Raw genomic sequence first — 144,179 nt, forward strand, 5'->3', positions numbered from 1 at the left:
TTAATTTTAAGTAGGACTAGATATATTTAAATAATGTAGAGATATTATCTACAGAATTACAGAAATAGCCCAGAGATTTTTGCAGTTTACCTGAAATATTACATGAAAACAAAGATTGAATACTTTTATTATAGTAATAGAAATTTAGAAATGTACAATTTGACTTGATTTGGGGTTATTTCAGAAAAAAGGAAAACCACTGTTCCATTTATTTCTGTGGTGATTTGGGCTTCTCTAAAGTACTTTTTCTTCTTCTTCATCTTCACTTCTGCCTTTAGTTCTCTAAAAAAGAGTTATTTTTCTGACTCTCTTGATGAAGTACAAGTTTGAATATGGTAGCTAAGTACAGGAGCCTACAAAGGTAGACGTGCCTCAAGGCAACAAGTTATATGTTCCTAGTTATGGATGAGCACATTGTTAGTGGAGATATTTTCATTTCTATTACTAATCACATTAAATTTGGTGCTTCTGATTAGGAAAAACTGATTAGGCATTTCATAGACTCTGTTTCTCAAGATAAGTAGATTTATTAAAAAGAAGTTTTTTGATTGAAATAAACATATTGCTGCCATAAGGTACATAGTAATACTTCTTAATACTCGAAAATCAGGATTTGGCAAGCTATGGTCATTGGGCCAAGTCCGTTTTTTCTATTTCGATTATTTGTTTGATTGTTTTTATTTAGGTATAATTAATATAAAGTGTTATATTAGTTTTCAGCTATACAAGAATGATTCAACAATTTTCTACATTATTCAGTACTTACCGTGAGAAGTATAATTACCTCTGTCATGTTACTACAATATTGTTGACCATATTTCCTATGCTGTACTTTTCATCCGCATGACTTATTTATTTTATAACTGGAAGTTTGTACCTCTTAACCCCTTTCACCTATCTCACCTATCCCCTCTACACCCACTCTCCAGCAACTACTAATTTGTTCTCTGTATTTAAGAGTCTGTTGTTTGTTCATTTGTTTTGTTTTTTAGATTTCACATAAAAGTGAAATGATACGGTATTTGTTTTTCTCATTCTGACTTATTTCACTTAGCATAATACCCTCTAGATCCATCTGTGTTGTTACAAATGGCAAGATCTCTTTTTTTTTATGGCTGAGTAATAGTCTCGTGTGTGTGTGTGTGTGTGTGTGTGTGTGTGTATGTGTGTGTGTGTTTGTTTATACATACATACCATATCTTTTTTATCCATTCATCTTTTAGTGGGAGCTTGAGTTGCTTCCTTGGCTTGGCTATACTATGGTAAATAATGTTACAATAAACATAAGGGTACAGATTTTTTTTCAACATAGTGTTTTCATTTTCTTTGGGTAAATACCCAATAGTGGAATTATTGGATCATAAGGTATTTCCATTTTTACTTTGTGAGGATCCTTCATACTGTTTTCTATAGTACCTGTACTCATTTGGTTGTATTCCCACCAGTACTTACAAGTGTTTCTTTTTCTCCAAGTCCTTGCCAAAACTTATTATTTCTTGTGTTTTTATTTTAAGCATTCTAGCAGGTGTAAGGTGATATCTTATTGTGGTTTTGAATTGCATTTTCCTCATGATTACTGAGGTTGAACATCTTTTCATGTGTCTGTTGGCCATCTCTCTATGTCTTATTTGGAAAAATGCTTATTCAGGTCTTCTGTGCATTCTTTAATTGGGCTTTTTTTTTGGGTGTTGATTTGTATCAATTCTTTATATATTTTGAATATAAACCATTATTGCTTATATTATTTACAATATCTTTATTTAGTAAGTTGCTTTGTCATTGTGTTGATGGTTGCCTTCACTGTGCAAAGGCTTTTTATTTTGGTGTAGTCCCAGTAATTTATTTTTGCTTTTGTTTCCCTGGGCTCAGGAGACATATCTACAAAAGTGTTTCTGTGGCTGATGTTAGAGAAATTACTGCTTGTGTTATCTTCTGAGATTTTTATGGTTTCAGATCTCACATTAGGTCTTTAATCTATTTTGAGTTTATTTTTGTGTATGTTGTAAGGAAGTGATCTAGTTTAATTCTTTTGCATGTAAGTGACCAGTTTTCCCACCACCATTTATTGAAAAGACTGTCTCTTTCCCATTGTCCTATCTCCTTTGTCATAGATTAATTAACCATATACATCAATACATGTATTACACAGTTTTATTTCTGGGCTTGCTCTTTTGTTCTGTTGATCTTTGTATCTATTTTTGTGCCAGTACCATACTGTTTTGATTACTACAGCTTTGCAGTATATCTTGCAATCTGGGATTGTGATACACAATTGCACAGCTTTGTTTTTCTTTCTCAAGATTGCTTTGGCTATCCCTGGGGGGGTGCAGGTGTGGGGCTGGGTCGCTCAGTTGGTTAAGCATCTGCCTTCACCTCAGGTCATGATCCCAGGGTCCTGGGATTGAACCTGTACATATGCATCTTCTCCCTGTCCAGTGGGGAGTCTCCCTCTGACCCTTGTCACTGCTCATGCACACCTCACACACTCTCTCTTTCTCTCTCCCAAATAAATAAAATCTGCAAAAAAAGTTGATTTGGCTATATGGAATCTTTATGGCTTCTTACAAATTTTAGTATTACTCATTCTATTTCTGTGAAAATTGCTATTGGTATTTTGATAGGAATTGCATTGAATCTGGAGATAGCTTTCGGTAGTATGGACAGCTTAACAATATAAATTCTTCTAATTTGGTGGCATGGGATATAATTTATTTGTGGTTTCTTAATTTTCTTTCATAGTGTTTTATAGTTTTCAGAGTACTGGTATTTCACGTCCTTGGTTAAATTTATTCCTAGGTGTTTTATTCTTTTTGCAATTATAAATGAAATTATTTCAATTTTCTCTTTCTGCTGCTTTGTTGTTAATGTATAGAAATGCAATGGATTTCTGTATGTTAATTTTGGGTCCTGGAATTTACTGAATTCATTTATCAGTTCCAATGTCTTTTTTTTTTTTAATCCTTATAGTTTTTTATATGTAGTATCATGTAATTTACATATAGTGACAGTTTTACTTTTTCCTTACCAATTTGGATGCCTTTTATTTCTTTTTGTTTTTTATCTGATTGCTTTTGTACTTCTTGTATTGTGATGAACAAAAGTGATGAGGGTATACATCCTTGTCTTCCTGATCTTAGAAGAAAAACTCAGTTTTTCCTTATTGAATATTATGTTAGCTGTAGGTTTTCATATATGGCCCTTGTTATTTGGGGTCTGTTCCTTCTAAACCCATTATGGTGAGAGTTTTTTTTTATCATAAATGGATGTTGTATTTTGTCAAATGCTTTTTCTTCATCTATTGAGATAATCTTATGGTTTTTATTCTTTCTTTTGTTAATGTTATATGTCCAGTATCTGTTTTTGTAAATGAATTTTACTGGAATAGAGAGGCAGTTACTCTTTTACATGTCTGTAGCTGCTTCTGAGCTACAACAGCAAACTTAAGTAGATGAAGCAGAGCTCTTATGGCCTATCAAGCCCAAAATATCCACTGTCTTTTTAATATCCACTGACTTTTTAAAAAAATCCTTTACTGACATCTGGTCCAAAGTAGGGATGATAAGCTAATGAAAAATCAGTTGACTATCTCTAATACAGTGACTAATTATTAATGTCTGTGTTGAGTGAAACACTAGCAAATAGGTACATTTATACTAGATATTTGCCATGTTTAGCCTAAACAAACAAACAAACAAACAAACAAAAAAAGGCTTTTTAAAATAATCACCAATGGAATCAAAGAGGATAAATTATTTTTCTTTTCCTTAAATCTTTTAAAGAGCTAAGCATAATCACAAATTTTAAAAATAATATGTTTAGAAAAAAAGTTGTCAGCATTAAGGTAAATGGGGCCAATTTGTTGCTTTTCTTGTGATTTCTCAACTCTAAAGAGCCATAGAATTTTTCTTTTTTTCTTAAACTTTAAGGGAAGTATCTTTTTAGTTAATCTTTATAGATGTGGTTTTATGAGTTAAAGTGTCAAACATTTCTTTCTCTATTGTGTTTTTCTGCTCTTAATCTTCTTCTCCTCTTCCCCCATCACAGAGGTAGACCAAAGAAGAAAAGTGACAAACATGCAACTGTGAAATCAAGTATATTTTTTATACTTTACCCCTTTAAAAGCATCTAGCACCCCCAGATAATCCTGTGTCAAGAATGTTCAAAACCCCCTGCCAGCATTAGATCAGAACAAAAACCCTCATTCCTCTAAAGATCTTCTGATAGTTTCTTTCAGCTTCTTTTTTTTTTTTCCTTCTCCATATCATGTTTCTGTAGCTCTCCTTCAGCATTTCTTACCTATAGACTTGGACCTATGTACCCTATTTTTACACAGAGTTTTGATACTTGCTTTCTGGTCACCTAAATGTAGACGGCAGTTAGAAGGCATTTCTGCTCTTTTTCTAACCCAGTAAACTAACCTGGACGGATTTCCATTTGTTCTTCCCATCTGTAAACCATTCTTAAACTGACTGGCAGTGAGGAAACCTGGATTCGAGAACAAACTGTATTATTATTTCTTCATGTGACTCTGACAGTTCTCTAAAATTTGGTTTTCTTTCTTTAACAATGAGTGTGGCTCAGATAATTCATTTCCTTTAGCTCTAAATTTACCCTTGCTTTGAATAATTCTCTTTAGAGCTCTATGTTTGCATCCAAGTGGTTCCGGAAAGAGATGCCAACCCATGAAATTATATGCTCTGCCAGAGGCATAGCCATGAAGTCCTTAGGGCTCACCTCCCCCCATCAACCTTGGTTTTCACTTCAACCTCACTGTTAGTTCCCTCTCTCCCTTCCTTCTTTCATCCCTTCCTTGCTTCTTTCCATCTTTTCTACCTTCCTATGAATCACCCTTTCCATCATATATTATTCAAGAACTCCATCTCACTGGACATTTTATCAGTCTCTTCTAACTCAGATACATAAACTTTGCATTTTAGGGGTTTGGATTATAGAACTAACCGGATATATAAGGGCATAACGTTTGAGAATTCTCTTAAACAAAAGAATAATAAGCTTTTTCAAATAAAATAAAAACATACATTACATTATTCATTATACTATAAAAAGCATTATGTTGCCTGTATAAATGGAGGCTTTGTATTTTTAGAGACACTTTTTTCCCCCTACTTACTGGTCTGTTATTAGAATAAGGTTAGTACATGGGTTTAGGTGTGATTCCACACTGCTTTGCAGTCTATCAGGAAAGGCTTTGTGGAACATTAGAGGTATGTTCAAAGAATGTCATCTCAACACTTCAAGGGGTTTTTCTTTAATAAAAAGGGCAATAGGGATCAAACCAATCCACTGAATTTGCATGTTTTCCCCTCACATTGCTGAAAACATCTTTTCAAACCAGCTTCAAACTAGAGCAATTAGGTGGGTAATTGCCCTAGTGTGAACTTAGCCTTAAAAGCTTATTCTATGAAACTAGAGTAATTAGACTTACTTCTTCAGTCTTTTTTTTCTTCACCTCATTGTTCTCATGCATTAGGCTAATGTTTCTGTGCTTGGGTTCACTTCAATGCAAAGGAATGGAGGCCCGGATGGTGGAATAGAAAAGCTTAAATGGATAGGAAACCCAGCAAACAAAACCAAAACCCAGCTTGTGACAGCAATCATGAAAAACGTTTGCATTCTAATAAGGCTTGTTAAACAGCATTTTAATTAATCTGAAATTTGCAACATACCTGCTTGTCACTATCCTTTGTAATGACTAGTTTATGTTCCTAAAATAGATATACAAAATACCTCATGTTTTGCCAGATTATTTAGCAATGCTTTGCTATATCAAATTAATCTTAGTTGCTAACAGGATAACAGTTTTAGTTGTTTTTTCTTCGCTTTATCGTGTTACAATCATTATCCAAAGGGAACATACTAGGTCAAGTGTTAACAATATGTGCAATGCAAAAATAAAAGTTAAGATTTGCCATCTGTTCAAAAATGATACTGTTACATTAGATATATTTTTAAAAAATTCCCTTTAATCCTAATACCTTTTGATTTTTGTTTTAGTTTTTAAAGACTACAGATACATTTTTTGAAACAAAATATAGTATACTATATTATACTATAATATATATATATATACTATATATATATATATATACTATACTATATATAGTATACTATACTATAAGTGATCAGAATTAAAATGTTGTGGGGCAGTATAGTGTACCTTCATGTCAATATTTGAAATACATAAATTTAAATGTAATTTCTTTTGCTGTGTCTCATGGATATAAATTTAGAACTGTGGGTCACATGTATAATGTAATACTCATTAAATACTGGTTTAGTTCAGTAAATTTTTTTTTTTTTTTAAGATTTATGTATTTAGTTTAGAAAGAGAGAGAGAGAGTCCCAAGCAGACTCCATGCTCAGAGCAAAGCCTGATGCGTGGCTCGACCTCATGACCCTGAATTTACCACCCTGAGGTCATAGTTGGAACTGAACAGACACCTAACCGGCTATGCCACCCAGGTGCCTCTAGTTCAGTTGATTGAAGATTAAATCCTACAATATTGTTTTTATGTTTACATTCAAAGTATTGATCAGAAGTGGAGATTGGTGCCTGAGTCTCAGGCATTTACCCATAGCCCTCCTCCCTCCTCCATATACCAGGTAACATGCAGTGGCTTCTTGAGATTTTGTAATTTGCTTCCCCAATTACCTGATGTACGTATAAATGTAACTAGGTTATGTACATATAACTGGGCCCTCTTTTTCTGTTCAGGGCTACACTTTGCCCTTTGGCTATCCATTTCTTTTGCAGTGTTGCCTTTGTTGTTCACCTGCATAAATTTCCTCCCTAACAACTATAGTGGTGATGTTGTGTGGGTTATTTTAGGTTCTGCCCCTTCAAGCAATGACCATGACATTCAAGTAAAATGATAACCAAATGTAACATTAGACCTCTATTTTCAGAGGTGTTTTTTTAGCTTCTTAAAAATTGGAAAGGAAAGTTTGAGGAGACCACACTGAAGTTAGTTTATAATTAGAGTTAAAGGAAATGCTTCAGTTCTTTTTCTTTCAGCTCTGTGTCTGATAAATCATGGCTATACTGTTAGTGGAGACCACTCCCATGCCTGAATGTGCACATTCTTAGGATGAATATGTGCACTTCCTGCAACTGAATTTTCCCGTTAAATAGACAAATCTATGAGGTAGATACATATTAAATTTTAGTCATCTTTTTTACCAGTCCCAATGGGATATGACATGGGAAAGAGAAAATTTGGACTATGAGAGCAGATTCAAAACTTGCCCCTGCCAATTATTGGCTGAATAGGATTGAATCTCATTTTTCTGATTTATATAATATAGCCAATATTCCTTGTTTCATAAGATGGCAGAGAAGATTAAATGAGATGTTATACAAAGCCTGGTGTGCAGCATAGTCATAAAGGATGTTTTGTTTTGTTTTTTTTTTTTAGATTTTTATTTATCCATTTGTGTGTGTGTGAGAGAGAGAGTGTGAATAAGGATTGGGGAGGGATGAAGGGAGGGAAAAGAGAGAGAAGCAGAATCCCTGCTGAGCAGGAAGCCTGACATGGGGCTAGATCCCAGGACCTGGAGAACAGGACCTGAGCCAAAGGCAGACACTTAACCGACTGAGCCACCCAGGCACTCCAAGGGTGGTAATCAAATATATCACTCCCCCAGATACCAGGACTAGTCTCTAGTTGTAAAATCTTTGAAGGTAGGAACATAGCAGCCAAATTTCTGAGGCCTACTACTGATTGAATATAGCAATAACTCATACATTTTGCTGAGAGAGTACATAAGTGGATGAGAAAATGGTCTCATGAACATGCACTTAGAATGCAGAATCAATGTAGGAACAGTACAGTATACCAATAAGTATGTAAATAGTTTGCAGTCTTCAGTGTTCCTTTTCTTCCTGACGTTTGGTAAGATAGCTACTGTCATATGGAGGAAGGGGACAGTTCAAAGGTTCTTGAAACAGGACACAAGAAGTCTGACTCTACACCTCTAATCAGCTGAGAGAACTTGAAAAACACCTATGTCTGTCTAGGATTGAAATTTCTCATCTGTAAATGAGGACTTTGCATGAAATGATATCTATCACGCCATCTACCCTTTCCTTCTAGAGTTTCATGAGGTCCATCCCTTTGAAAGGTACCAAGGTTTATCATGAGAAAGCGCATCAGGAACTCCACAGGGGAATCAGTCCTAATGCTCCTCCTCCCAACTCTTAGATCTCCAGTCTCAACCTCTCTCATGAACAGATTTCAGCAAACAGATTCACAAGATAAATAAACAAACATGTAGGAAGATAGAGACACTTTACATATGGATTTAGTTTTAAAAGAAACTGGAAAAATGTAGTAGAATATTCTTAATTAGCACAGATTCTGAAAAAAATGTGTTAATTAATCAGTCATCTTGATTATCAAAAGGTTATACCCATATATACAACAACATGCAAACTAGAAATTAGAAAGGGATATTTTGCCACCTAGTTCCTCTTCTGAAAACTATTCCATGTTTCTAATATAATTTGAAGATATATCCACTGGGATGTAAGTGCCCTGGTGTTCTTTCCTTATTAGAAGCTTAAGAATTATTCTAATATTTTAGTGTTTTGAGTTTTTTAAAAAAGATGTTGAGAGCATGTCATTCCTCTCTTTCAGCATCTAATTACTCAGTTACTCTTTTTCAAAATACTTACTTTTTCTTTTATTATTGGGCTAATGCTCATATGAACATGTTACTGAGGAATTAGAGCTTCAAGGACTTTAACTTTCTCATCTGAAGTAAGATAACCTAATTTAGCAGCTGTGGTAGAACAGGAAAGCAGCATGATGCCAAAAAAAGGTTACACAGTGGGAAGTTCGTGCTGGCAAATACCAATTCACACCTGTTTTAGGCCTACAGACAACATCAGGGGTGCTATTTAAATGGACTCTGTGTGCAATTTATCCATTGTTTGGAGTCATTGAAATGAACTACATTGATTCTTCTCCTTGGCAATTATTCCAATTAAGTGGATGCACCATTTATCAGGGTGCTGATTAAGTGGGTTTTGTAGCAGGCACCAAAGAAAGACTGCAAGGAAATCTATGAAAGTGATATTCACACTTTCTGAAGTTCCCCTCTTACTCCTTAATGTCTTATGTTATACATTTAGCAACACAAAACCTCATATAGAAAAATACTGCAGAGACCAGGGTGAAGGAGTTGATTATGTTCCACATAAGTACCCTGAGATTTCAGATGCCAAAATGAAGAGACAAAATTTTAGGTTGAAACTACCTGCTGCCCTTGGTATTGGATATTTAAATTGACAATTTTTAACAAGCTTTTTTTTTTCTTCTTTGAGAAAAAGGTCAAGTTTTTTTTTGGTTAACTAACAAATGTATTTGGACTATACACAAAGATAGCCTTCTACAAATAATAAATATCATATGTTAATGATCTAAAGAAAGTAAACACATTTGTTGCTACCCAATCTGACATTCTAGATATTAGACTGATTCTGTCCATGCTAGTATTAATTTTAAATAATGCAAATTCAATTTGCATTATAATTATTTTATAGTCCAACTATATTCCACTGTGTATCTGATTTCCCAGGATATTGCTATTGAAAACTCAGTATGTAATAACACAGTTTTATAAATAAAAATAACTGAAAAAAGTAGTGATTTCAAATGGTGATGGAAATTGAACTGAATTATGAATATAAAATGATGATAATATCTTAAAATAAGGAGTTTATTTTTACTAAATACTGAAAAGGAGTTTTATTTATTTTTACTCAATATTGTTTTAGAAATACTGGTTTTGACCAAAATACTGAATTTTTATTGTCTATTCTAATGGATATGATATACAGTCTTTGGTAAATGGATTAAACTATCAAAATTCAGTAAAACAAAACATATTAAAGGAACATTTTTAAAAAAGAAATTTAGACTTATTCTTAAAATTTGCCTCTAAAACAGTAAACAGAAAGAAGTTCGAAGTGCAAATAACAGCATGTTAAAAAATGAATTACTCTTCTGTTAACATTTAAACCAGGTAAGTTTAAGTAACTAGTCTAGGATCAGAAAGATCTAAACCTAAGCAACCCTATAAAAAGATTTTAAGCTTGTCCCTTTTCCAAACTGCTTCCACTGTCAAGTGTCCACTGGTATTTTCTAGAATTGTTTTTAGTAGTAGTTTTTCTGTTCATTGCCTAGGACTGTCAATTGTCAAGAGTTTACCCTACTTGCCAGCTAACATGTTAGCCTGCTTCAGTTTCATGGGTTTTGGCAAAAGACACATGTCTCTTGAGTCAGTCAGAGGATAGCTTACTACTCATAGTAATAGCAACAGCCAGACAACCATATTTTCATGCCAGTTCTCTGAGTTTTGACTCCCACAGGGCAACACGAAGAGGGACAGGTAATACACACACTCACCAGTGAGGTTCCAGAGAGAGGGACCTTATTTTCAGGAAATCTGAGTTCTTCATACTAGAGAGCAAACATGTCTACCTTTGCCCCAAAAGGGAGGTTCTGTTTCAGTTTTCCATGTCTGTTCACTCTACAGTGACTTTTGAAAGATAGTCAAGAGCAAGGGGCAGTTAAGTCAGTGCCTATTCACAACATATACAGAAGCACAAGAAACCCAAAAAGAATTGTCTTTTAAACGTCACTAGTGCAAATGAAGGCAAATTACTCTATTACAGGTGTAATATTTAATCTTCTGTAATTTGCTACTTTAAAAAAAATCATAGGGAGTTTTCAGGATTCTCATTATCTGCATTATTTGTTGTATTATTTTAGAATAAATGCTCACATAGAGTGTATCAGGGTCTAAGGATCTGAACTTGCTGTCTTGGGACATGTGCAGTATTTCTGAATGAACTCTTCTGTATGCAAAGTTGACTCCCATACCTGGAGATGGAGTAAATTCTAACACATAAGAATCCTTAGGCTTGATACCATATTTAGATAGCAATCATTTCCTTTTTAACAAGAACTGATTTAATTAGTTTTATCATAGCTGACTATCAGTTCCAACCATTAGCCAATTAGGTAGCAAGCCAGTGCACCTAAATCAAAAGAAAATAATGAGCAATTTGATTTGACTAACTTGATTTTATTCTCTTCACTTTCATTGAAAATGTCTTAAGCATCATAATTAGCAAGTAACCAACTTCAGCATATTTTCTTCTCTGGAGATGATGAGAGGGTACCAAGAAAGAGTGATGAGCCAAAAAGAATATGAAGTTTTAGAGAGAGACAGACCTGAATTTTCTTCCCAACTCTGACAAGTTGTTGTATGATATTGGGTATTATAGATTTTGTTGAGATTAATTTTCCTTTGTAATGACTACTTGAAAGTGCTACAGAAAGATGAAATTAAATAATACTTGTGGGGTACCTGAGTAGTTCATTTGGTTGAGCATCTAGCTCTTGGTTTTGACTCAGGTTATGATCTCAGGGTTATGGAATCAGGTCCCATGTCAGGCTCTGTGCTCAACAGGGAGTCTGTTTGAGGATTTTTCTCCCTCTCCCTCTGCACCTCTTCCTACATGCATAACCATGTGCATGCTCTCTCTCTTTCTAAATAAATAAGTAATCTTTAAAAAACTAGTATTTGCAGAGTGCCCAATACAGTAACTGAGAGCCCGGCTTTCCTATTTTTTTTTTTTTTCTTTGTCTAGGAGATACTCTCTTATGACATTGACTGACTGATGATCTTACTCTTTCCAGCTAATTTTATAAGTATAATATCTTTTGTTTTATTTTTAACTTTCTGTAAAGCTGCTTAATGCTACTTTGGTAACTCATATGCATGGAACCAGTTTGCTTCTTAGTAATCATACAGTTCATTTGTCATACAAGAAACATGGGACTGTGAATAAATGTAATTGATGACCAGAGAAACCAAGAAGGAAAAGGGAAAGGAACTCTGGAGCCAGGAAATAGAATTAGAATTAGATAGAAGGAACAAAGAAAGAGAAAAAATGTGAGAGTAGAAATTAGAACAATGAAAAGTGAGAAAGAGGTAGATCTCAAAGAATAGAGTACATAAAGTATATAAAGGAAAAGACAATGAACTAAAAGTACATCTCAGAATCTCATTATTCCCCAAGTGACCTTGCAGAGAGCTTCATCATCCAAAGGTAAAAAGGAGGGTAAGATTAGAAGACCTCCTAGAAAAATTATTAGAATTAAATAATAATAGATAGAATTAAATAATAAAAGAATTAAGTAATATATTAAATTAATAAATTGGAGGAGTCAAGATGGCAGAGAAGTAGCAGGCTGAGACTAATTCAGCTAGCAGGAGATCAGCTAGAGAGCTTATCCAAAGATTGCAAACACCTGCAAATCCATCGGCAGATCGAAGAGAAGAAGAACATCAATTCTGGAAACAGAAATACGACCACTTTCTGAAAGGTAGGACTGGCGGAGAAGTGAATCCAAAGTGACGGGAAGATAGACCCTGGGGGGAGGGGCCGGCTCCCAGCAAGTGGCGGAGCAACGGAGCACAAAATCGGGACTTTTAAAAGTCTGTTCCGCTGAGGGACATTGCTCCAGAGGCTAAACTGGGGCGAAGCCCACGCGGGGTCAACGTGGCCTCAGGTCCTGCAGGGTCACAGAAGGATCGGGGGTGTCTGAGTGTCGCAGAGCTTGCGGGTATTGGAACGGGAAAGCCGGCTGCAGAGACAGAGCCGACAGTAAGCTTGCAGCTCGCGGGGACCTTGAACTGGTCGCAGGCTCGGTGAGCTCGGAACGTGGCCAGAGGTCAGGCAGACGGGAGTTACTGGGTGCTGTTCTCTGAGGGTGCACTGAGGAGCGGGGCCCTGGGCTCTCAGCTCCTCTGGGCCAGAGACCAGGAGGCCGCCATCTGTATTCCCATCCTCTGGAACTTTACGGAAAGCGCTCAGGGAACAAAGCCCCTGGAAAGCAAACCCGAGCAGATTACTCAGCCGGGCCCCTGGTAAGGGCGGTGCAATTCTGCCTGGGGCAAAGACACTTGAGAATTACTACACCAGGCCCCTCCCCCAGAAGATCAACGAAAAATCCAGCCAAGACCAAGTTCACCTACCAAGGAGTGCGGTTTCAATGCCAAGGAGAGCAGCAGAATTCCAGAGGAGGAGAAAGCAAAGCACGGAACTCATGGCTTTCTCCCTGTGATTTTTTAGTCTTGCAGTTAAAGTAATTTTTTTCTTTTTCCTTTTTTTTTCTTTTGCTAAAATTTATTTTAAATTTTAACCTTTTCCTTTTTAACATTTTTAACTAGTTTCTCTAATATATATATTTGTTCTTTTTTATACTTTTCTTTATTCATTTTCTTTTTTTAATTTTCTTTTATTTTTTTCTTCCTTTCTTTCTTTTTGAACCTCTTTTTATCCCCTTTCTACCTCCTCACGATTTGGGATCTCTTCTGATTTGGTTAAAGCATATTTTCCTGGGGTTGTTGCCACCCTTTTAGTATTTTACTTGCTCCTTCATATACTCTTATCTGGACAAAATGACAAAGCGGAAAAATACACCACAAAAAAAAGAACAAGAGGCAGTACCGAAGGCTAGGGACCTAATCAATACAGACATTGGTAATATGTCAGATCTAGAGTTCAGAATGACAATTCTCAAGGTTCTAGCCAGGCTCGAAAAAGGCATGGAAGATATTAGAGAAACCCTCTCGGGAGATATAAAAGCCCTTTCTGGAGAAATAAAAGAACTAAAATCTAACCAAGTTGAAATCAAAAAAGCTATTAATGAGGTGCAGTCAAAAATGGAGGCTCTCACTGCTAGGATAATGAGGCAGAAGAAAGAATTAGCGATCTAGAAGATCAAATGACAGAGAATAAAGAAGCTGAGCAAAAGAGGGACAACAGCTACTGGACCACGAGGGGAGAATTTGAGAGATAAGTGACACCATAAGACAAAACAACATTAGAATAATTGGGATTCCAGAAGAAGAAGAAAGAGAGAGGGGAGCAGAAGGTATATTGGAGAGAATTATTGGGGAGAATTTCCCCAATATGGCAAAGGGAATGAGCATCAAAATTCAGGATGTTCAGAGAATGCCCCTCAAAATCAATAAGAATAGGCCCACACCCGTCACCTAATAGTAAAATTTACAAGCCTTAGTGACAAAGAGAAAATCCAGAAAGCAGCCCGGGAAAAGAAGTCTGTAACATACAATGGTAAAAATATTAGATTGGCAGCTGACTTATCCACAGAGACCTGGCAGGCCAGAAAGAGCTGGCATGATATTTTCAGAGCACTAAATGAGAAAAACATGCAGCCAAGAATACTATATCCAGCTAGGCTATCATTGAAAATAGAAGAAGAGATTAAAAGCTTCCAGGACAAACAAAAACTGAAAGAATTTGCAAACACCAAACCAGCTCTACAGGAAATACTGAAAGGGGTCCTCTAAGCAAAGAGAGAGCCTACAAGTGGTAGATCAGAAAGGAACAGAGACAATATACAGTAACAGTCACCTTACAGGCAATACAATGGCACTAAAATCATATCTCTCAATAGTTACCCGGAATGTTAATGGGCTAAATGCCCCAATCAAAAGACACAGGGTATCAGAATGGATAAAAAAAACAAAATCCATCTATACGTTGCCTCTAAGAAACTCATTTTAAGCCCGAAGACACCTCCAGATTTAAAGAGAGGGGGTGGAAAAGAATCTACCATGCTAATGAACATCAGAAGAAAGCAGGTGAGGCAATCCTTATATCAGATCAATTAGATTTTAAGCCAAAGACTATAATAAGAGATGAGGAAGGACACTATATCATACTCAAAGGGTCTGTCCAACAAGAAGATCTAACAATTTTAAATGTCTATGCCCCCAACGTGGGAGCAGCCAACTATATAAACAAATTAATAACAAAATCAAAGAAACACATCAACAATAGTACAATAATAGTAGGGGACTTTAACACTCCCTTCACTGAAATGGACAGATCATCCAAGCAAAAGATCAACAAGGAAATATAGGCCTTAAATGACACACTGGACCAGATGGACATCACAGATATATTCAGAACATTTCATCCCAAAGCAACAGAATATACATTCTTCTCTAGTGCACATTGAACATTCTCCAGAATAGATCACATCCTCGGTCCTAAATCAGGACTCAACCGGTATCAAAAGATTGGGATCATTCCCTGCATATTTTCAGAACACAATGCTCTGAAGCTAGAACTCAACCACAAGAGGAAGTTTGGAAAGAACCCAAATACATGGAGACTAAACAGCATCCTTCTAAAGAATGAATGGGTCAACTGGGAAATTAAAGAAGAATTGAAAAAAATCATGGAAACAAATGATAATGAAAACACAATGGTTCAAAATCTGTGGGACACAACAAAGGCAGTCCTGAGAGGAAAATATATAGCGGTACAAGCCTTTCTCAAGAAACAAGAAAGGTCTCAGGTTCATAACCTAACCCTACACCTAAAGGAGCTGGAGAAAGAACACGAAAGAAACCCTAAGCCCAGCAGGAGAAGAGAAATCATAAGGATCAGAGCAGAAATCAATGAAATAGAAACAAAAAAGCAATAGAACAAATCAATGAAACTAGGAGCTGGTTCTTTGAAAGAATTAATAAAATTGATAAACCCCTGGCCAGACTTATCAAAAAGAAAAGAGAAAGGACCCAAATAAATAAAATCATGAATGAAAGAGGAGAGATTATAACTAACACTAAAGAAATACAAACTCTTATAAGAACATACTATGAGCAACTCTATGCCAACAAATTTGACAATCTGGAAGAAATGGATGCATTCCTAGAAACATATAAACTACCACAACTGAACCAGGAAGAAATAGAAAGCCTGAACAGACCCATAACCAGTAAGGAGATTGAAACGGTCATTAAAAATCTCCAAACAAACAAAAGCCCAGGGTCAGACGGCTTCCCAGGGGAATCCTACCAAACATTTAAAGAAGAACTAATTCCTATTCTCCTGACACTGTTCCAAAAAATAGAAATGGAAGGAAAACTTCCAAACTCATTTTATGAGGCCAACATCACCTTGATCCCAAAACCAGACAAGGATCCCATCAAAAAAGAGAGCTATAGACCAATATCCTTGATGAATACAGATGTGAAAATTCTCACCAAAATACTAGCCAATAGGATTCAACAGTACATTAAAAGGATTATTCACCACGACCAAGTGGGATTTATTCCAGGGCTGCAAGATTGGTTCAACATCTGCCAATCAGTCAATGTGATACAACACATCAATAAAAGAAAGAACAAGAACCATATGATACTCTCAATAGTTGCTGAAAAAGCATTTGACAAAGTACAGCATCCCTTCCTGATCAAAACTCTTCAAAGTGTAGGGATAGAAGGCACATGCCTCAATATCATCAAAGCCATCTATGAAAAACCCACCACAAATATCATTCTCAATGGAGAAAAACTGAAAGCTTTTCCGCTAAGGTCAGGAACACGGCAGGGATGTCCATTATCACCACTGCTATTCAACATAGTACTAGAAGTCCTAGCCTCAGCAATCAGACAACAAAAGGAAATGAAAGGCATCCAAATCGGCAAAGAAGTCAAACTATCACTCTTTGCAGATGATATGATACTATATGTGGACAACCCAAAAGACTCCACTCCAAAACTGCTAGAACTTGTATAGGAATTCAGTAAAGTGTCAGGATATAAAATCAATGCACAGAAATCAGTTGCATTTCTCTACACCAACAACAAGACAGAAGAAAGAGAAATTAAGGAGTCAATCCCATTTACAATTGCATCCCAAACCATAAGATACCTAGGAATAAACCTAACCAAAGAGGCACAGATCTATACTCAGAAAACTATAAAGTACTCATGAAAGAAATTAAGGAAGACACAAAGAAATGGAAAAATGTTCCATGCTCCTGGATTGGAAGAATAAATATTGTGAAATTGTCTATGCTACCTAATGCAATCTACACATTTAATGCAATTCCTATCAAAGTACCATCCATCTTTTTCAAAGAAATGGAACAAATAATTCTAAAATTTATATGGAACCAGAAAATACCTCGAATAGCCAAAGGGATATTGAAAAAGAAAGCCAAAGTTGGTGGCATCACAATTCCAGACTTCAAGCTCTATTACAAAGCTGTCATCATCAAGACAGCATGGTATTGGCACAAAAACAGACACATAGATCAATGGAACAGAATAGAGAGCCCAGAAATAGACCCTCAACTCTATGGTCAACTAATCTTCGACAAAGCAGGAAGGAATGTTCAATGGAAAAAAGACAGCCTCTTCAATAAATGGTGTTGGGAAAATTGGACAGCCACATGCAGAAAAATGAAATTGGACCATTTCCTTATACTACACACAAAAATAGACTCAAAATGGATGAAGGACCTCAGTGTGAGAAAGGAATCCATCAAAATCCTTGAGGAGAACACAGGCAGCAACCTCTTCGACCTCAGCCGCAGCAACATCTTCCTAGGAACAGCGCCAAAGGCAAGGGAAGCAAGGGCAAAAATGAACTATTGGGATTTCATCAAGATCAAAAGCTTTTACACAGCAAAGGAAACAGTTAACAAAATCAAAAGACAACTGACAGAATGGGAGAAGAAATTTGCAAATGATATATCAGATAAAGGACTAGTGTCCAAAATCTATAAAGAACTTAGCAAACTCAACACCCAAAGAACAAACAATCCAATCAAGAAATGGGCAGAGGACATGAACAGACATTTCTGCAAAGAAGACATCCAGATGGCCAACAGACACATGAAAAAGTGCTCCATATCACTCGGCATCAGGGAAATACAAATCAAAACCACAATGAGATATCACCTCACATCAGTCAGAATGGCTAAAATCAACAAGTCAGGAAATGACAGATGCTGGCGAGGATGCGGAGAAAGGGGAACCCTCCTACACTGTTGGTGGGAATGCAAGCTGGTGCAGCCACTCTGGAAAACAGCATGGAGGTTCCTCAAAATGTTGAAAATAGAACTACCCTATGACCCAGCAATTGTACTACTGGGTATTTACCCTAAAGATACAAACGTAGTGATCCAAAGGGGCACGTGCACCCGAATGTTTATAGCAGCAATGTCCACAATAGCCAAACTATGGAAAGAACCTAGATGTCCATCAACAGATGAATGGATAAAGAAGATGTGGTATATATACACAATGGAATACTATGCAGCCATCAAAAGAAATGAAATCTTGCCATTTGCGACAACATGGATGGAACTAGAGCATATCATGCTTAGTGAAATAAGTCAAGCAGAGAAAGACAACTATCATATGATCTCCCTGATATGAGGAAGTGGTGATGCAACATGGGGGCTTAAGTGGGTAGGAGAAGAATCAATGAAACAAGATGGGATTGGGAGGGAGACAACCTATAAGTGACTCCTAATCTCACAAAACAAACTGAGGGCTGCTGGGGGGAGGGGGGTTTGAGGAAGGGGGGTGGGGTTATGGACATTGGGGAGGGTATGTGCTTTGGTGAGTGCTGTGATGTGTGTAAACCTGGCGATTCACAGACCTGTACCCCTGGGGATAAAAATATATGTTTATAAAAAATAAAAAAAATATTAAAAAAAAGAAAGAAGAAAAAAGAAAAAAAATAATGAATTAAATAATAGAATTAAATAATAATAATAAGTTAATAAATGATTTTTAGAGGTGCATACATTTAACCACTGGAATCTATAATACTTAGAGCAGAATTTAAAACATAATGGAAGGAAGGATTTACAACTTTTGAGTATCCATAAACTGTATCATTGCTGGAATCAATAGTTTAATTAAGACATTTGTCAGTGATGGTGCTAATAAGGCTGGAATATTTTCATTTTAAAGTAACAGTACTCATAGCATATCTAATGAGCTATAGTAAGACTCATCAGAGCCCCTATGAGAACTTACTAGATAGCTAGAACAAACTTAATGTCAAGTACTTGGTAGAATACACGTTCAAGTCCATTGTAGCCATTGCATAAGTGCTAATATCAGATCATACCTCAATGGTGATTTCTGTTGGATATTTTGTTGAGAAATGGATATATGTGTTTGTTCAGTAGGTTTATAAATGTAACTACACACAGAAAATGAACTAAAAATCCTTTGAAAATGAGGTGGAGAATAATGAAATCAGTAACTAAAATGACTTGATAAAGGTTATATTTTCTTGTCTGAAAACTAACAATTATAGAATTAAAATCAGGTCAGGATAGACTATGTCACTTTTGTAGATTGGCATTTTTCTTACAACTTCAAAAGAATAAGGCATTTAATACTTATGAAATTGAAAAGATTTAAAAATTTTTAATTTTTCAAATACAAATCTGAGGGGTATGTGGAAGGCTCAGTCAGTTAAGCATCTGCCTTTGGCTCAGGCATGATCCCAGGTCCCTGACATGGATCCCCACATTGGGCTCCTTGCTCAGCGGGAAGCCTGCTTTTTCCCTCTCGCTCTGCAGCTCCCCCTGCTTGGTTGTTTCTCTTTCTCTTCTTCCTTCTCCCTCTTTCTCCCTCTCTCACTTGCTTAAATAAATAAATAAATAAATAAATAAATAAATAAATAAAATATTAAAAAAATGAAAATTTGAGTGTTTATTTTTTGTCATATACTATGATCATTGGAATATTGAAAAAAACATTTGTGTCTGTTTCACTCTGTATTACTAGAATATATCAGATACTACATTCTCAGTCCCTGGCATTATGTTAAAATTTGCTAAGTGAATTATTTTTTAAAGATTTTATTTATTTATTTGACCGAGACATAGAGAGCACAAGTAAGCAGAGCAGCAGGCAGAGGAAGAGGGAGAAAGAGAAATTGGCTCTTCACTGAGCAGGGAGCCTGATGCAGCGCTCAATCTCAGGACCCTGGGAACAGGACCCGAGCCAAAGGCAGATGTTTACAATATGAACTCAACCCCTCTCTAAAGCATATACCATAATAGGTATATATAAGTATAATAATAAATCTAGTATTTACCCTGGGATGCAAGGACAGTTCAACATACACAAAGCAATAAATATAATGCATCCTATCAACAGAATGAAGGATAAAAATTTTATGATTATCTCAGTACATACAGAAAAAGCATTTGACAGATTCAACATCCTTTTATGATGAAACTCTCAACAAATTGGGTATAGAAGAAATTAACCTCCGCATAATAAAGGACTTATATGACAAGCCCTACAACTAAATCATACTCATTTGTGAAAGGTTCCAAGCTTTCTTTTAAGATCGGGAAGAAGACAAGGACTCCCATTCTACATAGCACTAAAAGTCTTAGCCAGAGCTGTCAGACAAGAAAAAGAAATAAAAGGGATCTTAATAAGAAAGAAACAAACAAAACTGTCTCTTTTTGCAGATGATGTGCTCTTATATATAGAAAATCCTACAGACACCTATTAGACCTAATAAATTCCTTCAGTAAAGTTGCAAGATACAAGAGATCAACACACAAAAACCAGTTGTGTTTCTATACACTAGAAATTATTATCTAAAAAAAAATTATCCCATTTGTAAGGCAGATACTGTATAATTCTACTTATATATGATGCCTAGACTTAATCAAAATCATACACAGAATATAGTGTGATTGATTGCCAAGGGCTGTAGGAGGGGAAAGTGGAAAGTTCTGTTTAACAGGTATAGAGTTTCAGTTTTGCAAGATGAAAAGAGTCCTCCAGATGGATGGTAGGAGTGGCCGCACAACATTATGAATATGTTTAATATCACTGAACTGAACACTTAAAGATAGTTACCATGGTAGATTTTATGTATATTTTACCACAATAAAAATAGGGAAAAAAAGAAATGCAAATTTTTCTAAAAATGACAAATAAGTGGTGAGATGAATAATAATTCTTGACAGAGTGGCATAGCTGAGTATTAGAATGATTACCTGTAAAAACTTGAGAAGGAGAGAAGTAAACATTTGCAGCAATCGTGGGTTTCATTAAAAAATTTGGGGGGGCACCTGGAGGGCTGAGTGAGTTAAAGCCTCTGCCTTCGGCTCAGGTCCTGATCCCAGGGTCCTGGGATGGAGCCCCTCATCAGGCTCTCTGCTCAGCAGGGAGCCTGCTTCTCCCAACCCCTCTCTGCCTGCCTCTCTGCCTACTTGTGATCTCTCTCTGTCAAATAAATAAATAAAATCTTAAAAAAAAATTGGGGGACTCCTGGGTAGCTCAGTCAGTTAAGTGTCTGATTTCCATTCAGATCATGATCTCAGGGTCCTGGGATTGAGTCCCCATCAGGCTCCATACTCAGCACAAGCACTGCTTATCCCTTCCTTCTCCTGCGCCCCTCCCCTTGCTCTTGTTCTCCCTCTCTCTCTCTCTCAACTTGGTTATCTACTACTACTTGGTAGTATCTCTTCCTCATTCACTAAGAACTTTTACTTTTGATTCTCAAGACTTTTTTTTTTTCTCCACTCCCATGTACTGTGTGATTATGGCAGCCATGGAAATGCACCATGGAGGTCTCTTGATGGGAGGAGACAGAGTGGACCACAAGCCCCAAATCCTGTCCCTTCAATCCATCTCTGCATTTACAGTACAGTCACGTTTCTTTTGGCTACTTCTAAGCAAAGACTTAGTATGGCATAGTATTAATGAAGGGCCTGTACCTGTGAAAGGTGGGGATTTATCCAGGCAGCTTTGGCTTAAGAACTTCTCATTAATCTGTCCTTGACTTTCTTAAAACTACAGTATTATCTGAGAGTCTTTGATCAGTCCTCCTTCCTTTTTTCCTCTCCTGCCAAAGAGTCAGACCTACATTGTGGTATGAACATTCTTCTTGCTTTCCACTGCATACTTCCTTTTCCCTTTCACAGGGGTTTCCTTTGGTGTTCTTTCATGTCTAATATAGTAATCTTGACAACATAAGGGTTATACATCTATAATAGAGTGACTCATTATTTGAAAATTTAAAAACAGTTTCCCTAGCAAAATAATACATTTATTCCCTTTTTCTTTTGTCTTTGCAATTCCTTCCATTGAAGATAGGGAAAACCATTTTATTAATATTAGACTTTTCTGTGTGATTTACTTTGACCAGGGGAATATGGGCAGAAATGACATTATGTTAGTTTGGGGTAGGATTCATGAAACACTGGAATTTTCTGCTTGCTCTCTTGTTATCATTCTCCAAAGGAAAAATATGCCCTGGAGAGGTATTGGACCAATGAAAATGAAAAGACACATCAGGCTTTCTGATTCAAAACCAAAGTCTTTAGCCAAGTGCTGCCAATGAATAGTCTAATGCAGAACCTCACAAAATGACCTATGAAGATATGAAATATAAATAAATACTTACTGTGTAAACAACTGAATTTTACAGTACTTTTTTATGCAGCATTATCTAGTATTATCAAACAACCTAGTCATTGAGGTCTCAAATATTACTGCAGTTATAAACATTTATTTCCATTTAATGTTATCAGTATTATCTAATATTATCAAACAACCTAGTCATTGAGGTCTCAAATATTACTGCAATTATAAACTTTATTTCCATTTAATGGTATCAATTCAGTCCCTTGGCCAAACATTGAATGTTGCCATCACCTCAAGTTATACCACTTCTAAGATCTTAAATTTCACTATATCAAAAAATAATTTTTTAATAATAAGTTTTTATTGCTCTTCTTGCTCTCATATTCTGTTGAGGTCAACAGCAGACTTTAGCTCCAGAAACAAATGTCTGCTGTTTGACCTTAACAAGAGTCCCAAGACCTCCTCCTCTTACTTTTCATCTTAGTCTGTCTTGCAACCTGACTTTGAAACTTGTTTCCCAACTTAACCTTAACTCCATTCTGTATCATTTCAGTCTCTGTCAGCACATTGACCATCCTAGACTTCTTTGCTTTCCAAAAAATATGTTCTAAAAACTCAAAATTGAATCAGTCTAACTATAGGTATTCTTTCCTTTCATATACCTTGACTACTGAATGACACTGTGAAAACAAGTACATAAGCTTTAACATTGGGGGTATTATAAACTCATTGTCTCAAACATCATATAGTCATAAAGTGTTACTAGTCATCTTCTGGACCAAAATTGGTTATTTTATTTTCCTGAATAACTACAGTATAGGAAAGCAATTAGCGATTTGTATTATAACAAAGAAATTTGAAGTATTGTTGATAGTATTATTTTCCTTTGCCATTAAAAATGTATTTGATAATTGGTCATAATTGCCTTTAAAAAAGCCAAGCTCAGTTGCTATAGAGCAGAAAGAAACCAACTTAAGTCTAGGCCAGTTATTCTCTCCTTTGGTGCTATTGACATTTTAGGCCAAATACTTCTTTGCTGAAGGTGGAAGGTGGGGCAGTGTTTATCCACTGCATTGCAGGATTTTAATTTCTTTCTTGGCCTCTATTCAATAGAATCCAGTAGTAGCTCAAAATATCATCTCCAGAGAGTACCAGATTTCTCCTGGGCAAAGGGGAAAAAATCACTCACAGTTAAGAATCACCATTTTGAGCTGTATCTGTTGCTAGATATGTTAATGTTTGATAAAATTACATAGGGAGTTATTAAGACTTTGTTTTCCTAGTTCTATGAAGACTCTCTTTCAATTACATTTACCTTAACCAGAGGAAGAGGGAATAAGAAAGCCAAATATGATTCATGATATCTTAGTAGTAATGATACATAAAAGAAAAACAGTATGTTATTCCCTGGCTGTATAGTCTATGAGTAAATATCTGTGGGTATTAGGAAGTTGCTTTTATTAAAGAGATGGTAGTATATGGGACAGTGTGGATTAGCATCTCTTTACCAAAGTATAACTCAGAAAAGGATGAGACAAAATCTCCTTCATCTTGTTATATTTCTCCTTGAGATTTCTGATACATAAGCACTTGTACTTAGTAGTAGCAGCAGTGCTACCTAGGAGATGTGATGGTCAAGAGGCAAGACGGTAACATTTTTGCAACAGCAATAGTAGTTGTCATCAAAAGATACAGTAAAAACCAGCAGAGTGAGGGAGTGTGGGTAGGAATGGAGGTGGAGAGAGAAGAAAACACAAGAAGAAACAATTATTATGTTTGGCTGTCTGGAGTTGCATTTATTGGACAATTCTCTTATCAAAATCCACTTTAAATCTTTAAATAAAAATCTTTTAAGTTAAAAAAAAAGGAGTGGAAAAATATTAGGACAATCAGAATTCTAGTAAGAAAAAAATGCACTAAGACTAGTCAAATATTTGTCCTTCATTTATCCTCTCTGGATATTTGCTGATTCATAATATAGAGAATAGAGGCTTAGCAAATAATAGTGGAGTAGACTTTGTAGTATCAATGGTCTGGGAAGACAAAAATGGAAATTTAGGATCATCAAAATATGGAGAATTTGAGACATCAAGATCTCAAAAGGTAAACAGCATAGTAAAATGTTGCCTACATTCTGCATCAACTTCCTCATAAGGCATTGTGGACTTTTCACACAAATATAAGTCAAAATGCATAAGCACAAAAGCTAAGAGTGGAATGTGGAAAGCTAAGAACTCAATAGTCTCAAAGTGCTGTGGAGACAAAAACTGGAGCTCAAGATTTTCCAAAATTGGTATAGACCCGTGAACCCTTCTAGTTGAGAAAGTACAGAGACCATGCATAGGAATAAGAACAAATTTGAGATGCACCAGTCTTAGTTGTATCAATGTGCTCTGTTTGTATACAACCTGATGCCCAGAAGAAACAAATTATTTGTGGGGAACTATAACAATGTTTATAGCCTTATCATTTTTTGTATAAAATTATTAACATTTAATACAAAATTAATAGACATAACAAGAAAGAGGACCAAATAAAAAGAAGAGTAAAACAAGGCAATTGAAACAGATAAATCTAAAATCAGGATGATTAATATGTTTAAGACATTGAAAGAAATAATTTCACTAGAATCTTGAATCTGTACAAAGAGAACAAAAATGTATTTTTGGTTTTGTAAAAATAAAATATCTGAACTTAAGAATTTAATAAACTGACTTAATAGCAGATTTGACAGAGCAAAACAATGATTAACAAACTGGAAAGTTAGTGAGTTAAAAGGTCCTAGATAATCAAAGGAGGGAAAAGGTGGGAAAATACTGAAAAGAAGATAAATGATATATGCCTCATGATAACGTTGTTTAACACATCACGGAATTTTAGTCTTATTGAGAAAGTGATGGCAGAGTGAAAAAGAAATATTTCAGCAGAAATTGGCTAAATTTTTTTTCAAGCTGACTGAAGATATCAAACATGATGAATGCAAATATACCTAGTAAAAAGTATAGTAAAGCATAGTAAAAAGTGACAACTCCAAAGAGAAAAATCTCAATGAAAATCAGAGAGAGATACATAACATTTTTAAAGATTTTTAAAAATTTATTTATTTGAGAGAGAATGAGAGTGGGAATGAGAGAGAGAGAGAGAAAGAGAAGCCGACTCCCCTCTGAGCAGGGAGATGGAAGAGGGCTTAGTCCCAGGACCTGGAGCTCATGATCTGAGCCAAAGTCAGATGCTTAACCTACTGAGCCACCCAGACACCCCAAAAGTAAAACAACAACAACAACAACAAAAACTCTAGAAGATATTTTGAACTGAGTGGAAATAAACCCCACAAAACCTATATTAAAATGTGTGAAATGCAGCTGAAACAGTGCTGAGAGGTAATTATGTAAATGCTTCTATTAGAAAAAAGTTAGTGTAAAATTAGTTATTTCAATTTCTACTTGAGGGTAGAAAACAAAGTACAAATTAAAACTAAAGTAAGTTAAAGAAGAAAAATAGTGATAGTAAAGTAGAAATTGAAGAAACATTAGTTAATACATTCAAAAGTTGGTCCTTTGAAAAGATTAATAAAATTGATATACTGCTAGTATGACTGATCAAAAAGACTGATAATACAAACTAATAATAAAATAGTAGAGATAGAGGGCACTACTACAGATCCTATAGATAGAATAAGTGGATACTATAAATAAATTTATGCTGATACTTTTGACAAATTAGAAAACATAGGTTAAGTTCTTTGAAAACTCAATTAGCCAAACAAACACAAGATGAAATAAAAATTTAAAAATATAATTAGCACTTTATTTAAAAAATTGAAACCATATTCAGAAACTCTTCAACAAATAGAACCTTAGGTCCAATTACTTTACTCATAACTTGTATCTATAAGAAATAATACTTTCAGAATAAAGAAGAAAATAGAACAGAATTAGGTCTTTTAAGTGACCAGCATAATCCCCTTACTAAACTGTTATAAGTATCACAAGAATGAATATTTTATACCAATTCCATTCATGAACATAGATGAAAATACTCTTACTAAAATATAGTCTATCACCATTAATCACAGTTCCCATATTTGCAAATTTGCCTACTGGCTAAAACTTATTTGTAATTCCAAATCAATATGGAAGATGTTTTCTAGGTAATTTGTGGATGTGCACATATTCATAGAGCAACCAAAAATTTAAGTACACCAACCACAGACTAGGATATAATATTCACATGGATATGTGGAGATATCACATGGAGATATATAGATATATCTATATATCTCTTACAATCAATAGTAAAGGGGCAAGAGACCCAGGAAATTAAGAGGTGAAATCATAACTATTTACAGAGGAAGATATGTAAATGGTCACTAAGCACATCAGAAAGTGCTTAACATCATAAGCCATCAGTTAAATTAAGTTAAAGACCACAATGTGATTATGAGGTGGTATGTTTATTAATTTGATTGCAGTAATCATATTATAATGAATATGTACATTAAGTCATCAGGTTGTACACTTTAAATGTATGTAATTTTATGTGCTCATTATACCTTAAAAAATCTGAGGGAAATGGTTGCAATGGTAAATATGTTACATGAATTTTACCACAATTAAAAATAAATAATAATAAAAGTAAAAAAAAAAAAAAGACAACAATGTTATAGCATTCACAAGCATTAGAATGCCTAATCTAAAACCCTGATATTATCAATTTTTGAGAGGATGTGGTACAACTCAAAATTTTTCTTGCTACTTCCCAATTATTACCATTTCCAAAAGTTAATTATCAGAGCAGTTAATGTTTGAAAAACTGATACTGTCAAATGTTGGCAAAGATGTGGAACAACTGAAACTGTTGTATGTTGCTGGTGGCCATGAGAATTGTTAAATTTGGAAAACTGCCAATATCTTCTTTTTTTTTTTAAGATTTTATTTATTTATTTATTTATTTATTTTAATATTCAGGTTTTACTTTATTAGAAGTCCAATAGAAGTACATTAAAATGTTGGGTTTTTTAAAAAAATTTCTTTTCAACATAACAGTATTCATTGTTTTTGCACCACACCCAGTGCTCCATGCAATACGTGCCCTCCCTAATACCCACCACCTTGTTCCCCCAGCCTCCCACCCCTGCCCCTTCAAAACCCTCAGGATGTTTTTCAGAGTCCATAGTCTCTCATGGTTCACCTCCCCTTCCAATTTCCCTCAACTCCCTTCTCCTCTCCATCTCCCTATGTCCTCCATGTTATTTGTTAGGCTCCACAAATAAGTGAAACCATATGATAATTGACTCTCTGCTTGACTTATTTCACTCAGCATAGTATATGGACCAGACATTTTTTATGAAGCCAGCATTACCCTGATCCCCAAACCAGGCAAAGACCCTACCAAAAAGGAGAATTTCAGACCAATATCACTGATGAATATGGATGCTAAGATTCTCAACAAGATCCTAGCAAACAGGATCCAACAGTACATTAAAAAGATTATCCACCATGACCAGGTGGAATTCATCCCTGGGTTACAAGGATGGTTCAACATTCAAAAATAATCAATGTGATAGAACAAATCAATAAGAGAAGACAGAAGAACCACATGGGCCTCTCAATTGATGCAGAAAAAGCATTTGACAAAACCCAGCATCTGTTCCTGATTAAAAGGCTTCAAAGTATAGGGATAGAGGGAACAATCCTGAACTTCATCAAATCTATCTATGAAAGACCCAAAGCAAATATCATCCTCAATGGGAAAAAGCTTGCAGCCTTCCCATTGAGGTCAGGAACATGACAAGGATGCCCACTCTCACCACTCTTATTCAACATAGTATTCGAAGTCCTAGCAACAGCAATCAAACAACAAAGAGAAACAAAAGGTATCCAATTTGGCAATGAAGAAGTCAAACTCTCTCTCTTCGCAGATGACATGATTCTTTATATGGAAAACCCCAAACTACTAGAACTCATAGCAATTCAGTAACGTGGCAGGATACAAAGTCAATGTACAGAAATCAGTGGCTTTCTTATACACTAACAATGAAAACACAGAAAGGGAAATTAGAGAAGTGATTCCATTTACTGTAGTACCAAGAACTATAAGCTACCTGGGGATAAACCTAACCAAAGAAGTAAAGGATCTGTACTCGAGGAACTACAGAACACTCATGAGAGATATTGAAGAAGACACAAAAAGATGGAAGACCATTCCATGCTCTTGGATCAGGAGAATAAACATTGTTAAATGTCTATACTGCCTAAGATTTTATTTATTTATTTGACAGACAGAGATCACAAGTAGGCAGAGGCAAGCATAGATGGAGAGGGAAACAGGATCCCTGCTGAGCAGAGAGCCCAATGCAGGGCTCCATCCCATGGCCCCGAGATCATGACCTGAGCCAAAGGCAGAGGCTTTAATCCACTGAACCACCCAGGCAACCCCTGTCAGTATCTTCTAAAGGTGAACATAGGAATATATTTGGACTCTGCAACCCCACTTCTGCTCAACAGTGATATATGCAAATGTGTACCAAAATGCATGCACAGCAGTTTTCTTAGCAACATTATTTATAATAGTCCCAAACTGGAAATAACCCAAATATCCATCAATATTAGAATGAATAAATGAATTATGATACATTCATGGAATAGAGTACTGTACAAAAATGAAAAAAATTACTTCACTAGTGTTGGCCTTCATATTGATATTATGTGTATTATATATATTTCAATATATAGAGAACAAAAGCAGACATAATGTACTCTATATGCTTTTATTTACATATTCATTGTGCTAAAAGTGAGAAGAATAATTAGCTCTGAAATGACAAGTGCATGAGAAGGGTATGTTTGCATTGTAAACATTTATCAAATTGTAATTCAGAATTTATATGTGCCATAGATCAAAAAATTTACAAATAATAAAAAGGAAGGGGATAACATATCAAATGATAACTAATAGGTTCTCTTTTGGAGCACTAGGTATTGGGACCTACAGATATTTCAATTTGTTCCTTTATCTTTCATTACTAATCCATCATCTACCATTTAAACATGCTTAATTTGATGAACTATTTGGTTTATGGCTGCATCTTTCCCTAGATCTGCTTCTGCTACTTGCTTTATTATTTTTATATGATTTTGAGATCTTGCAAATAGCTCTCTAGATCTTATCCTAAAACCTCCCATACTATATATTACCCAACAAACAGCTCATCTCTAAGGTCTTAGGGAGGATTCACAAAATTTGGAAGATTATGTAAGTTTTTTTTTTAAACATTTTCAATTTTGGCTGAAATTTGATGTTCAACCTGATATTTACTGTCATCTCAAGACATTGAATCATAGGCATAATTGTGTGTGTGTGTGTGTGTGTGTGTGTGTGAGAGAGAGAGAGAGAGAGAGAGAAATAGCATTTTTGAGGGGAAATCTGATACTTGGTGTATGAGTGTGGGCTAACTACTTTAAAAAATAGAGCCTAAAATAATAATGGCTTAAGAAGTTTATATTTAAACAGGAATATATTTATATATAGCTTTATACAGTTTTTCAGAGATCGAGGCTGATAGCTGATTGAGGTCTTAACTACTGCTGCATGTGGTTTACAAGGTGCCTTGGAATTGAAATTCATAGAACAAATTCTGAAATTCACAGAATGGAAGAGTAGATGTGGGTGGTTACACAGATTAACCCTGGAAGTGATGAACGTCAATTCTACTGACAATCTTTTGGCAAGAATTCAGTCACATAATCACCCTGAAAGAAGATGCAGTCAAGTTCAGTTTCCAGGAAGAGGAGAAAGTATGGATTTTAGTAACCAGTCAGTCATTTTCCTAATGACTGTTCAAAATTTCAAATGTGAGTAGTCAGTTCCATTTAAAAGATCTCTTACTATGACCTTTGAGCAGTGTGGATAACCCTTTGGACTTTTTAGGCTTATCATCAGACTGTGGTACAAGCAAAAGCACTTTGTAAAGAAGAGACCAAATGCAAGAGAAATTTCAGAGTTGCTAGAACCAGTGATTTATTTCAGAAACTATCAGTATAATTAGAATCAAGAAATAACCATTTTCATGAAGTCATCAGAGCACAAATTATAGTAACTGGGGGATTATTTTAGAATTGGTAGGAATTGTAGATACAGGCTTCATTATTTGTAAACCCCTCTATCTGTAGAAGTGGATAATGATATATGCACCATTATAAGCGTGGTCAGTGCTGCCACACACTCCGCTTCACCTCCAGTTCTCAGCTGGATTCCCTTTAAAATTGGAGACTGCTGATGCTTCAGAGAAGGGCTCTACTTTTTTTTTTTTTTTTACTTATTTCCATTTCAGCAGTTACCATTTTTGTCCTGGCCCTCATGACTTCACACATGGATTATTTCGACAGACTCCTAGCTGTTCTCCTTCGATTCGGTTTCATGCCAATCTATCCTTCATAGTGCTTACAAAATTAATCTTCCTGAAACACTGTTTCATCATATCTCTTTCCAGTTCCAGAATGATGTGGTTTCTGGTTTCTTGCTGAATCAACCAGAAGACACTCTACTTATCTCCTTTTAAGTCCTCCTGTTATCAGTCTAATGTGTCTTTGTGGACCCTTAGCACATCTACGTCATACAGGTCTTCATATGATGTGCTCACTTCCATGTCTGTGCCTTTCACTATGCCATGCTGTCTGTCTTCAGGGCTCCCCACTTCTTTCAACCAGGTCTCACTTTTTCCTCAGTGTCACTTCATATTCATCTTTTCTGAATCCTCTCTTACTGGTTTCCCATTTGATACCTCCTAGCGGATGTTTATTCTTAATTTACACTTACATTTCACTAATAGTTCCATATTTGCAAACTGAACTTCACTGTTTTGCACAAGGAAGGATGAGGATGGAGGGAGGGAGATAGGTAGATGATAGATAGATCTATCTATATGTATGATTCTTAGGAATAGTAACATGTTCCAATTATCTTGTATGCCCTCAGGTTTCATAGCACAATGCACCAAATGTAGAAAATGTTTGCTTGACTTATATATAATATAATGTTTCACTATACAAGAATGTTTTTATTCTTATTTATAATTTATTTTCATTCTCCCTTTTTGGAAAAAAACTTAGATTATTAAGAAGTGTATAACATGGTAAGAGAGCTTCAATTATATGTACCTAAGAAAAATGGAGTCAAGAAGTAGTGTGTGTGTATATATATATATATATATATATATATATATATTTCTATAAACTTGATCAGAGTAGATTCCAAATTTGCCTGCAAGCTTTCTGGCAGTCATCAAATAGAGGGACTCCTGTACAGAAACAAACTGTTTTCTCAGGATTAGCATATCTAACTAGTATTCCCTGTACTATAAACAGTCATATTCACAAGTTTGTAACTAATTTTTAGACCAATAAATTTATGCCATTTCTACTCTTTAACTTCTGAACCAGGAAAGGAGCCAGCTAGGACAGGGGAGTATTAAAAGAATTGGAAAATGTGTCAGAACAGAGCTTCCTAATCTTCCAAGCATTCATACTGGAAGCAAGCTAACCAACTGCTTGTATTCAAAGTGAATAGAATTGGGGCACCTGGGTGGCTCGGTTGTTAAGTGTCTGCCTTTAGGTAGGGTCATGATCCCAGAGTCCTGGGATCAAATCCCACATTGGGCTCCCTGGTCAATGGGGAGCCTACTTCTCCCTCTCCCACTACCCCTGCCTCTGCCTGTGTTCCCTCTCTCACTGTGTCTCTCTCTGCTAAAAAAAAATAAAATCTTTAAAAAAAAAAGTGAATAAAATTGCCCAACACCGAGTTTTCTCTTAAGAAGAATTGAATAAATAACTGTCTTTGTAATTTTAAAGTTATGAGAGACAGGTAGGAAAAGAGGAACTTATTTTTAACCTATTAATACTCACCCGACTTGTATGACCTTTCTTGTAGATTGTGAAACAAGCCCATCGTTCTTTCCTAGACATGGCAGAAACTGGTTGTCTACAACTAATGCATTGTTCTTGTCCCCTTGCCAATAGGATCATAATTATGTTAAGAGAGCCAATATAACAGCTAAAAATATTTGATTCCCAGACTTCCTTGCAGTAGGGATAAGATGTATGTTATAGTTCAATGAGAGACAGGGTGAGGATTTCTAGGAAAGTTTTCACTTTTTTTTTTTTTTAAAGATTTTATTTATTTATTTGACAGAGAGAAATCACAAGTAGATGGAGAGGCAGGCAGAGAGAGAGAGAGGGAAGCAGGCTCCCTGCTGAGCAGAGAGCCCGATGCGGGACTCGATCCCAGGACCCTGAGATCATGACCTGAGCCGAAGGCAGCGGCTTAACCCACTGAGCCACCCAGGCGCCCCGAAAGTTTTCACTTTAATGATACAGGTACTGCTCCTCATATTCCTTGTTTCTTCTTTATGCCTGGAATGTAGCCATGACATATGGAAGATAAGCAGTCAGTTGACAGCCTCAAGACCACAAGAATAGAAATGAAGGCTTGCATCTAACATTGGAGGAGAAGACAAAGGCAATTATTGAGCCACTGCATGAGTCCTGGACTGCCTACTTCTGGACTTGAGTTGCTTTTAGTAGTTAAGGTTGAATTGTGAAAGCCCCTTAGCCAACTATGCAAATGGTTACTAGTGAGGTGAGGTTGTGTAGAAGTCCACTTAAGTAGCATGGGGCGAATGTCTTGATTTAACTGTAGGGCTGACATTTGATGTTTAAGCCCGAAGGCAACTTCTTGCCTGGAAGGCAACTTCTTGCCTGGAAGGCGGGTCAGGGATGGGTTATGGATAATTGTGTAATGAGAAGTTTGCTGCCATAAGGAAAATGGAGGAATCATTTCTTGCCTAAAATTCAGGTTTTCCAAGATCAGGGAAATGATTGGGGTTAAGTGTGAATCCGTACTGGCTGAGGACAATAAATCAGAAAATAATATTTTAGTGGACTTCAGGGACAGTAGGGAGAAACAGATGTGTAAATGCCAAACTAGTGAGTGAGAGCCCAGGGGAACAATATAAATGAGTAAACAATTAAGAAAAGGAGTGTTATCTGAATTTATTATATTTTTATATATAGTGGACACAATCACTGTTATGTATCTGATCATTTGGAAATTTTTTAGGTATACATTGTATGTTATTTTATAAAAGACTACTCAGATGCCTATATAGACTTTTTATCAGGTCTTTTTTTTTCTAAAGAATATATTGCTGTACTCATTATCTTTACAAGGCTAGACACTGGGCATATAATTAAACTACTTGTCCATATGATTAAAATAAGCTTTTATGGTACAGACTTCAAAATTCTAATTCATGTAATAGATGCTAACTTAAATAAGGGATGCAAAATTGTTAAGTTTTATCTTATTCATTATGGAGTATATTCAGAGTAAGTGGGGTTTAATCTTGACTGTCCTATTTGTCACATTCCCAAAGTTAAGAGGAGAGTGCTCTATAACTCATCTATATACTTAGCAAAGTATTATGGTTTTAATAAGGGCAATTTCATCATTAAATATAAAATTGGCATGAAATGGCAGAGTAGTCTTTGTAACTTGCTTCTGTGATAAAAACAGACATGCACTCTGGGACTGTCCATCTGGCACCTTCAGTGATAAATTAAAATTTGATTTTTAATTATCTCAATACTCATCACTAACAGTCATTTTTGGACTAAAATAATGTAACTTTTTTTTTTCAAATTTAGAGTTTTCTTTCTCAACTTCTGGGTGAATGTCTTTCTGTATCATTAACTTATCTCATGTATCTATATATGAAAAGAGAGTATCTAAATATTAATATCTTGTGTTTCATGCATCTTTCTGTAGATTAGTACTTAAATGACCTAAAATATACAGAAATACAGGAAGTTAGAAAAAAAATGTTATAATTATTTTTCTTGAATGTTTTTTTGCCTTCCCAGATCATCAGAATGGTTGGCACTAAATCTGGTGGCTCAGTGTAGACAGCTATTATCCCATTCATTATCATCAAAGCTGATATAGTCTGCCATCAGATGATATTCTTTTTAATATTTTATGCCAATTTTTATCTTTATGGGTAGAATTCCCTTTTTTAGGAAACTGAATTGATCTTTGGTTACAATTCCATATTTGTAGAGAATATTATTTTCTGTGCAAAGCTGATTATTAAGTCTTTCTTTCTTTCTTTCTTTTTTTTTTTTTTTAATTTTGCCCTGGATGCAGTCCAACATGCCTACATAGGCAACATTAAATATTGAACAATAGTTAAAAAAATAAATGGGAATATAATGTATTGACCAGTGTCGAGCTAAGCCAAGAGCAGTTTTTTTTCTTTGCATTGATCTGACAGGTTTAACATTTGGATTATGATGTAGCCTTTGACTTTGGCTCTGAGCTCACAGAGGAAATTCATCTTTTGTTGAGGAGTATTCAAACTAGAGTTTGGCCCTCTTTAATGCTGGCCACCAGGTGGCGGATGTAACAGTTCTCGTGTTAATAACTGAAAAAATTTAAGCTGTTTTTTTGAATCATGTTCTGACATCAGAGCTACTTAGTGTTAAAATCTTGGAATGTTACTTAATTTTTTGTGTGTGAACATGAATAAAACCAGGTATTTGGAACATTGGTGCCATCTGCATACTTCATACTGCCCCTTCAGTGCACATACTCAAATTTTGAACGGAGACTTTTTTTTTTTTTTTTTTGGAAACCTTTCCAGGTTCTTGATTAGTTGACTGAATCAAAGCAAAACCAAGCATGGACATGTGGAGGTTGACTACTGGGTAAATCAGAACCATTAAGAGTGAAGGGGGTCTCAAGTGAAGAGGAGTTTAAAAGTGTTGCTGGGAGAGAGAAAAACGCTGACGAAATTTTCCATAAATTGGTTCTCCCACCCTTACTAACAGCCAGTTTTCTCAAACATGAAAATTATTTCCAAGAAGCAACTTTATTGCTTTTCCTTACAATTAGAGAAAAGGAGGCAGTGGTGTCCAAATGATGCTTGACAGCCTGGGTAACAAGCACCAACCATCTGTGCTATAGCAGCACTGTTTGTATTTTTAATGTTTACACATACAGCAAAGATAATTAAAAATAGCTATAATTAAAAATGATTACAACAAATTACTTTTCCCTCAACAGTAATATGTGTCTGTAACTTATAAGTTACTTACTAAAGTAACCTTTATGGAGTCTAACAAGAAAACATTACAATTCCTGCCTTGTTTCTGAAAGTTTATAGATTTGGGGGAGGGGAGATTTTCCCAACCGTGAAACCACTTGGCTTAAAGTACTTCAGGAACTATTGATATTGCAGAAATTATTTCTGTATCAGCAATATAGGATAATTTTTTTCTCTGAAGAAAAGATTAAATGTGGTTTTCTTCCCAAAAAATATAAAGTAAAATGACTAGGGTGATTTAAAACAGTTAACTTTTTCACCACACCCAGTGCTCCATGCAAGCTGTGCTCTCTATAATACCCACCACCTGGTACCCCAACCTCCCCACCCCCCCCCGCCACTTCAAACCACTCAGACTGTTTTTCAGAGTCCATAGTCTCTCATGGTTCATACTGTTTTTCTGAAAATAAATAAATTGGGAAAAAAAAAAGACAGCATATTAATAGGATCAAGGACACAGGATCAGAAGCAAAAAATAATATATGACTACAGATGAAGTTCTATAACTTTTGATTAACAATCAAAAAAAAAAACAAACAACAGTTAACTTTTTCAAAATGTCATATAAAGCTCATATAAATGTCATATAAATGTCATATAAATGTTCCACCAGGAACAATACCCTCTTTCCCCCTCATCTAGAAATTTGGAGCCTTTGGATATCCTCAAATTACCTCCTTTAAAGAAGATACTGGTTAATAACAGAAGGTGAATAGTCTTTCCAGGGAAAGAACAGGGAAGATGATATAATCTTTGTAGAAGGGCTTGAAATTTAGCTAGGAAGTAAAGGTTAAGGACAGACCTGTAGGGCACCTGGGTGGCTCAGTTGGTTAAAGCATCTGCCTTCAGCTCAGGTCCTGATCCCAGAGTCCTGGGATCAAGCCCCATGTTGGGCTCCCTGCTTAGAGATCTTGTGCTTCTCCCTCTCCATCTGCTGCTCCCCTTGCTTGTGCGCTCTCTCTCTCTCTGTGTCTCTGGCTCTTTTGCTTTCTCAAAAAAATAAATAAAATCTTAAAAAAAGAAAAAGACATGACCCATGTAACTAGACTACCTGGATTCTAATTCTACATCCTGCTTTTTCTAGGGGTGGGGTTAATGTCCTGTGTGCCTCAGTTTCCTCATCTATACCACGTGGGTTATAATAACCTATATCAAATTGTGGTGATGAAGATTGAGTTAATGCACATAAATGCTTGCAACAATGCATGTACATGCATTTAATAGAAATATATATAAACATATATGTGTGTGTATATATATATATATATATATTTTTTTTTTTTTTTTTTTAAGACTTGTTTATTTGAGAGAGAGGAAGAGAAAGAGCACAACCAGGGGAAGCGGCAGAAAAAGAGGGACAGGCAGACTCCCCTCTGAGCAGGGAGCCAGATGTGGGGCTTAATTCCAGGACCCTGGGATCATGACCCGAGTTGAAGGCAGATGCTTTAACCAACTGAGCCACCCAGGTGCCCAACAGAAATACGTATTAATTATATATCCAGCTGTCACCTGTGAGAGGCTTATCTTTATACCTTTCATGTTTTATATTCTCATATCATTGGCCTTTGCTAAATTCCCTGTATGCTACTTATGTTTGATAAAGGAGACTCTTTATCTATAGCCTATTTTAAATTCAAGATACTAGGTATCTATGCCTATTGGATTTTGTTCTGAGGATTTCAAGGGGAACCTGAGTGAAGTTGGGTGACAAATTAACATTATTCTGGAATATTTAATGTTATTTTTATTTTTTCAGCTTTACTGAGGTATGATTAACAAATAAAAATTGCATGCATTTAAGGTATTTAATGTGATGTTTTGATATATGTATACATTGTAAAACTGTTAGCACAATCAAGCTAGTTACATATCTAATACCCCATATATTTACTGTGTTGTGTGTGTATATGTGTGGGTGTATATGAGGGAAGGACACTTAAGATCTACTCTAAGAAATTTCAACTGTACAAAATATTATTATAAGGTATAGTTACCATGCTGTACATTAGGTCTCTAGAACTTATTCATCTTATAACTGAAAGTTCATACCCTTTGACTAACATCTCCTCATCCCCCCATCCCTAGCCCCTGGTACCATCATTCTATTCTTTGTTTCTATGAGGTTTGCTTTTTTAGATTCTGCATATAAATGAGATCATATCCAATGTATTTCACTTAGCACAGTGTCCTTCAGGTTCATCTATGTTGTTACAAAGAGCAGGCTTTCCCTTTCTTCATATCATGACTAAGCTGTGTTATCTCTTCTTTTTTGAGTGTTTCCATTCTAACAGGTGGAATTGGTAGATCACTGTATTTGATTTGCATTTCTCTGATGATTAGTGAAATATAACACCTTTTCATATACCTGTAGGCCATTTGCATGCCTTCTTTTGAGAAATGACTGCTCAAGGGCTTTGCCGGTTTTTGAAATCAGGTTATTTGCTTTCTTGCTATTGAGTTGTTTGAGTTCCATATATATTTTGTTTATTGGATATAGGCATACCTCAGAGATCTTGTGGGTTGGGTTCCAGACCATCACAATAAAGCGAGTCAAATACATTTTTTGGTTTTCTAGTGCATATACAAGTTACGTTTACACTATATTGTAGCAAAACATCATGTCTAAAAAATGTACATACCTTAATTATGAAGTATCTTATTGCTAAAAAATGCTGCCATTGTCTGAGCTTTCAGTGAGTTGTAATCACTGATCATAGATCACCATAACAATTATAATAATGAAAAAGTTTGAAATATTATGAGAATTCCAAAATGTGACACGGTAACATGAAATGGGCAAATGCTGTTGGAAAAATGGCATTGACAGACTTGCTTAAGCCAGAGTTGCCACAAACCTTCAATTTGTGTAAAAAAATAAATAAAAAGTAAAAACACACACACCAAAAAAAAAAAAAAAAGTAAAAACACAGAATCTGTAAAGCACCGTAAGTGAAGCACAATAGAAATGAGGTATGCCTGCATATGGTTTGCAAGTATTTTCTCCCATTCCATAGACTGTCCCTTCACTCTGTTTCCTTTCCTATGCAATAGCTTTACAGATTTTGTAATCCCACTTATCTTTTTTTTTTAAATGACTGTGTTTCTGGGATTATTGCTAAAAAATCATCACCCAGACTAATGTCAAGAAGATATTTTCTTATGTTTTCTTCTAATATGTTTACAGTTTCAGGTCTTACATTTGAGTCCAATCCGTTTTGAATTTATTTTTATGTATGGTGTGAGATAAGGGTTCTTTTTTGTTATTCATATGGATATCCATTTTTTTTTTCAGTACCATTTATTGAAGAGACTGTTCTTTCTCCATTGCGTATTCCTGGCACCTTTGTCAAAAATCATTTGGTTGTAAATTTGTTGATTATTTCTGGGATATTTGTTCTGTCTGCTTTTATGCCAGTTTTTGTGCATACTGTTTTGACTACTATAGCTTTGTAGTATATTTTGAAATCAGTCAGTGTTGAGGGCACCTGGCTGACTCAGTTGCTAGAGCATGCAACTCTTGATTTTGGGGTCATAAGTTGAAGTCTGATTTGGGATAGAATTTGTTTAAAACAAAAACAATAGTTAAAATCAAGCAGTGTTGTGCCTCCAGCTTTTTCATGCTCAAAATTGCTTTGTCTCTTTAGGGACTTTTGTGGTTCCCTATGAGTTTTAGTACTTTTTCTCTTTTCTTTTTTTTTAAAATTTTTTTATTTTTTCTATTTCTGTGGAAAATTCCATTGGCGATATGATAAGGATTATATTGAACTTATTGATTTCTTTGGGTAGTGTGGGCATTTTAAAAATATTAATTCTTCTAGTCCATTAGCACAAACTATCTTTCCATTTATTTGTGTCTTCAATTTCTTTCATCTGTATTTTATAGTTTTAATTATAAAGAGCTTATAATACCTGCTTAAATTTATTCCTAATACTTATTATTTTTGGTGCTAATGCAAATGGGGTTGTTTTCTTAATTTCTTTTTCAGTTTATTATTAGTGCACTCAAACACTACTGATTTTTCTATATTGATTTTATATCCTGCAGCAGTACTAAACATATTTATTAGCTCAAATAATTTTTGGTGGAGTTTTCAAGTATTTCTGTTTGTAAGATCATGTCATTTGCAAACACACAAATTTTTCCTTTTTTTTTTTTTTTGATTTGGATGCTTTTTGTTTCTTTTTCATGCCTAATTACTCTGGTTAGGAGTTTCAGTATTGTGTCAAATAGAAGAAGTAGCAGCACTGGGCTTCCTTGCCTTGTTCCTAATCTTAAAAGAAAAGCTTTCAGCTTCTCACCATTGAGTATGTTATTAACTGTGGGAATATATATATATAGAGAGAGAGAGCGCGAGCGAGCTTTTAGTTTGATTTTCTTTATTATTTATCTAGTCTCTATTTTATTTATTTCTGTTCTTATATTTGTTATTTTCCTCCATCTCTTAACTTTGAATTTAGTTTGTTCTTTTTATAGTTTCTTGAGGTATGAAGTTAGGTCATTTATTTGAGATCTTTCTTTTAACTTAATGTATGTGTTTGTTGCTGAAAACTTCCATTAGAACTCCTTTTGCTGCATCCCGCAAGTGTTGGTATATGGTGTTTCCATTTTTATTGGTCTTAAAATATTTTTTTATTTCCTTTTTTATTCCTTTTTGACCTTTTGGTTGTTCAGGTGTGTGTGTGTGTGTGTGTGTGTGTGTGTGTGTTTACATATTTGTGAATTTTCCAATTTTTTTTTTTCCTTTTGTTCGTTTCTACTTTCATACTATTGTGGTCAGAAAAGATACTTCGTATGATTTTACTCCTTGGTCATGTTTGTATCTTGACTATGATCTATCTCCTGGGAAATGTTCTATGTGTACTTGAGAAAAAGATGTATTCTCCTGGTGTGGGTTGAAATATTCTATATATGTCTGTGAAGTCCATCTGGTCTAAAGTGTAGTGAAGTCCAATGTTGCATTATTGGTTTTCTGTCTGGATGATAGTCCATAGCTGAATGAAAATACATCTACTCTTGCTCTTTCTAGGTACCTGTTTATATGAAATATCTTTCTAAACCCTTCACATTCATCTATGTGCATCTTGAAAGCTGAAGTGAGTGTCTTGCAGGCAACTTGTAGTTAGATCTTGTTTTCATCCATTTGTCTATTCTATGTCTAGCAATTATAAAATTTAATCCGTTTATATTTGAAGTATTTATATATAAGGACTAACTGTTGCCATCTTCTTCACTATTTTCTGGCTATTTTGTATTTGTCTTGTTTGTTTCTTCCTCTTGCTGTTTTCCTTTGTGATTTTATGATTTTCTAGAGTGAATGCTTTGATTTTCTTTTTTCTTCTTTATCTTTTTAGCATTTGTTGTAAGTTTTTTCTTTTTTGGTTACCACAATACTTACATAAAATATAGCAGTCTATTTGTAGTTGATAACAACTTCCATATAAAAACCCTATAATTTGGGGCACCTGGGTGGCTCAGTGGGTTAAGCCGCTGCCTTTGGCTCAGGTCATGATCTCAGGGTCCTGGGATCGAGTCCCGCATCGGGCTCGCTGCTCAGCAGGGAGCCTGCTTCCTTCTCTCTCTCTCTCTCTGCCTGCCTCTCTACCTACTTGTGATCTCTCTCTGTCAAATAAATAAATAAAATCTTAAAAAAAAAACCCTATAATTCACTACATTTTTTTTTTAAAGATTTTATTTATTTATTTGACAGAGAGAAATCATGTCTACATGTGCTTGCAAATACTCACACTTGACATCCCTAAAGGTATATGGGGGAAGCTGGCCAAATGGGGGTGATATATTCAGAGCATTGAGGGTGCTCATCAGCCAGTTGGAATAGTCTGTAGACAAGGTTTTCCAGGTGTTACCCCTGGCAGAGTCCATAAAGCAGGTATTAGAATTAATGGTCGGTTATTGAGTTCCAAACTCTGTTATCTAAGTCTCCACATCTCCACCTTGTTCTTAGCCTCTTCCAAACACTTAACTCTGCTAATCCTTAGTATTCTGGGTGCTAACCCCCTGGGTATTCTGGATGAGGTGATAAAATAAAAGTGAGCTGACTGGGCTGTGTACCAGATAGCTGGGAAGATTGGGCACCACTCTCTACATTCTTTACCCAGAGGGAGAAATCTGTGGGCTGAGAGGTTTCCATTTTGACAATGAGCTGTGTTGCTTTAGGGGAGAGTGACACAGATAGAGTGATACTGTTCTTGTCTTTTTTGATACATATGTTATTAAAATTTTTATTCAAGTGATATGCTGGAATTTCTCTGCTGTACTCCTGGACTCCCACAGTGCTGCTTTTGTCCTTGGGTGGTTGTCAAAATCAATGTTCCTATGGGATAATAATGGCTGAAAACTTTTATTCTGCCATCTTGCTGATGTCATTCCAATAATATTTTAAAATCAGTGTTATATTAAGGAACAGATGAGCTTAGAACTCTTATAGATTGGTAGACTTAGACCTCTTTACATTTTAGGAAATATCTTACTGTATTAAGATTAGCCTGGTTTAAGTTCTTTCTTTTCATGTAAATAATGTGTTTTCCCTTAAGTGTTTCTTGGAGTATGAGAGAGAATCTCCTATATGCTCAGGTATAGATCTACTTCTATGCTATTCATACTGTGGTGCCTGATGATGGCCACCACCATCCTACTAAACCACAGTCCCACCAGGTACAACAGTTTGGTATTGGAAGCAGATCTAACCCTTCAGGATACCAAAATCATGTTTGAATCATGCTATACTTCAACCTAAAACTAAGGCATGATCTAGGAACTGAGATTCTAGTAGTAACAACTCCATTTTTTTTAAAGAGTTCCACTTCTTTGTAGCAGCTAAAGCTTTCTTATCTACCTGTTCAAATTCAGCAGGACAGTTAGTTCTTTCTTTTTAAGGACATATTCTTTCCTGAGAGACTAGACTGCTATTCAGTTTCCTCTGCAAATAATCTTTTGCCAGACTGCCCCAGTGTTTGCAAATCATGCTCATATGTCTGAACCCCAATAAAAGTCATACTTAAATGTATTTCAGAAGCCTTCTTAATCCCTATAAATTACTTTCCCTTAGATCAAATACGCTAGTACCTGTAAGATGTTCAGTTATGTTACTTAAATATATTATCAATCAAAAGAAATTTTAAAACATATTTTGATCATAGATCACTCTGTCTTTAATATTTTTATAATAATCCAGATTTGAGCAACCTCACAAAAAGATTCTATTTTAATTAAATTTAGGTTATTATTGATAATCTTTTTTTTTCTTTTGCTGAACACTTCTTTTTATTCTCTCTTACTTATCTCCATTCAATATTAATTTTTGCTTTCAAAGATGGAAAATATGTTAGAATATGTTAGAATACTAGTCCAGAATGTTTTTCTTCAGAATTATGTAAGTCAGAATAACACTTGAAGCTTCATTTTTAATAAACTGTAATGTCTAGTAAAAAAAAAAGATGCACAAATCATATGTGTGTGTGTCTGTGTTATATGTATGTTATATCTCCCAAAATTATATAGTAAATATATACATGAATTTTTGTAAGATGACAGTGACTTTCATATGCTTGTGCATAACATCCTCCTAATTCTTGTACATATAACATCCTCCTAATTCTCTTGGGTTTAGCATGAACTCAGATGCTTTCCTATTTGATACCACTGGAGAAATAATGGAATAGAGCAAAGACAAGTAAAATAGTGGAATTAATATTTATTAGTGTATAATGCTACTATCTAAGTGAAAAACATTTAGGACTCTTTTCATACTTTCTGCAAGGGACTAAGTTGGGAAAAATGGTGGGAGGAGCCTACTGTGACTCATTCAGTTATCTAGTGTTATCATTTTCATTTTAATGGTAAATTTGGGGAGTCAAAGACATGGATTACTGTAAGAATATAGGAAATTTGTAGATTACATTTCATTTCATAAGAAAATAAAAACAATTGAGCAATTATACATCTTATATATTTACAACATCCAAATAATAAAATGTTACTTGTTAAAACAATAATTTGACAAGATTAAAATATTTAGCTTCAGCATATTATTTAATCTTTATGTTGTTATGGAGGTATTATGATAGGAAGAAAGTTTAGTGTATTGCAAAAATAGAAAATAAACAAAATTAGAGGAGCACTGCTGTCATGTCATGTCACAGACATAAAACGTTATCAAATGTTTATGTTGTGAAATTCCTGTCCACAAAGGCTAAGATAAACTCAATCAAAGCCATGTTCTGGACCAAAACTAGTCATATATGGTATGTTGTTTCTGAGGATACTTCAAAGTGAAGGAGTCTAAATGGCAGTTGGCAAATCCAAACTGAGGAAAGCCAAGGTCAGTACCCAAGAACAAGAGTCCCATATCAAAGCCAAGAGGCTTGTATTTTGGTTTAACATGAGTTGAGTGAACATAAAGGAGCAGTCATCAAAGAGTGTAGCTCATGAATAATTTTGAGATTCCAGGAATTCACTTTCAGTGTTATCGATTCCTGATGTGTTGGTAGAGGAACTGGCTTCAAAGATCAACATTAATCAGTTGGAAAGCTGTGGATGATTACATACTATTCTAAGGGTAAAATGGGATGACAAACATGTTTTAGTGAGAATTGATTCAATAGAGTATTTATTATCAAGTATGTACCAAGAACTGTAGAATGAGTTGGAAATACAATGGTGACTACAATATAGTCCTTGCTCACACCTGGAAATGAGAAATTGTTATGGACTTGTTGAATGCTATAGTGAGTATTAGTAGAGGGTACAATGGGAGCATAAATGGCATCACTACACTTGGTCTGAGATGATCAGGGAAGACTTTCAAGGTGAATAATGTCAAGACAGACTTAATATTGAGTAAAAATTAGCTAAATAATGGGAAAGGCTCTCCCTTAAACATGCCTGTAGGAAGAATAATATGGAGCTGAAGCAAGTGTGGAAGGATAGATTCTGGAATCTCAAGTCTGTTTTTCATATATTGGGGTGGGAGTTCATGTAATGCTGCTGAGTTTATGAGACACAGGAAGTTCCTTCTATTAACTTATTCTTTCATGGATAAAGAGCAACATTATTCATTGGTTACTAGTATACTACATAATTAGAATAAAAAACACAGACATAACCTCCTTAGAAACCTGTGTTAAGTACACATGGGAAAAGCTTTTTCTATTCCGGTAAAGGATGGAACTCACCTTGGGGAATCACTAATCATTGGTTCCATTTTACATTGCTCAGCCAGGATCCTTTAGCCTGATGGATACCATAAACTTTTAGGAAATTTGTTACAGAGTTTGTGTCCCAAGAATTATAAGACTTTGCTGACTTTAGTATAAAGTGAAAATTTTAAATTAAGTAAAATTATGATACATAGTAGTATACAGTTTATCCATGGCTATTTTAAAATTTTCCTCTAGAAAGTGATCACAAATCTGTGGTTGATTATAACAGTATGTTGCCTCAGGATTGACAATAGTATAAAAGTAAAACCCAAATAAAAAAATCTGCCAATTTTTTTTTCCTTTTGACTAGATTTTAAGTTAAATGTGCTAACAAATCATGTTGAACAATAGCAAACAAACAAACAAAAATTCTATTTAAAAGGATTTGTGTTGAGTGTGGAAAAATAATAATATGGTAGAATATAGAGTGTAAAGTATATCTAGATTAATAAAGGGTGAAAGAATTTATAGAATCATATGAAGGTGAAGGGACTAAAATTTGAGAATGAAAGGGAGTAACTCAGCTGTATTTTTTATTTTCTAAATATTTTGCTTTTGCATTTCTCAGAAATTAAGAACTTTTTCACGTGGAAAATCTATAGACTTTAACAGTAGTAATGTGTCGTCTTTGTTCCAACAAGAAAAATGTGAATGGGTTTTAGAAGTTGTAGCATTTGAAGTCATTTATGATCCATAAAGAAAAAAGGTAGTTGTCTCTAAGAAACACAAATTATGACTTAATAAAATATTTTCTCAATTAATGTCCTATAGTAAAAAAAATTATGATGTAAAAAACATACATCTGAATAAATAGTAATATTTTCCTGTCTTTTCAAATGGGACTTTGCTTTCAAGAAAAGTGTAATTTAGGGCACCTGGGTGGCTCAGTCATTAAGCATCTGCCTTTGGCTCAGGTCATGATCCCAGCATCCTGGGATTGAGGCTCGCATTGGGCTCCCTGCTCAGCGGGAAGCCTGCTTCTCCCTCTCGCTCTCACCCTGCTAGTGTTCTCCCCTTTCCCCCTGCTGTGTTCTCTCTCTCGCTGTGTCTCTTTCTGTAAAATAAATAAATAAAATCTTACAAAAAAAAAAAAAAAAGGAAAAGAAAAGAAAAGTGTAATTTAGTGTGGTGAAGAGTTTGTCATGGTATTGACAAGAAGGTGAAGGCCATAGGAGGAAGTATCCATTAAGCATCGACTCTTCTACAATGCTTAAAGATAGCTCTCCTAAGGAAACTTCCAAATTTGCCTTTAATCATTTATTTTTTCTGGAAACTGGAGATGAAACTGTTTTAAGACAAAAAGTAATCGAAGAAACTGGAATTCCAAAGTTATTAAATTATATATATGTATGTTTGTATATATAGACTCTTCGGAGCACAAGTTTTATTTTTATGTTTATTATAAATATGTCTATTTATAGAGTATTTCAACATTTTTTTAAACAAACTCTAGTAGAACTTACATGGTCAGTGAAATGTTAAACTTCAAAGTATTCTCCCTGGGAATTCATACATTTATTCTAAAGATGCCACTGTTTTTCAAACCACATTTAGAATCACTCTTCTGAGACTTTTTAAAAAATTACTATTTTACTAACCACACAAGAAAATTCATCCTTGTATGTTATAATTAAATCACTCATTTTAGGAACTAAGTGCTATGTTACCCAACTTTATCACTCTATCTTCATGTCCAATCCTGGCGATGAAATATTTCTCATTGTTACTGGGAAAAAAAAAAAAAAAACAAACACAGTCAAAAGGTTAGGATTTACCTTTAGAGAGGATATCTTTGGTAAGCAAATAAGTGCATGAAATATTAAGTGAATTCAAACCTAAGTATTTTGAGTTTGGTAGATAATTTTAAGAGTTTCAAGCCAATAAATCTCAGCATCAGTAGAAGTCTGCAACTCTAGACTTAGCACCTAAGATGGGACTACACTCATTTGGAAGAGTAAGTGCTTTTATGCTTATTCGAAAATATCACATGGCTTTATAGGCACACTGTGTAAATAGAAAACAGTGCTATGCACATAAAAATGAGTATAATGAGCTTGTCCTTTTACCAAAAGGAAGCAATTATACTCAGTAGCAAGTAATTATTTTAGTGAAAAGTACATTTGCTTTTCAATTTTATTCCATGCTAGAATTTGAGCTGAAAGTGATCTTGGAGACCATTTAGTCCCAACCACTTATTACTTCATAGGAGAGGAAAAGATGACTCAAAGAAACCGAAGGTTAGATGCTTTGTTCACGATTACATAGTTGGCGTAAGTCTTAAGCTAGAATTTGGGTCTTTGAACATTGATACAAGATTCTTTCCACCATATCTTGGTGGATCCATATTAGAATTCATTTTATATGAGACTTACACAATAGAAGGAGATTTGTAAATGTTAAATTATAGAATATGCTAATGTGTCTTCTGTGGACTTTAAAAAGATAAAGCTGCACTGTTCAGTTTGTTTCGACACTGAAAACACTATACTTTTTAAAAGTCACATGTGGGTGATTTGGAAATGTGGATCACTTATGGGAAAGTCTAGTTTCTTTTTTATAAGTCACACTGCTTGTTTTATTATTTCACTTGGACCAAACAGTGAAATCAAAGCGTTCATTTCCGATTCTATTCACTGCTTTTTACCCTGACACTAATACTTGTTTTGGGCTTTTGATTTATTTTTTCAGGCCAGTACTTTGTTTCCTTTGGGGATTTTTCCCAAAATCTTCAGAAAAACTTTTGTTTCCTTTGCATTTTCTAGTTGATTACCTTTTACAAACCCATATTTAAAACACTCAGAATCATAAGTGGAAAAAAAGTTTGTATTATCCTTCTACAAATCATGTAAAGAGATTTTCATAGTGAGGTATATTTATTATTTGTGTTCGATTGTTTTTTTTTGAATTTTGATTAGTTAATAGACTGAATAGTCTATTGATCTAGTTAATTGACTGTTCCATGATTTTCCCTTCTTACCATAATACTCAAATTTAAATTTCCAAAATTCAAACTTCTGCAAGGGTACCTTGATATACCTTTTCATATTGGGTGTATTGTCTTTCTACATAAACTGACCTTGAGGTATGAAGAGGTAGAAGGTTCATGGGAGTACAGGAAATTTGCTTTATTGAGACCCAGTCACAATCTTTAAAGGTATACCTTCCTACCCATAAAAGGGAAGACTGAAAGAAGTACATAATCTGAAAAATGTTTTCATTCACAAATAATGAAAGTTTTAGAAAACTGTGCTTTATTATTGTCAAAAAAAGATGTAAAAAGACATGGTCTATCATATAGAAATTAGGGAATCACAAGGCTAAGACAAAGGCAAAACAGGAAACTCAGTACACCAGTCATTCAGATTGTAGGGCAACCAAAACAGCATCAGAGTAAAATCTCTATTGAAGGCAAAGAGGAAAGGCTTGACCTTTTAGAGATGAGTAAGACTTGATAAGATTAAAGTGGTGGGTTATTTGTGTGAGGAGAGTGTTCTAGACAGAGAAAGCAGCTTGTTCAAAGACCTTTAAATAAAGGGAGAATGTGCGGCCCTGACCAAGAACTAAAATTAATCCGTTATGCATGGGAAGTAGAATGCTGGGAAAGGTGGCCAGAGAGAAGTAAGCAGAGTCAATACTTAAAGAATCTATGCATTTTTAAAGGAATATATACTTTATCCTGAGGGTAATGTGAAGCATTTGAAGAGATTTTTTTATTATAGGTTTGACAACAAAATTTGTTTTAGAAAGATGACTCTAGATGTGATGTGGAAAACAGATTGTGCCTGGAGGCTTGGGTGTCAGCTGAAAAGGCACTCATTTTAATCCACAGGACCCAAGATGGTGGCTCGGACTAGGTTAATGCTGAAAGTGTTGGAGAGAAGTGATTGGATTTAAGAAATATTAAAAAGATAAACTAAAAAGGGGTGCCTGGGTGGCTCAGTGGGTTAAGCCTCTGGCTTCGACTCAGGTCATGATCTCAGGGTCCTGGGATGAAGCCCTGCATTGGGTTCTCTGCTCAGCAGGGAGCCTGCTTCCTCCTCTTTCCCTGCCTGCCTCTCTACCTACTTGTGATCTCTGTCAAATAAATAAATAAAATCTTAAGAAAAAAGAAAAAAGATAAACTTTAAAAAAAAATCTGTGATTGGATGTGACAGAGAAAAGAGGAAGCTAAATAAATAAATAAATAAATAAGAGCAATACCTAGATTTTTAAGTTAGCTACCAGGGTGAATAGCCATGCCATTTACTGAGCAGGGGGATGTGGAAGAGAGGGAAGTATGGTCTTTTGGAAAGTATAGTTTTCTCACGTTGTGTTTCAGGTATATGTGTGATTGTCAAGTGACAGTATCTAATTTGCCCATTCGATACATGAGTCTGGAGCTCAGAAGAAATACCTGGGATAGAGATGCAGGTCTTGCAGTTTGGTGGTGGTGGGGAGGGGAATGAATACACACATGCACCGACACACACACACACACACACACACACACACACACACATACACATATAATGTGGCAAATGCATATAATGGAATATATCATTCACTGATAAAAAATCGAATACTGATGTATGCTATACATCATGATGAATCTAACATATTATGCTAAGTGTTAGGCCTGCAAAGGGTAAAAGGCAAATATAGTATAGTGTGCCAGAAACCATAGGAAAGGTATGTTTCAAGAAGAAAGGAGATAAATGGATAAGAAAATTCTGGTGAATACATACAATGAAATATTATTCATGTATAATAAGTGCTGAAGCTACAATGTGGATGAACCTCCAAAATATGCCACATGTGAGAAGCCCCAGTGCCACATACTGTATGAGTCCATTTGACATATGAAATATCCAGAATAGATAAATTCATAGATGCAGAATGCAGACTGGTGGTTGCTGAGGCCGGAGAGGAAGGTGGAGATGGGGAGAGACTGTAACAGGTAAGGGATTTTGCTTTGGAGTGATAAAAATGTTTTGGAGCTACATAGAGGTGGTATAACAATGTGAATGAACAGCCACTACTGAATCAATCATTTTAAAATGGTTAATTTTATGTTTTGTGAATTTCACCTCTAAATTATTTTTGAAACAAGGAAAAGGAAAGAAAATAACAAAACAAAAGCCATGAGATAAAAGCAGATAATCAAATTTTCCATTTGTTTAAAAGAGCCCTTATTCTTGATATAGTGGGAAGAGGCCAGTTTGCACTGGGTTGAGGAATGAGTAGGATGTTAAGAAGTGGAAATATTAAATGTTGAATCTGTGAAGAAATTTGACTGTGAAAGGGAGGAGAAAGATTCATTTAACATGTTTAATTGCCAACACAACCAAGTAGTTACAATGTAAGAAGCTGGATTTTGGAGCTTCCTTTCTTGCCATAGGAAAGATTGAGAAAGGAAACATATTGGTAAGCCTAATGGCCATAGATTATAAGATTTCTCAACCAAGTCTTTGTATTTTCTAAATAGGACATGAGGGGAGAAGTTATCTGTTGAAAGTGAGGGAAGAGGGGCGCCAGGGTAGCTCAGTGGGTTTGACTTCTGCTCAGGTCATGATCTAAGGGTCCTGGGATTGAGTTCTGTGTTAGGCTCCCTGTTCAGTGTGGAGTCTGCTTCTCCATCTCTCTGTGTCCTTCTGCCTGCTTCTGCAATCTCTGTCTTTCAAATAAAATAAATAAAAACCTTGAAAGGAAGGAAGAAAGGAAGGTAGGAAGGAAGGGAGGGAGGAAGGGTGGGAAGGTGGAGAAGATCAGATCCAGTAGAAATCCAGAGGAGTGGAGGAAGCTTCAGAGTCTTTAGGGCAAATTGGAATGGAAATTGACAAACAGGGTGTGTTTGGCCCTGTGGGTTTAATGAGCTTGGATTTAGAATAGCAAAATCTGCTGGATTGTCTACTTTCTCCTGAGGCGGCCATCTCTTTGGATATAGGTGCAAAGAATGTGGGTAATATGATTGATACCTTTGAAGTAAGTCCTACTTTTGTGTGGGACCATAGGCAATGGAAGTAGCTTATGGTGGACAATCACCCCTCTTTCTTGTGACACACATTTGGGTTAACTTTTTATAATGCAGAACTAACTGGCATTTGTACATTTCTTTGCCATTTATACTTTCATAGACATCTCATCTGATTGTCAGTAGAACAAAATATATTATTATTTATTTTTATTTTATCTTATTTTATAATTTAAACTGGAGCGTCATACTATTTCAAAATACACTCTACACAAATATATTTCATCAACATGTTTACATTACATAACTTCAACTTTTCAAAAAACCAGGCTGGCCACATGCAGCAACTTGGGCAGGAAGTACTGAGGCTGAGCAATGTCAGGCCCTCTCTGAGGAGGGCAGTGGGGTGAGGTGGCTGAGCTCCCAAGCTCTGGAGCCATGTGACCTGGGTTCAAGTCCCCTCTATGCTACTCCCTAGTTCTGTGTGTTTAAGGCAAGTTGTACAACCTCTCTGTGCCTCATCTGCAAGTCAGGGCTAACAGTTTTCAGACTTTTTGTGAGTATAAAATGAATCTAATCCATGCAAGCAACTTAGAACAGATATAGTTCTATTATTAAAACTATCATTCGATATAGAGGAAGAGGTTGAAATATGGTAAAGATCCCACATAGACTTTCTGACTATAAGGTTTAAGCTTTGGACCATGTGTGCGAAACATGTAGAACTGTATTTTATTAAATGACTTAAGGTGGAATTTACCAGAATATAAGCTGGAGAGACAAAGACAACTCTTCACCTCTGGAGAAGGCTGCCTCGAACATACACAAATAAGAAAATGGAGGTGTCTTTAAAATCTGACAAAGAGCAAGGCTAGATGCAATACATAAAATATGTATTATATCTTAAATCAATCCTTGGTTCACAGCACAAAGTAGAATTTTTCCCCCCTGGTTCAGCAAAGGATGCTCTGGCATTATAGCAAGCTACATCTGGTGAGTAAAAGTAACCAAATGTAATATATAATGTAATACATTTACTGACAATTGCACAGGGACTTTTTTTAAGGCACTCTTTAAGGTTCAAAGACCACCTACTTGTTAAAATATACATATCCTGGCCTCATACTGGATTTGCTAAGTCAGAATCTCTAGAGTTGTATCACTGAAATCTGCAAATTTAACAAGATCCTTGGGTGATTTTTTTTCCCCCTTTGGGTGATTTTTAAAAAAGTTAAGTGTTATATCCATTTTTTAAGAAGTACATATTTCATAACAGTACAATGTGCTGAGTTTTGACAACCTGAACACACTCATGTACCCGGCACCTTGATCAAGAAACAGAGTACGACCAACGCTTCTTGATATTGACTGGAATACTTCTTGATTGTAGTCAGAAAACTTTTGAATAATTCTCTGTCACTGTCCCCAGCAAGGATAATCAATGCCCTATTTCTAGAAGCATAGATAAACTTTACCTTTTTTTTGTAATTTATATGAACTGAATCAAACAGTATGTACTTTTTTCTAACTAGCTTCTTTTACTTAGCATTATGTTTTTAAAAACTAATCTAGGGCGCCTGAGTGGCTCAGTGGGTTAAGCTTCTGCCTTCAGCTCAGGTTATGATCTCAGGGTCCTGGGATCGAAACCCACATTGGGCTCTCTGCTCAGCGGGAAGCCTGGTTCCCCACCCCCCTCCGCCCTCTGCCTGCCTCTCTGCCTCCTTTTGATCTCTCTCTGTCAAAATAAATAAATCTTTAAAAAAACAAAAAACCAAAAAAAGTGATCCATAGTTTGCCTGCAGTTACGCATTTTTTCTCATTGTGCAATAGAATTATATTATGAATATGCCATAGTTTATATATTCATTCAACTCAACTGATGTTGGACAGTTGGCTAGTTTTTTTTGTTTGGGTTATTTTGAATAATGCTGATATGAACATTTTGTTTGTTTGTTTGTTTGTTTAGCATGTATATTTATATTTCTGTTAAGCGCACCAAAGCAAAAATTGGACAAAGGAACATAAAAAAGACTTTATTAAAGGGGCATCTTGGTGGCTCAGTCAGTTAAGTGTCTGCCACTTGATCTCAGCTCAGGTCTTGATTTCAGGGTTGTTATTTCAAGCCCTGCATTGGGCTCCATGCTAGAAATGGAGCCTACTTAAAAAAGGAAAAAAAAAAAAGAATGGAAAAAAAGGAAAAGAAAGACTTTTCAAGGCTATTGCAATAGAGACTAGAATGCAGTCTGAGCTCAACTCCTCTGAAACAACAGTCAGAAGAATTATTAAAAGCCCAAATAAGAGAATGATAGGCTATCTGTGTTTGCTAACTGGCACTACCCAATTTACCAACATTCACGATAAGAGGTAGTCTTACAGCTTGGAACTGAGCACCTGTTGAAGCTAGGCTTCTACCCTCCAGCAGAGACTGGGTAGGGGTTTTCTCTTCTTTGTTGGTTACATTTCAAATGGATAGCTCCCAGGTCCTTAAGAAAGATAGTGTTGGGTTACAAACCTGGCAAGAGGTTTTTTTAAAAAAGCTTACAATTCAAAGAAGCAAAGAAAGAATTTATAATAAGTTTTCTAAAGTAAATGTTCTAGGAAAGGGAGATTGAGTTCAAGGGTAAAAAGAAGCTTGTCTAACATTTGGTTAAAGGTTGAGGAAATGTTAAGGCCATCTTGATCAGTAATATACCTAAGAATAAAACTGGTAGATCATAAGTTATACAAATATTCACCTTAATTTTTTTAATTTTATTTTTAAAGATTTTATTCATTTATTTGACAGAGACAGCGAGAAAGGGAACACAAGCAGGGGGAGTGGGAGAGTGAGAAGCAGGCTCCCCACTGATCAGGGAACCTGCAGCGGGGCATGATCCCAGGACCCCGGGATCACGACCCAAGCCGAAGGCAGATGCCCAACAACTGAGCAACCCAGGAGCCCCAAATATTCACCTTTAGCACCTACTGCTATACTATTTTCCATCGTTGCTGTACTAGCTACACTCTTTGCAACAGTGTAGGAAAGTTCTGATTACTCCTTGTTTTTAATAAAATTTGGGATTCTCCCTCTTTTTCATTTTAGCCATTCTGGTGGGTATCAGTGGTATTTCATTGTATCCACAATTCCTATTTTACTGAGTGATATTTAGCAGCTACAGGCTCAAAATTTTTTTAGGCATTCTCATGATCTTCAGACACATTTTGATACTTTTCCTCCTTAGCTAAATTACTGCAGTGATAGTAATAGAATATCTACAGTGACACATCCTTGCATTCCTACATTGTTTATATTAAAATATCTTTATTTAGGTATTGAATTCTGTTTGATGAGATGCTATTGAAGATTATTCCATCAATATTCATTAGTTAGATTAGTCTGGAGATTTCTTTTTAATGATATCTTTCTCAGGTTTAGGTATTGATTCTAAAAAATGTATAGAAATATTTATGGATTTGCGTGTCATCTGTGATAAGAAAATAACCTAATTTTCTCTATATTGGTCCAATTTTAGTATTATATTAAACATATATCTTCTAAATTCTTAATTTCAGAGAGTAAGTTATTCACTTTGCTCTTTTATGGTTTTAACTAATTTTTTCTCTATCCTGGTTTTCACTATGATTTATTTTCCTTCTTTTATATCTTCATCCTGTCATTGTCTATTCACTTCTGTATATGCAGTGCCTTGGAGACTTTCTGGTTTATAATGGACATCTGGTAAATATTTCTCAAGTGAATGGAGAGCTAAAAGAATAAGAATTAAATTTATTTCCAGATGATTGTCATGTTCACCTAAAATTTACAACCATTGATGGGGTAATTCAATGGTTTAACAAAGTCAGACCTGTTCTAGTCATAACATAGTGACATGATATATGGCATTTCTTTGAATTTCTATACATTCCCTAATGTAGAAAACTTTTAACATATTGGTATTCTGCACCAATAGAGTAAGTATACAAATAAAAGACATAAATCACTGAAATGAACAAGATGTGTTCCAAAAGTATGAGGAAACCCAATGAGGAGTAGTTTCTCAGGAGCCAAAGGAAGCTATAACTTTAGCAGTAGGAAACATATTGAAATAATACACAGTGCATTTTCCATCTTTAAGCTTTATAAAGATGGAAAATTGTCTATTGCATTGGAAGTGTGAAGACCACTGGCCATCGTTGACTTCAGCATAGTTAGGGTTGTGGCAGCAGAGGTTAGACTCATATGGATTAGAAAGTTAAAGGGGAGTAAATGAGCAGAGACAATGAATAAGAATTGTACTTTAGAAATACTTAGCCATAGAGGGAAGGAGAGGAATTGTCAGGTACCTAGTATCGATCATTGAAATGAGGGGAGATTTATTTATTTTTAATATGGTAGATCAAGATAATGTTTATAATTCCAACAGTGAAGAAGAAGTAGAAAGGTAGATCATTGATTAAGGAGAGAAATGAAATCATTTATGAAGTTAGTTGTCTGGTGAGACAGTGGACATTGGGATTTTTGTAATCATTAAGTTGCACAAGAATTAAGCCACTTAAAGGCCACAATTTGGATGATCACATAGCTGTGACAGAATCTATTATTTGCTTACTCAAAAGACATTCTTCCTCTATTTACTTATTGTACAAAGCTTGATTTTATTTGAGTGGCAGTGTGCACCATCATATGGAATCAGTCCAGCTAGTTTTGATTTAGGTTAGTTTTAAGAATATCTCCTTTTCCAGATACTGCACTTCTGGACAAGGAAGAAAAAATTTAGGTCTTCTAGAGAGTGTCTGTGTAAATTCTCCATTTACTGATAAAAAGAAGACACAACTAAAAGATTCTTTTTGCCATCACCCTGATTCATGACATTGAGTATGACTATGTTATGACCCATAGAAACTTTGAACTCTATAAAAACCTTGAAAAATTCCAGATTTCACCTTCATATTTCTACTTTGGTCAAGAAATAAAGTTATATAAAAATTAATAATTAATAACTGACTTAAGGAAAATACAATAATTGTTTTGCTTCTTATTAGCTCACTTCCCATTACTTACATAGATGAGTCACTAAATACTAGTTCAATAAATCAATCAAATGTTATACATTTAGTTCATTTTATAGGAGACACACTATCAAATGCTTTACTTAATTCCTCAGGATGAATGAATGCTTCCTATTCAACTATTTGTAGATGTTAGTTTTATACATTTTTATGAAAATCATTTCTTCCTTATAATGTAGTTATTCTTATATGTGCTGTACCTCTTCTGTTAGTATAATCCATGAAACTAAGTTTCAGTCAACTACATATAAGCAGAATAATTTGTATAACTTTCATGTTATATCTGTGTGTGTGTGTGTGTGTGTGTGTGTGTGTACACACACACATGCACACCCCTCCCACACCCGCTTCCCTTCCCTATCCTCCTTAGAACCTGGCTCCCATGACCTCTAAAGCTTGTAGGGTTACCACCCCCTCTCCTTAGGGAGGAGTGGTGCTAGGGTCAGAGTCTGGCCAGAGCTGAGCCCATGACCCCATGGGCAGCTCAGCCATCATTACTCAAATTACCAAGGAGGAGGTGTAGGGCTGCTACAGAGCAAAGGTACTGGGGCACATGCCAGGTCATATCTTTAAACAGGATAATTTATACCCTTCACTTCCTCTCATCCTCCTTTCTTACACTCTGGAACATGGATGCAGGACTGGTGAGAGTTAGCTTTGACTCGGTAGAGCCTAGAAAAATAACCTAAGGGACTTGAATCCTGGATAACCTCATGGGACATTATAGACTATTTGCCCAGTTGTTTGTTTGTTTGTTTTTAAACCTGTCTCTTCTAATGCCCATCCATTATACAAGTTTCTTCTAAACTCTAATGAAAGATGAAGAGAAGGGAGTAGGCAGAGAAATCCTAAAAGGGTGAGTATTTCCTCCAAGGAAACCATATTAACCTGAAAGTGACTGGGGTATCTTGAATCTGAAATGGTAGTGTTATTTATCTACTTCCTAGCAGAAATGTACGTGCCTAATATTCAGCATGGTGAAAACAGTTTTCTGCACATCAGAATTGTGACTGTGGACTTCTAACCAGATTACCACACAATAGATAATTCATTGAATTACAGGAATGTTTCAGCACTATATTTTAATGTTGGGTACAGAGGGGAAGGAGACAGGAGCTATGTTCCATAGGGAGTGCTAGTACGTGAGAAAATAGAGTATAAATGGGTAATTGACATTCAGTTTGGAAGTGTTTGTCATAAAAATGTGAATAAATCATTTAGGAGGCACACAATAAGAAATCAATTGAATCTAGGAGAATTAGAATCATCTTAAATCTGATTATTTCAAATAGTCCTGATAACAATGTCGTTGGTTGGGGAAAAGATGCTTAAATCTTGGGTCTCATCCTCTTATTAGAATAACATTCAATAGAAGAAGTTGAAGTGTTTGTGTATAGGGGTTTTTAACAAAAAATAATCATTTTAATACAATAAATAAGTGCTCAGTCAATATAAACTTTCTTGGAAATGAGACTAAACACATCTCTTAAGCAAGCTCCTTTAATACCAATTTTTGGAGTCTATTGACAACTATGTTAAAATGGAGGTTCCTTTGAAGGATGATCATGAAAGAGACCAGATTCAGGAATTTTAAAAGACAGCAGGGCCAGAAAAATTTCCCCCTGCTTATTTGCGCTTGGAACTCTGATTAAGATTTTCCTGGGCATAGCAGAAGATCTATTGCTTTGATGTCACATGCCAAATTCAAACCAGTAACAACCATTCAAGCATTATAGTCTCTTAGCTATTGTATAAAGTTTATTAAAGGATTGAGAGGTGATTATAACCACTTAATTTTTCCCCTGTTTATGTTAAATAGGAGATGGATAAAGGAGGAAAGGGAATCTGAATGTTGCATAAATGTAACGGTAAGGGAAATAACATGCACAGATTGTGACAATCCACTTGGAAAAAAATCCAAACTAATTTTGTTCTATTTCTTCTAAGCCATCTGAGAGCCTTTCTACATTTACCAATACAGACTAAATTACACTGTGATTGAGTTTATGGAAAGATAGCAGCACATATGTAGATGAAAGCACAGACAGATATTTATGAGAAACTGGGTTTCTATAAAAAAAAGAAAGTTGGTTGTTATTTTGAGGTATATTTGTTAATGTTTAAAAATGGAAACTTTAAAGAATATGTCACTTATTCAAACATGCCACTTTTCTTCAAAAAAGAGAGAAACAAGTTTTTCATGATAGGCGGTTGTTAAACGTTGGCTTTGGTTACTGCAGCCTTTTGTCTCTCCAGCTGTAAGAATCACCTCTACAATATGTCCCTTTTGTTTGCATACTGGAATTCAGTGCCTATCTGGGGGTGGGGAAATGTGTGGAGAAAAACCTGTTACTTTGTTACCCTAGGACCAGATTGTTTCAAGTCTGTGTGTGCATATTTTATTTCAGAGTCTTTCCTTAAATCTTGGCTTTCTTTCTTTCTTTTTCACACATTTCTGCCCATCCTAAAAGAATAAACCTAGTTTTGAACCAAAAATAAAATGTGTTATTAATAAATCAAATTCCGTAAATCCCTTCTGTTTATTCTTAAAATTGCCTATGTAAGATAGAAAATACACTGGCCTTTTATGTTTCACTTGTGTGCATATCTATTCTGTTCTTTATCAAAGTGTAATTTCCATAATGCACTTCCATTTGTCAGTGTGCGATTATAAGCCTCCATTTTTATGGGCATCCCGTCTGTGTCTCTATTTACATATAGAAAGTTTATGTTCGTCATAATTTATACATGTATGGTGGACGTACATTCATTAAGATAACTGTGTTCTAAGCATTTTTATGAGCATTATTTTGTTAAATTTTTGAGGGTGTTGGCACCACTTCAGCACTTTGGATATGGAAACTGAGACTCAGAGAAGTTAAAGGGAATTTATCTTGCAGGTACCTATGGAGCCCCACTATTCATCCACCATCTGGTACATAGAGGCCAGACTGGGCCCTGATGAAACATGGAGAAATATTTGAATCTAGGACTCTACAAGAGTCAAAGTCATCTTCTTTAGATTGCATCAAATGCCAACACTTGTCTGCAATGTTCTCTTCTGCCTGCCCCAAAAAGAAAAGAAATGCTTTAAAATATTATAGGACCATGCCTCATGATAGAAATTATATGTTTTATTACTTTTTGTTTTGTTTCACTGTTTTGCCAGTTAAGAAGCAAGACTTTTACTTTCTGTTACAAATTTATCTTTAAAAATTCACATATATTCACTATAAAATATCTGGAAAATATCTAAATATACATATACCCCCAGCATTAAGATGTAACCAATCTGAACTTCTTGCCTTGTATATTTTCAGTATTTTTAAAAATTACTATTTTTTTATTTTTAGAGAGAAAGAGAGAGGTGGTGGGGAGAGGCACAAGGAGCAGGAGAGAGAATATTTTTTTATGTTTTTTAAAAATTTTTGCAATGTTCCAAGATTCGTTGTTTATTCACCACACCCAGTGCTCCATGCAATACTTGCCCTCCTTAGTACCCAACCCAGGCTCTCCTATCCCACCACCTGCCTCCCCTCCAAAACCCTCAGTTTGTTTCTCAGCATCCACAGTCTCTCATGCTTCGTCTTCTCCTTCCCCTTCCCCCAATTCACTTTTCCTTTCTTTCTCCTAATGTCCTAATGTGTTATTCCTTTTGCTTCACAAGTAAGTGAAACCATATGATAATTGACTTTCTCTGTTTGACTTATTTCACTCAGCATAATCTCTTCCAGTCCCATCCATGTTGATACAAAGGTTGGGTATTCATCCTTTCTAATGGAGAGGCATAATATTCCATTGTATATATGGACCATATCTTCTTTATCTGTTTGTCTTTTGAAAGGCATCTTGGCTCTTTCTTAAGTTTGGCAATTGTGGCCATTGCTATTATGAACATTGGGGTACAGATGGCCCTTTTTTTTTACTACATCTGTATCTTTGGGGTAAATACCCAATAGTGCAATTGCAGGGTCATAGGGAAGCTCTATTTTTAATTTCTTTAGGAATCTCCACACTGTTTTTCCAGTGGCTGCACCAACTTGCATTCCCACCAATACTGTAACAGAGTTCCCATTTCTCCACATCCTCTCCAACACTTGTTGTTCCTTGTCTTGTTAATTTTGGCCATTCTGACTAGTGTAAGGTGGTTTTGATTTGAATCTCCCTGATGGCTAATGATGATGAACATTTTTTCATGTGTCTGTTAGCCATTTGTATGTCTTCTTTGGAGAAGTGTTCATGTCTTCTGCTCATTTTTTGGTGTGATTGTTTTTTTGTGTTGAGTTTGAAGAGTTCTTTATAGATCCTGGATATCAGCCCTTTGTCTGTAGTGTCATTTGTGAATATCTTCTCCCATTCCATGGGTTGCCTTTTTGTTTTGTTGACTGTTTCCTTTGCTGTGCAGAAGATTTTGATCTTGATGAAGTCCCAAAAGTTCATTTTTGCTTTTGTTTCCTTTGCCTTTGGAGACATGTCTTGAAAGAAGTTGCTGTGGCTGATGTCAAAGAAGTTACTGCCTATGTTCTCCTCTAGGATTTTGATAGATTCCTGTCTCCCGTTGAGGTCTTTTATCCATTTTGAGTTTATCTTTGTGTATAGTGTAAGAGAATGGTTGAGTTTCATTCTCCTACACATAACTTTCCAATTTTCCCAGGTTTCCAATTTTCCCAGCACCATTTATTGAAGAGACTGTCTTTTTTTCCACTGGGTATTTTTTTCTGCTTTGTTGAAGATTATTTGACCATAGAGTTGCAGGCCATATCTGGGTTCTCCACTGTGTTCCACTGGTCTTTGTGTCTGTTTTTGTGCCAGTACCATGCTGTTTTGGTGATCACAACTTTGTAGTAAAGCTTGAACTCAGGCAACATGATGCCCCCAGTTTTGTATTTCTTTTTCAATCTTTCCTTGGCAATTCAGGGTCTTTTCTCTTTCCATACAAATTTTAGGATTGTTTGTTACAGCACTTTGAAAAATGCTGGTAGAATTTTGACCAGGATGGCATTGAAAGTATAGATTGCCCTGGGCAGTATAGACGGTTTAACAATGTGTATTCTAATGATCCATGAACATGGAATGCTTTTCCATCTTTTTGTGTCTTCTTCAGTTTCTCTCATGAGTGTTCTGTAGTTCCTTGAGTACAGATCCTTTACCTCTGTTTAGGTTTATTCCAAGTTATCTTATGATTCTTGGTGCTATAGTAAATGGCAGATGCAAAATCAATGCACAGAGATCAGTTGCTTTCTTATACACTAACAATGAAAATACAGAAAGGGAAATTAGAGAATTGGGAGAGAATTTTTTTTTCACCCCCCTGGGAGGTAGAATCTTAGTAGGCTTCAAGCCCTGCATGGAGCCTGATGCAGTGCTTGATCTCACAACCCTGAGATCAGGACCTGAATCAAAATCAAGAGTCAGATGCTTAACCAATTGAGCCACTCAGGTATTTTCAGTATTTTTGCAATGTATGTGTGTCTGTGTTCATATACTTTTTCTTTTTTTTTTTTTGTAAATATTTTATTTATTTATTTGATAGAGATCACAAGTAGGCAGAGAGGCAAGCAGAGAGAGAGAGAGGAGGAAGCAGGCTCCCTGCTAAGCAGAGAGCCCGATGCAGGGCTCGATCCCAGGACCCGAGATCATGACCTGAGCCGAAGGTAGAGGCTTAACCCACTGAGCCACCCAGGTGCCCCCATATAGTTTTTCTTTTGGAAAATATGTTCAGAAATATAAACAGGTTGGTTCTTCATATGTGAAAAAAAATTCTGTAGCATTATTATAAATTTGTTTTTCATCAGAGTGTTTGTTTTTTTTAAAGATTTTATTTATTTATTTGACAGACAGAGATCACAAGTAGACAGAGAGGTGGGTAGAGAGAAAGGAGGAAGCAGGCTCCCTGCTGAGCAGAGAGCCCAATGCAGGGCTCCATCCCAGTACCCTGGGATCATGACCTGAGCCAAAGGCAGAGGCTTTAACCCACTGAGCCACCCTCATCATAGTGTTTTATCATAGGTTTTATACCTGATACTTTAGACAATCCTTTAGTTTTTGGAGCTTCATGTTAAGTCCAGTTTTTCTATTTTATGAAAACTTCTCTGATGGACATTATTAATTTTAACACAGCAATGTTTCAAAGTGTCTGTTTGCATACATCCACAAGTATTGGGGATAATAAAGTGTTTCAAAGATTAGGTAGGCAAAATGATATTTCTTTTTGGTTTTAACTTGTATGTGGTTGCTTCATATTATAAATAATTTTTAAAACTCACTTGACTCCTTTTCTCTTGATTGATTCAGTCATCTATCTTTTATTAACTTGGTTATGTTCATTCTGTCCTGCAAAATGTTCATATTTAGAGTCTACTTGTAGACCACTTGTAGTCTACTTGTAGGAAATACACTTGGCTTCATTATATAAAAAGCTTATGACCTCATAGGACTGATAAATAATAAACACAAAAACAAATTTATTTCTTATTATAAATTTTTATTTTCTGAAAGATGTGAATGAGATGTTATAGAAAAGCAGGAAGTACCTATTAAAAACAGTGTTATTTGTATTAGAATCAATAAAATAATGTACATGCACAAAATTTAAAATATATAAAAGCATATACTGTGAAAAGTGTCTCTCTAGAGTCTCTTCCAAATTCTATGTTCAAAGGAAATCAATATTCAATTATTCCTTCTACATCTTCTCAGAGATACTCTGTGTGTGTATGTGTGTGATTTAAAAGAAAAATATGAACTCACTCACCTTTCTTCATTTTGTAATTTTTACTGGAAGACTGTTCTCATCTGTATATACAAAGTTGACTTGTTCTTTTCAATGGCTACATCTATATTGTACATATTTCATTGTATGGCTGCAACTTAATTTATAAAACCAATGCTCTATTAAAAATGTTTCCTTTGATTTGACAGAAATGTTTGATTTGAATTCTGTAGTCAGATTTAGTTATGTTTTCTGTTATTAGGTTGTTTGTCTTATTTTGTTACATTGAATTTTTTTGTTTTGCTTATTGTGATAATTTACGTGGGTATGTATTTTGTTTCAGTAAATGCATAACTAAAGTTGATTACGTATGTATAATGCTCTATTTTTAAATTAGCATTCATTATCTTACTAGTAAAATGAAATGAAAGTAATGCATTTTTATATATTTTCTCTCCTTTACAATTCAGTTTTTTCTGGTTATAAATATTTTTAAGTTTTTACTTTTATATAACAATATATTTACACTTCTATTATTTGATTATTACCTGTAAATGATATATTTTTATTTCTAACTATAAAGTAGATTTCTTTTCCACTATTATTTATGATATAATATCTTTAAAGTTGATTGTGTTCTACTACGTAATTCCCAGATTTTATCATTTTTCCTTTTTAAATTTAGTACTACCTTTAAATATAATCTATGTCTTCTCTCAAACCTTTGTATTTTCTCATTTTCAATGATAATAACAGCAAATACAAAAATATCACAGGGATTTTGGTCAATCTTGGTTTGAATCTGTAGTTCAATTGGAGAAGAATTAACAACTTACTGATATTGAGTCTTCTTCTGATCTGTAGGCACAATACATTTCCCTCATTGATTTAGATCTTTTAAATATTTTCCAGAAATATTTTATAGTTTTTGGTGTGTGAGTCTTACACATATTTTGCAAATTTATTCCTAAGAACTTTGTGATTTTTCAATGCAATAATTATATATATGTATATTTCCATAATATATATACACACACATATATAATACATACACTTAAATGTCTGTTGCTGTTCATTTCTTGTTGCTATATAGAAATGAAATTCGATTTTTAGTGTTGACCTTTTTTCCTGTGACCTTGCTGAATACAACTATTGATATCAGTATTATTTTTTTTTTATATCTGGAATTGTTTGGACAGTTAAAGAGTATGCAAAATATAGCTTTGCTTTATTTTAATCTGTATGCTTTTTGTTTTTCTTGCCTTATTTGGTAACCTAGATGTAAAGGACAAATTCTTTAAAATACAGACTACCAAACTCACTCAAATGAGCTGGGTTACCTAAAGAGTTTTGTATCTATTCCCAACTTAAGTTTTAGTTAATATTTTTTGGCTAGACCCTTGGTACAATGTTAATGGAAATGGGAGTCATCTTATCCTCCTCCTGAATTTTAGAAAGAATGAATTTGGTCTGTTAGTGGTAAGTATATCACTGATAGGTTTGTTCCTAATGTCTTTTACGAGAATAAGGAAATTTTCTTCTATTCCTAGTATGCATCAAGGTTTTCTTATGAATGAATGTTGAATTTTGACAAATGCTTTCTCTGACACTGTTAAGATTTCTTTCTTCCTTTCTTTCTTTTTTTTTTTTCCCCCAATTTGTTGTTATGGTGAAATAACTGACTAATTGACTAATTTTCAGGTGTTGAACTAACCTTGCCTTCCTGGATTAAATCCCATTTGTTCATGATGTATTATATTTTTACATGTTTCTAGATTTGATTTAACATATTATTAAAGCTGTTTGAGCCAGTGTCATGAGGGATAGTGTTCTGATTTTTGTTGCTGGCCTTGTCTTTATCTGGTTATCATAATAGGTTAGGGTTCCCTTCCTTACAACGTGGCAGTTTCCTTCAAATTTGAGTCCATCAGAAGAATGTCTTTCCTCTCATTTTTAAAAGGACTCATCAGCTTGGATTAGATAGTTCCAGAATAATTTCTCTTATGACGAATTCATAATCAACTACTTGGTAACTTAATAATTACTATTACCATCCTATTCTCATGCCCCACATACATTCAACAAGAAGAGATTATATATATATACCAGGAACAGGTATTGGAAGGGCATCATAGAACTCTGTTCACAGCATAGATATTTCCATCTACTGTAGAAGATAAAATGTATTTTATTTTCTCATTGATCATGCTATGAGTAGAAGACAGGACAGCCTTTTTTTTAAGTTAGAAATGTGGAATATCTTTTAGATACAAAGTTTATGCAGGTTGACTCTATAAAGTTTATGCAGAATTAGAAAATAGAAAAATAATAAGGAACCAGATATTTATAATGAAATAGATAAAAAATTTAAGGAAGATTTGGCAGTATATGTCTCATCCTGAGATGAGAAAAAAATGTGGTGAATTTAAGCAGAGATCAGAATTAAGTTAGGAAGTGAGTCACAAGCCATTTCCAGGGAAGGGCTTTCTGAAGAGAAGGGATAAGTCTAAAATGGGGACAAGCCTGGGGTGTTCAGTGAGAATATATAGATATTACTAGAGCAAAGCTAGCTAGCGGAAAGAGAGTAAAGGGAAGAAATCAGAGTGGTGTGTAGAAACAATCCCATGAAAGAGTCTTTAACCATGTGTTAAAATTATCAATTACTTTTAAGGGTAGTGGTAAGTAATTAAAACTTTTAAGCTGGAGGAAGGAGCATGATCAGTTTGATGTGTTACTAAGATTACTTTGGTTGATATGTGGATAATGGATTAACCAGAAAGGCAAGAGTGGAAGCTACTAAAAGAGTTAACAGGCTATTTTTATAGTATAGGAGAGAGAAAAATCATGATGATTAGAACTAAGGTGGAAATTGAGAGATGTAGACAAATTCGATGTGTGAGGCAACTTTTTCAGTTCTGAGGTGACTGGGTGGCACATTAGTTGAGTTCTGACTCAGTTTCCACTCAGATCCTGATCTCAGGGTGATGAGACTGAGCCCCACCTTGGGCTCCATGGGAGTATGGAGTCTGCTTGAGATTCTTTCTCCTTCCCTCCTGCTCATGCTTGCTCTCTCTCTCTCTCTCAAATAAATAAATCTAAAAAAATACAAAAAACTTTTTTCAATTAAGTTAAATAGTTTTTTTTTTAAATTCTGATTGGTAAGCTCTTTTTATATTTTAAAATTATTTGTTACTTTTTTGTAGATATTTTTGTTTGCTGTTTGACTTTGGGTTTTGTTCATAGTATTTTTGATAATGTTATCAAATCAACATTTTTTTGTTTCTTTATTGTTAATAAATGTACCAGTACCTGTGTCAACTGTGGTATAAATGAAAACATGTCTCTGTAGTTAAAAGTACTATAATGCAATTTTATAATATACAACATAATATACTCTTTTTTTTTTTTTAAAGATCTTTTTTTTTTTTTTTAAAGATTTTATTTATTTATTTGAGAGAGAGACAGTGAGAGAGAGCATGAGCGAGGAGAAGGTCAGAGAGCGAAGCAGACTCCCCATGGAGCTGGGAGCCCGATGCGGGACTCGATCCCGGGACTCCAGGATCACGCCCCGAGCCGAAGGCAGTCGTCCAACCAACCGAGCCACCCAGGCGTCCCCATAATATACTCTTTAAGTGAATTATAAACCAATAAGAAATACAGGATATAGTATTGTACTCTCATCTTGGATTTTCAATGAAAGAAAAATAATTGTGTTTTTTTCCATCCAAAGATATTTAACTGAAGCAAGATCTCACTTGGTTCTTTTAAAAATTAAGTTTAATTTAATTTTTGTTAATGAGGTATATACATACTTCCTTTGAATTTTAAAAATGTATATTTTAAATTCAAACTTTATTGAATAACACTAGATTTTGAAATAAAGGAAAATCTTAGTTTATATTACATGGGTATTTCTGGTGCTTTGGGACTCACAAAATAAAGGTTACTATGATCTTCAGCATAGTGACCTTTAGAAAGAACTGAAAAGACTCATCTTTTCATTTAAGGCTTCACTTTGCAAATCCTTAAAGAGTAGCCTAAGGTCAGGCTCAGAATCCTCATTTCAGAAAGGAAGCAAATGTATTTCCAATATTAACTATACTATTCTTTAAAAGTGACAAATGAATCTGGATATTATGAGTGTGATAAATGTGCCTGGACAATTTTGTCTTGTGAAAATTATTAACTTTGTATGCTTGCATCTGTGGGCACTGTAAGTTGAGATGTTCCTCTTTCCAAGTTTTGAGCCCATTGACAGGAAGCTCTCCTTCGAACTGGGGTGGGGGAGTGATTTAAAGAAACATTTCCAATATCTCTGTCTACCTCTACCTCATTCCTCAAAGGAATAGTTATTAATATATGGATATAAAGTTTATCCTTCTTTGGTATACTGAAGTAGGGCAGTTAGTTTATCTCTCACGTATTATCTCTATCAATAATAGGAAGAAATAAATAATTATTTCTATCTCACTTTTAGAGATTTCACTTAATAAAATTACCTTGGGACAGATTCTGCTGTCTAGCTAGAGAGAAGGAAATGTATTTGATAGTTCCCATTTTCTCTTCCAGGTTAATTTTTGATCCTTCTCTGTCTTGCTCACTATCCCAGATTCCATCACAGTTCCTACACTTTCTTTCTTACTGTTGAGTTTGACTTACAGGGGCATCTCTGCAGGGTACCATAAGGAGTAAGAAGAATGAAGTCAGAACACTTATTTCCCTAGCTAGATTCCCCAATTTCTGTGTCTCTGTTCCAGTGTGTTCTAATAATGCCTCCTTCCTTTTCCTCCTTTGGGCCTGGAATGGTGATAGAAAGTGCTACCATGCCTAAAGCTACTTCATCACGAAGCTAAAGCTAAACCTTTGTAGAGTCTCTTTTAAATTTAAACCTCTTTGAGTTACTATCTTTTAAATGTAGTATCTGGCATGAAAAGGCTACCATTTCCAACAGCTTCCTGAAAGGGAAAAAAAAAAAAGTGATTGGCTTCTTGACTCAGCACTGGGATTCTCTTTTTCTTGCTTATATGGAGGATCCAGATTTTGTTATATGATTATTTAAGGACAACATTTGCAAGGAGGCCTCATCCTTCTGAAGTGGTCATAAAATAATTAGTAACAATGGACTTGAAGGCTCTGATTTTCAACTTTCACTTCTGCTAATAAGTCCTGGTGATCAAAACCAGGACTAAGCGGACAATTGAGGGCTAAAATCCAGAGTTATAAGATTGGATACAAGAATATTTATACATTGTAAGAAAACATGCTATCACTTTAATAAAATACAATTCATACCCTCTCTATTGGTAAAGTAAGAATTTCCATATATATAGGTAATCCTGGTCCTCAAGCTTCTCCATCTATTCCCCTAAAGACTGGTTTCACTTCCTTACTATTCTAGGCTTGGGGGCAAATGGTGGCTCTTCAATTGATTAGTGCATTGGACTAGGGTCAAAGTTGGAGCTCATACTAGTTCTCCTAATTCCTAAGTGCTACTGAAACTAGGTTAGTCCACTTCAGTTCTAGAAAATTTACCAGGAATTAAAAAAAAAAAGAAAATGGAATGCAACTATATAAATATAGAATGAAAAATTTATCTCACCTTTAACTTGAGGAAACATTTAGGAATTTTTCTTGATAAGTTATCAACATGTGGAAGAGGCCTTATTTCTTAGAAATGTTGAGATGACTTCCAAACATATCTAGAAACTTCAAAATATATACTCTGGAAAGGTCGTCTCAGAAATACTAAGGGGTTCTTGTCCCTAGTTTAACTTCTCCCTTTTTAGGCAGAATTTAGAATCTCAAATATAGAAACCCCCTTCCACCTTAATTTTCAGGCTACTCCATCCACTACATTCTAGTTGAATGTTCCTCAAAAGCACCATGAGAAATTTGCCCTTACTATTTCCTCAGCCTGGACTTCTTTGTTTATAAAAGTGTTCTCATGGCCAATTTCCTCACTCAAGCTCTTGGATCATCAAGAGATACTCTCCCCTGATACTCTCTCTAAAGGGACTCCCTTTCAGTTCTTCTTGAACTTTTTGGTTTTTCTTTACAAAACTTCCACCATTTTATGTATGTATGTTTTTAGGGGTGTGAGTGTGTGTGTGTGTTTGTGTATTATCTGTCTCTTCCACCAGAATGTAAGCCCTATGAGACAGAGACTCTTTTGTATTTCAAGGTTAGAGTCTGGTACATAATAAATCTTCAGTAAACATTTTTATCAAAAAGGAATAATCCAAATTTGAGATACAGACTGTCTGTAGCAAAATGGTGATTTTTTTAATGGACTTAAATACTGAGAAGTAGCATGGCGGATGTATTTATCAGAGATCTCCAGAGAAACAGAACCAACATGCATGTGTGGTGAGAGAAGGATAGAAAATGGGAGGTGAACTTTTAAGGAATTAGAGGCTTTGTGCATCCAAAATCTGATGGAGAAGATTGGCAAGGCTGGAGACTTTGGGAATTGTTAAATAAAGAGCAAACCAAAACCAGTTTGCTGGAAGAATTCCTTATTGTTCAGGAGAGGTCAATCTTTGATCTATTAATGCCTTCAACTTATTGGAAGAGGCCTACCCACATTATGAAGGGTAATCTGCTTTACTCAAAATTTGCCAATTTAAATGTAAATTTCAACCAGGAAAGCACTATCACAGAAACATCCAAGTAATGTTTGACCAGCCAACTTGACACCTAAAATTAACCATCACAGTAGGCTTGAAGAAGTAGTCAGAACTGCTAAGGAGCAACAGAAAATATGAAATCAAATAATCTTTTAACACAGAGGGGTTTCTGGTTTGGCAGCACACAAGGAGTAAGCAATTGTAGTTTGATAATATAATGCTATTTTTATGTAGGTTAAAGTATAAATTAAGCTGCTTTAACAAATATACTCTTAAAATGTAGTATCTTAAATAAGATGATAGTGTGTTCTTCCCCATAAGAGTTCAGGAAAGATAGGAAGATTATACTCTAAAAAGTTTATTAAGGAACTAATCATAGGTTAGTAGCTAAGCTGGGAGGTTGATACTACTCAACTTTCATTGTCAACATGTGGTTTCCAGGTCTGGACTTAATTTGCTGGTTCATCCGTACTTACAAAATGATAAACAGAAGTTCATCAATACCATGCCCATGCAAAGTAGGGAGCAAGAAATCTAGGACAAGAAGCTTCAAATGTAAGGTAGATAATCTGGGAATTGAATATATAACTTCTATTCAGATCCCTTTTTACTGAACTTAGTCACATGAGTACACCCAGCTTTAAGAAGACTGAGAAATATAGTCTTAGGTTGACCAGATATGTGCTTAGCTAAAGATAAGTAAAGAGGGTTAACTACTAGAAGTATGAGTGGGAAAATACATCTGGGGAATAGTTTACAATTTCTACTCTCCAGTCTCCTTGGTCTTAAGGGTGTCCATGTTCAGTGTTCTCAAGAGATAACTATCATTAAAGGAGAGTAATATATATATAAATGCCAAAACATCTTTCCATTTGGAAAAGGGAAAACTAGGAGACATGAGAATTATCAATCATATGAATGACAAGGTCTTGCTGAACAGAAATTGCACAAATTCTCTGTTCTAGCAGTAGAACAAGTTTCTTTATTAGATTTTGGTACTCTTTTTTGGAAAGAGATAACTTGATCTTGGTCTTTATGAGCCCTGATTTAGTCTTTTAGATCAGTCTTCCATATTCATTATCTTTTGTGACTGTATTAGAGTGGGCATTACAAAACTGTCCAGCTTCTACAACCACTTTCTGCTAGTGCAGATTTCAAAGTTTAGGAATAATTTTAGGATTCAAACAATCACATGGATTTTCAAAGTTTGGCTGGATATTTCTTTGACAATATAATTTCTTAAAAAAACTTCAGATTAATATAGTTTCAATAACTTTCATGTACCATCAGTCATACTAAAGTTAATTTTTGTATATAGTTCTCTAAACCTATAATAAATACTGGCTTCTATTTCAGAATGATCCCCTTTCTCCTTCATTTGTGGTTATAATCTTAAAAATAATAATAATAAAATGGTTAGGGGGCACCTGGGTGGCTCAGTAGGTTAAGCATCTGCCTTTGGCCCAGGTCATGATCCCAGAGTCCTGGGATCAAGCCCCACATTGGGCTCCCTACTCAGCAAGGATCCTGCTTCTCTCTCTGCTGCTCCCCTTGCTTTCTCTCTCTCTCTGTCAAATAGATAAATAAAATCTTTAAAAAAAATGGTTAATGGGGTAAGGTAATACTCCTTAATTGGATCTTTACCATTAGGCTAGCTTCAATTTTTCTGTTTGAAAAGTCATAATGAGAGCCACTGGAGAAATATCTGCAGTATTATTTTCCATTGTTTGAGTTAAATAAGCAAATAACTTTTCCACCCCTGCCTACTAAAAATTATTACACTAACTTAGGGCAAAGGTAGATAAAACCTTCCTTAAGGAATTGTAGTCTATTCCATCTCTGCATAGGAATTTGTCATTTTTTGACTGGGCTTATCTATTTCTTAAAATTCCTTGCTGAAAGCATTAAGGGACATTAAATAATGGCAACATTCTGTTTTCATTCCCAAGCCCTAGAATCGCATTCTCTTTAAAGCATGTGATCTGCTTTCTAAGTTATTGCAGGTAACAGTTGAAATACTTGACCATAACATAAAAAGGCTTATAGCTTTCCAGTTTGCAATACAGGTTTTCTTACTATCCACTTTTAATTTTTGTTTGTTTGTTTGTTTAACTGGTAGCAGCATATTATTTCCATTGCCAGTTTTGGCATCATTTAGTGTGTAGGTAAAACCATGAAATCTTTAAGACCCCAGAATACTGTGGCATAAATAAATCAGCAGTTTTTTGTTTTGGCCCATTGTTTGTTTTTTTGTTGGTATTATTTTGTTTTGTTTCCCTTTCTTTCTCTCCAAAAATAGTCCAGGAAGGGTGTGTGGAGGCTGGTCCAGTTGATTATCCAAGATTTTTGTTTGCCAGGGTGGCTTTTCATCCTCAACGTGTGGTTTTCATGTGATTTTAAGATCTAGTGTTACTTTTTGTTTTGTTTCAGGTTTTTATTAAAATTCTAGTTAGTTAATATATAGTGAAGATCTAGTGTTTTTCTTGGACAAGGTAGATCACTAACAACCCTTCTGAATTTTAACCAGTGGGAAGGGAAAAATGAAAGATAAAATCTAGGCAGGAGTTTTGACACAGACGGTGTCACAGAAATTTCCTGTATAACTTCTGCTCAATTTCACTGGACTAAAACTTAGTCATAAAGTAGACATGGCTGCAAAGGTGAAAAGACTCAGTTAAAATTTGGAAGGCATTTCTGCCTCCCAAACAAGATATGAAGAATAGATGCTGGTGGATCATCTTTGCCAACTAAGGGCATTGGATTTCTCTGTCTGAACCTAGTGTGGAGAGGATAGTCTCAAAAGGAACTAGAGACAAAATAAATAATAAAAGTAAAATTTATAGTGAAAACTTTCTTACTCTAAGGCAATGTAGAGAGGAAGCATTTGTTTGATCTAAAGATATAAAATGGAAAATGTGAATAAAGTGGGAGAATTTTCTTACCTTAATAAAAATGACCATGTTTCAAGTATTAGACTAAGTGATACAACACTTTCCATCACTCCTTTAATAAATGATTGACAGCACATACCTTGTTTAGACTATAAACAGGACCAATACTTGAAAAGTTGACATTTCACTGAAGGAAGATAGATTAAAAACTTATATTTTGAAAATTTCTTAGAAATTTATTTCCAGAACTTCTCTTTCTTTTCCTTCATCCTAAGTGTCATATCCTTTTTTTTCCCTTGCAATTTCCTCTATAACCTAAGAAAAATCATTAAAAGAGCTCATCTGAACCTAGAAGTTATATTTTTTCCTACCATTTCTACCCATTAATTATTCCATATCAGTTATTTTGGTGCACTTTTCTAAAGAAAATGCTCTCAAGTTGTTCTGGGATTCAGTATGAAGACAGGAGCCCCATAAATGATGGCAGACTACTGGCAAAATTATTTACTTCCTTAGAAAACAAGCAATATCTATTGAAAAGCCATTATTGGGTTTGTTTTCTGCTGTTCCCCTCTCACCTCAAGTGACCAACATATCATTTAGAAAGTAATGTAAAAACCACATTCAAATTACTTTAGATACACAAATGCATCAAAACAACATTTATTCTATCACATACACTATTTTCTGTTCAGTCTTATTTCCAATTGACCAGAATTCTCTCTTTCCATTACCATATAAAGAAATAAAACATTTCCTCTTATACATTGTGTAGAATCTGTGATTGGTATTTATTACATCTTTTGTGTTATGTGAAAATAAAGATACATATCTATAAATATGTCTGTGTGTATGTGTATGTGTCTGCTCTTAGGCCTACAAAAGTTCACAAATACATAGAAAGTTTCTAACAAAATAAAAAAACATTAGAAAATGTTAAGTTGATTATATACTATTTATTCTATTTTAATTTTTAATTATGTACCTATTTTTATCATTATAAATTTAGTAATAAACTTGAAATAAAGTTACAATAAAACCTATAAAAGAAAATTAATATTTTAACTAACTATACCTTTTGCATATAACAATTTCATGATTTAACAAAACAAATACATTTCAGCGAACCTATTTATTTATTTTTAAATTTTTATTTATTTTCTTAATTTTTTTTTCAGTGTTCCAGAACTCATTGCTTATGCAGCACACCCAGTGCTCCATGTAATACGTGCCCTCCATAATACCCACCACCAGGCTCACCCCAACCTGCCACTCCCCGCCCCTCCAAAACCCTCAAATTGTTTTTCAGAGTCCACAGATCTCATATTTAGTCTTCCCCTGCGATTTCCCCCAACTCCCTTCTCCTCTCCATCTCCCCATGTTCTCTGTATTATTCCTTATGCTCTACAAGTAAGTGAAACCATATGATAATTGACTTTCTCTGCTTGACTTATTTCACTCAGGTAATCTCTTCCAGTCCCATCCATGTTGATATGAAAGTTGGGTGTTCATCCTTTCTGATGGAGGCATAATACTCCATAGTATTTGTGGACCACGTCTTCCTTATCTGTTTGTCTGTTGAGGGGCATTTTGGTTCTTTCCACAGTTTGGCGACCGTGGCCATTGCTGCTATGAACATTGGGGTACAGATGGCCCTTCTTTTCACTGCATCTGTATCTTTGGGGCAAATACCCAGTAGTGCAAAAAAATCATCCAGACAGAAAATAAAAAATGAAACATTGGACTTGTTCCATACTTTAGACAAAATGGATCTAACAGACATATAAAGAACATCCCATCCAACAGCAGCAGAGTATATATTTTTCTCAAGTGCATACAGAACACCTGCCAGGATTGATCACATGATAGTTCACAAAATAAGTCTTAGGAAATGTGAGAAGATTTAAATCATTTCAAGTATCTGCTTGACCACGGTGTTATAAAACTTGAAATTAAGAAGAGGAAAACTGGAAAATTTACAAATGTGGGAGCTGAACAACACTGAACAGCTAATGAGTCAATGATGAAATTGGAAAATAAAAAAAAATCTCAAAACAAATGAAAATGGAGATATAACATACTAAAACCTATGGGATGCTGTGAAAGCAAGTTCTTAGAGGGAAGTTTACAGCAATTAATGTCTTTATTAAGAAAAAAAAAGGAAGATCTCAAATAAACCACATATGTTTATATTTCAAGGAACTATGAAAAAAAAAAAAAGAGCAAAATAGGCCCAAGGTTAGCAGAAGGAAGGAAATAACAAGATCAGATTGAAAATGATGAAATAGAGACCAGAAAAACAATAGAAAATATAAAAAAACTTAAGAGCTAGTTTTGAAAAAATAAACAAAACTGATAAACCTTTATCCTGATTAAGAAAAATAGAGGAATCAAATAAATAAAATGAGAAATGAAAGAGGAGACTTTGCAGCTAATATTACAGAAGTACATAGGATCGTAAGAGACCGCTATGAACATCTCTATGTCAATAAATTGGGTAACCTGGAAAAAAAGGACAAATTCCTGGAAAGATACAATTTACCAAGACTGAATCATGGAGAAATTAAAAGAAAAAAAAAAGATCTGAACAGACCAATAATGAGTAAGGGATTGAATTGGTAATCAGATCTTCCTAACCCACATAAGCCCAGAACCAGATGGTTTACTGGTGAATTCTACTGAACATTTAAAGTAGAATTACTCCAGTATTTCTCACAATCTTTCACATTATTGAAGAACAGGAACATTTCCAAACTTATTTTACAAGGCAGCATTACCCTTATACCAAAGCCACATAAGGATACTACAAGAAAAGATAGTCCAATATTCCTGGTGAATAATAGGTGTAACAGTTTTTAAAATATTAGAAAACTAAATTGAACAGCACATTAGAAAGACAATAGCATAATCAAGTGGGATGTAATCCTGAGATTCAAGGGATATACCTTTCATAATTGAAACAAATATAAAAATTACATATATATGTCTACAGATACAGGGAAAGCATTTGACAATTCACAACATCTTCTCATGATAAAAATCCTTAACAACTTGGGTATAGAAGGAACAATCACAATAAAGATCACATAAAACAAATCCACTGCTAAAATAGTCTTCAGTGGTGAAAGGCTGAAAGCTTTTCTGCTAAGATTGGGAACAAGACAAAGGTGCCCACTCTTAACCAATTTTATTCAATGCAGTAATAAAAGGTCTACCTGGAGCAATCAGGCAAGATAAAGAAATTAAAAGCATACAAATCAGAAAGGAAGAAGTAAAACTATCTTATTTGCAGATCATATCACCTTATTATTAGAAAAATCCTAAAGACTCAACCAGAAAACTGTTGGAGCTAATCAATGGTTTTAGTAAAGTTCCAGGATATAAAATCAACATAAAGAAATCAGTTGTGTTTCTATAAACTAGCAACACAATATCTGAAAAACAAATAATAAAAGCAATCCATTCACAATATCATCAAAAAATACTTAGAAATAAATTCAATAAGAGAGTGAAAGATTTATACACTGAAACTTACACAAATTTGGTGAAAGAAATTGAAGATAAAAGAAATATCCCATGGTCATGATGGCATCATACTTCCTATTTCAAATTATACTACAAAGGTATAGTAATCAAAACCTTATGGTACCAGCATAAAAATAGACACATAGTTCAATGGAACAGAATCAAGCATCCAGAAATTAACTCTGACATATGAGGCTGACAAATACTTGACTAGGAAGCCAAGAATATTCAATGGGAAAAGGACAGTCTCTTCAATAAATGGTGTTGGGAAATCAATAAATACATTGGACTATCTTACTTTACTCTAAAAAAAATAGATTGACATTTAAACATAAAACCCAAATCATAAAACTTCTAGAAGAAAATAGAAGAATCCTCCTTGACATTGGTTTTGGTAATGATTCTTTGAATATGGTATTGAAAGCACAAGAAGCATAATTAAACTAAGAGGACTACATCAAACTAAAATTCTACTGCACAGCATAAGAAGCAATCTAAAGAAAAATGAAAAGGCAGCCTGTGAAATGGGAGAAATATTTGCAAACCATACATCAGATAAAGTGTTAATATCCAAATTATATAAAGAACTCATTCAACTCAGTAAGAATAAAATAGAAGCCCAGTTTAAAAATGGACATGGTATCTGAATTGACATTTTTCCAGTGAATATGCAAAGGACCAACTGATGCTTGAAAAAATACTCAACATCATTAATCAAAGTTATGATGAGATATCATCTCATACATGTTAGAATGGCTATTATCAAAAAGACAAGAAATAAGTATTTGTGAGGTTGTGAAGAAGAGAACATTTTTGCCCTGTTGGGGAGAATGTAAATTGGTTCAGCCATTATGGAAGATAGTAGGAAATTTACTTACAACCTTAGTTTTAATTTTGGGGTATATATGCAAATGAAATGAAAACAAGATATTAAAAAGATATCTGAAAAAAATATATCTGCATTTCCATGTTTATTACACTGTTATGCACAATAACCAAGATAGGGAAGCACCCTAAGTGACCATCAGTGAATGAATGAAGAAGATGCAGTATGTATGTGCATATAATGGAATATTATTCAGCCTCGTGAAAGGAGGAAATCCTGCCATTTGCAACAACACGGGTGGAATTGATATAATTTTTTTTAAAGATTTTATTTATTTATTTGACAGAGAGAGATCACAAGTAGGCAGAGAGGCAGGCAGAGAGAGAGAGGAGGAAGCAGGCTCCCTGCTGAGCAGAGAGCCCGATGCGGGACTTGATCCCAGGACCCTGAGATCATGACCTGAGCCGAAGGCAGCGGCCCAACCCACTGAGCCACCCAGGCTCCCAACATGGGTGAAATTTAAAGGCATAATGCTAAGTGAGATTATTTAGACAGAAAGACAAATACTGTATGATAGAATGATACAATTTACATGTGAAGTCTAAAAAATCTGAAGTCATTAAACAAAGTTAAATGGTGGTTACACAGGGATGGGAGAATTGGGGAGATGTTGGCCAATGGTTACAACCTTGCAGTTAGAAGATAAATATGTTTTGGGGATCTAATTTGCAGCACTGTGATTATAGTTAATAATACCATACTTGAAATTTGTTAAAAGAAGAGGTCTTTAATTTCTTTCTCTCTCTCTCTCGTCACATACAACACAACGATAATTTTGACCTGATGTAGGTGTTAGCTAACGCTATGATGGTAATCACTTTGTGATATATAAATTTATCAAATCACTTTGTACATCTTAAAGTTAATGTTTTATGCCAGCTATGCTTAAATAAGAATAAATTAAAAATGGCTGCTTAGATTTAGAGAGGCACATTCAGGGATCAGTAAAAATCTGGTACAGTATTTATTTCATAATACGTAAGTGCAAGAGATGGAATTGAATACAGGACTTAGATTTTAAAAAGATTGGAAGGACAAACCATCAGTTTTAGGAATTTAGATATCATTTGAAAAGTTACTATAGAATTTGAAAAACATCTCTAGTAGCATGTTTGAAAACAAATTGATAATTGTATAGTTGGTAATAGGAAGACGTAATTCCAAATAAATAAAGAATGTGAAAAGAAACTACAAATAAAAATGTTCCTAAGTTTCTATTCTCAATAGAGGTTATATGATAAGTTAGCATATGGAAAAGATGAAAACAGATATTTGAGGGGAGGACACTTAGTTTTGAGTTCCCAATGGACCTCTGTTGTAGAGAGGTTCAGCAGGCAGTGAAAAACTCAGCATATGGACCTCCAGAGACTCTTTGGAATTATGATTGTATGTAGAGGAAATAAAGTCATGGAATTAGACAAGTTCTCTATGGCTGGAATATAGAGATGCCATTATGCAATACATATTTAATCTTCTATGTGACAATAAGTGGTGTAGATTGTGAGGATACAGGAATGAAGAAAACAGATAAATGATTCTGTGTTAAGGAAGTAAAAAGAAAGGCGGAGACAATAGTCTAGTAGTCAAATATACAAATAGTTAAAAAAAATTACACAAATATTCAGATATATACACTGTGATATGGTCCATCAGTTTCCAGGATTTATAGCAGTGTAAAGCATTGCCTGAGGTTGTTTTGGAATCTCAATAAAGACTCCCTTGAAGAAATGACCTTTGCACTGAGATTTGCAGAATGTGAGAGATCAACCAGGCATAGAATGATTTTGAATGAAACGTGACTTTGTGAAGGTTTTTCCCTGTTTATTCCTTCTCTAAATACTTTATTAACTTAGTTATTTTTATCAGAGTGAGACATTTTAAAAAATTAAACATCACTGAAAGAGTTATGCATTGAGACAATTGAACATTGTAGCTCCCTGTGGAGTTGGATAAAAGTTTGGGCAAACAAAAGGCTATATAAAAAGCTTATAAGGAAAGTATGAGGATATGAGATGTCCATAGGAACTTTGAAAACTTTAAACATATCCCTGGAAATCTAGAAGGCAATGCATTTAAGTGTGTACTGTTACATGCCCAGCACTGTGTGTGTGTTGTGTTCAGGAATGAGCCAGGAGCATATGCTTCTCTACCTCTGTCTACTCTTGAGGTTCTGATCAAGAAGGAAGTAAAAGCAAAGGCATGGTTGAATACTGCCTGGCAGAGTGTAAAAGTCTGGCCCAGCAGGTACACAGATCACCCCACAAAGACTGGGAGACTTATTGGTTTCAGGCACATAGGAAACCTCTCTCCAATCATTACCTGACCACAACTAAACAAAGAGTTCAGTGAACGAAGGATGCAGACCTAAAAGAATTCAGAAAAATCACTTAATAAAGAGTTGTTTTGTTGTTGCTTTCCCCCACCTCTACCTTGTATACTGTCTTATCTCAAGATTATCTAATTTCCCTTTTCCTTATTTATGTTTTATTTTTGGCTCTTTATTTCCTGAGGCTTTCCTCAGATTTCCTGTGACCATTGGCTATCCATCATATTAAAGATTAAGACACTGGAAACTGACTGGAAGCTGAATATATGTGGGAAAGTCTTGTTGACTGACCAGTCAGCTTAGAAGGAGAATGCCAAGCATTCAGAGATGTTGGAGGACTAAACAGCCATTGGACTTTTTTTTTTTACAAGACCCAGAGGGAGAATTCCTAGAGGAAATGCTCTAGAATGGAAAATGTTGGGAAATGCAGCCAAGTAAAATGAGAACTGAGCAGAGGCCATTGGATTTGACAAAAAAGAGTGTACAGATGGCTGTTGAGAGGAGTTTCAATAGAATAATAGAGGTATAAGCAGAATGTCACAGGAAGAGTGGGAGGGTCTGTGGGTGGAAACAGTTGCTTCTTTTTCTTCTTCTTTTTTTTTTTTTTTTTTTTTGAATCTGATTTTAAAAAGAAAGAAATTGAAGACAGTTTATATAGTTTGAAGAGGGGCCAGTTTTGGTGTGTTTGTTTTGGGTTCACCATTATAATCAAGCAAACCCAAATGATACAAAGTGGTAGTCATTTAAAATCTTTCACTCACCAAAGCTCCTGCCAGAGTTATGCACAAAATAAAATTTATAGGTTTCAATTTCATCTCTAATGTTTTCTTCAAGTCTTTTGATTTATGTGCTCATCTATAACATTATCCAGAGACAGGCACAGGAAGAAGGAAGAAAATCAAAAGTCCTATGTCATTCACAGTTTGGAATATTGTCTCCCTAGAATTGTATCCATGGTTTAAGATCTTTTGTAAGATTTTATTCATTTATTTGACAGAGAGAGGGAATGCTCAGAGGTTGGCAGGGAACGAAGCAGGCTCCCCACTGAGCAAGAAGCCTGAAGTGGGACCGGATCCCAGGATCCTGGGACCATGACCTAGCTGAAGGCAGATGCTTAACCAACTGGGCCACAAAGGCATCCTCCCGTAGTTTAAAGAGCTTTGAAAAGGGGCTGTCTTTTCTTCAGAGTGAAGTTACATAAAATAAAGTTGTACAATGTTGGGCCAATATATCTGAGCCTGATAAATATATCTTTCCTGCCTTCCTGTTTTTCTTATACTCTTTTTTTCCCTTCTCCCCCTTCTTCCCATCTGCCTTCTTTTAATAATATAATCAATAGGTTCAAAACGAATATGCTGAACTGAATGATACAGTATGTACCAATCTAAACATATACTTGCATGGTATGTGTGGGTATATAAATGTATATGTGTATATGTATAAGTATAGAAAGAGGGGGGCAAGAATGAGACTTTAATAACTATCACTGTATTTTAAAGTTTGTATTCAACTGCTGACCGACAGAATAATAGCAGAAAAGTATAAAAAGGCATATAGAAAAGTATTTTACTGAATGTGTCTGATGAAGATACTATAAAAAGGTCAATCATTCTGATATTGCAGTGTTGCTTTTTTGTCATTACTTCAGATTGGAATACCTATTTGAAACCTAGAATCAGCATAAAAATGGTAAATTATGAGTATTTTTCTAAGATAATGCAAATTTGGTGTCACCATTCTTTTTGGTGAGTAGAGTAAAGAGATGATCAGGCTATTTGGGGCTAATTGTGGGTTTCATAAGGGCACTTAGGACAGGATAGGGCATGGCAAATTGAACATTTATTATAATCTATTCGAATGCCATTTCTAAGTATATGTTGAACTACGACAGTGACCCAATTTAATACATCACCAATGATTTCTTTGCTGTCAAATCAACATCGTTGCAAAGGATTTTATTATTTATTTTGTCAAATAGGACCCAGAATTTGTAAATTCTTAGAAAATAGTTTTTTTTTTTTTGGTCATATATATCTTTATTTTTCCCAAATTGTCTAGGTCAGAGTTTTGCCCATATGAGTTGCATAACAGAAGCTTATTTGGTGGTGGGGAGTGGGAGGATGGATGGATGGATGGATGGTTGGATGGAGAGATGAATAAATGAGTAGATGGAAATATGCTCCAATAAAATCCACAGTAAAATAAAGATAACAGTCCAATTTATAATTGTAAGAAAGGTAGTAATTGAATTTCCATAACTTCTTTGTTCAACACTATTTCTTTTTAAGTTATGGATAGAAAATATTATAGATTTACTTAAAAAGTATTAAATGATTTGTTAAATAGCAAATAGGAAGTATCACTTGTGTAAATTTTTACCCAGCCATTGTCTTTTTATCAGTTATACTAGAGAAAAGCTTTACCTATCATATTACCACCTGGGGACATTCAGAAATCTTTAATAGCACTACTTTCTGTATTACTAAAGGATCAGCAGTTTTGAAGTAGTTACTCATTTTCCCACAATTCAATATAAAGCTGCATGAGGACAGGGAAATGTTCTTTTTGACATCCTCTGTGGCAGCTTGCATTGAATAAAATATTTATCCATTCTTTTAGCCCATCCATTCAATCTTGTATCAGCTATAGATGATTGATAGTTTCCTAGTTTTTCTGTGAGTGCTACATTTAGATAGCTTACATGATACAGGCTCTGATACTGGAAGTTTCAGCACTTTATCTAGTTGATCTCAAGACCTTTTCACCATAAAATGCAATGCAATGTTTTCTTTTAAATACAAGATCTTAAAATCCCACTTTGAGAAGTTTTTAGAAAATGTCATTAGTCCACTTGAGATAATTGGGGATACCCTGGTGTGCCCACAGAATTGGGGTTGACATTGACTCATGTAGGATATTTCTATTCTAGTCTTTTCTGTTGAGAAAGGGCTAGATTCAGGCAATAATTTTTCAGCAGGGGTGCCATCGGTATTTTTGTTGGGATAATTCATCATTTTATTACAGAATTTAAAATGCCCCCACCCTTTTGAATTCCCCTAATGAGCTGAATTTCCTGAGGGTGGAAACCACTCAGCTAAGGTTTGATTATGGGGTAATTTTGACAATGAAATGGGGATTGATGGTTTGGATATGTTTGACAGAACTACATTTTAAACAGTTGGTGATGGATTATGGTTGTGCTTCAAATTCTCTGTTCAATCTTTGTGCTGCTCAAATGCCCTTAAGGGTAAAAGACTTTAAAAATCATAACACAATTTCAACATATTAAAGTTATTGCTAATATAACTTTATTTCTTTCTCACAATATCAGTATGCAGTAGGGGGTTGCAAACCCGAGTCTAGGTATCGGTTCCATTGGAGATATATTCATTTAATTGATAGGAATAAATACTTTAATAATATCCAAATCCAGAGAGTATGTCAGGAAAAATTCACTGAACATTTTAGAGTACATGGATGATTTTTAGAAAATGTTAGGGAACATTCAAGGCCCCAAGATGTCTAATATCAAATAAAATATATATACATTTTTGAAATTATGGTTATTTTCTTTTATAAGCCTATTTTGGCTTATAAAATAATTTTTATTTATCTAATATACCTGAATACTTGCGTATTATGGGCTTTCTTCTCATCAGAAGTTTCCCACTTTATTTCTCCCTCAGTAAAAATGAGTCACTGTTTTCGTTGTTGTTTACCACTTTTTATCTGTGTCTGTAGACCATGAGTGCTAAAGTTGACTTCTTTCTCCTGTGGGGACAAGGCAGTCAATAACTTTAATAAGAAGATTTGATGCATAAATATTACAAATCTGGTATCTAGGTGATAGGATGGTAGAAAGAGAAATAAATAGTGTAATTGAAGCAAGTGGGATGTTGATGGAACTGCAGAAACTGCTATCTAGTTAGGGAAGAGAGCACACTATGCTACATGTTTAGTGTTCCTGATCAGAATGGAAGTTTTTCAGGGACAGAAACTATTTCCTGTAGCACATAAAGAAACGAGTGGAAAGTCACTGTTTGATGAATACTCTTTGATTTGATTATTTGTATATTTCAAATGAAGAATAAAAGTAGCCCCAAAAAATGAAAAAGAAAGAGCTGTGAAAAATACAAAATAATTATAAAATAGAAACTAGCATAAGCCTCTTACATTTATCTTGACTGGTTTTTAAAACAATATGTGGACTGAAAAAATAGAGCTTCCAACTGAGTTGGAACAAATTTGATCCACATTTCTTCTTTAGTGAAGTACAAAATATGTAAACTAATATGGGTAGACTTTCTTGGAAGTAAGCCCTTTTCTACTACATTATGTGTAATGTTTTTGCACCTGTTTTCGCTGCAATTTTACCAACAAGGGGTCTAGGGAAGCACTGTTTCATACTTGGCATACAGCCAAACCAATAAACAAAATGTCATTAATCACTGTCACTTGTCAATTCTCCATTTAAGAAATTGTCTCTTTTCATTGTTGCTACTAAAAACACAAGGGAGATTGATAAATTTTGTTTTGAAGAACTGAGACTAAGTTTTAAAAATGAAAAATTTTTTTTTCAAAGGGAAAATGTGGTATTTAAGGTAGATTACAGCTGCAGTTGGAGTATATCTGTGAGAGTGAAACCATGCATATATATGTGGCTGGGCATCTACAAGACTGTGCTGAAAGGAATCTGCATTTAAGCAGTGCTATTTCTTTTTTTTCTTTTTCTAAAAATTAGTATTTTATTATCTAGTTTATACTGTGCCTATTTTTTTTCCAATTTATTTATTTTCAGAAAAACAGTATTCATTATTTTTTCACCACACCCAGTGCTCCATGCAAGCCGTGCCCTCTATAATACCCACCACCTTGTACCCCAACCTCCCACCCCCCCGCCACTTCAAACTCCTCAGACTGTTTTTCAGAGTCCATAGTCTCTCATGGTTCACCTCCCCTTCCAATTTACCCAAATTCCCTACTCCTCTCTAACGCCCCTTGTCCTCCATGCTATTGGTTATGCTCCACAAATAAGTGAAACCATATGATAATTGACTCTCTCTGCTTGACTTATTTCACTCAGCATAATCTCTTCCAGTCCCGTCCATGTTGCTACAAAAGTTGGATATTCATCCTTTCTGATGGAGGCATAATACTCCATAGTGTATATGGACGGAGAAGATATTTGCAAATGACAGTACAGACAAAAGTTGATATCCAGGATCTATAATGAACTCTTCAAACTCAACCCACACGAAACAGACAAACACATCAAAAAATGGGCAGAAGATATGAACAGACACTTCTCCAATCAAGAAATACAAATGGCTATCAGACACATGAAAAAATGCTCATCATCATTAGCCCTCAGGGAGATTCAAATTAAAACCACATTGAGATATCACCTTACACCAGTTAGAATGGCCAAAATTAACAAAACAGGAAACAACATGTGTTGGAGAGGATGTGGAGAAAGGGGAACCCTCTTACACTGTTGGTGGGAATGCAAGTTGGTGCAGCCTCTTTGGAGAGCAGTGCTATTTCTATAGGCCATTTCTTTCAGGTGTGAATTGAAAGATAAGTTATGGTGTGGGACAGCAATGTATGTTTGCTTCCCTGCACTGCCTCCCAAGTTTTAACAATGTAACAGGATCCCAAGCAAAGAGTAGAATGATCACAAAGTCTTCACAATCCCTACCACCCCAGTTTAGATCAACAGTCCCTGTCCTGCTTTAAACATGTTAGGTGCATATGCATATATGCAAATATCTTAATTCATTTAAAGAACAAAAACATAAACCCAGCAAGGAATATTTTTTCCACATCAGAATCTTGTTTATCTGATAGGAATTAGGTGACTTCAGAAGGTGATAATAGGACATATTCAGGTCTTATCCTGCATTGTATTGTACAGGATTCAAATAACTTCCTAATGATTTTTTGGAGTTGTGGTCCAGTAGTGATGGAAGTGAAATGAGAATTGGAGAAGGGAAATAGTTTTACGGTCTGGAGGCAGTATGATGAAGTAACTGAGAGTATGGTTCTAAAATCAAACTTGGTGGGGCTCCTGGGTGGCTTGGTTAAGCATCCCACTCTTGATTTTGGCTCATGTCACGATTTCAGGGTTCTGAATCAAGCCCTGCATAGGCTCTGCACTGGGCGTTGGAGCCTGCTTAGGATTCTCTCTCTCTTCCCACTCTTTTCTATAAAGAAAAGAAGGAAGGAAGGAAGGGAGGAAATTAAACTTGTCTAAATTTGAAGCCCTGTTGTTCCACCTAATAGCCTTGTTATTTTGAGGAGGATATTAAATCTTTGTGTTTTAACAAATAACATCTACCTTGCAATACACATACATACACACATGCATGTGCACAATATATGTAGCACAATGTCTGGTCAATAGCAAGTGTTCAATAGTGGTACATCCTAAATACTACATACATACACACAAAACACAGATATCAAAACAATCTTAAGTATATGGATCATAAGATGGGTATTCAAAATGTCATTCTTCTATTTAGTAGTTATATATTGCAGAAGTTTTTGCAAGTCTAAAATAGTGATAATGACAACACATTTAGGAATTTTTGTAAGTATTATGTTAAACAGATAATTTGTATGGCAGGACATAGCATTGTACCACATAGATTTTTCTCAGTCAGTGTTAGGTTGAATTTCAATTTGACAGTCTATGAAAGCATTTTTACCATGTGTACCACAAACTCTAGGCACTTTAATACACAAAAGCCAACATGTTTAAAATAATTACTTTGTCCTAGTGACACCTCATAAAATTTCAGTGTTTGAATCTCGTGCAATATTCAGCTCATCACACTTGACATTCTTGCTTAGTTTGGAATCTAAAAATGCTGGTATGCATGTGACATTGTAGCAACCAAAACTGAAAGTCTCCTTAAAGATCATCAAGCATGATCAAAATTCAGTCCAGAGAGCTAAGATACCTTGTCCAAGATGGTATGGTTTTTGAACTTCTTCGGGTACTGGAAATGGTGTTCATCATACGTCTGAGACTTTGTTTATGAAGTGATTAGTGGCAATTGTGTGGAGAGCATTTTGATAGCCAGATGAGTTATTTAAACACATTAAGAGAGAAAGCCTATGAAGTCTTAGCAGGCAGTGGCCTAGTAAAACCAGACATTTTATTTTTAATCACCAGTCATTGATAAAATCATAAAATTCCATATTTTAACCTGAGGTCATATCATAAGTCTATGGAAAGATAAAACATTGGTTAAAAATGCATTTTTTAACTTTAAAATAACAAATTTTGAATATAAAGTTTTTCAAATTAAAATATGAATTTTATACCATGTTCCCTAAGACAGTGTTAATGTGATCGTAGTTCTGCCTAAAGCATCTTGGAACATAGTTCATTGATCTTTCAAGAATAGAGGGTGGAGTTGCTACTGGGATTTGGATGTGGATGTCTTTCTGGGAAAATTAGTTACTCTAATCCTGATCATTAAGCCGCCCAAGTAGCTCTTGGCTCCATTTCTATTCACTGTCATGATTTTTTATCATTTAAGTCATCAGCTAAGCTGTGCTGCTCTAGGAGGTGGGGAGAGGGAGCACATTAGTGGAGTACCAAGAATCGTTTTTTATATTAAACTCATTTTTAATGAAGTATGTACACATGACAATTTATGCCCAAGAAACTGCAATTGACTATATTTTCATGGCATTTATCTTGAAGTGAAATGTTTCCTTTGAGCTCATTTCAGTCTCTTCCCAGTACTTCTATTTTGGAGCCAGGATATTGATGTCCATTAACTAGTGAGGTAAATCACCAGTATAAATATGTTAGTGATATTCCCAAAGGCAGTACCCTGATTTTTTTTTCCACATGTAAAGATGACAATCGGTTCTTTGGAGAAGCCAGCTATTAACTACCTGCTGAGTTTATTTGCACATGTCCTTTTCTGTTATATTCAGGCATCTAGAAATTAATTTGTTGCTAGATTACTTTTTTTGTATATATGATTATATTGAATAATATGAGATTTTGACCAAAAAAAAAAAAAAAAGGCAGGGCAATTCTAAAGCATTATTTTAGGTCATTCAGTCTCTAATCTTTTCTAGGGCTCTTTTGCATGTAAAGTGTCTTTTTATTAAGTTATGGAAATTGGAACTCATCTCCTAGTTTCTAAAAACAATTATTATTTTTGTGTGTGTACTAGAGGTGTTTATTCTTTCTCCTTTTTCTATTATGATGCCTTTTCCTATTATATTGAATGTTCTGCTTTCTGACCAAAAATATCTGTTTTTCAGATCTTGCTTTTATCTTTGTATTCTTTCATTTTCTCAGGTGCTTATGCTTTAATAAGGTTCCCCTGATTTGTGCTGCCTCTGTTAAAAGATTTTTTTCTGCTTACTTTATTGAGAATGGTTCTTTCCTAAAAATAATATATGGTAATTCATATATGTACTTTGACCTCATTCTAAGTACCTTTATTTTTCAGCTCTTCAAGTATATACCATTTTACAGTTTTGTATTATGAAACACTTTTTAGGAAATGCTGAATGTTGGTAAATGCATTACATGGCAATTGGAATTTTCTTCATCTGCCCATACTGTGATATATACAAACTTTTATTTTTTAACTTTGGCTAGACTAAGAGGTAAGATCTCTTTAGTTTGACATCTGACATTATGAACTCAAGAAACAGGTTCCTTGGTGGTGTGATAATAGTGCCTTTGATAGAATTAAGGGAGTAATGTGATGATAATGCTTGTCCTTTGATTTTGTTATTTCTTGCTTTTACCCTGAAACAAGCATTCACCCCTTTGCTACTTAACTATTGAATCACATTTCTCAATAATTACTCTACTTTTTTATCTTCTTAAAATTCAGTCCATTCTATATACTGCTATTACATTAATTGTCTTAAAACAGTCTTTTGTACAAGCTATTCATCTGATTGGCTCTTCATTGGTACCTTATTACTTGGAGGAAAGTATTCAAAATACTTAGCCTGGCATTCAGAAGCTTGCAAAATGTAGGTCCAACCTCCCTCACTCTTCTCTAAATGATATACACAGCCACCTGCAGGATTTAGCAGTGTTAAAAGCTCTAGTTCATCACATTATCTGCTTTAAAGCCTGCACGATCATGGGTAAGTTATTTCACTCTTTAAACCTTACTCAGTTTCCTCAGAGGTATAATGGCGATAATAGGAATATTTATCTTGTGAGATTGTTGAGTATTATATGTTAATATATGTAATGTATCTTGAACAGAACAGGCATAAATGCTTAGTATAAGTTTTTAATTTTTTAAATATTTATTTGGTTCAGAACTTTTTTCACACATTGAATGTAACTTATTGCCACATTTTGTAACTTATCGCCTGTTGGGAGCTCTACTGCCTGGAACATGGGATCCAGCCGGATGGGCAGATGCCCAGCGATAAGACCATTGGTGGAGGGGATGACTCCTTTACCACCTTCTTCTGTGAAACTGGCGCTGGGAAGCATGTGCCCTGTGCCATGTTTATGGATCTGTAGCCCACGGTGATTGATGAGATCTGAAATGGCCTATACCGGCAGCTCTTCCACCCAGAGCAGCTCATCACTGGGAAGGAGGACACTGCTAACAACTATGCACGTGAAAACATTATTGTTGTATGGGATAGTGATCTTGTCCTCCTATGAAATAGGACAATTATAAATTTGTGCTATTTGTTTTTTAACAATATACTGTCTTTAATTGCTAGTTCAATATTCAGATATGTATCTGAATATGTACTTTTTTCTTCCCCTAAGCCATCCTTATTATCAGAGTACTTACTAGGGTGCTTTGCATGCAATAGATGCTCAGCAAATACTTATTGATAATAACCATTATAAAAGTTGCCAAAAAAACCCTACAATAGTTATCATGTAATAAAGAACCCTATTACTTTCATTCCTATGATTATTCTTCTATATAGATTGAGTATCTTAAAATAAGAGACCAATAAATAAAATGTGATTGGATTTTTGTTTAAAAAGTTTGTGTAGGCATCTGTATACCTTTAGGTAAAAGTCATAAAAGATACACAACTGATAGAAAATAATAATTAGCCCTGAGCAAAATGGGAAAGCCAGTGAATTGAATAGATAAAAACACTCCATTCTTATTTCATGTAAATCGGATGAAAAAGGAGTTAAACTATTATTGACTTGAATTTTTATATTCTGGAAGATTTTGAAATAAAAAAGTACAAATATGTATTATGTATGGAAAGATTAGTTCTCTGTCATCATGACAAAAACAATATTAAAAACAACACTTAGGACTTTCAGTTTCAGTTCTAACATGTGAAGAGCTCTGGAATTATCATTCTTACTTTCACAGTACAAAAATGGGCTGAAATAGCTGAAACCCAATGACTTTCTTGGATCTGTCAAGAGAACGTAGGTCATAGGGAAAACCAACACCCTAAAAACAAGAGATATAGGTGGAAACAGAGAGTTACAGCAAGATCCACCATCTGGGAACAGATGTATTGGAACCAAAAATAGGAATACTTACTTAAATGTTCCTATTACCAGATATAGTATATCATCATCAGCTTTCCACAAAAAATTACAAGGCATCCTAAAAGCACAATCTGAAGAGACAGAGCAAGCATCTAGACCACATTCAGATATGACACAGATGATAGAATTATCAAATAGGAAATTTAACTATAGGTAATACGTAAAGTCATAAATGTAAAAGTAGGCAATATAAAAGAAAAGATGGATAATATAAGCAGAAAGATGAAAACCATAAGAATGGACCAAAAGGAAATGCAAAAAAAAAAAAAAAGTAACTAAATAGAGAGTGCCTTTGATGGGCTCTTCAGAAGGATGTACATGATGAAGGGAAAAATCTGTGAATTTGAAGATACATCAGTAGGCATTACTAAACTGAATGAAAAGAGAAATGAGCAAAATGGAACAGAATAGCCAAGAACAGATAACTCTGAAAGGTGTGACTACATGTCATGGGGATACCAGAGGGAAAAGAAGGAGAGAATTTCATACACAGGAAGCCAAGTGAAATTATCCTCTAAATGTGAAGGAGACACACCCATTAGGGTGGCTACTATTAAAAACAACAACAAGAAGAACAACAACAACAACAAAACCAAAAACTTAACAAACATTGGTGAGTATGGGAGAAATTGACACATTTGTATACTTCTGGCAGAATTGTATAATGGTGTAACTACTATAAAAAATAGCATGAATTTTCAGAAATTAAAAATAGAACTATCATGTAAAAGCAATTTCACTTCTAGGTATGTATCTAAAAGAACTGAAAACAGGGTCCCAATGATACATTTGTACACCCATGTTCACAGCAGGATTATTCACAATGGCCAAGATATGGAAGAAATGCAGATAACTACTAATGGATAAATGGATAAAACATGTAGTATATGAATACAGTAGAATGATATTCAGTCTTAAAAAATGAAGGAAATCCTGTCACATATTACAACATGCATGAACCTTGAAGACATTATGCTAAGCTAAATAGACCAGTCACAAAAAAGACAAATGCTGTGTGACTTCACTTTCATGAGGTATCTAAAGTAACCAAATTCATAGAGAGACAAAGCAGAATTGTGGTTACTGAGATACTGAAAGGAACAGGGTTTGGCGGGGCAGGAGAGCTGTTGTTTAATGGGTATAGAGCTTTGGATTTGCAAGATGAAAAAGTTCTGGAGATCTGTTTCACAATTATGTGAAAATGTTTAACACTACTGAATTGCACCCTTAAAAATGGTTAAGATGCTAAATTTTAGGTTTTGCATTTTTTTTACCACAATAAAAACAGTTACAGTCTCTGCCCACTTTAAAAAAAAAAAGTAAAAAAGAAAAGAAAATAAAGAAGAAATACTTTTTCAGGCAAATGTAAACTGAGGGAATTTGTCACCAGCAAACCTGCATTATAAGAAATGTTGAAAAATGTTCTTCAGAGAGAAGGGCAGTGATACAGGTCAGAAGCTCTGATATAAAGAAATAAGAAAAACTAGAAAAGGAATAAACGAAGTTACAATAATCTGTTTTTTTCTGATTCTTAATTGATCTAATAGATAACCTTTCAAGAACCTAGATGTCCATCAACAGATGAATGGATCAAGAAGATGTGGTATATATACACAATGGAATACTATGCAGCCATCAAAAGAAACGAAATCTTGCCATTTGCGACAACATGGATGGAACTAGAGCGTATCATGCTTAGCGAAATAAGTCAAGCGGAGAAAGACAACTATCATATGATCTCCCTGATATGAGGGAGTGGTGATGCAACATGGGGGCTTAAGTGGGTAGGAGAAGAATCCATGAAACAAGATGGGATAGGGAGGGAGACAAACCATAAGTGACTCTTAATCTCACGAAACAAACTGTGGGTTGCTGGGGGGAGGGGGGTTGGGAGAAGGGGGGTAGGGTTATGGACATTGGGGAGGGTATGTGCTTTTGGGTAAATTGGAAGGGGAGATGAACCATGAGAGACTATGGACTCTGAAAACAATCTGAGGGGTTTGAAGTGGCGGGGGGGTGGGAGGTTGGGGTACCAGGTGGTGGGTATTATAGAGGGCACGGCTTGCATGGAGCACTGGGTGTGGTGAAAAAATAATGAATACTGTTTTTCTGAAAATAAATAAATTGGAAAAAAAATAATTATACTGACAGCATTTTGAATGACTATTGAGTGACGATAACATATAAAGAAGTGTAATGAATGACAGCAATATTGTACAGTACAGGGAATTATTAAGAATATTCTGTTACAAAGTATATATACTACCTGTGAAACAGTATAGTACTATTTGAAAGTGAACTTAGATCAGCTGTGAATGTGTTCTACAAACTATAGAGTAACCATTAAAAATAACTTAAAAGGTATGTATTGATATGATAAGAGATGAGAGAAAATGGAATAATATAAAATGCCCAATTAAAACCAGAATAGGCAAAAAAATAGGGGAAGATTAAAAATAAACAAAGATCAAATTCAGTTAATAGAAGAATTTACAAACATGGTAGATACTAATGAACTAGGTTTATAGTTACTTTAAATGTAAATGGTCTAGATGCACAAATTAAAAGAACAGAGATTATTAAAGAGGATTAAAAACCACACCCCCAAAATATTGTTGTTTGTAAGAAACTCATTTTAAATATAAAGATAATAAAGATAAAAGATTGGATAAAAGTATACTATGCTAACTCTAATTAAAAGAAAGCTAAAGTAACCATATTAATTTCAGACAAAGCTAACATAGAACAAGTAAAATTGTGAGATAAAGAGGCACATTACGTAATGCTAATGGGATCAACTCTCCAAAAAGCCTCAAAAATTCTTATTGTGTATGCACCTAATAACAGAACATAAAAAGACATGGAGACAGACGGCAAGAAGAAGTGGACAATTCTACCATTATAGTTGGAGATCTCAACACTGCTCTAACATACGGAAAATCTGTAAGAGAAGGCACAGTTGACTTGAACAGCACCATCACTTGACTGTTCTCAGAATTAACACACAAAAAATAACCTATAAAAGGGAAAAAAATAATAAATTGAGCATTTTCAAATCTGAAAGTTTGTATTGTGTTTTGTATTTGTTTTTGTTTTTGTTTTTTTGCCTCAATTTATGTAAGAGGATGAAAGTTCAAGTTACAGAATGGGAGAGCATATTTGCGAACACATATCTGACAAGAGGCTTGTATCTGGAATATATAAAGAACTCTTAAAACTCAACAGTAAAACTAAAAACAACAACAACAAAAAACCACAAAACCCCCACACTAATCTATTTAGAAAATAGGCAAGTAATATGAAGAGATATTTCACTGAAGTAGATATATAGATGGTACATGTGTACATCGATGCTATGAGCCAACAAAGGAATGAACATTTAACAACACTGTTATCACTACATACTTTACAGAATGACTAAAATAAAAAATATTGACAACATTAAGTACTGGCAAGGATATGTAGAAACTTTTATCATTCACAGATTGTAGGTGCCTACTCTGGAAAGCAATTTAGCTTGCCTGCTTGCTTTCTTTCTTCATTCATTCAAAAACACACAAAATAAAACAAAACAAAACAAAAACTAAGTATCTAACTGCCAGCAGTTGCACTCAGAGAAATTAAAACTCATGTTCAGACAAAAACCAGTACACTGGTACTCATAGAATCTTTATTAATGGTAGCTAAAACACAGAAAAAGCCCAGATGTCATTCAACAGGTGGATAGTTAAATAAACTGAGATACATTCTTACCATGGAATATTACACAGCAATAAAAGGAAGTCAACTATTGATATACCCAACAACTTGGATGAATCTCCAGAGAATTAATCTGAGTGAAAAAAGCCAGTGCCAAAGGTTATATACTATATTCCATTTATACATAGAAAAGACAAACTTGGGGTGCCCGGGTGGCTCAGTCCATCAATAGTCTGCCTTTGGGCTTAGGTCATGGTCATGGGGTCCTAGGATGGAGCCCCGCATTGGACTCTGCTCAGCAGGCAGCCTGCTTCTCTCTCTCCCACTCCCGCTGCTCGTATTCCCTCTCTCACTGTCTCACTGTCAAATAAATAAAATCTTTAAAAAGAAAAAGAAAAAAGAAACTTAGAAGTTATGAAAGGGCAGTAGGAGGGTTCCTTATGGTGATGGAATGGTTTAGCTGTGGTGATAGATGTAGCAAACTGTGAAATAGAATTGTATAGACTAAATATACACTGTAGCATACATATGGATACAAGTAAATCTAGTAAATTTGAATAAGATCAACAGTTGTATCAATCAGAAGTGTCTAAAGGTTTGCCTATGATAACCCATGACCCTAAATCTCTAAAAGGTTGCTATATTGTGCTTTTTAACAATGTTTGACGCTCAAAGATTTTTATTAAAGTTAAAAAAAAATCTTCTAAAAGAAGTATTAAAGAATTTGTGGACATGTTTTAAAACCACCACAAAAAAAAATCTTCTTTATCACATTAAGGAAATTCATTCTTTTTTCCTAGCTTGTTATGATAAAAATCATAAATAGGGATGCCCAGGTGGCCCATCAGTAAGCATCTGGCTCTTTTTTTCTTTCTTCATAAAGATTTTATTTATTGGGACTCCTGGGTGGCTCAGTTGGCTAAGCCACTGCCTTTGGCTCAGGTCATGATCCCAAGGTCCTGGGATCGAGTTTCACATCAGGCTCCTTGCTCAGTGGGGAGCCTGCTTCTCTGCCTCTGCCTGCTTGTGTACATGCTCTCTCTCTCGCATACATGCGTGTGCTCTCTTTGACAAATAAATAAATAAAATCTTAAAGAAAAGATTTTACTTACTTGACAGAAAGAGCACAAGCAGGGAGAACAGCAGGTAGAGGGAGAGGGAGAAGCAGGATCCCCGCCAAGCAGGGAGCCTGATATGATGCTTGATGCAGGGCTCCATTCCAGGGTTCTGGCTTCATGACGTGAGCCAAAGGCATACATTTAACTGACTGAGCCACCCAGGCGCCCCAGGCATCTTGATTTCAACTCCTGTCATGATCTCAGGGTTGTGAGATGGAGACCTACCTTTGGGAGCCTGCTCAAGATTCTCTGTCTCTCCCTCAGCCCTCCTCCCCAACTCCCTGTCTTTAAAAAAAAAAAAAAAAAAACTTAAATGTTGAGTTTTACCAAATGTTTTCCTGCGTCTATCAGATGACCATATAATTTATTTTATTTTCCTGTTAATGTGGTGAATTCCATAGATTTTCAAATATTTAAATTTACCCAACATTTCTGTAATTAACCCTACATTGATCTTGATATATTATCTATTTAATATATCCTAGATTTAATATATCCTAGATCCTCTCCCTTTCCCTTGCCCCTTCCCCCTTCTCTCTCTCTCTCTCACTCTCAAGTCTTTAAAAATTTTTTTTTTCATCAAATGCTTGTGAGAGATATTGGCCTGCAAATTATGTTCTTGTGATACTTTCATACTGTAGAAGCAAGGTTTTTCTAGCTTCATAAAATGTTTATAACCTACTCCTTTTTGTACTTTCATAAGAATTTTAACAGTTGTGAAACTTCATTATACCATGTGGACTTGGAGTTTTCTTTGCAATAAGAAATTCATTTTTTAATAGGTATTAGATTATTTATGTGCTCTATCAACTTCATTAAGAAGTATTAAAGAATAACTTGTATAATTAAATTGTTGAAATTATTGATATAACACTTTTCATAATATCATCCTAATTGATTTTTCATGTCTCTAGGATTTGTAGTGTTAACCCCCTTTTTAAATTTTTGAGTTATAATTGTTTTCCTTCTTTCCTTTTGAGCAGTGTTTCTGAGTTATCAATTTTTTAGCAGTCAAATGACTAACTTTACATTTTAATTTCATGTACTGTATGTTCTCCATTTTGTTACTTCTGTTATTTTTATTATTTTTTCTTACACATTCCTTAGTTTTCTTCTTTTTTTTTTTTTAAGATCTAATTTATGATAGAGAGAGATAGCAAGAGAGAGAACACAAGCATGGAGAGGAGCTGGACAGGAAGGAGCAGGCTTCCCACTGAGCCTGGAGCAAGATATGCCACTGGATCCCAGGAGCCTGGGGTGATCACCTGAGCTGAGCCAAACAGGCCACTAAATGACTGAGTCACCCAGGTGCCCCCATTTCTTAGTTTTCATTTGCAGTTTTTTTTTCTAAGTTCTTGAGATAGAAGCTTAAATTCTCAATTTTTAGCTTTTCTTTTTGCTAATAACCTATTTAGTGTATAAATCCCCACCAAGCACTTTTTTTAAAAAAAATCTACATCTCACAAGATTTTATCTGCAATATATTTATTTTATTTCCTTTCAAAATATTATCGTATTTCTGTTTTCAATTCTTGTATTACATACTGATCATTTTAAAGTGTACTGTTTATTTTCAATACTATTGAATTTGTCTAGTTAGCTATCTTTAATGGATTACTAGCTGGTATCCAATTTGTGGAGAGAATAAACTTTTTTATTTTTTTATCAAGATATGCTTCATGTGCCTTTAGATACTATAAATTCTGTTTGTGTTGGTTGCAGCTTTCTATAAATCTCTATTAGGTAAAGTTTGTTAATTCTGTTATCAGATTATTTATATCTCACATTATTGAAAGAGTGTGTTCAAGTCTCTCAATTTGATTGAAATTTGTCTAATTATCCTTTTAGTTCTATCAATCCTTGTTTCATAATGGAAATTATGTTAACATGCATATAAATTTGTAATTGCTGCATTTTCCTGTTGATTGACTTCTTTTATCATGTGTAATGTCTATCTACATCAAATCATCTTGCTTTGAAGACATCTTGCTTGATATCAGTATAGATACATCAGCTTTAGTATACTTAGTTTTTCTTTCTATATCTTTTCTCATCATTTTTTCAGCCTGTGTCCTTATTTTAGGATATATCTCTTCTAAGGAGCACACATTTCTTGGGTCTTTTCTGTTGTATTTTTCTAACATCCTTGGACTTTTTTGTAGAGCCTATAGTTCACTTAAATTTAGTGTAATACTGATTTATTTAGCAATATATATTATGTACTTATATAAAAGGACATACTTGTATTCTAGTGTTACATATATTTCTGTTTTTTCCCTTTTCTCTTTTAAAAATTAAGCAGATACTTGTATTATCCCATTATTTCCCCTTTACCCTATTTCCCCTTCAATTTGTACATTGATTTAATTTTCTTTTAGTGGTTATCCTAGAGATTACAACATGTATTCTTATCACATTATGGTCTAACACAAATTATTATTTTACCATTTTATTGATGCCAATAGATTCTTAAAGCCCTGAAATTTCTTTTAACTTTAAACTGCCCTGTATTATGTTATTGTCATTTATTTTAGTTCTTTACATAAGCGAAATTTCAGAAGACATTACAATGACTGAATTGTATGCTAAGTATTGATTTATATTTTCTCACATTTTTACCATTCTGGTATTAATTAGTATTCCTTTAATTTTCTCATTTCCCTTAGGGTCATTTTCCTTCTCTGATTTTATCTGTGTATCCCTCTGTCTGTCTGTCATGTACCTATCAATTTATGCATTCATGGCTATGGCTAGAAATTTATTTCAATCCTCACCTGAAAATAATTTAAGTTTTATCCTATTTTTAAGAATATTGCCCACGAGTACAGAATTTTACTGTTCATGGTTATATGGGTGTAGACTTCAGACTCATCTCATCCTCTGACTCTAGTATTTTTAGGAGACCATTTCATTGTGTCTTCTGATTTTCTTCACTTCTCTAGAACTCAGGTGTTAGTTTTATTACTGTACCTTCTAGGTTAACATTTCTAAAGCCACCCCCCCATTCCTATGGGCTATCTTATATTTTTTGTTTTGAATTTCTTTTTTTTTTTAGCAGTTTTGCTATGATATATTTATGTGACTTTGTTTACTTTCTTTCTTCTTTCCCTTCCCACCTATTCTTTCTACCCTGTCCTTCCTTTCTTTCTTTCCTGTGTGTATGTTTTTCATGTTTTGTTTTGATGAGGTCTTAAGTATGTAGATTGATGTCTTTTAGCAGTTTCAGAAAATGTCCAGCCATTCTCTCTTCAGATATTTCTTTTACCTTATTTTTTTGTATCTCCCTTATTAGACTTGAGTTAAGTTTAGACTAAATTTGAATTTTTGCTCAGATACTCCTTGTACTATGTTCTGTTTCAACCAACCTTTTTAATCTTGGTACTTCAATTTGTATATTTTCTATTGATCTATATTTGAGTGTGATAATCTTGTTCTGTTCCATCCAATCTGTAATTTAACCCTAAGATTGAATTCTTTAATATCAGATTTTGCAAAGTTTAATTACAGAGTGTCTTGATTCTGTTTTACATATTCTAGTCCTTTAGAGATGTTCTCCATCTTTTCTTCCATTTGTCCATTTAAAATTTTTTTCTTTGACATATTAATTACAGTTATTTTCTGTTAAGTCCAATATGTGGAAAAACTGCAGATATCCATCTATTACCTACTGTTTCTGTTAATTACCAGCCATATATTATTGCCATGTTTCCTGCCTAGTAATTGTTGGGTTTTTGATGGATAATGTGTCAAGAAGTTATTTTTCACACACAAAAAAGATTTTCCTCCAGCTGATAAGGGATTGATCATTCTAATCATTCTAATCCAATTAGAATTTAAACTTGATAGGGACTTAGCTGAATTATGATTCAGTCTCCCTTTGCTCAACCCCTGTCTAGGACATAATTCTCCAGGTCCTCTGATTGCATATTGGCTCTTCATTTTCTCATCCCTGAAATACTATATTTCAGACTTTGCCCTTCAGATGTTTCAGCCCATTCCCAACATCCTGCCACATGTACTTAAAAACATGTCAGTTGTTTGAAAAATGATACTGGTGATGGATTTGACATATATCTTTGCTTTGTATCCTTTCAAGAGTACAGGATAATTTACTTTGCTGTCTAGTTTTTTTTTTGTTTGTTTTTGTTTTTTTTTTTTTCTGGCACTCTAGCCTCTGATAGAGGTCTACATTTGGAAAATATCTAACAGGAAAAGCATCCTCTGCATTTGCTTTCTTGTAAGTTTGCAGTTCGCCCACCAACAGCTTATAAGGGGTAAAATTCTGCTTGTTATTTTTTCACCCAAAAGATTCTTTCAAAAAAAAAAAAAAGCCTGATCTTGAGTTCATGCACAAAATTGGCAAATAAAAAAATAAAATAAAATAAAATAAAATAAAAAACCAAACACCAAAATGGCAGGAGATTTTCATCTTATTTCAGAAAGCCCCTTCTGTCTATAATGTTTGAACTCATCAATTCTTAATTCTTTCGAAAGCTTTTAGGTGTCTTTAAAAATATGTTGAAAATTGTATCCAGCCTCTTCTGGTTGTTGAATCCTAAGCTTTAGTCTACTAATTAGTTACCTTTTTCTCAAAAGTAAAATCCTTTTCTTGGCCTCAGTGTTAGGCAAAATTCTTAATTTTTTATAGTGGAAGTAATGAAAAATCTAATGTTTTTTAGTGTCATATTCTATGTCATAGTCTATAAGATACAGTCTTTCAAAATGTCTTTTTTTTTTTAAAGAGAGGTTATACAGAAAAGAACAAAATGAAGTTTTGCAAAAATACACAAAACATATTTGTGTATTTATGGACATTCACAATTAAAATTTAATTTACAATTAAAATTTCTGAACTTTGATAAATTTATAATAAGGTTGTCATGTGTTTTCGCTCTAGGAGATTGCTCTTTTTGCATATACCACAATTGTATTGGACTAATTTAAGTTTTCTATTAATTTTTCTATTTGTCACATGCTGTCATAACTGTTTTGTCTATACAACTTTGTCATGAATCTGTGGAATTGAATCACCACAAATTTTCTTTCTTTTTTTTTTTCCTACCTCAAAGGATAGGTACTTTTTTCTTCCAAATTTTTATTTAAATTCTAGTTAGTTAACATAGTGTAATTCTTGTTTCAAGAGTAGAATTCAATGATTCATCGCTCAACTTACCACACACAGTGTTCAAATAACAAGTGCTCTCCTTAATACCCATCATCCATTTAGTCCATCCCCCATCTGTATCCCTCCACCAACCCTCAGTTTGTTCTCTATCATTGAGTTTTTTATGGTTTGCTTCCCCCCTTCTCTTTTTTTCCCTTTCCATATGTTCATCTCTTTTATTTTCTAAATTCTATGTATGAGTGAAATCATATAGTTTTTGTCTTCCTCTGACTGACTTATTTTGCTTAACATATTTCACTCTAGCTCCATCTACATCACTGCAAATGGCAAGAGTTCTTTTTTTTTTATGGATGAGTGACATTAATGTATATATTTCACATCTTCATTCATTGTCCATTCATCAGTCAGTGGACATTTGGGCTCTTTCCATAGTCTGCCTATTAAAAATGCTGCTGTAAACATCAGGGTTCATGTATCCCTTTAAATCTTTATTTTTATATCCTTTGGGTAAATGCCTAGTAGTATAATTGCTAGATGATAGAGTAGTTCTGTTTTTAACTTTTTTAGGAACCTGCATGCAGCTCTTGAGAGTGACTGTACCAGTTTGCATTCCTACCAAATGTGTAAGAGGGTTCTCCTTTCTCTGAGTCCTCACCAGCATCTGTTGTTTACTGCATTGTTAAGCCATTCTGACAGGTGTGAGGCAGTATCTCATCATGGTTTTGATATGTATTTCCCTGATAATGAGAGATGTTGAGCATCTTTAGATTTGTCTATTTACCATCTGGACGTCTTCTTTGGAGAAATGACTATTCATATCTTTTGCCCATTTTTTTTTTCAAAGATTTTATCCAGGCGCCCATTTTTTTAATTGGATTGTTTTTTGGGCGTTCAGTTTTATAAGTTCTTTGTATATTTTGGATACTAACCCTTTATCAGATATGTCATTTGCAGATGTCTTCTCCCATCCATAGGTTGCCTTTTAGTTTTGTTGATTGTTTCCTTCACTGTGCAGAATCTTTTTATGATGTTGAAGTCCTAATAATTCATTTTTGCTTTTGTTTCCCTTGCCTCTGATCATGTGTCTAGTAAAAAGTTACTATGGCCCAGATCAAAGAGGTTGCTACCTGTGTTCTCCAGTATTTAATGGCTTCCTATCTCACATTTAGGTCTTTCATTTATTTTGTATTTATTTTTGTGTATGGTTTAAGAAAGTGACCACTTTCATTCTTTTGCAAGTTGTCTAGTTTTCCCACCACCATTTGTTGAAGAGACTATCTTTTTTTCCATTGGATAGTCTTTCCTTCTTTGTTGAAGATTAGTTGCCTGTATAGTTGTGGGTCCATTTTTGGGTTTTCTAATCTGTTCCTTTTATTTATATGTCTGTTTTTGTGCCAGTACCATACTGTCTTGATGACTACAGCTTCGTAGTCTGGAATCATAATGCCTCCAGCTTTGCTTTTCTTTTTCAGGATTGCTTTTGCTATTCAGGGTCTTTTATGGTTCTATATAAATTTTAGGGTTGTTCTATCTCTGTGACAAATGCTGGTGGTATTTTGATAGAAATTGTATTAAATGCATAGGTTACTTTGGGTAAGATAGACATTTTAACAGTGTTTGTTTTTCCAATCCATGAGCATGGACTGTTTTTTCCATTTGTGTCTCCTTCTTCTATTGTTCTATTGTTTTCTATAGTTTTTAGAGTACAGATCTTTTACCTCTTTGGTTACATTTATTCCTAGTTATGGGTTTTGTTGCAGTTGTAAATGGGACTGATTCCTTGATTTCTTTTTCTGTTGCTTTATTATTGGCATGTAAAAATGCAACAGATTTCTCTATATTGGTTCTATGTCCTCTACTTCGCCAAATTCATGTATTAGTTCTAGCAATTACCATACATTTTTATAAGTAACAGCTAAGACCTACATGTCTGCCAAAATGGTAACTGGATTTTGGGGTTTTGTTTAGTAATTAAAACTTAAGTTGAGATACAAAAAAAAAAAAGTTAGTGTTTCATTTTTACATTTGGGTGTGAAAATTTCTCTTAATGCCATGTTAATGTTGTTCCTAAACCCTCTAATAAGCATCATCATTTTATTGGAGAAATTAATGAAAAATTAGTTAACACATTTTTGTATTCGTGTTTTAATAGAGTGTGTTTTACTGATACATTTAATCTATTTATAACAGATACAATATTTATATTGCAATGCTGTGCTTTATATTAAGGATTATGGTCTTTGGAAAAACCTCTCATCTTTCTGTTATTTTTATAGTAATTAAAATATATGTTTTAAAATGTATTTGAACAAGACAAGAATTATGGGAGAAATTAGGAGACTCAAGAAAGTTTTATTAGGGCGTAAGTTCTATCCTTTTTTGAGTATATGTTTAATCAACGTAGTGTAAATGATGACATTTAATCTTTATAACAATTAAGTGTGGTAAGAATAATCATTATAATTATTTTAAACATGAATAAAATAAGGCCTAACAAGGTTAAATAATGATTCCAAGATTTTATAGCTATAAAATAAGTGAGGTATATTTGTTGAATCTTTTGAAATTATTTTCAAAATATGGGTTAGTTTCTTTTTTATCTCTTTCACTGTGGATCAGTAAACTGAAGTCTCCAACTATAAGATTATATTATTCTTAATGACTGATGATGCATTTCACAGAATAATTTTCAACAATACAGATTGAGCTGGTTTTCTCTTTGTAAGCAGGTGGGAAAAAAAACAGAAAAATGTGAAAAAATGATTAATTGAAATTCTAAGCCTTTGTTAGGAGTCTGGAAATGTGGGCTGGACCCAGAAACCATATACCACTTTGATTTGTTTTACAAGGATGATTAAAAAGTATCAGGCAATGTTAGAAATCTAACTTCTCAGTCAAAGCACAATTTACATTTAGCTAACTATATAAATAAATTTTATGCTAGTTTATAAGTGAAATCATACATATATATTGTTTCTCTATGCTCTTCCTAAACTACAAAGTAAATAAGCATTATTTTCCCTATTTTACGGTTGGAGTTACAATTGAAACTTGAGAAAACTATAAGTCAACTACTTTGTGAGAAATTATTAGGAACATTTCACTGAGTAAGTCCCAACATAAACACAACTTGGTTATAAGAAACAAAAAAATTGAAGGATTAAAAGTAGTCTGATAAAGAGAGGAGAGATATAGCAAGTTGCTATATGTATCTGATAAAGCTTTGTATCCTATCTTTTTTTATCACCCTGGCAGGAGGGAGGGCTTCTTTCATGAATTATATATTTTAGTATCACACCTGAAACTTCATTTAACATAACCAGTGTTTTTTTTTTATCTTGTGAAGGGAAAGCTCGGAGGTAGATGAAAGGACAGAGATCCCTCTCCACTCATTCTTTCCTGACCCAACAAAATTAGTATTCGTTACTGTCTGGAAGCAGGTTCATCTCCTGAACATAAATACATACATGTACACACAGACACACCTAATATTATTTATGTGTCTATTTATGTACTAAACATTATATGTATGTACATAAATTTAATATTATATAAACAGACAACCAAATTTAAAAATACATATGCATATTTAACATTTGATATAAATGTACATACACACATATGGATTGACAAAAAGCAAATTTAAAAATACAAACATACATACATACATACATACATATATACATGTAAAAAAGATGTCCAAGTGCCATCCTGAAGCAGAAAGTGAAGTTCAGAGGTAGAGGGATAGATCTGCAAAATCACTATTTTATAAAAGATTTCCAGGTAATCCTTATAATAAGACATGTTTAGGAACAGCAGCTCATATTTCACAATGCAGTAAATAATGCACAGTAATACTCTGAGTATATAGATCAGTTGGTATCAGTCTATTACTTTCTCCTAGCTTTTATTTCAGAACCAGCTATCTCTAACTCCTCTCTCTGTGCACCTCTGTTCCTCTTTCTCTGTCTCTCTCTTCAAGTAGTTCTCTTCCTACTGCCAATTTCTGGCCTTTTTGTGAGTGTTTGCCACTCCTGGAATAATGTATTATAGTTTTTCTTTTTGTATAAAATGATAGTTTTCCACTGGACTTAATGATATTCAGAAACTGTTTTTAATTTTTTCTAACCAGACTACACGGATGTAATAGCCAACTGAAGCTTATTCTAAAAATCAAATGTGAATCTCATGTTAACGCATATATAGTTTTTGGAGCATTGTACACCTTTTCCTTTCTTCTTTCCTCAGATTTATTTTTCTGGGATGTTATCCCTCCTGATTCTCCTTATATCCATAGAACTCATTTACAGGCTTATGAACTTAGTGAACTTCCAAGTTAGTTATTTCTTTTGAGAGAGGGGGAGAGAGATAGAGACAGCGAGAGAAATGCATTGGCTAAGCTGGCATCTCTCTTATTCTTTAAATTTGGAGTGAATTATATTGTTGCAGAGGCAGTAGGAATACGTTCTCTTGGTGCTGCGTATATATTATTTGATCTGGTAATAAATGTAAAATATAGTCTTACATAAACATACATATAAGTTAACAGTTGAAGGTGGCAAATGAATTATAGAATACAAAACTAGTCCCTAGTAGCCTGACTGTTCTGTGTGTATGAAATTGTATACTATGTGAACAGAGCTTCTTTAAAAGACTTTTCCTGAATTATATTTCTAACAGTGTAAGGAACCAGGACCTTGAAGTAAACCTTTTCATTTTTGAAAGTGCATTTACTACTTTAAGATTCTGTCTGGAATCCTCTGTGCATTTATACGCTGCTTCCTACTTCTTGCCCTGTGTACCTGAGTTCTGACACAGTGGAACATAAGAAACCAGCTTATCCTCCAAAGCTCATTTCTGACTGCTGATAGGGTACAGGTCAGTGCTAGTGTAGACTGCTGTATCTTATTTCTTTGTTACCTGTGAGCTGTGTGTTGAAACTCAAGTGAAATGCAATATTTTAAATCAATCAATCAACAAGTGTTGATTGATCACTCATGATATGTTAGGAAAAGTAGGATATTAAAGTTGTATGAAGCAAGACCCATACCCACAGGGAACTTAAAATTTAGTTAGCTGGTAATTTTTTTTTTTTAATGTGAAGAATTACATACCAATAACACCATGGATAGTGTTAAAATGCAAGCTGAAGTTTAGGAGATAGTAGTTGCAAGATATATAGTAGAAAAAATATTGGTAAAATATTCGTAACCAGAATATTTGACTATTGCTTACCTATCAGTGAAAAGATAAACAATTCATGTGCAAATGATATAAACAAATAATTCGGCTTGCAGGCAGTAGTTTGCTGATTCCTGAGGTAGAAGGCTATTGTTATAATACTGATAGCACTGATTATGATGACAACAGTGATAGTTATGAAATAGGACTACATGTATACTTTGCAATCAGTCAACAGGTTTTGCTCTAAGTTTGTTGTGGTTTGGGAGAAAAAAAAATGTGTCAGAGATGATTTCAAGATTTGATCTGAACAACTCAAGGTGAAGATTGCCATTTTACCAACCTACAGAAGATAAAAGGGAATCAGATGTGAAAAAGTCAATTAGAAATTCAGATTGGGACATGTTAAGCTATCTGAAATCCAGATGGGAAATGACTAGGAAGTAATTGATAAAAAAAATCTGGAGCTCACGATCTTTAGGATGGAGATAAACTTTTGGAAGTTATCAGTGTAGAGATAGTATCAAAGTCATGGGACTTGGTTTTAATAATGGACCATGGACTAAAAACAATAATGGCACATGCAAATGTGGTGTATAGTGAAAATTTATTAGAGGAAAAGGTTCTGGTTCCTAGCAATAAAGAAAAGTTGTTGCACTTGGCTTCTAGAGAACAAGCTGGAAAAACCAGAGATTGTCAGAAGATAATTATTGCCATTGAGATTATGGAGAAGTTTTAGTTGCTGATAATAGAAGAATTTATCACCTTAATCCTGGGAGTATACAACCGAGGTAGAGCTAAATCAAGATAATCTGAGTAGAGAAGGTTAAGAAACTCAGAGGCTATATTTGAAGAAATTTTTATGTGTTTATTAAAATTATGAAGAATAATGACATGGGAAATATGGAAGCTATAATGGAGCTAAATCAATAAATGAAAAGAAATACTGAGTCTCTAGATAATTACAAAAAGAAAGAATAAAGATCGATGAAGATATTTACATGAGTCAAAAAATTTTTTTCAATTTTTATTTGTAAATGGAATAGGGAGAGAAAATGATCTGGAAGTAGCAATGAGAAATACTGACCACACTTCCAGAGTTGGTAATTTGAAAGCTATGGGACAAAAAACACATCACCTGAGAGAACTGCAAGGAAACCACTGTGGTTAGAAAACTATCAGGTTTCAAGTAAAACGGGAAGGTGAAGGGAATGCTCAGAGAAGATACTAAGACTAATGGAGACTGAAATCCTGTTTCAGGAACAATGGAAGATTCTTGGGAGTTGGGATAAAGTAGGAGATGGAGTCATCATAAGGGTGCATGGAAACTTATAAGAATGGGATTCTAGGTGATGAGAGACAGCAGTCATCTTTTGGGAACTGAAGTAAGCAGAAATAAAGGACATGATTAGTCCTGATAGACTACAAGGTAGTTCAGGCTACTGAGGCTATAGACCATGAGGAAAGGGAAGGTAATGGAAGAATTGCCAGAAATGCGAAGGCAGGGCATCTCCTTTTTCTTCTATGGTTGGAGATGCAGAGCCTGCAGGAGGGGAAGTGTTAACCAGAGGCGGTGGGATTTATGTTTTACATAACAACGAAATAGGAGTAGAATTAAAGAAAGAAAGAAAAGGACATACAGGCAAGCATTCTCAGTACAATAATTAATATTAATTTGAGAGGAATGAGGTTTTGGGTTCCCCCCTTTTTGGTAGAAAGTAGCCATGTTTAAACTTTGAAAACATATGGTAAAATATAAATGCTAAAAAATTAGGGTAGCCATTTATATAGATGGAAATGAATTTTATGAAAATGAAATTTATATCTTATATAGATGGAAATGAAATTTATATCTTCTGATATAATACAGAGTAGAGGGATAAAAGAGAAGGAGGGGATAAAAAATAGCAAATCAACAGAAGACAAATGCAAAAGAAAACAGAAGTAGGGTAGACTTTGATATATCAGCAATTATAATAATTACAAATGAATTAAATTCATCTATTAAAATCCAAAGTATATAAGACCGGTTTTAAAATTAAAACTAAATTTAATATGTGCCTAAAAAAACCATTTAAAACATTAGGACACATTGAATGTGTAGATTGTTCTGGGTTGAATCGACATTTTAACAATATTTTTTCTTCCATCCATGAACATGGGATGTTTTTCCATTTCTTTGTGTCTTCCTCATTTCTTTCTTAAGTGTTCTGTAGTTTTAGAGTACAGATCCTGGAGTACAGGTCTGTAGTTTTTAGAGTACAAATTTAACCTTTTGGTTAGGTTTAGTCCTGGGTATCTTATGGATTTTGATACAATTATAAATGGAATCAGTTCCTTAATTTCTCTTTCTTCTGTGTCTTTTGTTAGTGTATATATTTCTATCCATTGATTTTATGTCCTGCCACATTGCTGAATTCCTGTATGAATTCTAGAAATTTTGGAGTGGAGTCATTTGGGATTTCCACATAAAGTATCATGTCATCTGCAAAGAGTGTGAGATTCATTTATTATTTGCCAATTTGAATGCATTTTATCTCTTTTTATTGTCTGATTGCTGAGGCTAGGACTTCTAGTGCTATGTTCAACAACAGTATTGGGAATGGGCATCCCTGTTGTGTTCCTCATCTTACGGAAAATCTCTCAGTTTTTTGCCATTGAGAATGATATTTGCTGTGGGGTTTCTATAGGTGACTTTTATGATATTGAGTTATGTTCCCTCTATCCTTACACTCTGGAGAGTCCTAATCAGAAAGGATGCTATATTTGCTCAAATGCTTTTTCTGCATCTTTTGAGAGGTTCATATAGTTCTTGTCTTTTTGTTATTAATGTGGATGTTGTACTTTGCCAAATGCTTTTTCTGCATCAGTTGAGAGGATCACATGGTTCTTGTGCTTTCTTTTATTAATGTGATGTATCATGTTGATTGAGTTGCAAATATTGAACCACTCTTGCAGCCCAGGAATAATCCCACTTGGTTGTGGTGAATAATCCTTTTAATGTACTGTTGGATCTTATTGGCTAGTATCTTTGTGTTTTGGCATCCATGTTCATCAGGAAAATTGGTCTGTAATTCTTCTTTTTTGATGGGGTATGTGTCTGGTTTGGGGACCAAAGATACAAATATAGTGATCCAAAGGGGCACCTTCACGCCAGTATTCATAGCAGCAGTGTCCACAGTAGCCAAACTGTGGAAAGAGCTAATATGTCCACTGGCAGTTGAATGGATAAAGAAGATGTGGCATATATTATATACAATGAATTATTATTCAGTCATCAGAAAGAATGAATACTTACCATTTACATCAACATGGATGGAACTGAAGGGTATTAAGCTGAGTGAAATAAGTCAATCAGAGAAAAACAATTACCCTATATGGAATATAAGAAACCACACAAAGGCTCTTAGGGTAAGGAAGGGAAAACTGAAGGGGAGTAATCAGAGGGAGGAAAACCATGAGAGATTCTTAACTACAGGAAACAAGCTGAGATTTGCTGGAGGGGAGGTAGCTGAGGGGGTGGGGTAATTGGGTGATGGGGATGAAGGAGGGCATGTAATGTGATGAGCACTGGGTGTTATATGCAACTGATAAATTATTGAACACTACATCCTAAACTAATGAATACTATATGTTGGCTAATTGAATTTTAATAAAAAAAATTTTTAAAAATTAAAACAGGAAAAATGAATATAAAATGTGAAATATACATGAGAAAAATACTAAACAAGTTATTAACATCTTTCAAAATATGATTTTAGCAAATGGATGGATAAAAAACATAAAAGTAAAAGAAAATTTATAAGAAAGTTATTTAAATAGTAAACTTGTAGGCACCTAATAATGCATCTTTGAAATACAGAAAACGAAACAAGAAGACAAAATTACAAGAACATGTTACCATAGTACAAAAGGTTAATACAAAAGTTTTAGATGATATGGGTGATAATTGTCTACAGTATAGAATATTTGGACTATAATATGATGTAGTATGTTTAAGTAGGTTCCTGTGAGCAATGAAAAGAAAGTGTTCTTTTTTTCCCCCCAAGCATTCATGGAACATTGGCAAAGATTGAGTATCATAAAAGTCACAAAAAATGTCTTACCGGGGCGCCTGGGTGGCTCAGTGGATTAAGCCGCTGCCTTCGGCTCAGGTCATGATCTCAGTGTCCTGGGATCGAGCCCCGCATCGGGCTCTTTGCTTGGCGGGAGCCTGCTTCTCTCTCTCTCTCTGCCTGACTCTCCGCCTGCTTGTGATCTCTCTCTCTGTCAAATAAATAAATAAATAAATCTTAAAAAAAAAAAAAAATCTTACCAATTTTTATTAAGCTTTAATTATCAAGTCATGTACAGTGAATAAAATTAAATAAAATTAGATATCACGAAGAAAATATGACTTAAAACAAAACATCTAGATACTAAAATTTCACTCCTACGTAGTTCAAATTAACATTAATATTTTATTTCTTTTCTTTCTTTTTAAAAATATCTGTTTCTTTATTTGAGAGAGAGAAAGAGGTAGAGGAGGAGGGTAGGGAGAAAGAGTCTTAAGCAGATTCTCTATAGAGCATGGAGCCCAATGTGGGGATTGATCTCAGGACCCTGAGATTAGGACCTGAGCTGAAATCAAGAGTCTGATGCTTAGCCAACTACACCACCTAGGCGCCCCTAATATTTTATTTCTTTTAAACTACAAAAGTCTTAAAGCAATTATAACACAATTTTTGGTAATAGGTATATTTGCACTTTTATATTATTAAAGTTTTGTATATTTTATTTCAACTATTTTTTTAAAAAAGCAACAACCCTGACAATCAGAAGCATATTAACTAATGTTGTAATGACATGATATTTCACTCATCAGGCTGAAAAATTGATAAAATTCAATGTTATTTAGGATTGGCAAGGATATAGAAAAATGTACTTTCACACAATCCTGTACCAATGAAGTAAATAGATGCTACACAGAGCAACATGAATATAATCTAGTGAGTAAAATGCTCATTTCCTAATATTCAGCAATTCTACTGTTCATATACCTTAAAGAACATTTTGTAGACATACACATGGGCTGTATTATAAAGCTAATCAAGTGTTGTCTACAAAGGTGAGAAACTGGAAACTTACTTATTCATCAATAGGAGATGAATGAATAAATAATGGTATATCTATACAATGTGTTACACTACACAGCAGTGGGTAGGAGTAAACTTTATCCCACTATTATACATATATATGTGTGTAGGTATATGTAAGTATATTATTTTCTACAACCTTTCTGAAAGAAAAAAGTTGAAATAAATCATCAATCCAGTAGTATAATTTTCATGTTTTATGTATCTCTTTTTCTGCATCTATTGAGAGGTTCATATAGTTGTTGTCTTTTCATATATATAATATTTAATTTATATTTATTAATATGAAAAATGTATATACACACACTTATGTGCATGGATACAGATGGATATTTGAATCAAAACTAAAAAAGGAAAATTGCATAGAAATTGTGAAAGGATTAGCTCTTGGAATAGATAGAGGACATGGAATGGGATAGAAATGTTGACAAAGGGGGATTTTTAAATGTTTTATTAATACTTAAATAATAATATACATACACTTATTCTTAATTATATATATGCATAGACCAGTAGTAAGTTTTAGAGAGTATGTATGTGAGAAGAATAATAAAAGCAAACATGACAGAAGTATAAAGAATTAATTCTTGGGGCGTACAATATGAGTGACTTTTTTATGGTTTGTACTTTTCTGTATATTTTAGATATTTTAAAACAAAACTTAAATCCCAATGTATTTGATAAATAACAAATAAATCAACAGATTTTGTGGGGCAAGAGATTATTTTCAAATGAATTGACAGTAAATTCTACTTTATTTCAGGAAAGGTAGAGATGCATGTAAGCTGTGGTGTTCTGAGACAGTTTCAATAGTGAAAATGTGCTGTGGTTGGAATAATGTGTGGACACTTGCAGATGGAGAAGAAAAGTCATTTCTGGAATACTGAATGGAATAATCTAAAGAGGAAATAGCTAGCTTCATATTCAGAGAGCAGCAAGTAGACATAATGAGATGAGCATCTAGCCATATACAGATTAAATGGAAAAATGGATTAGGCCAGAGATTGCTGGTAAGCAATACAGAAATATAAAAAACCACAGAAGACCAGAAATGTGCATAATCTGCTTTAGGGAGCAAATAAAAGCAGGATTATAGAACGGTGTTCTCAGAGAAGTTGGTGTTCTTGGTAGGGAATCATGGTAAGGACTCACATGCAAGATAAAAGTAAAGAAAAGCCAAGACCTGGTTACTGAATGAGAATATTGGTTTAGTTAGAAGAGAATGAGGGGAGAATCTGCTTAATGTGGTATCTTTGATTTCTACGTAGTGGTATCTTTGTGGTACCTTTGATTGCTAGGTAGATACTCTTGTTGGCTTCACCAGTGCCCAATTGCTAAACCTTTCTTCCTTGCCTTTCTTTATGCAGTTAAGTGTGCTCATGTGACACTGTTCTAACACATGAGATGTAAGTAGAATTTGTTGGGGGCTTCTGTTGAATATTTTGTTTTTCTGATAAAAAAGTTTTTTTTATTTATTTTTTTTTCTTTTGGCTTATGTTACCCGTTTCTTCCTTCTTCCTGTGTCAACTCCGTATGTAATGGATATCACTCTAGCAGCTTTCTAGCAACCCTAAAGGTCAAAACCCTCATAGAAGTTCTGGTATGGACATCATTGTACAATCTAGGCCACAGCTATTAACTTTTTATTATGAGAGAAAAATTAGCCTTAGTTTATGTAGTGTATTATGATCAAGTTTTTTATACTTACAGCTGAAAGGATTCCTGATACATTTGTTATATAACCTAGAAAGTTATTTAAATGTTCAGTTTTAATTTCCTCATTACTTCATTTTATGTGTATTGAATGAGATAATAAATATTTTGTGCTTAGCTCAGTGCTTAATATAAATACTGCTTAATAAGTGGTATTACTCATTGTAGTCACTGTTAAAACAAGAATTGTTAAAAAGGGATTGGTGACAAGGCAGATTTGAGGCAGATTGAGGAACATAATTCCTATATTGTTCTTGCTTAGGAATAGAGATAATCCCAGATTTGCAGCTAGACTAAGCCTAGAGATATGGATTAAGTGCATTAGTCATCAAGATTGGATGGATATAGAAATAGGCCTAGGATTAATTACTTATATAACATATATATATATATATATATATATATATATATGATTTTATTTATTTATTTGACAGAGATCACAAGTAGGCAGAGGCAGGCAGCGGGTAGGGGGGAAGCAGTCTCCCTGCTGAACAGAGAGCCTGATGCAGGGCTCAATCCCAGGATCCTGGGATCATGATCTGAGCCAAAGGCAGGTGCCCCTAAATATATTTTTGATACATAGTTAATATTCCCAGACTGATGGTGCACATGTGCCCTGATAACGTGCTACACAGCATGGATTAATCTCACTTGGTCTAGATTGGCCCCAGATGTGTAACTACAGCTATTGACTTAGAACTATAGCTACTTATAATCAATGCTGAGGAATCTATTAAGAAAAAATGATGTTCTGTAACCACAGGTTTCATATTTTTCCATGAGTTATTTTAGCCTGTCAGCATTGCTTGGTAATAATAATTGAGTTTATTATTTGCACTTGGTTTGGTGGAGCCTGGCCTATGGCAGGGCAATGGGGGTGCCAGGGTGGTTGGGGAGAAATATGGTTTCAATGGCTAAAGGAGGCCACATAGTTAGAATATGTCCAAGTTACTAGTTCACTATAAGACACCTCTATTACAAGAGGAGGCTGGGGGGCACCTGGGTGGCTCCATTGGTTAAGCATCTGCCCTCAGCTTGGGTCATGATGTGAGGGTCCTTGGATCCAGTCCTGAGGTGGGTTGCCTGTTCCGAGGGAAGTCTGCTTCTCCCTTTCCCTCTGCTCCTCACCCCTGCTTATGTGCACTCTCTCACTCTGTCTCTCAAATAAATATAAAATCTTTAAGAAAAACAAAGGATAAGAGGTTGGGGTTTCTGATAGTGAGATATGGGGTAGCAATTAGAGATCTGCACACAGTATATACCATGCAACTCGAGCAGTGGAAAGAGAACAAAGAAGCCTGAATTGGTGTCTCCAGACAATTTAATTCTTCTGCTCCTATATTCTTCTCCTGCTGTTGCTGTACTATACCTTTTACTAGTAAAAGGCTGTTACAGGGGTATAAACCATTTGGTCCAGTGAGCCCTTTTAATAAACATTAAGATCATTAATAGATAATTAATGTGTATGCTTATGGTTAAGTGCTATCATATTAAGAATTATATCATATTTATAGTTTAAATAATTATGGCACAAACAATGTAACAAAATAATCACTCATCAAATTCCACCACCAATATTTTTTAAAGACTCTCTTCACATTTTTGACTTCTCCAGGACTAAAAACTACCTTGAATTTTTATGTTAATCAAATACTTACTTTCCTCTAGAGTTCTACTCCATTTGTATGTAACCCTAAACAAATATTATTTAGAATTTGTCTGGTTTTAAAGTATGATGAATGAAATCATAAAGTATGATTTATTTTCTGACTTGCTATTTTTCAGCTTAATGTCATGTATTTGAGATTCATCCGTGTAGTTTTTTGCAGCTATTGTTTATCCTTTTTAATGTTTTATATTCCATTGTAGGAACCTACCATAATTTATCTATTCTCCCACTAACTGACATTTGGTTTACTTCCAATATTTTGTTATAAACAGTTGCCACAATTAATATTCTTGGCTATGACTCATGGTTGGACAGATGCAAGAGCTCCTCTAGGTAGATGCATAAAGGGGGATTTCTGAGTTACAGGTTTTGCACATGTTCAACTTTATGATTCTATGCCATAACCCAAGGTTGTACCAATTTGGACTCTTGCTAGCATTTCAGTATAATTTTCCATAAGTGAGTTATTTGTGGGCAGTTAAGTACCCATAGATTCTTAAGGAAATAAGTAAGGTGTTTGTAGTGTAATATGTCTTGAATTAAATGTTGGGAATTTTTAGGGCAATATGTTTGAGTACTTTTAGATGTTTGTTTAGATTCATATATTTGTATGGAATTCATATATTGTAAGGAATCAGTGAATTTTCAAATTAATTTGGAATATTTTAGATTAAATATTGGGTATTTACACTTTAATGTTGTTTTTCTGCTTTTTTAAAATCAGAAAATCATGTATTTTTGTTTTATAAAGTTTAATAGAACATTGGAGACTGACAGAAACAAGTCAAGATATCTGCTTTATGCAAACTTTATAGAAAGCTTTATTGTAATAACCATAATGAGTATATTATTTTAGGGCAGCTGGAAGCTCTGAGTAAATGGGATTGTTTGATATGCAGTATTTTATGATTTAAAGCTTCATTTTTGTTTTTTTTTTTTAATCAAGATTAGTACTCTAGAATCTGCCTGAATGCCATGTCTGAAAAGTTATGGTTTAATAAGAAATATCAGATATAGCATCAGGAAAATTAAAAGATTAAATCTGCTGGTTCCCAAATATAATCCTGGGAAAAATCATGTAAACTCTCTGCCCACCAGCTCCTTCACCTGTAAATTGCTGATCTTTTGTTATTCTTAGCTAAGAGAAATTTTATAGAAGAAAGTACTTCATAAAGTCCAAAATTTCTATCTAAGATATTGTCAGGTGCCCAATTAGTTATTTATTATAAGTCATAGTTCCTTGGTACAAGCAACATAAGACCAGTTACATGGAACAGAAATTTACTAAAGAAGTTATGTAAAAATCCAAAGTATTGCTAAGAGGGCAAAGGTACCAGCAGAAAGACCCCAAATCATGCAACAATACTGGTTCATCAATGATGCTACTTCCTCCCCTTTTGCATCTCAGTTGCCCGCATGTGCATTTCTGATAAAAATGGGAACCAGACTGCATTTTGCTGCCAACACTGCCAACCTCTGCCCTGCTCTGGCCACTTCTGTGGGGCTCTCCCTTTCTTTGCACACTAGCTGATGAATCAATTTCTAGGGTGATTTTGGTGATGGCATATCAGGTGACTGCATCAAAGTCAAAAGGAAGAATAGAAAACAAAGCAGACTATCTGGAACAAGAGTTTCAGTTAAGGGGAGTCAGGTCATGCTGGGTGACCACAAGTAATGAGTAACGTCCATATTGTTTTCTTTAATTCCTCCAAAAATGTTGATAAAACAAAGGTGCAGAAACGTTATCTATCACAAGAATTATTATGGGGCAGACTTCTGAATTGAAACCGTATGTGCCTTGACTTCCAGAATACAACCATCAAACTATTCTAAATTGTTTCAATAAGAGGTGAGCCTGCTGTGCTTACTTCAGTGTTTTCTTCCCCTTAATCCCTGGGGACCAAGGAATAAATTGGATCTCTTATAACATTACTAATGCCCTGGAATAGTTAATGATAAAGCTATTAACTTCAAACACACAACACAAAACAAAACATGGTGTTTTTCCTGGTTTGTGTGGGCAAAGGTTCTCTATGTTTTAAACTGTGCGCTATGTTATAAATCCTATATTTTGTCATAAATCAAAAAGAGTGAAAAGTGTATTAAGAAATGAGTGTGCTGCTGAGATGCGGGAACAGATTCATCCACTTAAATAGCATGCAGATCTGTCTACATTTCATTGACCCCTTTCCAAATATAAAGTGCTGCATAAATTCTTAATGATAACAACTGTGGCCTAAGTTACTGTTGTCTAATGGCTTTCAGTTTTAAATGTTGATGTAGTAAGTCCAGTTCATGAGAGACTAGTGCCTACACCATGGAAACCTCTATCATAATCAGCACTACTTTGCAGGCTAAGCAGAAAGGCCAAGTTTGAGTAAAGAGGCTAAATTCCCTTCTTTTTGTGGCACTTGCTACCAGCTTGGTGTTAGAATATTGAATATAGCCACTTTACACAAATTCATATTTAAGGATGAGGGAAAGCATGACAGAGGCAATTTGCATTGAGACGACAGTGTTATGTATTAGAATGGGTTTATGGTAGAGTTGGAAGACCTAGCTATGTTTGAGCACCTGGCCTGTTGTAACCTTAGGCAGGTCCCTTAAACTTTGTCACCCTTAGTTACTTTATCTGTAACAGGGATGATAGTTTCTATTGCACAACTTGGTATATCTTTAAAAAAAAAAAGGAAAAAAAAAGAATGAGAAAGCATTGTGGTAAACTGCTATTCAGTTGTAGATCATAGGTATTATTGTTTTTGACTTATTGTTAAATGATTTGTCACACAATTTGATAGCCAGTACCTAAGTGGTTTAAACAAAAAAATAAGGAAAAGGAAAATAGTGAAACATGTATGGATTCAATCAATGCAGCATTGTACTTTTTTTTCAGCTTTCTGAGGTATAATTGACAAACTTGTAAGACATTTATAGTGCACATTATGATGATTTGATATACGTATACATTTTGAAAAGATTCCTCCCATCTAATTAACTAATCATGCCTCAACTCACACATTTACATATAGTTTTTGTGTTTGTTTGTTTTGGATGAGAACAGTATTACTTTTTATTTGGGGGAAATGTTGTGAGTCTTCTTGACTCTTACTTGGTGGGGATTTATTGTTAACAGTGACAGGTCGGCTGCTCCCACTGAAGAGAGGTTGCTGCTCTTATTATTAAGCAGAGCTCCAGAACTGCTTTATGGTTTCAGCATTGCCTAAAATACAGCTCTTAAATTCACTGGCATATCCTAACAATTCTGTCTGAAATGATATCTGAAATCCATTCATTTTCTCTGTCTTGTCTGCATGCTTCCACTCTTTCTCACTTTTAAAATATTCCTCACTCACCGCCCTTGAAGTCTTTAAAAAAAATAATTAAATCGTGTTTCTTCCTGACTTAAAAATATTTAATGGTTTCCCATTGCATTTAAAATGAAATCCAGACTCCATGTCTGCAGAATCTGGTACCTGCCTCCTTCTGTATTTATATCTGATGTCACTCACCTCTCTCTGACTTCAACCATAAAGGCATTCTTTCCTATCTTCTATTTGACCAGCACTTTGCTGCCTCTGAGAGTTTTACTGATGCTTGCTCCTCTAGAATGCTCAATGTCCTTATTTTCCCAAAGTTAACACCTCCAACTTCAAGTCTCAAGATAAATGTCAGATCTTCAGAAAGGCCTTTCCTGACTAGCTCCTTACTCCCACCCCTCATTTAAATTAAATTAATTTATTTGTTACTATGCTTTTGGTCTAGCTTCTTCATTAGAATGAGAGCTGCATGATGGAAGGGGCCATGTTTATCAAGATCACTAATGTTTCTCATGCCTTTAGCAAGAGGTCTGGCACATAATTTATGCTATTATATATCTATGGCTGATTGCAAGAATGGTTCCCTGACTGTCTAACAACTTATCAGAATGGATGATATATTAAAATTTGCTCCTTCCCCCTAAAAATGAAAAAAAACAAAAAACTACTTGGCAATTAAAATATCAATATTATTCCTGAGAGTCTGCGTGCAAATTTGATTTTTTTTAACAACATGATTTTCCATTACAGTTTCATGAATTATTTAACATTTACCTTAAGTGATGTTGTTAATTATCTTTTCTTAACAATTGAAAAATGCCTATCTTCAGAATCTTGAACAAAGAATCAATAGTATTTGGGAAGCAGCAGGTTTGAAGTATATTGATATATTTTGGAGGTAGCTCACCCCCTAATTCACGGCCTAACATTCTCTCTGTCATATCTGAACCATTTAGTTTAGTCATATAGTATCCCATTGACAAGGGATTCATTATTTCCTGAGACCTTGCATTCCATTTTTGAACAGGTCTGGTTGCTAGAAACTTCTTCTGTTTATCTGAGCCAAAGTCTTTTACTCTCTCCCCTCTATTTCTTGCAGTTCTATAAATTTTTTCGCCATAGAAATTAGGCTGGTCTGTTTGATGCATGAATCCTTTAGCTATTTGGAGATAGACATGTTGAATCCTCCTTATCTCTTTCTTCTAGCTAAACTTTATCTTTTCCTTATGCCATTAACCTCCAAACAAATACAGAAAATAAGTTTAAATAAAGTTTTTTTCTGCATTTCTGTGAAGAATCATTTTAAAGTGAATAATGACTTTCAGTGCATTTCTGGTCTAAATTTGTGATTATGATTAAATGGGAAACATGCATTGCACATAAATATTGAGAACTTCAGTGTTTAGCTTTAAAATTACATTACTCTAGTATTTTGCTTGCTTTTACCAAGTTTCCATATTTTTTTTTTGGTAGAATTAGGTAGTTCTTTGAACTAGAGTTAACAGAAAATTAAGTTACGCAAGTTTTTTAGATTTATAGATAATATCTATATAAACTATGAATGCAATTGTCTTTTTCTCATGAATAGCCAAACATAATTTACCTTTCTTTTCCCTATGCCATCTTTTCCTATTTATATGGACTTATATACGTATTTACTTGAGAAAAAAAACTTGAGGGGAAAAAAAGGGGGAAAAATTAACTGTCAAAATTCTAACCCTACAGTAACAAACTATCTCTTTGCTATTTGTTTTAATAATTTTAGCCAAGAATATCTAAGTATTAATTGTGAATTTATGATGACAAGAGAGTAAAAGAATTATCTAGAATGTATTTTTATAAGCAGTTTTATAATTTCACTAATTTTAATGTGTTATCTTTGCAAAATATTAACAACTGTGGAATCTCGTTTGGTAATAGCATTTTGTACATGTGTCTATCATGATTTCATCTGTTATAAAAGATGATCATATAAAGAGAAACATAAACCTGCTATAAATAAAAATAAAAAAAACAGTGAGCTACATTTATGCTTGTTGAGAGTTTATAAAAAGTTTTTTTTCCTCATTCATTATTACTGTCTTTCCAAAAATAGATTCTCTCTGAAAACTATCAAAAGTGAAAGAGCAGCTGACCAAAATCATGTGAATGAAACAAAGTTGAGAACAAGTTAAAATTCTTTGTTATGAAACTTGAGTTCAGTCTTCTTTCTGGATTTTAGCCTAGCGGGGAGTTACTATAGAATTCATATCTGCATTACTATAAATGAACAAAGTCTATTACTTTGAAGAGAGTTTACTCTAGCATTCCTGACCCTATCTACTTTTCCAGTTCTTTTCTGAATCTTGCTGCAATGATTGGATTAGGAATGGACAAATGACCCAAACTGAGCCGATGGTATTTTTGCTAGAGTTTTCAAGAATGAAATTATTTTCTCCTTGGGATAGCCAGGGCTGCAGGTGGCCATCAATACCACAAATGGGGGAGGATCTGCCTTAAAATCAAGCCTGAAAAGATGACAGATGAAAGAATTGAGTAACCTGATGACATTTGAACACTGTCTTAAAGCTCTTGAATTTACTAGAAAAAGAAGCCAAACATTTGTTTCCATATTTGTATTAGTATATGATTGCTTTACCAGAAAAAGAAGGGAAACATTTCCATATTTGTATTAGTATATGATTGCTTTTTGTCACTTGTACTGAAATAGTCCTGACTTTTACACATAATATATGTTGTGTCTATTTTAACTCTTCAGATAAAATGAAATAGTAAAAAAAAAACTAGAAAATTTCCTGCTGCATTTGTATCTCATTTTGGGGAGCTATACCATGGATGTATACATATAGTTATTTTGTTTGCTTTAGTGTGTTATGGTATAGCTTTGTTTAAATGGTATACTATAGTTTAGATATCATGTAGCTCTCTAAATGCTTACCTCAGTCATTTGTACAGAAAAAAATACTTGTTTTTAATTTATGTGACCAAATATCAGCTAATATCCTCTTGTGCTGTGAGACTTAAATTACTTGGCTGGATGCCTCTGTTCAGTATCATGTGAAAATGGCATGTCTTCCCTAAGAATTTTGTCAATTCTTTTTAACCTATGTGCTCAAGGTCTCCATCCTTTCCATTAATCTTTTAGTCTCCCTTATGTCACTTTACATGACTCTTTTGTTTCATTTATGCCTGTTTAGACTTGTAACTCAGTCTTTTTAATTTCACTGAAACCTTTCACACAAGGCACATATGCATCACAAGCCTTTAATGGTGTGGAGGGACAAAGAGCGATTTGCACTGCAGCCAGTAATTTATTACCGGTTACCTGTTCCCAGTAGTTAGAAATAGATGTCTTGCCCAGATTTTGCTCTTGCTCTTCCTTTTACTACTCTTTCTCCCCCTCTCCTCTCCTGGCCTCCTTCCTTCCCTTCCCCTCTCAACCCCCTCCACTCCCCTCCCCTCCTATCTTCTCTCTCTCTGCCTCTCCTAATTCCTGTTCATTTTTAGGGTATTTTAGCTTCTCTTTTCCTCCTTCCCAGCACCGTTCCTAAAGTATCACCTTTTGTATTAAAATCACTATTAGGCTGTTTACCTAAATAACCTCCTTCTGAGCTCTCAAAGTGACTTTTTTTGCCCTCAAAGTAACGATTTTTTTGCCCTCTCAAGGTAATTCCCCATACCCCACTACATTTTTTTTTTAAAAAGATTTTATTTATTTATTTGACAGAAAGAGAGATCACAAGTAGGCAGAGAGGCAGGCTGGGAGAGAGAGGGAAACAGGCTCCCAGCTGAGCAGAGAGCCTGACACAGGACTCGGGATCCCAGGACCCTGAGATCATGACCTGAGCCAAAGGTAGAGGCTTAACCCACTGAGCCACCCAGCCGCTCCCCACCCTGCTACATTTTTTTTTTAATGCTCAAATTATAAATGTGTAGCTTTTCTTTCATTCTCTACACACTCTTCTCTCATTCCTCATACCAAGGTATTTTAAGTGGTACAGGAGAGAAAGGTGATCTCTGCTAACTAATAAGGGAAGAGATGTAAGTTCCCCACCAGTGGCCACACAGATGGAATTTCACCCTGGGCAATCCACCTTGCATCTGGTGGTAAGAGGAACACAAGCCTAGTCAATATTTGAGTCATGCCCCAGTTCTCTCCTGAGCAAGGGCAGTAATTTAAAAATGCATTGATTAATATGTAAACAGAAAACTTATTTTGGGAAAGAGAGAAAGTTCAGCTGTGTGACAGAATAAAAGTCTTGCTCTATCTTTCTGGATCATTTATTGGAAAACCAGACTGCTTTCCAATAAAAATTTGGCCTGAATAAATAATATGGGAAATTAAGCAAATCTCTCAACTGGCTGATTTTCAGTGTTACCATTCCAGAACCAAAACTGAGTTCATTTTTGAAATGCAAAACAGAATGTTGCTTCACTGATGTTTCAGATGATCTCTGTAAATGTATATCAGCAGGATTGTTCTTGGGACGGGGGTCGGGGGAAGACCTGGATGAGGTAATAGCACTGTCAAAGATTTATAGCAACCTTATGTTGTCAAAGTTACTTCTATAAGACACTCTTCTTTCACCATGATCTGCACATAATGCCAGTATGTTTTCTTTAACAGTTTTGAAGGAACTCTAAGTATCTGGAAGGTGTCTGAATTCCATGTAATTCCATGAATTCTATGAATTTGTGCTAACAGTGACCTCCCTGAGGGTTATTCACACAGAATATTGCTCCTTTTCAATTGTTGTCTCTGAGCTGAGTTACCTTTTTTTTTAAATTTAAAATTATATTTTTATTTCACTGACTATCTTTAAAATCCCTTGTAAGTAGCCGCTGAACTATTTAATCCTTGTAGAATAATGATTAGAAAGTTATTTGATAGTATGAGTCTGTAGGAATCTCTTTTATTTGACCACTGGAAAAATGAAAGGAATTGTTCCAGCCTTGAACAGCATCCCACGGTAATAATCATGTAAGAAGAAATTTCCTTCAAGTTTAAAACCAAACAGGTGGAAGCTGTCAGGACACACTGGCAAAGAATCTGAGAAGCTAATTTCAGCTCAATCTTTTCTATTAATGCCCCTTTGCCCACAATCTAATTTCTGCCTGATCCACTGTTGCGTAAGATACTGAACACAGCTGTGGATCAATGAAGTCATTTACAGATCCACCTTGTGGGTAAGATAAATGATGGATTAATCTAAGCTCCCTGGGGCCTTTATTTTTGGAACATATTTTAATGGTGACTGAAATCCCTTTCTGGAGCTTCCTCAAATTTTTGCCTTCTCTTTTTTGTTGTTATTGTGTTATTGTTACTGTTAATATTCTAACACTGTTTCTAGGTTAGGCCAGTTCTATAAGAGCTGGCTATGAACATTGGTGTCCAGCCATGAGACTTTCCTACCATGAATATGATAGGCACAGACCATTATTACATGGATGCCAAATACTAAAATAATTTCACAGTAACTAATTTTTTTTATTTTCAGAACTATGGGAAACTCAACTCAATTCCAATACTTGATGTCAATAATCTTGATGCTAAAGATCAAGAGAGAAACAGGATAGAAAAATCTGAGGGAAAGTCAATTTTTTAACTAAAATTTTTAACTATTTTTTTCTAAGGAACAAAACTTTGGAGTAGTTACAAGAAAGATGAAAGTAAAATAATGAAATAAGACTGCTAGATTAGTGTCCTCATTCCTTCCCCATCCTGGGATAATCTGAAAATTATTTTGGTGGTGATGGTGGTGGCATTGAATTAAGTGTTTTATACATTTTTTATCATTCAATGCACATCATAATTCTAGGAAATTAATAGAAGTAATGTCTCCAACTTACAGATAAGGATCTATGGCTAAGAAAAAGAACACCTCCAAAGTCCCACATCAATGTGGCATTTCTATTTTTAATTTTTTCAAGAATATTCATATTGTTTTACCCAGTGGCTGTACCAATTTACATTCCCACCAACAGGGCATGATGGTTCCTTTTTTTTTTTTTTCAGTTTCTCAGCAATAGTTTTTATTTCTTATATTTTTTATTTCTGCCATCCTAAAAGGTGTAAGGTGATACCTCTTATGGTTTTCGTTTACATTTTGCTGATGATTAATGATTTTGAACATAATTCCGCTACTAGGTTTTACAAAGAAAATGAAAACATTAATTCAAAAGGATATATACACCCCTATATTTACTACAGCATATTTATAATAGCTAAGATATGGGAGCAACCTAAGTGTCCATCAGTAAGTGAATGGATAAGGAAAATATGGCACACACACACAAACTACACGTATATATGATGCAATATTACACAGTCATAAGAAGAATGAGATTGTTTGATTTGTGACAACGTGGTTGGACCTAGAGGGTATTATCCTAAGTAAAATAAGTCAGACTGAGAAATATAAGTTCCATAAAGATTTCACTCATACGTGGTATCTCAAAAACAAAAGAAATGCATAAACAAACAAACAGATTCAGATCTGTAAATACAGAAAGCAAACTGGTGGTTATGAGAGGGGAAGGGACTGGGTGAAGTGGGTGAAGGAGAGAGGGGAGTACAGACTTCCAGTTATGGAATGAATAAGTCACAGGAGTAAAAGATACAGCATAGGGAATATGGTCAATGGTATTGTAATAGTGCTGTATGGTGACATATGGTAGCTACATGTGTAGCGAGCATAGGATAATATAGAGGGATGTTGAATCACAATGTTGTATACCTGAAGCTAATGTAACATTGTGCATCAATTAAAAAACAATCCCACACTAATAAAAAATTGAATTGCAGCTGGGTTGAATGTAGGAGATAACAACTGATGGAGAAGTACACTCAGAACACATGCTCCATCTATACTAAACAAAAGACCTTATGAAGTGTCTTTTCTCTCACTTTCTATATTTAAGAATATAGGAGATTGTTCATCCTTAGAGTTAGTTACAAGTATCTTGTTTTCTTCCATAGAGTCAGCTCCCCATCATCAAATGAAATTATCCCTTTCAGGTGATTTCTCTTTGAATATTTCAGATGACCAATTTCTTGGTGCTCTTATATTTTGTGTATCTGGGTCTCTAAATAATCTTAGAAGACATATTATGTGATGTCTGTCTAGGTTGATAAGAACTGAGTCTAATAGAATGGCACTATCTCATAATATGGGAATGAGTAAAGGAAAGATTCTTATAAGTTGTATATGATCTCTGAAGGAATGACCAAAACTACATCTTTATGATCTAGGATGAATTGTGCTAGCAGTGGATATCTTTGTAAATGCTAAATATGAGGAAATCTTCTGGTTATGTTTTTCATTGTTTTATAGGAGATCATTTGGCCAGAACAATCTTCAAGAAAAGCACCTCTTCTTCCCACAAACCTATCTTTAGAAAATTCTTACTCACTATTACATGATATTTATACCTTTGAAATAATTTATTTTTACTGTATTTTTTAAAAAGATTATTTAGTAAAGGAATGGATTCTCTAATTTCCCATTCTACATTTTCATTGTTAGTGTATAAGAAAGCAACTGATTTCTGTACATTGATTTTGTACCCTCCACATTACTGAATTGCTGTATGAGTTCTAGTAGTTTGAGGGTGGAGTCTCTTGGATTTTCGATATAAAGTATCATGTCAACTGCGAAGAGAGAGAGTTTGACTTCATTTTTGCCAATTTGAATACCTTTTATTTCTTTTTATTTTCTGGTTGCTGTTACTAGGACTTCTAGTACTATGTTGAGTAACAGTGGCAAGAGTGGACATACTGTTCTGTTCCTGAAAGAAACTGAAGAAGACACAAAAGGATGGAAGAGCATTCCATGCTCATGGATTCGAAGAATAAACATTATTAAAATGTCTATTCTGCCTAGAGCCATCTGTACTTTAAATGCCATCCCAATCAAAATTCCACTGACATTTTTCAAAGACCTGGAGCAAACAATCCTAAAATTTGTATGGAACAAGAAGGGACCCCAAATTGCTAAGGAAATGTTGAAAGAGAAAAACAAAACTGGGGGCATCAAATTCCTTGATTTCAAGCTTTATTACAAAGTTGTGATTCCCAAGATAGCATGGTATTGGCACAAAAACAGACACATAGACCAGTGAAACAGAGTAGAGAGCCCAGATATGGACCCTCAACTCTATGGTCAAATAATCTTCGACAAAGCAGAAAAAAATATCCAGTGGAAAAAAGACAGTCTCTTTAATAAATAGTGCTGGAAAAATTGCACAGGTATGTGTAGGAGAATGAAACTCAACCATTCTCTTACACCATACACAAAGATAAACTCAAAATGGATAAAAGACCTCAACATGAGCAGGAATCTATCAAAATCCTAGAGGAGAATATAGGCAGTAACCTCTTCAACATCGGCCACAGCAACTTCTTTCAAGACATGTTTCCAAAGGCAAAGGAAACAAAAGTGAAATTGAACTTTTAGGACTTCATCAAGATCAAAATCTTGTGCACTGCAAAGGAAACAGACAGCAAAACAAAGAGGCACCCCATGGAATGGGAGAAGACATTCACAAATGACACTGCAGACAAAGGGCTGATATCCAAGATCTATAAAGAACTCTTCAAACTCAAACCTCAAAAAACAGATAATCACATCAAAAAATGGGCAGGAGACATGAACAGACACTTCTCCAAAGAAGACACACAAATGGCAAACTGACAGGAAAATATGTGCATTATTATTAGGCATCAGGGAGATTCAAATCAAAACCATGTTGAGATACCACCTTCCACCAGTTAGAATGGCCAAAATTAACAAGACAAGAAACAACAAGTGTTGGAGAGGATGTGGAAAAGAGAAACCCTCTTACACTGTTGGTGGGAATGTAAGTTAGTGCAACCACTTTGGAAAACTGTTGAGGTTCCTTAAGAAATTAAAAATAGAGCTATCCTATGACCCTGCAATTGCACTATTGGGTGTTTACTCCAAAGATACAGATGTAGTGAAAGGAAGGGCCATCTGTACCCCAATGATCATAGCAACAATGGGCACAGTTGCCAAACTGTGGAAAGAGCCCCTCAGCAGATGAATGGATAAAGATGATAATGGTCCATATTACAATGGAATATTATGCCTTCATCATAAAGGACGAAAACCCAACTTTTGTATCAACATGAACAGGACTGGAGGAGTTATGCTGAGTGAAATAAGTCAAGTAGAGAGAGTCAATTATATGGTTTCACTTACCTGTGGAGCATAAGGAATAACAAGGAGGACATTGGGAGATGGAGAGGAGAAGTGAATTGAGGGGAAATTGGAGGGGGAGACCAACCATGAGAGACTGTAGCCTCTGAGAAACAAACAGGGTTTGGGAGGCATGGGGGCAGGGGGGTTGGTGAGCCTGGTGGTGGGTATTATGAAGGGCACGTATTGCATGGAGCGCTGTGTATGGTGCATAAACAATGAATTTTGGAACACTGAAAAAAATTTAATTAAAAAAAATTATTGGAGATAGAGGGCGTGGGAGAGAGCAGGAGCAGGTAGGGGATGGGGAACGAAGTAAGGGGAGGAGTGTAGGGAGAGAGAGAAGCAGACTCCTCACTAAGCAGGGAGCCAGATGCAGGGCTGGGTCCCAGGACCCTGTTATCATGACCTGAGTGAAGGCAGAAGCTCAACCTACTGAGTCAACCCAGGAACCCTGACCTTTGAAACAATTTAATGATAAAGCATACCTGTTAAAGTTTTCATGAAAACTGATGTAAAACCTATAATTCTGTGAAATACTTGGTGTCTCCCCTAAAGGATTGGTGATATTCAATGCAGCATTCATGGGGATATATAAACTATGATAATCACTTTTTGGCTTTTGTGCTTTTAAAACATTGATTATTTAGAACGCTGTCACCTTAAAGATTGTGTTTTATTCTCTACTGTGATAATTAAATGAACTAGATAATTATTGAGATGTATTCACTGAAATATCTAGGGAAGAGAAGTAACATTTTCCATGCTGCATTTGTTGGTGCATGTATATTTCTTAGTGATGAAACTACACAGTTGAGCTCTTTGAATTGGAGACAAGATCAGAATTTTTGGTGAATTATCACAGTTGGAATAGAGAAAGTGTTTGATTCATAAAATTTGTGTTGTTGATAGGAAAAGAAAATAGTTGAAAATAAGTTTGTGTTTGACTATGCTTGGTATTTTATTCATTCTGATGTATTTTAAAAATCAATAGAGTACATGTGCTTCACTTTATAAATATTTACTACATAGCCTTGGCTTCTAAATTTCTTCTGAAAATTTAGGAGGACCAAAACGAGTTAGGATTATTATTGTCATAATTAATACCAAATGATATCAACTGACTTGATTGAGAATGTGGGACTATGACTTAGGAAATACATAATAGTAATAATATTCTAAGAATTATACTATGAAATATTTGGGAAATTACAATGAAATCTTAGTTTGTACTCTTCATTGATCACAATATGGTAGGTGATGAGGCTAATCAAAATTCCTTACAGATTTCTGAAGGGAGAAAAAAGTTCCATGAAAATTTGTCCATTTCTTATACTCTAGTTAAAATTAATTTTTTTAGGAAATAAAGACAGGTTTAAAATAAAAAAGATCTGAATGATGTCTAAAGAACTAATCAAAAAAAAAAGAGCTAGTCTAATTTTTACACATAAAGAATAATCTTATGCCTACAGTGTTTAAATTCTGAGATCATCTTTTCCTCATGCTTATTTCATTCATTAATTAAATTCAGTGAAATATTAATTTTAAGTTAAATCCTCTCAGGCATATTGCCCTCTCCATTCCAAGAGGATAAAAGCAAATGTTTGCAATGGATATCTGGTTAACTGAGAAAAGATTACATTTGAATTATCAGAATTATTCTTGCCAAACATGCTTGGCAAATCTTCCCCTTCTCTTTAGTTGGTAGGCCTGACCTTAGGCTATGGCTCTGGGACAGTTCCAGACTGCAGTGTAACTTGTTCAGTCTCTGTTTTGTCAAGGGTTCTCCTCAGCTTATAAATTAAATCTTTTCACTTTAGTCCTACCTAGTTCATGTAACTCTTAGTAATACTGGAAATAATTATTTTTTTATTTGAAATTTTAGGAAGAAAACAAAAAGATCATTTGAAAATGGCTGAATCCGCAGCAAGGAACAAAATACTTAACCAGTATATTAAAACAAACAAAGAAAAAAACCCCACAAAAACAAAAACCAAAAGAACATGAAACAAAACCTTGAGCATTATTAGTTGTGTTTTGTGACCAGGTGTTATATTTCACACGTGTGTATGCACACACACATACACACACACATAACTAGAGTACTAACTTCTAACTTTGTGGTTAAAAATGAGCTTTGCCCAAAAGTGGGTGAAGAGGATACTCATGTCATAATCCTGTCCTGTTCCTTATCTTCTTCTTTGTTCTGCAGTGCCTGCTTATGTTGTGCTCTCTTCATGCTGATCCACACCCCACAGGTATATGAGTGGGAGAGTCACTCCCTTGTATATATAAGAGGTCACTCAGTTGCATAAGAGGTCCTATGGTTAATACAAAAAAATGATCAGTATCTGTTTGCTATTGATCAAAGTTGGGATTTAATTTTTTCACTGTTTTGAACCATTATACTATTAGTATTTTAATATGTATATTACTGCATACATCTCTGGAGTTTTGGAAAGATGTGTCTTCTAATGTGATGTTTCTCAAACTTTATGTGCTATAAATCACTTAGTAATATTGCTAAAATGTAGATTGAGATTTAGTTGATCTAAAGTTGGTCCTAAGAATTTGCATTTCTTTTTTTTTTTTTTTTTTTAAGTTTGCATTTCTAACAAGAGACTCCAATGCTGCTGGTCCTGACATACATTCTGAGTATCAAGATCCTATGCCCATTCAATATAGTTCTTGGCCTCTGCTACCAGTGAACCCCCTTTTCCTGTTCTTCCTGTGGTGAGTGAGCAAAGATATGTGTATGTATGTGGGTGTAAGAGGGATATCACTAAGAAAAAAATTTTATTTTGCCTGGGTTTTTGGCTTTTGCAGTAAGTACTAGCATAAAATGTGTTGCTCTGTTATTCAGCAATTCATTTCTCCATGAACCAACATCTTCTCTGGCTAAAGCAGTTTGAGGTGTTACCATTCAGCCTGTCATGCTACACATACACTTTCATTCATTCATTTACTTGATAATCATTTATTCTGTATTGTATTTCAGAAAATATATTGGGCAATAGCTATAGAGTGATATGAGTGAGACTTGATCCCTTTATTCAATGAACTCACATCTAAGTGGAAGAGACAAACATGGTAAGGGAAATAAATAGTACTATTGAGTTAAATACAAAGCACTATATTAGCACAGTGGAAAAGGTAAAAACTGCATATATGAGCTTCAGGAAATTTTCACAGAGGGTATGACATTATTCTGAGACTTGATGAGTAAGGAATAATATTCCGGTAGCAGAACAATAGGAGCAACATTCCTTGCAAAGGTAATAACACTTGAAAAGGGAGAGACACTAAAATGCATGGTGGACTCAAGGAATCATGGATCATTCATGATGACTGTGGAGGAGTGGCAAAAGATAAGCTGAGAAAAGTGGGCAAAACATCAAATCATGAATGGGTGATTTCTAAGAAAGATGAGTTTTTATCCCATAAGCAGTATGGGAATAGTGTGATAGAATTTGGGAATTAATTTCAATAGAAGTTTAGAACACTTAGTAGCAAAAGAACGAGTTTGGAAAGTATCAAATTAATGCAAGTGAGAAACAATGGATTCTGAATTGAGGTAGTATGAGTAAGCATACTGAAAGATACTCTAGAGTAGAAGTGACAGGACTTGTGGTAAATTAAACATTGGTGTAAAATTGAGGAAAAATATGGTTTTCGGATTTTAAGTCTGGTTAATTAGGTGGGATATAATGGTATTTTTTAAAATAATTCTGTATATATAAATGGGGGGACTATTTTGAAAGTAGTGATAATGAGTTCATTTTTTATCTTGAGTTTGAGCATTTTGTAGGAAAATCAGAGAGCTGTGTAGCAAGTAGTTGAGAATATCCACCTTGAAAAAGTACATACGGACTATGGAAGTTGATTCTTTCCATTAACCTGGAATACCTTGTATCTTCTCCTTGTAACTCAAAAATGCTCTTTTGCTGAATGACACAGCTGGGCCATATACAACTTCAGCATTCATAGTTGTTGCTCTGTGAGTTTCTTTAGGATCTGAAGAGACCAAAGACACAAGGTTACAGTAGTTTTTCTAATGATGTCATGTAACAGCAAGAGTGATTAGCTATTTTAGTCCAGTCCTATTAATAATTTAAGCTATAAGCATTTTTTTTGTTGTTTTTGGTTTATGTGTATATTTTATTTTTATTTGTTTTTTTTAATTTAATTTAATTTTTTTCAGTGTTCCAAGATTCATTGATTATGCACCACACCCAGTGCTCCATGTGATATATGCACTCCTTACTACCCACCACCAGGCTCACCCATCCCACCACTGCCCTCCCTTCCAAAACCCTCTGTTCCTCAGAGTCCATAGTCTCGCATGGTTCATCTCCCCCTCCGATTTCCCCCAATTCACTTTTCCTTTCCTTCTCCTAATGTCCTCCCTGTTTCTCCTTATGGTACACAAGTGAAACCATATGATAATTGACTTTCTCTGCTTGACTTATTTCACTCAGCATAATCTCCAGTCCTGTCCATGTTGATACAAAAGTTGGGTATTCATCCTTTATGATGGAGGCATAATATTCCATTGTATATATGAACCATATCTTCTTTTTGCATTCATCTGTTGAAGGGCATCTTGGCTCTTTCCACAGTTTGGTGATTGTAGCCATTGCTGCTATGAACTTTAGGGTACATATGGCCCTTCTTTTCACTACATCTGTATCTTTGAGGTAAATACCCAATAGTGCAATTGCAGGGTCATAGGATAACTCTATTTTTAATTTATTAACAGATCTTCACACTGTTTTCCAAAGTGGCTGCACCAACTTGCATTCCCACCAATAGTGTAAGAGGGTTCCTCTTTCTTCACATCCTCTCCAACACTTGTTATTTCTTGTCTTATTAATTTTGGCCATTCTAACTCGTGGTATCTCAGTGTGGTTTTGATTTGAATCTCCCTGATGGCTAATGATGATGGACATTTTTCCCTGTGTCTGTTAGCCATTTGTGTGTCTTCTTTGGAGAAGTGTCTGTTCATGTCTTCTGCCCATTTTGTAACAGCAAGAGCAATTAGCTATTTTAATCCAGTCCTATTAATGATTTAAGCTATAAGGATTTTCTCATTATCTTTGATATATGTATATATTTTAAACCGTATTTAAGAATTTGCTCTTTTGTTATGAGACCAAAAAATCTAGGTCTAACATTTTTTTTAAAAAGACACTTTGAAGTATAGTGGTTTATTGATTCTTAATCATATCTCTAAATACTTTTAGACCTCATATTTTAGATCAGTGATTTATGTCATAGTATCAGGAAGATTAGAGAATATTAATATATGCCATTACTTGACATAAATAAACAGGTGAGCTAGAGAGTGATTTGATCCAAGCTATCAATGACCAAATGGAATGAGAACTCTTCGCACTTCTGTTCCTTGACTGACTTTTGGAAGGTGGCTTCTCAAATAGTGAATAATTGGTTTATATGGATATATTTGATATACTATTTATATAAGGGCTTCTGATAAACTGTTGACTGTTAAGATGATTTCATTTGTAATTGAGGGGTGCCCTGGGTGGCTCGTTGGTTGGGCATCTGCCTTTGGCTCAGGTCATGATCCTGGAATCCTGGGATTGAGGTCTGCATTGGGTTCCTGCTCAGTGGAAGTCTGCTTCTCTCTCTGACCCTTCTCCCTTTCATGCTCTTTCTCACTCACTCTCTCTCCCTTTCTAATAAATAAGTCTTTAAAATGGAAAGGAAGCTGAAAATGGGGAAGGTTACAGCTAAAAGTGGGTATTTGGGGACAAAACACGAGGATTCATCTGGTAGTGAGCTGGTAGCTCATCTGCAGCCATCATGCAAAGCAAAGAGTCATTAAGGCTTGTGATTATTTTTATTTACAGACAAATCAAACTGATGAGATGAGGTTTACATTTGCTCTACTTCTTTGTTTCCATCTGACTATCATTTCCTTTCAAGATTAAATAAGAAATTTCTTGAACTGTAACATCAAATACTTATTAGTAAATTACTGGGTATTATATATTTATATTTATATATTTATACATATATTACCTAAATCTGCCACCAAAGCCTCTAGTAACTTTGTATAACTCTGCACCATTAATTTCTTCAGAGTGACATTCTGATGTGAGCTGAACAGATGGAATTGCAGGATTGTTCTAGCAAATTTATCATAAAAAATGCATCCGACACCTGTGTAATTTGCCTAATCATTTTCCTAATAAGCTCCCACCATTAATTATGCACGATTTCCACAATGCAATCAAGATAAAAGTAAATCTGATGACTTAATACCCTTCAAAATAATTGGTTCACCCAACACAAGGCCTCCTTTGCTTTCCATAGCCATTTTAGTTAATTAGAAAAAGGGTGCACCCTGTTGGAGTCAGCAGAACGGAGGCTGATCGCTTGGTGGGAGGTAGACCTGCTGGGTTTTTGGGCAGGAGTCAAGGATATTAACTCGTGAAAGAACAGAAGAGAATTTTGCCCCTTCCTCTTCTTTTTTTTCCTTCACAATCCACAGCCCCCCAACCCTGCAACTTCCCTGTCTCCCCCCACCCACCCCGGCAGCAAACAGATGCGATTAGTGTTCTTCAGCCATCAGAAAACTGACTGCAGGACTCTGCGGGTCTAATGAGAATCAACTTTTCCGAGGCTGCTGTCTTGCGGTGCGGTCCACCTGTCACATCATTAGGTGCGGCGTGTGCCTTGAATTCACTCTGCTAAATGAGATTTACAGGCCCCAGTGAAACCCATCCTGCAGCATCCCTGCTTCAATTAGCTAAAGATTAATTGTCTGAGAAAGGGAATGAAAGTTTTACTTCAACTGACCTGAAAAAAAAAAGGTAAAAAAAAAAAAAAAATGTATGGTTCAGGTATCCCACATAGGCCCCAGGCAGTGTGGAAAACGTGATAATTTAAAGGTGCTGCAAATTTCCTACACCTCGCCTGGATGGATGAAATTAACTAGCACTAAAAGCTGTCAAATTAAAGGTTGACTTCCAGATATTAGCACCTTAAATGTCACCGAATATTCTTTCTTTTTTTTTTTTTCTTTTTCGTTTTTTTTTTATTTCTTTCTTTTTTTTATTCTTGGCAAACATGCGTATCAGCACACCTGCACATGCACGCGAACATTTTCTTACTGCTGTTCTTGCTAACTGCTCGTTCGTGCCCAGCCTGGAGTTCCTTGCTATAAATCTCTAATGTAACCATGACTACAAAACAACTGGCAATTACAAAATTTCTCCATTTTAGTGCTACACTAATTACATTTGAATATGTTTTCATGTAGATGAAGAGTTGGAGGTGAGAAAAGCTTCTGAAGAAGACCAGAAAGGAGGATCTCTGCTCCCATCTGCCACCCATTTCCTGTGCTAGTCAGACACACATAACCTGCCAGTGGAGGTGTATCACCTAGAGCTAGAATTTCTTAATTTGCAAGTCCTCATGCAAAACACAGAATTTAAAAATTCTGTGGGAATGGTCTAAAAATTAGGGGGAATGGTCTAAAGTAAATTAGAGACTTGAAATAACTTTTTGCATTGTGGGTTATGTAATGATTTAGTAGGATTTGGGTAGCAAACAGGAAAACCAACTTTTAACTAAATTTATTTTTGACTAACAAAAAACAAAAACAAAAACAACTCAGCATTGTTACTTTTTAACCTAGGTATGGCAGTGGCAAATGCATCTGGCTAGGATGGCAAATAGAACAGAGTCATGAAGAGAGAGTGAACATACTCCACATTTGGGGGCAGAGGTTTTCAAGAGTGCTTTCATTCCTCAGTTCCCTTTTAACATGTCTCAACTAATCACAACTCCTTTGTTTCAATTTAAATTTGTAAGCCATACCATGTAATTTTGATTAATAAAATTTAACAAAACACAAACATACCTGGGAAAAATCTTTTCAAACAGCACTGAAATAAGATAATACTAAATATTTAAGCACGGTGAGGAAAAAGAAGAACTGACATGCCCGTACTTTGAAAGTGAGTTCCCTGTCACCCACGTTAAGAATTAAGAACAAAAACAAGAAAACAAAGCCCCTGCCTTTGGCTCAGGTCATGATCTTAGGGTCCTGGGATCGAGGCCTGCATCGGGCTCTCTGCTCAGAAGGGGGCCTGCTTCCCTTCCTCTCTCTCTGCCTGCCTTTCTGCCTACTTGTGATCTCTCTCTCTGTCAAATAAATAAATAAGATATTAAAAAAAAAAAACAAGAAAACAATATGATGAACAATGATGATCAAATCAAATCCAAAAAATTTCTGAACGATTTTTTTTTTCAGAAATATCATAGTCTGTTGGAAATTTGCATTTGAATCCGCTAGTTTTACTAATTGTTCTCACTCAGTGTACATTTCACTCTGAGGTATTGACTAACAGTACTATGAAACATGATCTTTGAAAGGCATCTTAAAGATAGTTTCTTATCTTTTTAAACTATACTTACATTTACGTTTTATAGCAAATATATTTTAGTAGTTATGAATGTTTATTTGCAAATATATGTTATATATGTAAATGGGTAATTATAAATTTAAATAGAATTATTTTCCTTAGTAGGATACTTATCCAGAAAGTTCTGAGAATCTTATCCTAGAATTCAAGTCCTCATTTATAAAATTAGAAAAAAGCTGAAAAACTATGTGGCTACTTTGGTATATAACCTCATGGCCATGAGCTTTTCTGTGCCTATGGATCTTTGATAGTTAAAGGTTCTCCCTATCTTAAACCCACTAGGTAACACAGTCAAAGAAGAGGAGAGAGAAACTATTTCTCAGAGAAAAAATTTTTCAGGTTCTTTTTTCATGTTGATAGAATTATGTTCTCTGTTCTTAAAAGAATTCTTTGCAAAAGGATGCTTCATACTGGTTATCTTTAAAAAAATTTTTTTGAAAGCTCTATGCATGTTTATTAGTTTAGCCATTAGAATTGTGATTTAAAAGAAAAGTATCAAACTCTTCCTGTCCCCTTCTTTCCCTAAATGCCCACATTTACATAATAATATCCAACCTGCATCAAATACTGCATTTCAGACTCTGTTTTTAAAACTTTTACAATTATTACTTCATTAATCCTTACCACAATCCTCTGAATTAAGTTGTGTTATTTTGCCCCTTTTACTAATGAATAAAATTGAGTTACAGATAGTAAATACCTTGCTCAATGACACCCCAGCAAAAGCAGTGCTAGGATTCAAACCTCATTCTATGGACCTACAGCCCACTTTGGCATAATAGAAGTCTCATCTTTTAAGGGTTTTGTTTGTTTGCTTGTTTTAAGATTTTACTTATTTGTCAAAGATAGAGCAAAGCAGGGGGAGCAGCCTGCAGAGGGAGAAGCAGCCTCCCTGCTGAGCAAGTAGCCAGATGTGGGACAAATCCCAGGACCTTGGGATCCTGACCTGGGCCAAAGGCAGCCACTTAACTAACTGAGCCACAGAGGCATCCCTTATGTGTTTTTTTGTTTGTTTGTTTTTTGGGGTTTTTTTTTGAAAAGTTTTTTTTAATAATTTTTTTTATTTTTTATGAACATATATTTTTATCCCCAGGGGTACAGGTCTGTGAATCGCCAGGTTTACACACTTCACAGCACTCACCAAAACCCTTATGTGTTTTCTTAAAGATTATTAATTTATGGGGGAGGGGAACAGAGGGAGAAAAAAATCCTCAAGCAGACTCCTGCTGAGCATAGAGCCTGACATGGGACTGAGATCACATCCTGAGCACCCAGGTGCCCATCAAAATTGCAGGTCTTAAGTTTTGTTTAAAATTATTACCCTGCCTGTTCCCATGGAGGTTTGCAAAAGGACAAAACCAAAGTGATTTCTGTTTCATGGATTTGGGTTTAAACAAATGAATGTGTATGACCACGTGCATGTGTTTGGGCTCGTGTGTGTGTGTGTGTGTGCGTGTTTGTGTGTGGTGGGTGAGTGAGGAGGCTAAGATACTAATGTGAAAATTACCATATAGATAGTTTGATATTTAATTGAATCCTGGGTACCATCATTTCCATGGTTAGGATGTAACATCTATGGTTATGAGACTTTATGAGTTTTACCACTGATTAGGTTTGGTTCCTGCTTGTGGTGTTAATACATATTTCAGCATAATATACACAGATCCAATCTTGTAAAAGATGACCAAAAACAATATGAAAAAACTATAAAATCTTACTGAAAATCACAAAAAATAATTATGAATTATTTTAAAGATGCCAATTCTTCATTAGAGTATATATTGAAAACAATTCTGATTAAAAGCTTAGTAGAGATTATTTGGGTCTTGGCAGAATTATTCTAGAGCACATCTGGAAAATTAGCTTAATGAGGCCAACCATTAGCATTTTGAAAAAAAGAGTAAAAAGAAAGATATTCCCTACTAGGTAATGAATTATACAAAGCTATAATAATATTAAGAAAGTATTAATTATAAGGATGAAATAAAGATCCAAAGAACAAAATAGAAATTCTGAAGGAGAAAAGCACATATATAAAATTGTACAGATAAAGAAAATATCGTTGCTAAAAGAGAGCCACAGACTCCTAATGGAGTCACTTGTGTTAGACCCACTGAACTAAGTTTATTGGTTTTTGGTTTTTTGTTTGTTTGTTTTTTGTTTTTAAGATTTATTTATTGGGATGCCTGGGTGGCTCAGTCGCTTAAGTGTCTGCCTTTGGCTCAGGTCATGTTCTCAGGGTCCTGGGATTGAGTTCCGCATTGAGCTCCTTGCTTAGAGGGGAGCCTCTGCTTGCTGCTCCCCCTGCTTGTGGTCTCTCTCCCTGACTAATAAATAAATAAAATCTTTTAAAATAATAAAAAATTTAAAAATAAGATTTATTTATTTATTTATTGAGAGAAATGGGGGCAAGGGGGCAGAGGGAGAGAATCTTTTAAGCAGACTCCCCAGTGAGTGAGGAGCCCAATATGGGGTTCAGTCCTACAATCTATGAGAACATGACCTGAGTGGAAATCAAGAGTTGGTCACTCAGCTGACTGAACTACCAGGTACCTCTTAAGTAGGGTTTAATAACTAATTACAGTTTCAACATTCCTAAGGAATTTAATCTTAATTGGTCAGTCTGAAATTTCCTGGTCAGCACCAGTGAGGTAATCCATCTAAGTCCCCCAAAGGGGGATGGCCTTATCCAAAATAATTTTATTTTGTTTATGTCTTCTTTGTCCTGAGTTAAAAATGTTTCCCTTCCTATAGCCCATGGGAGCTCCCCTCTACTTGCTAGAAGGAGTGCTGCCCAATTCATGAATCATTTAATAAAGCCAATTTGATCTTTAAATTTACTCACTTGAAATTTTGGTGTTTAGCATCATCAACATTCATCAGGGAATAGAAATATAAATCAATATACAGTAATGTGACAGTTAATTAGTGACAATTTTATATTTATACTAAAATAGATTTCATATTATTTGAGTAATTCAATATATTAGACATAATTTAAAGTACAACAATTGATTTTGTCCTAAGGAAGAATTTTTAAGTGATCACAGGAAAAAAGAAAAAAGATGAATGTAACTGCATAAAGGCTAAATCTCTGATGTATCACCAAACATAATAAAATTAAAAGCCAGAATTAGTCTGGAATTAAATTTTTTAAAATTGAAATGATGGAGAAAACAACTAACTGTAAAAGGAAAACTGTTGCTAAAGGACATAAACAGGCAATTCACAACAAATGAAACTGGTTAAAAAAATTTCTCAAATAAATTAAAATCTTCAAAAAAAATTCATACCCTTCTAGTATACTGAACAGTCTTGCTCCAATCATACTATCATAATAAACTAACCAATGCCTTTTGAAAGACAGAAAATAATCTAAGTGGTCAGCAAAAGAAAGAACTGTTAAATAAATATTATTCATCAATTTCAAAATTAAATTTTACATTCGTAATGCACAAGGAATGCCCAGAATTAGTATCATAAAACCAGTATAAGAAACCACAAAACATCTAAAATAAACTGTATGGAGAAGTCTGCTTGTATGTAATATATACAAAAATGGTTTCACAACATAATATAAGGTTAAGAATTAAGATTTGCAAACTTTCTATGTTTTTGGAAGTTTACTTATACCTTTATATGTTTTTGGAAGTTTGCTTACTCTATTTGTATCCCAGTTTTCTAATATAAAAAAAAAAGTGCTCATCATCATTAGCCCTCAGGGAGACTCAAATTAAAACCACATTGAGATATCACCTTACACCAGTTAGAATGGCCAAAATTAACAAAACAGGAAACAACATGTGTTGGAGAGGATAAGGAGAAAGGGGAACCCTCTTACACTGTTGGTGGGAATGCAAGTTGGTACAGCCTCTTTGGAGAACAGTGTGGAGATTCCTCAAGAAATTAAAAATAGAGCTTCCCTATGACCCTGCAATTGCACTCCTGGGTATTTACCCCAAAGATACAGATGTCGTGAAAAGAAGGGCCATCTGTACCCCAATGTTTATAGCAGCAATGGCCACAGTCGCCAAACTATGGAAAGAGCAAAGATGCCCTTCAACGGACAAATGGATAAGGAAGATGTGGTCCATATACACTATGGAGTATTATGCCTCCATCAGAAAGGATGAATACCCAACTTTTGTAGCAACATGGATGGGACTGGAAGAGATTATGCTGAGTGAAATAAGTCAAGCAGAGAGAGTCAATTATCATATGGTTTCACTTATTTGTGGAGCATAACAAATAGCATGGAGGACAAGGGGCATTAGAGAGGAGTAGGGAATTTGGGTAAATTGGAAGGGGAGGTGAACCATGAGAGACTATGGACTCTGAAAAACAATCTGAGGGGTTTGAAGTGGCGGGGGGGTGGGAGGTTGGGGTACCAGGTGGTGCGTATTATAGAGGGCACGGCTTGCATGGAGCACTGGGTGTGGTGAAAAAATAATGAATACTGTTTTTCTGAAAATAAATAAATTGAAAAAAAATAGAGATAATCCTTTGTACCTTATTTTTATTTTTATTTTATAGTTTTATTGAGTTTAGAACAGATTAACCATGTGATGAGTTTAGTACAGGGCCAGGTACTAAAAAGAGTGTAATAAATGTAATCTGTAATTATTATCTCTAAATGGTGGGATGGTATTATGAATATTTTTCCCTTTTAAATGCACATGAAATATTTTTACAAGAAAATTTTAAGCTTATTTTTTTAAGTTTCAGGGGAAGAAGTTATATATTGGCTACTCAAAAGTCAAAGGTATAGTATAATCAGGAAGTCACGCATAGATGAAAATTCTTCCTCTTTTTATTTAGCCCTTTTCCATTAACTATATATATAGTTATATATATAATATATAATATATAATATATATTATTTTATATATAATCATCTTGTTCATTCATTTATTCATTACACAAATAATTATTTAATATACTAAGTACCAGGCAATAGTCTAGGTTGTGAGAGCATGTCAATGAATGATTTGTTTCTCTTTTATTACACAGCTTATATTCTGTTGTTGGAGACAAAGAATAAAAAAAAAAGAAGAAGAAATCAATATCAGATGCCAATAAGTGCTAAAGAGGGAAATAAAGAAGTGGAAAACAAGTTTTTATAATAATTGAATAGATGGTTTTTAAGGAAAGACCCAATCATAACTTTTATTCACACCAAACTCATCAAATCAAGAAAATAAGAACTGTCCAACTCTCCAAAGTTTATAGTCAATTCTATAAACCAAATAGTTAGTGTAATGGAGGTAAAAGTATATTATGAAATTTAAAAGAGATCATAATTTTAGTATATTTCTGAGTATGCAGATAGTAAATATTTTAGTAGATTCAAAAGTAATTTCAAGTATAGTTTCTATAAATTTATTAAATCAAATCTTTTAAATGTAGTATTTTCTTTTTTATGTAATTTTATCTAGATTATTAATGTATCACACATATAATAGTAGCAACAACAACCAATAATATTTGCTCAACACATATTATACCCAAATTATGCTAAGCGCTCCTTATGGAAATACTAAGAGGCTATTGCCACTATTATCTCTACTTTATAGAAGAGAAAATGAACGGTTAAACATTTTTACCCCAAACTACTAGTTTGTAAGTGATGCAGTCAGTTGAGAATAGGACCAGGTCTGTCAGATACCAAAATCAGTTACTTAAAATCTGTGGGCTCTTACTGCTTTGGGTTTGGGCATCTGAATGCATATGAAATATTTCCATTTTAACTAAGTCCTTCCATAATTACTTTTTTTAATTTCAAAAATTCAAACATTAAATCACTCATTTAAAAAAAAGTCTTAGTAGATTTGGCTACAATACAATAATTAAGTGGTTCATTGGCTTTAAATGTGCATTAGTATTTGAAATAATTCAAGTGTTAGTTCATCCAGTGTAGTGCATAACTTCTAGGAAGAATTCCAGAGGAATAACTTTCAGGAAGAATTTCAGAAATTTCATTTTACTTTTTTTTTTTTTTTTTTTTGAGAGAGGGATATAGAGTGCACATTCATGTCTACCCAGGAGCTGGGAGATGGGGGAGGAGAGGGAGAGAATCTCCAGCACACTCCAGGCTGAGCACAGAACCCATTGTGGGGCTCAATCCCATGATCCCAAGATCATGACCCAAGCCTAAACCTCGAGTGAAATGCCCAACTGACTGAGCCAGCCAGGAGGATGGAGGTTCTAGCTTTTTTAAAGGGATGGAAAGTTGATAAGTTACACAGAGTAATAAATTAGTACATAATATAGTGTATACTAACATGTCCTGGGATTTTTATACAGATTAAGATTATATAACAGGGGTAAATAAACCAAATAAATATGTCTTAAGAAGTATCTCAGAGTAGGGGATGCTGGATGGCTCAGTCAGTTGTCTGCCTTTGGCTCAGGTCATGATCCCAGAGTCCTGAGATCAAGCCCCACATCAGGCTCCCTGTTCAGCGGGGAGTCTGCTTCTCCCTTTACCCTTCAACCAACTCATGCTCATTCTGTCTCAAATAAATAAAATATTTTTAAAAAGAAGTATGTCAGAATAATTTTAATAGTGTCATAATAACACCAAATAAAAATACATTAAGTTCTCATTGTATGTTGGTAGCTATACTTTTCATGATTGGCATGCATTTTTTCAAATTTACAACTTCATGAAGTAGAATTTACTAATATGCAGACTGAGGCACTGAAAACTTAAATAATATGGTCAACTCCTCCCCACTGTTTAACCTGAAGTCAGACTTTAAACTCATACCTAGTAACCGTGAAACTTCTAGAATGAAATCCAGTTCTACAGATGCAGCATCATTATTCAAATAATTTTAACTATGTTATATTTCCCTTTTTAGTACAATATTTTTCATACAGATTTTCTTGGAAATTGAAAGGGAAAAGAATAACTCCAAGCACACTACAAACTATACTAATCACTGAATCATCAGATCTTAGGCTTTGGGCTATGGATGAACATGTGAGTGTGCTTATGGGACTGTGGGGTATCTGTGAATAGTAATGGAATATTATAGAAAAATATTCATTTAATCATACCTGTTTTTACAGTGATTAGTATATAACATAACTGACTTTGGTTGTTTGGATAACCATCTGTCACAAGTGTTAGAAAGCACTTACTATTTTGGTATAAATTGGGTTATAGTTGGCCAAATAGCACCATAATATTCTGGAGGAATATTTAAATGGAACTTTTTGTTCCTGTAGGCTTTTATCATGTTTTTTTTGGAGGGGGGCATGTTGGGGAAAGAAGTCCAGACTGTCAGATGTGTCAGTCTCTTTTTATCGAAGTATATAATTTTTGTCCCTACCATCTATCTAATTCTAACTCCTAACTCTGCAGTAGATATGAATATATCTGTAAATAGGTATGTGATGTGTCAGTGGGTATTAGAACCTATGAAGAGATTTGTGTTTCCAAAAAGTACCATCCAAATCTCCTCGGATGAGCTGTACTTTGCTGTCATTCTGTTTTACAAAATGGCTAAATCACCAAATGGAAATGGATCAAGAAACCATTAAAATGGGAGCATGGAAATGTAGAGAAAGAAAATAGAATTTTGCCTTTTTAACATCTGGGTTTAAATCCAGTGCTTTGGCTGGCTGGATGGCACCTCTGACTAGTACTAAAGATACTAAACGTTAGCAAAAAAAATTTTACTCTCAATATGTCTATTACATCACAAATAAGACATTTCAAGTACAGTACTATTACATTCCAGTGCACTTTTGGAACACTGTAATAGGCTTTCAGATTGAATGAAAGGGTCTTACAGTGATGGGCACCAAACCGCCTTGTGTAAGTATGTCAAAGGAAAGTTGCAAGACTGGGAGAAAAGACATATTTAAGTTTTACACATTTATGAGAAAGGAATGAGAAACATATCACTTTCTGTAGTCTTTGTTTTTTTTCTGCTTTCTTAGGAAGGAGATTTAACACACGCACACACACACGCACACACACGTCCACGGGTGACAGGAGGACAGGAATACAATTACAAGTTTCCTCACAGCAGTAAACTCTCAATCCCAGCTGTGCTTTCAGTGGCATGAGCCGGCTTGATTATGCTAAAGCACCCCTGGACTCCTTCCTCTTCTGTTTCATTCCACCCAGAGTCTTAAAGCTTAAACATTTGACATGCTTGGGCAGTTTTCTCTCTAATTTCACCCAAGCTGACTGTGCAGTGAGTTTAATGTGTAGGTGTAGCCTGTAGGTGCATGTAGCTTCTTCAGTATTTTTTTCCCTTTAGCCATCTGAATGCTGGATGCATTCCAAGCTGGAGTGAATCTATATTATGGTAAGAAGTTAAACCATATCACAAGAGAAATAATACTAGCACACCAACCTGATTTGAATCAATATCCATGTAGGCATAGGTTGACTTTGAAATGGCAGTTATAGTGCTTCTGGCTTCAACAACATAAAGGATGAAACTCTCTAGAAAATCAACATATCTTATATATTGGGGTGCATTAAGTTTAGTTATAACTTTTGAAAATATTTAGTGAGAGAATATTCATGTATTTGTTCACATACTAATTTCTCATTATTTAATGTTAAAGACCGTATAATTATTTAATTTGAAAAAAATTTTTTATATAACAACAAAATTGGTCCCAAGCCAGAAGTTGGAGCACCAGCTTTCAATCCTTCAGTATTCTGGAACTCTTTGCTACTTAGTGAAAATACAGTGAAACTCATTAGTACTGAAATAGTGGGTGTATGAAGCATGGCAAATAATAAGTGTCTAGGTCACCATGGGGACCTTCTAGTATCCTTCTAAATATAGCGGAACACATATCTTATGTAGACCTTACTGTATGCTTGCTCTACTATGAAAAGAGATTTTGTTGATCTTATCCTGGCTTGTTTCTCGATCATCTCAATTCCTTCGTGAATTTATTTAGCAATAAAAAAATCTGTACCTTAGAAAAGATATAGATTATTTTTGGTAGAATTTCAAACACAGTGGGAAATATTTCAGAGGTGGGAAGACCCTGATGGCAATTTATAGTTTTGGATTCTGTGATTGTGTGGACCTGTGGCAGGGTGAAGTGTGTCTGATGTATATATGTATGTATGTATGTGTGTATGAAATTTCACAAGTAAATAGAGAATGGTGTATCCCAAAAGGAAATGTGTCAGAACCTCCTTTGTGCAGTAGTTATCTTTTATCAGCTACATACATACAGAATCATAATCACATATGTAACAAACTCTTATGTAGTGACCTGGAAAATCTACCCCTTTCTCTTCCAGTCAAGATTGCATATTGAGCACATGTAAAAAGGATATTTCATAATAAACTCATATCACATGCAATTTATATTTTAAGTAATTATTTGCAAACTTTGCTAACATGAATCTTATTGGTTACCCCATAATGAGTCATCCACATCATCAAATTGACACAACTTGGATGAGAATTGCAGTTTTCAAGCAGCAAGAGGAAGAATATGGGGGTCATGAAGTACATTATTTGCACTTTTTAAAATGATTTATTTAAAAAATCATGATAAAAATGGCATTAGTTCTTATAAAACTTTTCTAAGAATCATGGGTAGAGCTTCTTAGCTTCCTTATGCGAACACTAATAGAGTAGTGACTGTCACCTTGACATCATTTATACCCTCTGATTAACCAGTTCAGGACTGTCATTCTGTCAGAGCCTCAGCAGTTAACACTGACTAGGAAGCTGACTTTCAGGCACCTACAGTGGTGTTTTAAAGGGAATGGTAATGAGAGAGATAAATTATTCCCTGTCACAGTGCATTCAAAGTAAACTCTGTACCCACCATGGCAATGAAGAATTCCCCTACTAAATGTGCAGTGATCCTGATGGCAGTAATGTAGACACAGGTGAAACTTGAATGGAGAGTGAGGAAAAATAATATTAAGTTATTTTATAAAGAAGAAGGAAAAGAGCATCAAAGAAAGAAAGGAAACCCAAGTCTTGGGTTTGATTCTGCTATTATTAAGATGTGTGACTATAGGAAATGACTTAACTTTCTTGGTCTTTCATCTTCTCTTGGGTAAATGAATGTGTTGGACTAGAGCAGCAGATCCCAACTTACTTCAAGAAGTGTTGGTTAATTGAGGCACTTGGGTGGCTCAGTTGGTTAAGTGTCTGCCTTTAGCTCAGGTCATGATCTCTGGGTCTCTCTCTCTCAAATAAATAAAGTCTTTTCAAAAAATGAAACATTGGTTAATAGATCATGTAAAATAAACATTTACAGATAAAATACATTTGATAAATTCTTTGAATGAAGTCCACTACACCCTGAGCCTATATCAAAATGCATTCTAACAACTTAATAGGGTATAAAGTATCTTATCATAAAATTTTGCCTA

This window comes from Neovison vison, chromosome 12 (genome assembly GCF_020171115.1).
Source record: "Neovison vison isolate M4711 chromosome 12, ASM_NN_V1, whole genome shotgun sequence".
NCBI lineage: Eukaryota > Metazoa > Chordata > Mammalia > Carnivora > Mustelidae > Neogale > Neogale vison.